Source organism: Vanessa atalanta, chromosome 13 (genome assembly GCF_905147765.1).
Source record: "Vanessa atalanta chromosome 13, ilVanAtal1.2, whole genome shotgun sequence".
In the NCBI taxonomy this organism is placed as follows: Eukaryota; Metazoa; Arthropoda; class Insecta; order Lepidoptera; family Nymphalidae; genus Vanessa; species Vanessa atalanta.
The window spans coordinates 9,748,210-9,892,388 of NC_061883.1; the positions used below are offsets into that span (position 1 = coordinate 9,748,210).

Sequence of the window (144,179 nt, forward strand, 5' to 3'; positions counted from 1 at the left end):
AAAACTATTGAAAAGCAAGATATTTGATCACAAATAAATAAAAATCAATTATATTTAAGTACACGAGATGATAAATATAAAAATAATAACATGAAGTTATTAAAATAGACAATATATCATAAATCTAATAATAAAAGCGTCTTTGTGCTGAGTTTAGTAAACGTCATGAAATGCTCTTATTCTAAAATCTACTGTATCGTAAAAACAATATGGCCATGATTGATATCATATAATAATATTTGCAAGACTGCGATTATGTATAAGGTGACAAAGAGGCAGTTTCGTCAATAAATATCCTATAAATTAGAAGTACTAAAATGTTTTTAAATTTACACTTAAAGATTCATCACTCAGAACAGCACATAACACTAAGAGATCTATTTATTGTTCCTCGTACATTACACCATAATTCTAAATTTCTACAGCGTCCGGGAACACATGATCCAAATAAGCTTGATCATAGCTCTGTATAGGTTTTGGTCTCTCAAGTTTTTCTTTCACCGATTGTCTCAAATTTTCACTACTGTTTCTATTAAATCTTGATGCAATCTCTTTAACCTTTCCAGGTCGAGGCATCGAGTCTGTTTTTGTGTCTTGTACTTTTTGTTCCGCTTTAAGTTCCTCAAAAGAACGTTCTTTTTCATTATCTTGCACTGGTTCACTGTGGACTTCGAAATTTTTAACTTTTTTACTTCCATTTGAAGCTCTTTTAGGGTCAATCCTTTTAAAATCATTATCTTTATCTTGGGTTTTCCTGACAACTTTATTCTTTCTTCCCGAATTATTTCTTTCATATATTCGACCCTTATTATAAAAACTATTACGAGGGTTGTTTTTATTTTGTGCATCAGTCGTGTGATTATTCTCATAAGCTCTAACCACTCCGAATTGTGGGTTAATGGAATACTTAATATCTTGGTTGCTCTGACATGAGTAACTTTGTTCATTTTTATTATTTCGTCGATTACTTCTATCAGACTTTCTATGTCTTGGGTCAGATTTAAATGTAGTAAAATTATTATCATTATAGTAATTGTTATTAATTTCATTAAATTTAAAATGTTGCGGATCAAAAGCGTGCGTTCTTTGGTGTGTTAGAGGCTTAGACAGCGATAAGTATTTAGGCGGTTCTCCGTGATTATTTATAGTTAACTCGTACTGAATATGCGGATCGTGTACCGCATAAACGTTTTCTTTGGCTTCTTTTTCCAACGACGAAATTGCTGCCTATTAATTAAAAAAAAAAACTACATTTAATTTTATATATACGACGAAAGAATATTTAAGTAACATTTGAATTACAAAAAAATTACACGTAAGCTTGTCGATTTCGTAGAAGTTATATTTTACGTAATGAAAGTATAATTGGTTGAAAATATCCTTATGGGGAAAATATGTTATTGCAAAATGTACTTAGTTATAGTGATCTAGATACATAAGCGTGACGGTGCTCATATTGCTCATTGTTATGTTAATACCTTAAAATGCCAAGTTGATTTACATGTCTGCACTCACAGTAATTAAACGTCGTTTGGATGTGAATCATGGTGACAGGTGGATAAACGAAAGCTTGTTTAATAAAAGAGACGATAATGGAATAGGTAAAGGGAACGAATACCAATAATTGCGAATATTATTTGACGAGATGACAGTTTTAAATTATACTTAATTCGTAATTTTTTACTCACTCTCTGTGACTGTTGACGTACAATAAATAAGAAAAAAAGTAATATGTTAAATGATATTTTAAAATTAAAGATTCATATCTTTGAATCGCATAACAAATTTATCTTTATATATAAAAGCGAAATACGACTCACTGATTAATCACGAAATCTCAGAAACTATAACACTTACAAGCTTAAAATTTGGCAGGTAGTTTCCCTATAGGGTGTAGACATTCGGATTTTACGAAACTCCACCCATAAGGGGATAAAAGGGGGTTTAAAAGTTTGTATTTTATTAATATCGCGAGGTGAAAGCCACAGGTTCAGCTAGTTATTTTATAAATACTTTCAAATCCTATGTGTGTGCATGGTATGAATTTATTTATCAGTAGATTAGTTATTCACTGGTCATGTTTTACTTTATTTGATATCTGTCGAGCATTTTGCCAATGAAAATGCTAATGCATTAATCCCAATCCTCATTTAAATTTATGATATGTTTCTGCAAAACCAAGTTCTGAGTCAAAGTTTTGTTTTTTATTTATGTCAGAGGTGGCAAACTAGCAGGAGTGGGATTACAACAATTTAAACGGTAGGTATAAGAGGTGAGCAACATGATTATTATTTGGGCGATGGTACCACGAAAACTTGTGTGAAAACAATAGGAAAAAACTTATTAAAATCTACCATAAGGCTGAATTCCTGTGAAGCACCTTTTGATCTCCCAGGAAAGATTTGAGGTATTTTCAACGCAGCAAAGTTCGTTTAAATATTATGTCATGTATTTCCTACGCTACGCCTAAGTACTGTTTGATTGCATTAAATTTATTGCGACTGTGGTATTTAGTGGTGCTGTATTATATCACACAAAAAGTCAAAATCAGTTAATAGTGAAGTGCATCACACCTGTGCAGCTCACACGGTGGTGGGGGGTTGCAGCACGACGGCTGCACGACGCACTTGCAGCGCGCCAGGGGAGTACCGCGCCCCCGTTCCCCCCATTCCCCCGACGCCTCGCTCCGGACCCCCAGCTCCTACCCGCGAAACTGCAGCGGTCCTTGGCTGGTCGCGCGGCGAGTACACTGCGTCAGCGGGGAGCACTGTCTTTTCACTGTTTTTGAAAAAAAAAAACTTATTTTATGGATCCTCCATTACGAAAGATTGATGACTCATACCCGAGTCCGGGCGTGGTGGATTTTCTAAAGGAAACTAGCTATTAGCATAGTTATTATGCAATAGTTTGTGCGCAAACACTATTGCTTTATTCTTTCAATTACATAATCCGATGGGATGGCGTATCTCCCACGCCTCGAACAGAAATAAATCAGGCGCAGAGCCAGTAGCTTCACGTGCTTTTCAATTCCAATAAAATTTGAGATTCCCTTCTGGCGCAGAGTCATTTTTATGAACTGTGATAGCCACTTATTGTAAATCTGCCAGCCTTCTTACACCTTACAAATTCGGCAAAAGTTTTGGCAGAGTTAAAACAACGATATATAAAACAAGAACTTACCTATCTAAATCATCAGTCTTGTATTCGACGCTTTCTGGAAGGAAATAAAAAAAAAATGTATAATCTCTAAATGAATAAAAGAAACTGTTATGATCGTTCATAGTACATCAAACATTATATCACAAATGAATTAACAATCAAACAATTGGTGTATTTCCCATCCACCTCGATGTCTGTATAATGCCTGATCGTGTTCTCACCTCTCCTTCTCCTGCAGCGCACGACGAGACACAGTATGAGAACGAGCAGCGCGGCTACGAGCAGCGCAGCAGCGATTAACGGCGCCACGTGTGCTGTCTCTGTTAGCGAAAAATTCTCTGCGTGAAGAAATTATACATGGTCATGATATTTCCTTATATTCCAAATGCTGTCACACATTGAAAAAAACATAATTAAATTAAAAAAAAAGTCTAACTTTTGTTGTTGATAACATAATTATTAGGAGGTAACATAAAAACTTCAAAATAAAATGCATCACATATTTTCCACAGTTAATGTTTTGCAGCACCAACACCACAACCACCACCATCATTATCACCGCTACTCACCGTGCACGGTAAGAGCAACCGAATGAGAGGAGAATCCACGTTCATTTTCAACGTGTAGCACATAAACACGTGCGTCCGACATACTCGTACTAGTGATCAGCAGCGTGTAGCGATAGCAGCCATTGATGTTCGTGGGCTCCAGAGTTTTGTAACGACCTGGATAGATAGGTATAATAAATTCAGATTAGGACATATTTATATCATCGGTATTTATGATAATTTGCCGATTGGTATATCTGGAGATATAACAAATAATAATAATCTTATTAACCAATATGTGAGGGAACATCGAGCCTCAAGCTGCCCCAGAGCCATGCAGCGCGGCGAGGAGGCGGGTCAGCGCAGACGGACGCTTGTACACGACCCTCCGCACCGCTCCAAGCGTGCGCCGCACTAGTGTCTGCACCCACAGGTGGGCCCAAAACGTTGAGGGTGACGGCTTCCGACTGGTGGCTCCTGATAACAAGTAAAAATTATATTTGGCGAAATAAGTAGGTAAATCAATAAAAAAATGTCTAGGTTGTAGTTCAAGTGTATATTCAGTGTCCGAAACAACTCCATAATAAGTGCTATTGGAAATATTTTACAAACCTTTCTTCAAGTCCGATGTGGTTGGTAGCGATACACGTGTAACGACCATGCTGAGTGTACGACACGTTGTGAAGCAATAGTTGGGGGGTCGACGATATTGGGTACCCATCATCGAGATGGCCGCTCATTGATGATAAGTTAGGACTGTAAAATTTACAATTCTTTTAATTCATACCTTTTTATGTAAACGAACTAAGCGAACCGTAATATTGTCACTTCATGTGACATAACTACTACTATACATTGTGTACCAGTCGTTACAATATTTTTGACATCATGCAGTGATTAGTCATATTACCGTTACTTACTTATATTTAATTTAAAAATAATATTAAGAAAACTTTCGAAGACATCTTGCTTTAAAGTTAAGCAGAAGTAATTTGACATTATGATACGAAACGACTAGAATTTTGGAACTTTATCAAGAATCAATTTTGAGGAAATTGGTTAATAGAATGTAATTATATACTTACTTATGGTACCATTGGTAAGACGGTGACGGGTTTCCTTCCGCTTTACACTCCAATGTAACTTCCGAAAATAGATTTGCTTCCACGACTGTGTCTGGTCCAACCCACGTCACCCTTGGAGGAACTACGAAATTTTTATTATAATTATTTAATACAACATAATAGTTTGTAAAAATTATTATAAGGACTAAATTTTCGAAAATCCGAGACATGTATAGTTATATATAATCTAACTATTATCTAAATATCTTATAAAGATAGTTGAGGCAATAGTGATTTGTTTATCGATAACAATATCGAAGGTTAATTTTTCAGACTGTTCAGCTTTGTTTTTGAAGTACGCCGTAAAATTATTGGAAAGAGATGAATATTTATGAAAGTGACAATGATTAAACAAAATTATAAGACACCATAGAAAATTATTACACGCATTTTACAAAATTAAAGAGAACGTGAGGCTTCGAAAAAATCAAAATAAAGATTCCATTCCATTTTTTTTTTTTATGTTATAGGGGGCAAACGAGCAGGAGGCTCACCTGATGGAAAGTGATTACCACCGCCCATGGACATCTGTAACACCAGGGGGGTTGCAGGTGCGTTGCCGGCCTTTTAGGAGGGAATTTTTTTGAAGGTTCCCAAGTCGTATCGGTTCGGAAAAACCGCCGGCGAAAGCTGGTTCCACAGATCGGTTGTGCGAGGCAGAAAATGTCTTAAAAATCGCGCTGTTGTGGATTTTCGGACATCTAGGTGGTGCGGGTGAAATTTAGAATTTTGACGAGATGTCCGAAGGTGAAATTCAGCTGCCGGGATTAATCCAAACAATTCCTCGGAACATTCCCCGTAGAAAATTCGGTAGAAGATGAAGAGTGATCCAACATCTCTACGCAGAGCCAAAGGATCGAGCAGATCAGAAAGGGCTTGATCGTCGATGATTCGAGCTGCTCTACGTTGGATACGGTCAAATGGAAGGAGCTGGTACTAGGGAGCACCTACCCAGAGGTGAGAGCAGTACTCCAAGTGAACTTGCGCCTTGTATAATCTTAGGCGATGGGCCGACGTGAAATACTGTCTTGCCTTGCTGAGCACACCGAGCTTTTTTTGATGCCAATTTGGCTTTGCCTTCCAATTGACCGCGGAACTGAACGAGGCTCGAAACATCAACGCCAAGTATTCCGATACTAGCTGTGGCGGCTATCGGAATGTTCTCAAATCGTGGAGATACGACGAATGGTGTTTTTTTGGCGGTTAACGCGCAAACTTGCGTCTTTTTGGGGTTGAAGTGGACTAGGTTTAGCCGGCCCCATTCGAGACTTTGTTTAACGAAGACTCGATTTATAATTTGTTTAACGAAGATCGTTATTTTATTGTTTTAATTACATATTCTGTTACTTACATTTCACGTCAACTTCTATTTTAACAGAATCAGATGTTCCCAGTGAATTTCTTGCTTGACATCCATATATACCTGAAAAAAAAATATCGTTATTATTAACTTGTTAAAGCAATTATATTTGCGATGTAGAACAAGATCATTTTCTGGTTTCATGATTAAGTAAAATAGTACAACTATTGTCACGATATGTAACAGACTTCACGGTTGAGAGAACTGGAAATAACAAAATTATCTTCCAATTTTCTATATGGTGTAGAGTTTTGTAGATAGTCCCGATACTACTTTCTCATCAGTTATGTTGTTGTCAAAAATCAATAATTTGTATTGCTGTGTTCTGGTTTAGAGCGTGAATGAATCGTTGAGTTTATTATTGTCTATTGGCTTGTACTAGTATGTGGTCCAAAGTTGGTCTTTCGCTTCCTTAAAAGAAATATAAAGTAAAAAAGTATGTACCTGAATCATTCCTAGTTATTGGAGCTCTTATAAGCTTGGCCCCATTAGTGGCGATAACTTGTCCATCTCTAGTCCACCATACGTAAGGACTAGGATTCCCATCAGCTCTGCATTCAAGGGTCAATGCACTGGAACCTTCTTCCAGACTCGCAAGAGAACTTGCATCTGCTCCAACAATGGATACCTCTGGAACAACTACATTGAAAAAAATGTTAATAATTTCGATATACTATAACTTTGAACCAGCAAATAATATTATTTAAATACTTTAATCCTATTATTCAGTTAAGTTTAAATTTTTTGAACTTAGATAATAATCGAACAAAAGGCAACTTTGGAAGAAGCCGAGTAAAGTCGCAAAGAATTAGTTTACTTTTAAATGTATATAGCGTCGTCTCATTTAAAACATCGCACAGTCGTCTAATGTTATTTGACAGCAAGTTATGTAAATTGAAGCCTCGGAATAACTAGTTTTATATAACATTAAGTTTGTTTTCTGCAACAGACGATCACTTAGTTTTGTTAGAACTTTTCTTTCCACTTAGTTTCTTTACAAAATAATATCTGGTGGTTTGAGTTGACAATATTATTATCTGCCTTGTTGGTCGATTAGATGGCTTATGAGACTGTAGGGTGCAAATCGCAATAAAAATGGGTATTCTATTATAACATTTGAGTAAAAATCCAGAGTTTGGAAGATGCTCTGGGAATTTATGCAAAGCGCCTTTGTTGTGTCTGCGCCTGTTTTTTTTATGGCATAGGTTGGCGGACGAGTATATTTGCCACACACTGATGGTAAGTGGTTACTATCACCCATATACAATAGCACTGTAAGAAATTTTATTATTATTTCGCTATATTTTTATTTTCTAGGTCTCGTTTTGTATTATTTCATTATTATTTCCTTGAATAATCAAATGACATAAAGTAAGCGAGTTGCTGGCGTCACCAAAAACTAAATTGTTGATAGAGAAATTTACAACTGCAAATATGAATTTCCAACATTTGATTTTAATTTACGTATTAATTATATTATTACCTTATTACTAATATAATTATTGAAACACTTACATGTCACGTCTAACATTGTGTATGAATCTCTATAATAAGGCGATGGGTAGGATGGATGATGAGCTCTACAAGACAGTTGCCTGCCGTGTGCAGATCTCGTCGCTCCCAGCTCGAGCACCGACCGTGCCGCCCACACACGGGGACGTTCCACTTCTGATGAGTTGGTTTGACTCCATGCTGTCAATCTTTCTTTCTCTAGAATTATAAATATTTATAAATTAAACACTAACTGTACAGATTTTGCAGAATATTTTATTTATGTCGCAATATGCTTTGGATAAATTGATTTCTATTTTTAAAACTATTTTGAATTTCATTTATTGAAATATAATAAAATGATAGTTGGCTGTTTTTTCAAACTCATTTCTGGATGACACAAACTCAATTTTAAACGAGCTATATATATTAAAATAAAATATATGTTTTATTTTTCACCCAGATAATCGCAAATACGCTTAAATGAAAAGTTTATTGTTAGTTTATTGCATATTGGAACAATCTTTTGAAACTTTAAACTAATGAACCTAAAATTGTTAATATAAAATATATATATATGTATTTTTAAACTTACCTAAATACCATTCAATATAAGCTGGTGGATTTCCATATCTAGCTTCACAGACGACAGTTGCACGGCCACCAGATGGCACAGTAATATTCTGACCGGGCAACACGTGGGATCCATTGTAAAGTATTCTTGGTGTTTGGGGAGGAACTCGTACGGCGAGAGCTGCAGGTGGACTAGAAAGGGCGTCCTGGAATGTAGAGTATTTAATGATTAGATACGTGAAACCTCGTTGGTTTAGATTCTAGTGCTTACTATAAATTTGGCCGAGGATCCTGAGGTTTTGGGTCCAAACCTTGGTTAGGTGCAATAAAAAGTAATTATCTTACTTTGTCGAGAAATACGTAGTAGCACGTACCTCGGAAAACACGTAAAGCCTTTAATTATTTACGTCACATTCGATTATAAGAGTATAGTTGTGTGGGTGCACACACTTGTTCATAAGTACAAGAGGTCATGCTGTCTCAAGTGCATTGTTTTAAGCGCGACTTAGAACAGGTCCATTGTATCAAATTGGTGTATAATTAGACAACTTGTCTTGAGTGTTTACGTGAGTGCATGTAGGTAAATTAAAGATGAGTGTATGAATATCCGAAATCCATATCTGTGATTAATAGATATATATTTTCAAGTGGAAAAAAAATCCTCTATATTTAAATATATTAGTTACATAATAGTTTTTTTTTTTACCTGAACATCATAATTGCTGGCGGTGACTTGGCATTGCCACTGGCCATCATCTAGCTGCAATGTAGCCGCTCGTACCCATAATGAACAGTCACCACCCATGGGACTGTCTTCGTTGGCCCATTCGTATTTTCCGCGGTATATACCAACGGGCTGTGAACAATACAAATTAAAACTTAATTTATAATTATGTCATTTTTAGAATTATCTTAATTTAATTTTTACCATTAGTTATAGGTATATTTGTAATTTTATTGGGTTAAGAAAATCTATACCAATATTATAAATGCAAAACTAATGTTGTCTCAACCAACCACCATTCGATGAATTTTGGTGGGAAGGAATTACACTTCAAGGAAGGACACAACTCCTAAAATACGAGCAAAGCCGTAGGCGACAACTATTATGTAAAATGAAAACTATGAAGTATAATAATGTTATTGAAACAAAGGTAAGCCAAAGAACTCCTCTACTCAAATAACAGTTCGGACTCATCAAGGTTTTGCCTTCATAAATGTTGTTAATAAAATTACAAGAAACGATAAACCATAATACATAATAGCATCAGTAGAAAGGAATAAAAGCTAAAGCGCCAAAATTATAACTTTTGAGAAATGAAGTTTAATTTTAAGTTAATAAAGGTCATTCTCCAAAAGTTGAATACTTCTTTGTATCCGCTGACGATATACTTAAAAAAAAAGGTGTGAGTCTTGCTGGACTCGCAGATTTTTTCTAACATTGTTAACATATTTCCAATCACTTTTTCTAACCACAGGGCCATGTCAGTTCCATCCTGTTTTAATATTAAGTTATTAAAAGCAAATAACAAACAAAGCTCGTAATTGAAGCATCAGATTTAGCCGATATCACTACAATCATGTTGAGTGCACCGCTTTCCAGCAAGCGATTAGGTATATTACATGTTATATTTAAACGCTTGTTGTCAAAGTCAAATAGACCGCAATTTCATGGAATGTTCAAAGCGCATTTCTGTGTCGACTTTGCAAGTCGATTGTGTCAGACTTCTGAATTGAAAAACGAGTTAGCAAAGGAAGCGTGTTCTTTGTAGGGATGAATTCGTTTGAGTTGGTGCTCGTTTGATATAAAACTTTTGCATGTTCCTTTATTATTAAAAAAAAGTATGGCAAATTAGATATGGTGTGACGTAGTACAGGCTGTCCAAAAATCCCAAGAAATTAATAAATATGTTTTTTTAATATGAATGTCTAGAGTATAATATCTATCAAACTTTAACTTTTGTACTTCAGTTTTTAAGTTTCAAACATTATTAGCTGGCTTGTGAACGCCTGTATTATTATACGTATTATATTTTGGACAGCTAGTGTCATATATTATATATTTTAATTTAATTATAGTCAATTACTACCCATGATCGTGCATAAACCTCCGGACTTCAAAACAATTACATAAACGATCAGTATAAACTTTATACGCCCGACATAAAGTTTAAATTACGTTTAATGTGCGTATTTGTTGTACATATAATTCAATCTTTATAAATCGCTAATCAATATAATTTTAAAACTATGTCGAATTTAATTTTTTGTATATGCAGAATTATAAAAAATATGTTTTGTTAAGATTCTAAAATATTTAAATTTAAATCTTTATAATAGTATCAAAAAAATAACCCAGTAAGTGTACGTAAATGAGCCACGGGGCTGGGAAGAGTCCACTCGTGTTAACGAGGCGGCTTGGAACTACTTCCATGATGCGGGTATGTAGATATACATTATATTATTACACAATGTGATATATGAAAGTAAGCTAATAATATATTATACTCATCCTAGCATCATAGGGGAATAGTGGTAACCAAATTGTAAAATAGACTTTAAAAGTAAAATTAGACCCGCAAGGTTGTTATTAAAATCGTGATTTATACTCAAAATCAAAATAGTTAAGTAATATTTGATTGGTATTAAGACTTAGTATTCAAAAATGAAAAATTGTCATTTTAGAGAACTATGTTAAACGTAAATCAACCACTGGTTCGGAATGTAGATTCTACAGAGAAAAAGTAGTTACTCTTTTACAACATTTGAAATACAAAAAGTAAAAAAAATATTAAGTTTAATTGATTGCGTGATTTATTTTCATTCATTTTCATTTTGGAATTACTATAATTCTTTTTTCGTAAACAATTGTATATGTATGTTAAAGTTTTGTGTGGTTAGTATTTATATTTATAAATAGCAATACAAATTTGTTTTGGATTCATGCTTTGTGAGCATCTAAATATATTATTAAATATAAAATATACTAAATATACGTGTCAAATAAATATATTTTTATTTTTTATTTTTTATGAGTACTTTGTAATAGGCCTTTATGTAAGCCCCTTCTGTGTTGGTACCATTGACGTATCATATATTCTAAAGCCAAGTAGCAATGCTTAAAATTGTTGTATAAGTCAAGGGTAAGTGAGCCAGTTTAACTAAATGCATATTATCTTAGCCTCTAAGGTTGGTGGTCTTTTGGTATGAGGAATGATAAATATTTATTAAAGTACCAACGTCTATGGATAGTGGTGACTACCTGCCAGCAGATGACTCATTTGTCAGCCTTTCTAATTATATAGAATATAAAAATAATAAACTTAAATTAAGCACGGCGAAACATAGCACAGTTACGCGGATATGAACCCGTGATTTGAATTTAAACTCCACGTGTTCTATTCAATGGAATCTCGCCCAGCTCATTTAAATTAAGTATATTCAAATTCCTTTAACCATTGTTGTGTATTTCTATTCATATAAAATCAATAAAAAAATATACCATTTCGATCTATTATACCAAATATAGAACGGCGTAGTTGACACGTATTGTAGACTTAGAAACGAGTGTTACAGCCAAATTATGTACGACATAAAAACGAGAATGGGACTACATAACAATAAATACATTCATAAAGGATTTCTGTGAATAGAAGAGAATTATTGTAAAGAACAGGAAGCCATAGCAAGAGGTCATGGGTTTGTTTAGTAGATCTTTGAAAAGGGTGTTAAGAATACTTGGTTTAATTATACGTTTGTATAATGAGGTTTAGTTTGAGGTTCATATATAAAATGGTAAACAATGTTTTGAAAAATACACCAGGAACGGGATTTACCGCGTCACTATTATAATAATACTACTTGATGTTAATATTATACAGAGGCGCGATTTGCTTATTTGTGTGTGGGGATAATCGTCGTAACTAATACCAACAATTCTAAATACACCCGGACTGTATAAATTGCACCCGTGCGAGGCCGGGGCGGGTCGCTTGTATTATTATAAAGACAATACTAACTATAGCTATTAAAATTTTAATAACGCACATACATACGTTTGCAACATATATTTTTGGTGTATATTATTTTCTAAATCAAACATAACGTTTTATTTTATTTACATCCTGTTTACGCCCATGGAGGAGCGGGGGGAGGCGGGGGGGATGATTGGTTTCGGTGTGCGCTTAGCTAAATGTGCAGTTGTTATATTGTGTTATTATATGATCATCTCTGTACACCTTATAAGTTGTAAGCAAAATTTCATAACGATCGAGTAGTAACGACACAAAAGCGTAACAAACAAATGAACGAACTCACTCTCGTTTTATAATATTAGTAATGATTTCGTCACACACTTCGTCCGTGCTTCGTCTTATTTTTGGTTCCTTAATTTTTACAAAATTATAAAACTAAGCAACACTTATAGCGAACCCGTGAATACAACGTGTTAGAATATAGTAATATTTTACATTAAGACATTCTTGACCACTACAATGTTTTAATATGATTATTGTAAACATTTAATTCAACCCTGTAACATGACAATTTAAGAGTGCTTTTGATGATTTTGTTTAAGTTCTCATTGTTTAATAAAATATTCGCTACAATACGCAATCCCGAATAAAGATATATACATACATTAGCAGCCTATAAATTTCCCACTGCTGGGCTAAGGCCTCCTCTCCCTTTGAGGAGAAGGTTCGGAGCATACTCCACAACGCTGCTCCAATGTGGGTTAGTGGAATACACATGTGGGAGAATTTCGTTGTAATTAGACACATGCAGGTTTCCTCACGGTGTTTTACTTCACCGCCGAGCATTATAAACGCAAATTAAGCACATGAAATTCAGTGGTGCTTGCCTGGGTTTGAACCCGAAATCATCGGTTAAGATGCACGCGTTCTAATCACTGGGCCATCTCAGCTTTTTTTTTTTTTTTGAAGATATATATTTCGAGTTAATTCACACTTAATTAGCAGAGGAAACTCAAAAGACGAAACTGTACGTCCAATTATGACAGATTTTTTTTTACTTTTTTATTATTAAAGTGAAACTTTATGGTTACGTGTTACGTGTACTACGCGAAGGTGTGGGCGTTTTCTTTATGTTATAAATTCTTTTATTATTATATATAATATGTGTCCCATAAAATTATTATACTCATATATAAGTGTATTCAACTAGCAGAAGTTACATTACTTTTGCTAACATAACCAGTTTTTAAATGTATACGTTTTATTCCTAATATAATTTGTTTAAAGTAATAAATATTTATCATTATAAGTTTTACGAGCGTATCCCTACCGAGGAGGATATCCTATTTAAAACATGTCGTTAAGTACAAAGTACTGGACTTTTTTCTTGGCTGGCTAACATCAAAGGCAAGGTAATTTATAAACTCCACATTGCTTATGTAATCTAATTTATAAAGCTCTAACACTGGCAGGGTCCGATAGTGTGACACGGTCTTAACCTAGGTACCTAACCATATTTCGTCGCGGTAGCATGCGAAAGCAATTCCGTGGCGGACTGGGTACTGCTGGTTTTTTTAGTAGGTATTTTGGTGAATCAGGGCACACTAGGCGTCCCGTGCACCAGCGAGTCCCACATATGGGGCATAAGGCCACTTTCACGTGGGAGAAACGCGTAACGAGATTTACCATCGAGATAGAAAAGGTACCTAACCATACATGGTTTTAGTATATCTAACAGGATGACTTGATACAAAAGTTATTTATAGAACTTATGTGATATATGATAGGAATTACATATGTAATTAAAATGGCAAGGAGGTTTAAATAAAGTATTTAAGTTTGTCCTTGTTTGCTTACTCGATGTATATTACGCGGTAAAAAAGAGATTACAAAGAGAATATAGGAACACCACGCTACCCAATATCTCTATCGAATCTTTCGGTTCATGAGATTTTGTTGATGTATAATCCAATGGGGAACGTAATTTTATATCAAGACCACAGATAATTATATGTTATTTGTCTCGTTTTGATTAAATCTACCCACACTATCGATTTCTAATTTGAAGCCCCGAATATGATAAAGCGATTAAATAATAAAATTATAAATTAAATTAAGTTCATTGAGCAATTACCTCAGACTAAATTAGTATAGAGTCAATGTCATTATTGTCTATATTTAATGTACTACATTTGACACAAAAGACACCGCAAACAAAACCGAAAATAAGAATTAAAGAAAGAAAAAAATTAACCTTTTTATTGCCACAGATTATAAAAGTAAATATATAATTAAAACTTAAATTTCACGTTCAATGATGTATAGCAAGTATTCCGACCACTGACCCGTATTGGCGTAGTAATTATTACGAATTAATTAGTAAGCAAGTAATATTTAACTGGAAAATTTTTTTTGAAAGGAATGAATATTTGAATTTAAAGCAAAACTGCTACTGAAAATGGTTATAAGTCGAGTGCTATTCGCGTTTCTCAGTATTCAGACATAGTACACGAGCAGTATAAGCAAACTGTTGATTTACCAAACATAGCAGGGGTTTAACGAACCTCAAAGTCAGTACCGAATTAGCTTTTCAATCAATGTTCGGCTTTCGGATGATATTATGCGAATCTTAAAGCATGATATCAAGAGTTTAGTAATTAGTATATTCCTATAAAGTTGATCATACACACACATTAACAGCCTGTTTCCCACTGCTGGGCTAAGGCCTCCTTCCTCTCCCTTTGAGGAGAAGGTTTTGGAGCATATTCCACCACGCTGCTCGAATGCGGGTTGGATACACATGTGGCTGAATTTCGTTGAAATAAGACACAAGCAGGTTTCCTCACGATGTTTTCCTTCACCGCCGAGCACGAGATGAATCATAAATACATAATTAAGCACATCAAAATTCACCGCCGAGCACGAGATGAATTATAAACACCAACATGAATATTCAGTGGTGCCTGCCTGGGTTTGAACCCGCAATCATCGGTTAAGATACACGCGTTCTAACCACTGGGCCACCTCGGCTCTTAAAGTTGAACATATTCTGATCTATTAAATACATTACTTTCAAATGAAAATAGATTGGAATAATTGCTGGGCAAAGATCTCGTCTCCTTACCAGGTTACTATAATATTTGAACCTTATTCTAGGACTAGAGATTGCATTTGTGCACTAAAATGCATGTCCTGCGCAGCTGGGTAGTCATCCAGACAATGATCACCGTGAAAGCAATCGGTCAGAAAAACATCAGAAAGCGGGTAAACTGAGGCTCCTATTAAGTTCAAGGACTATTAGCTTAATTTCCTAAGCTGTTTCTTTGCGAATTTCCTTAACCGTCGTGCATGAAATGGAAATGAATTGTAAACACAATTTCCGCACATTAAAAAATCAGCAGTCAGTCAGTTCTTGTCCGGATTTAAATCTTTTAGGAGCTTTGTATTATCAGCGTTCTCTTCACTTTATTATCTCAGATACAATTAAAACTCTATAGATATATAATTAATATGAAACCGTATTGAAGAATGTATTATGTTGGCATATTATATATGCCTATTTATGCCTGTAATTGCCATAATATTGGCTCACCCTTCAAAACAGAACAGACAAGTGATGACACCTTCCCAAACGTTACACAAAGCATTAAAAAGATAGATAAATTTAAGAGAGTACGGTGAGAATTGTTTTCTTATTTACAAAAGATTGTCAAATATGACAAGACTAGTTCCAGTTTCAATCAGGAAAGGTATTATGTCTTATGTATAGGCAGAAGTAATGATAGCCATGACGTATAAAGAGCCCAATAGGGACTACATTCAAACCGAATGTTGATGCGTTCTAAATAATAAACGATGACCTTGGAAATGAAACGAACGGCTCCTGGTTATTTGTTTATTATATCGAAAATAAGTTGTTACTGACAACTTCGCAGATGTCGAAGCGAACATTGTTAAAAATTTCATGGATTTCATTTTGTAGCGCGAAAACCTAATTATTTTTCTAGAATAAGAATAGACTAATTTAATTTTCATAACATCAGCTATCTGCCTGTTAAAATCCTGTCAAAATCAGTCCAGTCGGAAGAAACAGAGACATGTTTTTTTTTTTTTTTAATATGTTAAATATAAACTTTTATAGTAAGTGAAAACTGTTATTTTGACATAGCAAACAGACACTTAAATTTTTTAATAGATTATAACCAATTAGCAAATTGGAACAAAACAAACCTTTCTTTTCAGATAGTTTGTACTTTATCTATAAAGGCATAAATAATTCTTCTGTAATGAATTTTAATTTTAATAAATATACCCAACGAGATTCAAAATTCGATATCGAAACACACGTAGTAAGTTGCTTACTGCTTGTGCCACGGTTTAATTAATTACCGAATGGGATGGACCAAGGTTTTATCTCGAAATCTTAACAATTTAATCACGTAATATAACCGAAATTACTTCAGCTCTTTAAAGGGTTATGTCACCCCTATATTTACAATGACTGCGAGAGACTGATTACATTAAATCACGCCAGATTTATATTTACTTTAATAATATATTTATTTTGACTGACCTTTAGCTGATAATCGTAATTTTATTTTGCTCGTACAATAAATTATATAAAACTTATGTTTTCGGAATATTTATTGGTCAATGTTAGACACATTCGTTTTTACACATTTTCATGGACATAAATGAATTTATTCGGATTCCATTTTTAAGTCAAAATGAAATCCCAGTCCAAGTTGGTCCAATAATACTTAGTTAGTGGGTTTTTCTATCCACCAACAGTCTTGTACCAGATTCGGAGTTCTGAAGATGACAGTTGATAACGTAAGCATTGCAATGTCTTGAAAGACACATATTATCGTTGACCCTGCTCCTTATTTCTCCTCGGCCGTGTCCTATTGCCGTTTCATGGGATTATGAAAGTGCACCTGTATGCTTTAATATCCCCTGCGAACTTGTCTAGTCATCGTAAGTGATCGCTGTAGCCTATATTTGGACGACGACTTCGTTAATGACAAAAATATATTTCCATTGTACTGCGTATTTCACTTACGATTTATAATTACGTCAACAAATATATCAATTAATTCCTAAAAATGAAATCAATTTAATTGAAAACGAACCCTTAAAAAAAATCTTTCAGAAATCAGATTTTATTTTCAACAACTCCAAAAGTGATTGCGAAATTTCGTCGAACATTCGAGATTTTTAAAGTGACGGTTAAAATCTAAATTAATTATGAAACCTGTGTAATTAGGTTCTTTGTTTCGATAATATTGTATATAAACGGGTAATTAATTAAAAAGCTATTAAAAAATTATTTCTCTACAGCGAAGTGTTAAACAGCGAAATAGCGTACTGTTATTATTTTGAAACAGCGGCTGTTTACCGAACCTTCCCGTTGTTTCTTAATTAGCCTCCGCCATTCCTATTTTTGCTGAATAATGTCAGAAAAAAAGGGTCGATATTGTTTGTTAAGCAAGTTGGAGTCAAAATTAGGTCGACATGATGCAGACAAGTCATTTATACCCGTATATTATAACATATAACAACCTTGATACTTTAAAAACACCTATTTATATTATAAATAAAATTAAACGTAACGAATGAAATAAAATAAATAAGGAAAAGGAATAGAATTTCGTTAACTGTAAGACAAGGAATCTTATAAAATTAAAGTTGTAGTCGTCATCAATCCTTTGATGGCCCAGTAGTCAGAACTCGTGAATCTTAACTGATGATTGCGGATTGAAACCCAGACATGTACCACTAAATTATCATATGCTTAAGTTATGTGTTTATAATTCACATCATGCTTATGCTTGCAGGGGAACATCATTAGGAAACCTACTTGTGTCTAATTTCAATTAAATTGACATGAATACGTGGTATTAGAGCAGGCTGGTGAAATAATCTCTTTAACAGGAGAGTAGCCCTTAGCCCAGCAGAGGGACGGATACAGAATGCTACATTATTGACTTCAATAATACTAAAATTGATAATGGATTCTTGGTAAATGGGTAATATCATAAATCTAATAATTCTTACTTTGCCAATGTCTATGGGTGGCGACGACGTATCATGATGGTGCATTTGCCAAACCACTGAACTATTATAAAAAATTAATAAAAATAAATGTACAATGATTTTTTTCATAATCGAAAACTACGAACTGTCACTAGGAACATTTTCATTGCATTTTACTGCAACAAGTTCATTTGACAGATGACAGAACTTATTTGGGGATCGGTATTTTTGGATGGACAATAGCCAGTTGATTAACGTGTTGAAATAAAATCAGCGCGGAATCCAGGACACGACTGAATCTGATATTTATAAAAGCTGACTTTTATTTCGACTGCGGTTTTACACAGATATATATAAAAGTAATCCTTAAGATTGATAATTGTCGATATACTTTTTGATGGTATAGCTTTTACTTGGTGGTAGTGCTTTGTGCAGGCTCTATCAAGCATTCATCAGATATACTAACGTCAAACGTCCTAACGCTACGACCTATTTCGGCGCTAACTTTAAAAAACTGCGCGCTAGCCAATACTTTATACTGTATACTGGCGTTACGAGCTATCCGGAACACATTTTTTATTTGACATATTACCCAATATGTAGTGCATATCAATGTTTATTTTGGATAAAACAGACAGTTGATTAACTGGAATGAACAATGGCGACCCTACATCCTGGGCGAGGCCTGGATGTGCTTTATGAGCCATTGATTATCGATATTTGATACAGTCAATTTTATTTATCATAAGTTATAAAGAAACGTATTGAGATGAGTGAATGGTTGTTTTAAGCACAATCAAATGCTTTACGAAAGAGCGTAGAATGAAACATGATTCCTTATTAAAGATTACATACATACATGTTCATTATATATATAGTGTTACATTTATATGATGATTTCCCTCGCGTTTAATTTGTTATATAATGTGAAATACCTTATAAAAATCATAAACCTTATAATATTAATTGAAGCAACACAACGCTTTTGATTATATTTTGGTATGTCGGAAAACTCTGATAATCATTTTTTGTTATTATAATTATATAAAGAATAATATATTTTTATATCTGCTTTGAAGATTGATTCTGCGTGTTTGTTCCGGGAACAAACAGATACACAGAAAAAATACCATTTTATTAAAAATGCATATTTTTAAAAGTTTTTTTTTTTATCACAGGTAGACAGCTATATTTTACTTATCTAGACACGCGGTAGCGTGTCAGCCAAGTTCTAGTAACAGAACTGGCGTGCAGCACCGTGTGTAATATTACACGAACCATTTGGAGCCACTTTTGACCTCCTCATAACTCAAAAACTATTTGACATAAATTTGTCAAATTTGGCTCATATATTGAGACTCGCGAGATACATATGTGTTCCAAATTTCATAAACGCATCTCAAATGGTTATTTAGATATTAACGTCTAAAAATCGTCATTTTTATCACTGACTGACCTATAGATCAAAACTATATCCTACTTCCAGGTGACCTAGAAAGTTGAAATTTGGCATGTAGGTAGATAATTAGGCCAATATAAATCTGAAACTGGTAATTTTTTATCATTTTATTATAATTTTTCATTTTATTGGGTCTATAGGAACACTTATATACTTATTAGTTCCTGTAATAACTGTAATAAAAAAATTTATGTAAGAACCAGCAATCAAAACTTATGACAGCCGGTTTTAATGTGGATTTTAAGGTCTTCACGTGAATATATAACAAGTTGAATACCACCCTTAAGTTTTTTAAATCCAAATATTTCCGTTTTATTACTTATTATTAGTATAGCTGACTTTGGTATTTATTACGTTATTAACTAGCATTTAGCGCACATCAATGGTGCAAAATCTAAATATATACTTTAAAAAAATAATAATAATAGGCATTTCGGTACACGGCGCGCGACGTGACGCCGAAGCAGCGGGTTAGAAGCGTTGTGATTAAATCTTAACGCGGTCGTGTCTGAGCGAGTGGCAACCGCGCTCATAAGAATTATTTCAATGCCTTCCGATGGAAGCTGCCTAGTCTATTCGACTGCATATTTTTTGTTTGAGTATACTAGTATACAACAATAAAATAGGTTTCGTGAGACTGTAGTAGAGTATGTATATCGTAACTGGAATGATTTAAGTTTGTACTCTAGCGCTACAAACGGGGATCCTTATTGCTTGGAAGAACAGTATCGAGCGAGCATGCTGATGTCAGCAAAGGACTGGTGAATGGGTCCAATGGAAAAATAGAGAAAGTACATTGAGGACGTCGACAACAGCAATAGCGCACGTAAAATAACAATTCAATTTAAACATAATTTAATTTGCGAACTAGAAGCCAAACCAAGTTACAGATATTAAGTAATGTACATATATGTTCAAAGGAAACAATTCTCTATTTGCTTAGCATATTCTACTACTATACACAAATCACAAGGCCTTCGCCTTGACGGTGCTCTTTTCGACATAGGCTCCTCTATATTAAGTAAAGAGCAGGCTTACGTTGGCCTTTCTAGAGTTAAAAACTTAGATGGAGTACATCTTATCAATTTAGGTCTAAGTCAAATCAAGACACAAGAGAGCTCTATTGTAGAGTACAACCGTCTGCGCACATTATACCACCCTTACTTGGGCAAATTAAGTATAAACAGAAAACGCGTAAAAAATATCCGGACACTGAATGGGCAATTCACTCGAACATTTAAGAGGTACCTACAAGAAAAATAAGAACGTATAAAAAAAAGACAATTATACTCCGTAAACATAAGAAAATAGAATAGCTTAACAAAAACCATTTGGTATTCATTTTGTTATTAATAAGTACCTACTAATAATTTATATACAAAAAGTAGTGATATCCCATCAAAAACATAAATGTAAAAATGAGAGCCAAGTTAAATATTATGATATATACCTTGCTTGTTGTCTTCAACGACAAAAGAAGTGAGATCTAAATTTGTGCCAAGTTAAATAGTCCTTTCTGAAATTTATTTATAACTACATAAAATATCATTTCTTCTTATAACTTGGGGTAATATATTGTTGCCTAAGGTCTGACTTGGCTAGTTCTCATATACAAATTATATTATAGCCTTCGTAAGTTCTAAGCCTGTTACAAATGAATTATAAACACAAATTAAGCACGCAAATATTCAATGGTACTTGTCTGGATATGAACTCGCAATATCTGGTTAAGATTCATGTTTTCTAGTGACTGGACCATCGCAGCTCTTAATGTACGTTAATACTAACTAAGCAATACTGAGCTGCCCTCCATTCTTCTTAGATGTTCTGAGTTATAATTTGTTATTCTAAACACAAACTACAATTTGTGTTTATAAACATATAAGAACTGGCCAAGTCAGACCTTAGGCAACAATATATTACCCCAAGTTATAAGAAGAAATGATATTTTATGTAGTTATAAATAAATTTCAGAAAGGACTATTTAACTTGGCACAAATTTAGATCTCACTTCTTTTGTCGTTGAAGACAACAAGCAAGGTATATATCATAATATTTAACTTGGCTCTCATTTTTACATTTATGTTTTTGATGGGATTTGTATATCTGTACTTTTAAACTAATATTATAAATGCGAAAGTAACTATGTCTATCCGTCTAAAGCAAGTTTGAACTCCAACGTCCTAACACCTGGTGATCAACTCAAAAAACACGAGCGAAGCCACGCTCTAGTAATGTATATAATAAACAAAACAATAAATAAATTGTTTATTGTTTTAATAATAAAAAAAAAATGCTTATTAAGTCGTGTGAAAAGAAATATTGAATTCTTAAACGAGCTCATCTTATAACGCCTTAAATAATGATATATAATTATATGTTCTTTGAATCACGCCGTGAAGTCGTGAACACGAAATATGCAATCCTAACTAATAATATAATGAATCGAAAGTAAGTTTGTTCGTTATGGATTCATGTCATAAATAGTTAACCGATCATTATGAAATTTAACATACACATTAACAGGGATACATAAAAGGCGACCTAACCTCACCTGTCAGGTGAGGTTAGGTCTCCTTTGTTAGATGAGGTGTGTCGCGAACTGCATGCCACACGTAAGCGAAGCTCCGGGCAGAAAATAGTTAAAAAAATAATTCGATAGTCGTGGTAAATTCTGTATTACAATAAATAAAGGCGGTGTTGACATGTTCGTCACTGAGATTGTATGCGAATGGAAACGAAAATCGTCCCCTTTACGATATTAATTGCTTTTCGAAACACAATGGGAATATTTAAATTGTGTGGTGTATAATAATAATTGATTAAAACGTACTCATTAGAGTCACTATTATTATGCATAATGGCGGATAAATATTGTTTCATATTTGCCATGTGTCAAGTTTATTAACTGGTCAATATAGGATCTTTTATTTTTAATTGCTTAAGTATTCTTTTTCGCTTATTCTTTGTTAATTTATTTAAATTACAATTATTAATAATATAGATGATAAAAAAGATTGAGCCCATACTTGTTGACTTCCAGGCAGGATATATTATATACATATATATGTAATTGTATTTAACTAACATAACTTTGTAACTACTGAGTTTCTTGCCGATTCTTCTCGGTGGAAACTACATATATTTTGATTTGATTTTGATTTTTTTCAATCATTTCGCTGTTTTTTATATTTACTTTTTTTTTTTTTTTAATTTGGAACAGAGAAACAAATTAGTAACATAGAATAAAATTGTAGGCTCTATGATTAGTCTGTCCATATTGTCTTATTTTTCTTGTTTTATCTCAGCCGATTTTAAGTGAAATGCATATCCACCAAAAGGTATTGGAGTAGTGTGGTTCAATAAATTTCAAACATTCTCCACTAGAAAAGACGCCTTTGCCCAGCGAGACATTTACAGGGATGTTACTGTTTAATAATTGTTTTATTATATGAAAAATTTCAAACACTTTTTTATAAGATCTGTTTCAAATTTATACTCTTTTTAATGATTATGTATGTATTTTTTTTATGTAGGCGGACCGGCAAATGGGCCATGGTTAAATGGTCACCGCCCATACACATTGGCGCTGTTGGAAATATTAACCATGCCTTACCAACGCGCCACCAACCTTGGGAACTAAGATGTTATGTCTCTTGTGCCTGTAGTAGTGTAATCAAAAATCGAAACATATTATTTAAATCCATTCGTAAAACATCTTTGAATTGTAATTTTTCAAGATTAAATTAAGTGTACATCTTACCAAAAACGATTTTAAGTCGAAGCTTAAGGAAATGATAAGTGTTGTCAAGGTAACATAACAGCGTCGTATTATTAAGGATTAAACGTTCATTAAAATTAGAAAGTGTAATAAATATCGGCTTAAGTCATTTTAATACGACCCACATTAAGTTTATTCTGTGGATTACTTGATAAAACCTATTGACAGGTTTTAATCCCTAATTTAAAACGAGGAGGTCCTAATCCTTATGATTGAAATTGGGCTGAATACATTTCTTTTCAAACACATTAATTGGGGTATGTTTTTTTTAATAAGGTACCATTTTGTATTCGAATCTAAATAAATATATTTATTTATGAAGATACAAGAGGACCAAACGTAATTTTCCACACAAAATATAATATAATATAATTTGAAAATGTAACAGGAATTCGTTTATATTTCAATGAAAAATTAAACTTATTAATTTCAAATGTATATATATATATATTTATTAACAGTAATGTCATTATTGTATAAAATACTTGATTAAAAAAATCATAAAAATTGTCAATTAAATCATTTAACATTTTCAACGTTTAATATTCATTCGTGTTCAATGTATCAATAAATAACAAATTATAGGATCGTTAGTTATCCCCTACACGAGCAACGTTATGGTGTCCCTACACGTGGAGTACAATAGTGGGATAGGCCATACGCCAATTCCTCGTGAATTCACAATACCCATTGAATGCTTTACGATGCAATACAAGGACGTGGGCCTGAGTTTGTGAACTCCCAAGTGTTCGAATATACCACTGCATATTAAAGCCAGTTTAGAATTGTTTGGTATTTCACGATAGGTATTTGGTTCACGTAGCTTATGGGTAATGGGTAATTCGGGATTATTGGGGGTGGGGTGCTGCATTGCTATGCCTTAGGAAATAACAAGGATGTCTTGAATGTATTAATTATAAATCTATGCGCATATTATATAATAGTAATGAAAGTTTGGATAAAAATGAATGTTATATTGTTCGCGTCGATGTTGGACATGTTTTCTTATTTTTCTTGCAAATTTATTTTCTATTGAGATTATAGTCAATATTTGCAAAAAAAGTATCTTTCCTTCTTTATAAAAAGTATCTTATCTCCACATCTATTCTACTATTATATCCAGGTTTGTTATATGCAGGTAGAACTAATGATCAAATAATTATTTTTGTACCGGCTAATAGCTTCAGTATTGTTATAGGGTATAAATTCTATTAGTATCATATGTTCTTTATTGATAAATTTTCCCGTGCGAAGCCGGGGCGGCTCGCTAGTAAAAAATATTAATCGATTCAGCGTCCGCATATTTTTTATTCGTAAACAAATTGATATAACTAGAGGTAAAGCAAATCACGTGAAAATTACGTTGAAAAGTTATTTTCTTTTGTAAACAACGTCTAAATATATCTATGTTTGCTTTCTATCTTTTATTCAGATGCAATCTCGTAATATTATTGCTCAAGTCAACAATAACACAAAGCGACGTATGAGGTTTATTATAAGGAATAATATGACACGGGTTTCTTTGTTCGGGATTCTTTTATTTTTTAAATAAAAAGAATTGTTGAAAGTAAGACACGTAAGTATATGTGCTTGCAATGTGTTGGAAAATAGAGCGCGATTTACTGGGTGGTTGAGGTTTGTTTAAGCCCGTCTTGGTAGGTACCATCCACTCATCATATAGTCTTCCATCTAACATAATTACTTACTATTTCTGTGGCACATTTGCCATTCTGCCTAACTATTTAAAAAAAAAACTGAAAATTCCATTCTTTGATATGAAATTTTAAAAATATTTTAAACAAGATCTAATAAACAAAATACTAATATTAAGAAACTCTGTCTGTCTGTTACGCGTTCACTGCCAAACCACTGAATCGAATTTGACGAAATTTGTTATGAAGCAATCTTTAACCTCAGGGAAGGTCATAGATTTGTCATTCTTTTTTTGTCACTAACACCTCCAGCCCCTTAACACATACGGGCAAAGCCGCCGTCGGTAACAAGTATGTACATTATACTCGTATGAGTGTATATGGTAATAACGAAAGTACCACACTAGGATTGTACAGCGTTTTATTCCAAGCTTTAATTGCTTGTATGAATGTACCCCTATAATCCGTTCAACGAGGGTGCGACTCATTATAAACTCCGAGCACCTTGTTCAATCACGTGTTTTATCTCAACAGACATTCAATTCCTTACAAGTATATATAATCGATGAAACGCAACCCATTCAAATGATTCTCATCGTAAACGTCTCGAGCGCACAAAGAGCTACCCATTCATACTTTACAAAGAGGCTTTGAGTCGATGATCAAGTTGAATATTAACACCGCTAAAGCAACTACCAGACGAAATAACGCATCGACGCGGTTAACACATTTCAAAAGAACGACGGCATTACACGATACCACCTCTAGAATTAAACGACGATTGATGTATGAATCGGTTATTCATAGCGTAACCGTGTAACCGTGTGATACGCTCTTAATATTACAACACTAATGCTTAAGTAAAAAGATCTTTTATTCGGTTGTCGATGAAAGTATACTCTACTATGATAGAAGGGCGCAGCAGACCTTTTGTTAGGGGACGATTCATATTTTTATGCATTCATACGTAAGGCGATTATGATATTGATTTCCTTTCATATCTCTTGTAATGGATATTATATTCAGTCGTACTTCTTATATTAATTAAACGTAAATTCAGTTTACTTATACAGCAGAAATAAATACAATAACCGAATGATTAGTGATGTATCAAAGTAATTGATATTGCGGAACTAATCGCGGTTTAAATCCGATCATCACTAATGTACATACCAAGCCTATTAAATAATATGTATATCAGGTAGTAGGTATGCTAACAATTCCAAATCGAAGCGGCTGTGTTTAAACTATGTGTATTTTCGAATTACCTACAGATAATTATGGTGGAACTCATGAAAATATAACTTAATTTTGTGTCTTCAAATACTTTCAAATTATTAAGATTTAAAAGTTAATACGTTTTAAAATGTAAAGATGAGCGTTATGCGTACTAATCCACACTTAAAGTAGGTTATAATGATCCCAAAAGGAAGCAGATACTATTCAATATTGATGTATCAAGTCATAGCAACGCGACGAGTTTTGAATATTAAAACGTGTAGTCACGAATGCCGAATTAGAAATTATAGCGACGCGTACGAAACGGTTAGTGTAACCCGATGGGAGGTCCTTTAAGCGTGATTATATTATATTTAAATATGAATAACTCACGCCATTACATTATTTTCCAGATTTACTTTAAAGTATATTTAAACATTTACAAAGTATTTTTGTTTGTTTTAAAGTATTTTGTATGAAAGCATTCAATTTTATATAATTATAATTTTTTATTGCATACTTACGGGATTTAAGAATAAAAACGTACAAGACAAATGAATGTTTGAAGGTTGAACAGTTTCAATTATAATTACATTGTTCATTTTAAGTATCCCTGCAATTATTTATTTCCCAAAGAAGATTCTCAGCGCTTAAATCACTAGGCTATTATATCTTGCAAAATGCTGTTTATCATTACAACGCGCGGATAAACAGTAAAATACCGATAATTCGCGTGTATAATGACTAGACGTAGTGATCGTGTGTCGTGATTGGTCAATCGTGACCACGATGCGTTTGTAACACAAACGATTCATTGCAACATCGTACGATTGATGTACTCGTATTTATATCTACAAGCGAAATAATACTGACTGACTCACCACGAGATCTCCAAAACGATGTGTCCGATTGACTTGAAATTTAGCATTACTTTTTTCGCGACTTTTGAAAATTTCACTTTCAAGGAAGAAGGAGCCAGTGGCGTAGCTATCGTAGGGCCAGGTGGTGCAGTGCACCAGGGCCCCTGAGCTCTGGGGGCCCTCTAACCTAAGCTATGAAAAGAGCTTTGAATAGAGATGAAGTATGGATTTAACTTACTAATTATATGTTCAATTCACTGTATCCTGTATCCTATTCTTATTCCTATCTATAATTTTGAAGGCCAATATACGTTGAAGAGGGGGCAAGGGCACGATTCTTTTTCTATGCACCGGGGCCCTTACCCACCTAGCTACGCCACTGAGGGGAGCATAGTGTGAATTTTACATATGCGCAGTCGGGACAGGCCACTAATTTATAATATAGATATATATGTATAACCGATTACTGGAAATATAGATTTTCAATTTCTTTCTCTTTCCTTGAGTAAATTGACCTGATGAAAAGTGGTACCACCCTTTTTATCAGTTGGTTATGGTGGTAAATAACACTCATACCAGAAAATGACGTTGTTCAAAGTAGCTGCGCTTCGTAGTTCCACCAGCTTTTTTTACTATTGACGTGACAAGCGACTATATCATGTTCGCATGTTCACTATTTGTAATACTTTGTAACTTCAAAACGCCGCCCACGATACTAAGATACTCCCCTTGTCTATTATAGTGGAACATTCACTTTCAAAATAAACCAATAAAATGTTTCATATTATGTCGGTGACACAAAAAATATAACATATGCATAACGATTAATATGACCGAGCGAACCTATCGCCCGTGATACGGAAAGTGTTAAATTTATTATCTCATTTATGTTGAAAAGGATGAATAGTATGTTACAAATAAATCCAGCTTACGCCACTGTTTTACTGTATGTATATATTTTAATTATATTTACTTTGTATATGTAGTTTATCGACATAAATGTGGTTGCCGTGATCCAATCTATCCAATTAAATATTCTTCCTTCTTTAATCCTGGGAGCACTTTTGATTCGACATTTTACATGATAAAATAAATATAATGCTACTACCGGTATGGAATGTAGATTTTACCGATACTGAGAAACTCAGTAGATATTATTTTCCGACAGTTTTTCTCTTTGGGGTGGAGTTACGTAAAATCGTTCTTAGTGCCCTATAAGGAACCTACCTGCCAAATCTCAAGTTTGTAGGTGTCATCGTTTCTGAGATTTCATGATTAATCAGAGTGGTATTTCGCTTTTATATATATATATATATATAGATTATTAAATACAATAATTGAATTATTAATCAACCCTCATGTAAATCGACGACTACTAACTCCACACTTTTTATCATATTCATAATCCATTACCGAGTACGCCACATTAAATAAATACTTTTCAACGAGTGATTAAAAATCATTAATTTAGGAAGGGGATTAGTCACCGTATTTTCCTTTATAGATTTGAATTAAAAAATTAAATAAATAAATCTGTATTCGAATGAGTTTCTGTAATAACTCTTTAAATACAAAGATTATACCGAAGAAGTAAGATTCAGTAGTTACTCTTTTCCTCGAAAGGATTCAACGAATTCCGATTTCTAGCTTTTTTTTTCCTCAAAAGGCGTATTTCATAATATAAAATTGATGACATAACTTTATCCTAGCAAATTATATACCATTCAAAGAAATACGTTCTATATACTAAGGCATATTGACAAGATTGAATCAACTGGAAAGCCATTTCGGTGATAGAATAAATTGAAAAAATAAGCATAATGTTATTTGAGGAAAAGAACTGTTCCTAAGTATTTTTCTTGGTGATTGTCAATAAACTATATATCAACTGATCTCCGAGTAATATTCCGGATATACCCAGATGGTAAAAACATAGATATGCTTATTTAAATAGTATGATAAATATCATAATGACTTCTGATTAAAATACATTGTTTTATCGATAAGATTATTTTTTAAGCTGTATTTTCAGGATGAACTATGAGTTAAGTATTTTAAATTTTTTTTTAATGTTTAATTTCTTTAAAATGGTTCAATAGATTTGAAAATATTCTATATTAATATTATAAATGCGTAATCTGTCTGTTTGTTGCTCTTTTTTATGCCAAACCTCTCGACTGGTTTGATGGAATTTGGTATTGCTTGAACTCCATGGAAATATATGGACTTTTTTTATGCCTAACACCTGACTACCAAAACTTGAAGCAAGCGAAACCGCGGGCGACAAATAATAAGCTCAAAACATCACGTGATTGAACGGAAGATGTAGAAAGATATATAAAAACTAAAACACAAGTAGGTCACGAGTGTATATTTTAATGTTTACATGTGCTCTGATTTATCTAAAAATGTCAATGCAAAAAGTTACTTTCCGAACAACAAAACCGTAACAAGAAAACTTTGTGATTTATATAGGGTCGTCATAAATTTTAACGTGTGTGTAGCGATATCACAAAAAACGAGGCCTATTTCAGCAATCTCATATCATGTGTAACACGTGACCTTCGTAATAAGCAACATTAACATTATAGCAAATGACTGCTATGATGATGGTACCATTTGAAGGCCAACTCTAGCACCGCGCGTGTTCAATGGTCAAAATGGAAAAGCGCGCGCTTCCTCTGCTTCCTGTTACACACTTCCGGTCCTTTTTACGAAATTACTCTCAAGGATTGCGGGAAAGTAAGAGGAAATATGTTACACATGAATATGCCATTTATATACCTCTGAGGTATAAACAGGAGGTTAAATAATGTCTTATACCCCCCCCCCCCCCGGATATTTTCCTACGAAGCGTTAACGTTAAAAATTAAATATTGATTCTAAAAACGTAATTCGATAACTCAACTCACTTAATAGAAATAAGGAATAAATACGTTAATATTTTATGTAGGTTAATATTTAAGCACCCATGATACTAGACATGATTGCTCCGCAACATTGTCGATTAACTCGGTGTTTTCATTACCTTGGATAAAGGTACTAGAGTATACTCTAAGTAAAGATACTCTGCGTTTACGCTTCTCTTATGATGTATATTAACAGAATTTATCGTGTGATACTCTTGTGCATCGACACAAATAAAATTGAACGCTGCCTCTTTTTAAATGCTAAAAACTTTTGTTACATTTCTGTTATTTCGCATCTTATTTGTATCCTTAATTTCCTGATGGCGTACACAATGTCTGTTTGTCCAACCATCCTTCTCAGAATAATGTATTGTAAAAGAGCATTCATTTTCATTAACAGATGTTGCAAGTACCAGATGTTGGATTAATAAGTACCGCTGTACTTTCAAAACAACGTAACGGCTATTTCCATTTACTAGTCATCGGTCAGTGGTCGGAGTTCTATCCTTATTATTATTATTGCAAGATTTGATTTATATTTACAGAAAAAAAACGTGGCATTAAAAATTCATGAACAAACAAAATTGTAACATTTTATTTAAATAATTTTTTCTACTCATTTCATAACCTTACAAAACAATTTTAAATAAACAGGAAATGCATACACATTTTTTTTTCTATCGACTGTAAAGAGACAAAGGAGCGTGACATAAAACGCACGATTTACTAAAAATTAAATGAACTTAGAAATGAAACTGACGTACGCAAGTTTGCATAATTTTCCTGGCAGCTCCGATGCATATAAAAAGGGAAAAAGTGCGGAAAAAACACTGCTTTTAACACCTGAGCTGAGTACGGACGTGCGAGGCCCGAAATGTCAGCCACATTGCAACGAAAGCGTTAAATCTGTAAAGGTGTGAGGCAAAGGCGACTGTCCTTGTCATGTTAATGAAATAAAAAAAATTGTTGGTTTTTTTTTTAATTATAACCTTCGGTGTATTTAGTGAATGAGGTATGAATATGATATCTATGATATTTCATACGATGGAATAACTCACAAATGTAAATAAAAAATATTTTTTTAGAGAGGGCTCTTACCAGCATCTTTGAATCAGCATTTAACATTAATGAATTTAAAGTTACCACAGCTTCGTTATGTAGATTTTACCGAGAAAAATGGACGAATAATTCAATTAATATTTTCCACCAATTAAGTTATACAGGGATGTTAATTAAACGCAACATTAATTATTACCTACACCAAATGTACACCAAATTCATAAGAATTTAAGGATATTATGTCAATGTATTTATTAGCGGAATTAAAACATCTGGATTTTATTACAGTACTACAAATGTCAAAGTCAAAGTTAAAAATCTTTTTTCAATATACAAGTGATTACACTTGCTTATTGATAGTCAAAAATCTACCACCGGTTCGAAAATTAACACCTCGGATATGGAAGAACCGGCGAAAGAAACTTAGCGGGATTTTTTTTTTTTTTAATTTCGTTTTCACAAATATAGTAAAGTTCATGTAAAATAATAATAATAAACACATTTTCGTTATTTGAAACGGCCTGGAGGCGATCATCTTATTCCCATGGTGTGCAATCAACTAATAAGTCATTAGTGTTATAATATCCTTTAGCACACAAACGCTCTTTAACGATTCTTTTAAATTTTACAATTGAATATATTTGAACGTTTTCTGGGGAAATGTACAATAAACAAAGCGGTATTTTTGTCGGATAATTGTTAGCAAGAAAATTAGGGAGACATACTATGTAGCTGACATATAATTTTTGTCCCAAATATTTATCGCTATAATTTAATCGTTTTAAGAAATTTATAATTATGTATAATGAATACATATTTCTAAATAAAAAAAATAATTAGTAGTTCACAAAAATATGTCACATAACCGATAGTTCCCCGAAGACATAATACATTATATAATTACTGGCTTAAGTCCACTTGGCACAATCGTTGCCACTTGGTATTATTACTATAACATCAATATATATTATCTCGAAGGGCAAAACCTCGTTCATTTCTTCCATCATACGTGACTATAACAAATAAATACTATGACAAATATAAAAAAAAGCGAAAGGTCTCTGGGCGTTTCTCCTTTGTACCACACAGCGTACAGTATAATGTGCTCGCACAGCGTGACCGCGAAGCATGACCGACTGCCTGCCGTGGCTCCGTTGTTTACAGCCTAGTGCGATATTGGAGTCGACACGTTTGTACGCCGACATGACGTTCGGTGCCACATTTTTTTAATGATTAATGTGAGAAAGTCAAAATACGTGAAATTCTGCCAGAGTTATTGTTTAAACAAAGCCATGTTCCGTTTTTAGAAATGACTATAATATTTATTAATGATCTAAAGTGTCATCGGGTTAAGTTAGCACTAAGTGTAAAATTACTCTCGACGTGATAAATTTCGCCCATTTAATATTATCATTGAAATTTCTTCACACCTTTTATCACAAAATCATAAAATCAAAATATTCTTTATTATTATACTACATAAATTAGCTGTGAGCTGTTAGCTTTATATTTAATTCGGTTCGGAAAGTAGATTTTACCGACAAGAAGAGGAAACTCAGTAGTTATTCTTATCCATCATTTGAATTACAGAGTATGTCAGTGAAGCACGATTAAAATTTTAAATGTCCTGCCTAGAAGTCGACAAATACTATTTGAATTTAGTAATTGGCCTTATATATTAATGTTTTTTTTGACATGAGCTTTATTTTTTTAATAGGACATGTTAGAAATAATTGTGGAATATTATTACAGAAACGAATACCCCAGGAAATGAAAACAAATTTATAACGATACCTATTCATAATAGAAAGTAGGAAATGAGAAACTAATGTTCGATACACTTCTAACAGTTGCAAATCAATGGCAATCTACGATAGGTTCATATCGTGTGCCTGTAATTACACTGACCCACTCACCCTTCAAATCGGACCACTGCAACACAAAGCAATATCGCTCATCAGATCTTTGTAATACCAGTAGTTCAATGTTTAATTGTCACTACGAAATCAGACCCTATAGAGTAGCTATTTATAAATGAAGTCGGAGACGAAATCGAGGCAGGCAAGTTGACACGTAAATCCAAAGATCGATGGTTCAAATCCGGGCAAAGAATACTATATTTTTTTAATTGTATCTCGTTGCGTGAAGTAACGGTCGTTAGAGATTTTATCTGATTAAAATTTGCATTTGAACCAGAGAAATAAAAGTACCACTGCTGGGCAAGATTTTTTGTCTCTAAGGAAAAAGCTTGAAGGTTAATCCATGCTGATCCATGCATGATCCATGCTGCTTCAATGCACGTGTGTGTGGATGTACATGTGGTAGAATTTGGTCGACACGTGCATGATTGCGTGACATAACAAGGCATAAGGGAAAGCATTAGCCCAGCTGGGAAATATTTACTGCCCATTATTGTAACATTTTATATTAACATCACAATTGAATATTTTATCAAAGCAGCGCTTTAATAGCAATAACAATATATAATGTTTTTTAACATGTAATATTTTATCAGCAATTCAAGCTTGCGTTAAACAATTTAAATAAATTAGATAGGTAATGATAGCTCACGCTAATATATTCATGATAAACTTACGTTATTTGAGCTAAATTATATGGTTGTAAATGGTTAAGCATTATTTCCGTAGTGCAAATAATTGCGTAAACCCACTGGGTATTTAAAAAGCTAGACGACCATTTCAATGGAATGTCTTTTTTTTAGCATTAGCAGCCCGTAAATGTCCCACTGTTGGGATAAAGGCCTCCTCTCCCTTTGAGAAGGTTTGGAGCATATTCCACCACGCTGCTCCAATGCGGGTTGGCGGAATACACATGTGGCAGAATTTCATTGAAATTAGACACATGCAGGTTTCCTCACGATGTTTTCCTTCACCGTCGAGCACGAGATGAATTATAAACACAAATTAAGCACATGAAATTTCAGTGGTGCCTGCCTGGGTTTGAGCCCGAAATCATCGGTTAAGATGCACGCGTTCTAGCCACTGGGCCATCTCGGCTCAGAATCGGAATGTCTTTATGTTAACTAATCAAACCTTTTACTTGCATGTTCGTCTCGACGGTAATACACACTCATTATATATAATTGCGTCAAACAACAGTATTTTTGTTGTTGTTGTTGTTAGGGATAAAACATCTTAGTTTTCATTGATAGTGAATTGATGTTGTTAGGAATGTTTAAAAGTTCTTATGGCGCCAATGTCTATGGGCAAAGGTGATCACTTACAATCAATGGCGAATTTCTCCGTCTAGTTGTCTATGATCTATGATTAAAAAATCTTTTGACAGTTTAGTTTTTTGTGCCAGCTATATGAACCCAACATAAAAAGAAACATTGAAATTGGTTCATAAACAAATTTATATCTCGACATAAATAATATCTAATAATATATTTTAAAATCTGCATATTCTTTGACTTACTTTTAAAGTTGTTACGTAATGGGTGACTGGTTAATCAATGCTTTGTCTTCTTCTATCGAAAGTTAAATTATTAATGACAGAAAAAGACAGAGCAGCTTAAAAAATCGAATATGAATCAAAGCAGGCTGCAAGTTATATTATGAGCTCGTTCAAGCGCTCTTAAGCGTTATTTTTAGATTAAATAGTTTCAATAGCATAATGTTCTTGTAATCCTTGATTACATAAGTCACAATCGAGTTCATACAACAAAGCGAATTCGTAATATGTGAACTGTAATATTCCCAGTTTCATTTAAATATTAAGGGTAAGCTACAAATGACAAATACATGTTGAAATTAAATTATATATAAAAAAGTTGCCATTATAAAAAAATATGAATGATCGTAAAATCGCTTTATCGTTTTGATTACCTTTTACCAACGAAAATATTATAAATAAATATTATAATATATTTATTAATATGTTTTTAATAAACGGTGTTTGAAATAAATCGTTTAATCAAATTCCTACGTAAATATTGTTTTTTTTTTCAAAAGATAAAGAATTCAATCAATAAACAATTCAAAAAACTTATTTTAACTGTGAAAGATCTTGCATTATTTAGTTAGGCTAATTTTGTGAAGACGTCTTTATTATACGGCGTATCATTTCTTAAAAGTCTTCATACAAATAGCAACCTATTTATTTCTACAGCAATGGAAACCAGTGGAATTGGAAGGACTTCCACTGGCATTGCATTGCAAATACTGTACTTATGCCTTTAAGAAACTTTTAAGAAGTTGATCATATGAAAATATTATTCGAAAGGAGATTTTTAAATTATGATACACTAATTTATGCTGGCAACATCGCGCGAATACGTGTGTCGGGATCGGGGAGAGGGGGTAGGCAGTTACGGATGAGTAGTTTAGATATGAAAGCGTAATAAACAAAAAAACAAACTCACTTTCACATTTATAATATTAATAATGTTTTTTTTTTTAGTTTTAGTATTCAGATGTCATTTCATATATATATTTTTACTGTCGTACCCTTGTTTCCCACAAATATATACATACTTATATTACAACCCATCTATTGTCCCATCTATGTTATCTACCCGAAGGCTGCCTGGATAAGATCGGTGCTTTAGCGATAAGGCCTTTTTGTATCTTATACAACATTATAAATGCAATTGTTTACTGTGGAAATATTTTGTTAATTGGAATGCAATAAAATATAAATAAATGAATAGATTTTAAGCAAAATGTTTGTTATTAGCTTCGTGTGTTTGTAGCGTGTTTCCTTAGCGCCCCTTAGGGTGTTAACGGTAACACTAGCGTGATTGTTCTGTCATTCAATTAATTGAACTCATATGAAATATTTGATGTGATTATAAATCACAACACTATGCGTAACTGTATAGTCACGGCTTATCGGTTTCACCGTTTTAAAGGTAACCTATCCTGACTGAGCCTGGTATGTCTAGGTTTTTTATTTCTAGAATAGAACTAAATAAGAATATCATTAAATCAAATAAATATTTAATGTTTTTTTTTTATTTGTGCGTCTATCGCCTGTCGTGTGCATGAAAGTATACCGATAGTACGAAATTATGGCTAATCAACGCGGAATCGTCCGTAGATAGATAGACAATTTTTTTCCCGTTCATTTTTCCCCTTTTGTCATATATTTAGGCGGTAACCAACTAGTAGGTACATACATACTAATAGGTACAAACTAGTAGGTACATATTATATAAAAAATAAATAAACATTAATTAATTATCAAGACATTTTATGGTTAAGTTCAATAACGAAACATAAAAAGTAAAATTCATACAATTTTAACTTTCGCGTTTGCAAATAAAAAAAAAAAAACACACAGTTCCTTATAAACTAAAACTTAACCGAAAGAATAACGAAAACTATTCTGGCTATGTGCTCGTACACAAAGAAATTGCAAGTTTCTAATCAACACCTTTAAATAACATATTACAAGGTTTTACTCGTAACTTTAAAAAAACATTTTTTTTTTATATAAGTAGTTAGGTCCTACTGATCACCACCATATTTACACACATACATTGGCTTATTGAGCCGAGATGGCTAAGTGGTTAGAACGCGTGCATCTTAACCGATGATTTCGGGTTCAAACCCAGGCAGGCACCACTGAATTTTCATGTGCTTAATTTGTGTTTATAATTCATCTCGTGCTCGGCGGTGAAGGAAAACATCGTGAGGAAACCTGCATGTGTCTAATTTCAACGAAATTCTGCCACATGTGTATTGCACCAACCAGCATTGGAAAAGCGTGGTGTAATATGCGCCAAACCTTCTCCTCAAAGGAAGAGGAGGCCTTTAGCCCAGCAGTGGGAAATTTACAGGCTGCTAATGTAATGTATTCGCTTATTGGCATTTGACATCAAGGATTCATCGCCAATCCTCCAACACTGCCAATGAGTCAACCTTGAGAACTAAGATGTTTTGTTCTCGTCTGTCTCAAGCTCAACCGGAATACGACAATACTAAATATTTTTGTTGAGCCGTAGGCTATGTGATGACTCAGTCCGTACCCAGACGACCCAAGCCCTACAGAGTATTAATTTGAATCAATTTCCAAGGCGGCTTAACTCGTTTCCAAATTTAAATTTCGAACCGTTAATGATGGATTAAATCATTACAGATTTGTTATATATAACAAATTAATTTATAATTTATCGATTCGAAAATAGCATACAGACTAAATATTATCTTGCGAAATAAACAACGAATTGACGTCAAACTGAATCAATCCTACAGATTAGTTAAAGTTTTCTTATAATAAATCTTTTAATAATATTATATCATAATAAAAAAAAAAAACTTTATTCAAGTACGCCCATAAAAGGATTTTTGATTCGTTATATTACAGATGCAAAGCTACCACCGTTTCGGAAAGTAGATTCTACCGAGAGGAAGCGGCAAGTAACTCAGTAGTTACTCTCTTTCATTATTTTAATTACAGAGTATGTCAATAAAGTACTACAATAAAATTTATATATTCTACCTAGACATCAACAAATGCTAAATGTTTTTTTATTAATAATATAACCTTGTATTAATTTATATGAAAATACCCTTTCTGAAATTCATTCCAAATTATGGTAAAAATTTTTGAAATCGGAAGAATAGCTTCGGCAATTAGGTCCTACAACAAAACAAACGACCCAAACTTTAAAAATATCGTCATTATTACTATTTCTAAGAAATTTCTATCGTTATCTTTTCCGAGAATATTTTTTAAATTTCGAATACATAAAATTAATTAAAAACTTTACTGCGATCAAAAACTCAATTTATCATTGAGTATCCACAAAGGATTCAATTTCCGGTGATAAAAATTAAAACAAAAATTATTCGAATTTTATAATTCTGAAGAATTTAATTAAGAGTGCTACGCATATATAGGTAATAATATTTTATATATTTATCAGTTTTAATGTAGTGTGTGTTATGTACTTATTTATACAAAAATACCAAGTATTGCTATCCTTTTTCAATCGAAGTAGGAAAAACGATAAACAAACCTTAGATTTACGTATTACAAGTGATTTGCTTACCTCAGCTATATTATGCACGACTAAGATTTTATGATAAATATATTTTTATTTATAATACAACACTATTACACTTAAATATTTATATCTTCTTTAATGAATTCCAAAATTCTGATGACAGTCTCGTCGACGTTCAAAACGTCCTTTTTCACGCAAATCCATAGTGAATATCACAGATTAAACAAGCTCTCGACCAATGATATCCCGTCAATTTGCCAACTGTTGTTTATTTGGCTTTACTCCTTTTACGGTTGGAATAGAGTATTGAATGTTTGACGAGTGGGAGTATGTAGATGGTCTTGCACAAATTCCTAGCAACAGGTAACGGTATAAATAGGTTCGATATAAATTGTTTATTTCTGACAACATTAATTAATAAATCACACGTCCACAATAATTTGTTGATCCACTTTATGATTGTAATACGTTCCGGTTTACCCCATAAATATATTAGAAGCGTTTGAACTACAAACAGAGAGTTGTAATCAATGTGTTATTACCGTTTCAATAATAGCTGGAATAGTTTGTAGAGAGCTGTTTCATGAGCTATCATTAGTTTCACGTTAATAGAATTTTAATTGAGTCGTACATTTTCTATATTAATTTGAATATATGTAAATTCATTAAATCAAACATAGTAAATGTTATTATACAAAATGATAAGCTTAATATTAATAATAACTATCGGTCATTCGCCAAGTTATAGAACTAAGTACTATAGAACTAGAGAAACGAGTAAGCTTGTTAGACAATTAACTTGGTTAAGTAAGCAAAGACAGTGACGTTTCTGGCTTTGAACGCCATTACAGACTCAGCTGAAATCATAACTAAAGCTCATCAAATTGTTTGTAATGAATATAAAAATATGAAAATCTATCATGGCTACTTGAACTTTTTAAAGATCTTGACTGCCTAGGTTCAAAAATCTGATCTCGACGTTCTAGGTTCAAAAATTTGGTCAGGCTGGTAAAAAGTTATTGGGTTTTTCTTTCGGAAATTCTCAATAACAGCTCGGATTCTGGAAGTCTATAGTAGGTACACTTCCGTTCCTCGAAAGTCCTTGGTCCTGCACCTAAACTTTTTCCGCCCGTGTCCCATTGCAGTGAAGAAATAGGAAGTGCACCTGTGTTTGCACACGGAAAGACCCATAATATGTCCGGCTTTTATAGCTGGTCTCCGTGACCGAAACTGGTCAAAATTGAGGACGCCTGATAGTGGACAATAATTATTGGCACCACTTCATTATCACATATGTCTTCAAACGAAATTAAAAGCGGTCTGGCTTTATTACCATAACTTAACAGCCAGGTTTGAAGGTCAAACTGTATTGTTCGGAAAGACTTTGAGCGTCCTATACAACGATACCAGATAAAACAAAGTAAAATGATCTTTAAATGTCGTATAAAACGAGTAGTAGTGAAGTTTAAAGCTGGCATGTATTTCGCAATGGTGTAAAAGGCATCGCGTATTCCGTGGCATCAAGGATTCCGGAGTCTTACAGCATGCGCTGAGGTTAGCCACCGAGGAGGGTTTTAGCAAATAGAAACCTCACATATTGGTTTTTGTGTGTTTCCAAAATTCTCTTCACAACATTTTTCAATATAAAAAATTAAGACGCATAGCGTCTAACAATACGTATTTTTTTTTAAATGTTTGCTTTCTGTAGTTTTTTTTTTTTGCATATTTTTTTTTTCGTTTAATACCTTTACTAATGTCAAAACTAATGTTTATTGGTTAATCTAACGGATAGACATATCTGTTAGGTATCTTATTAATAATTCTGCTTTGTTTATTTATAGAGGAATTCTCGATTTACTAACAATATACACAGTTCACAGTTCACTTAGTAGATCAAATCGATATAGTATATCTATCTATATCAATATCCATAGACAATTTACATCGTCCTTGGTGTATCTATAAAAATAAATCTGTATAATTTATATCATGTGGCATTTTTTTCCAAAATGAAGATATAAAAAAAAAATATTCGAATTTCGATCATATGCTACAATAGTTATCTTAAAAAGACCACACTTTGCTATTTAAATTGCTTCACCTACTCAAAATGCACTTTGCTGTTAAAGATCCCACAGCTCAGTAAGGTAAAAATCGTGATAATATTCACAACAGCGAGGCAGCATTGCCTAGATTCTCAAGGCGCATCGGCTTGAATCACGAATGAGCGTGACCGGGGTATTGATGCTTATGATGTCTTGTCCTTTGTTATCGAGAGTTGGTTTAGGAATGCGACTACATGTCATATATAATTTTTTATGGTTAAGGCAAAGGACCAAAAATTGACACCTAATATTATTGTAAAAAGTATAAATGCCTTTAATCACGCTTGTGAACCGACTTCAAAAAAAGAGGAAGATCTCAATTTGTATATTATTTTTAGTTGTTTTTTTTATTAATGTTCGAGTATATTTTCATCACGTGTAGACGGATTGAAATTTATCACGGATTATGAGTTATGATAATAATTATTATGAGTTTTGGAGACAACCAACGAAACTTTACAATAAATGCCGTCATACCAACCGAACTTGCTGCTATATTATTGCTATAAGTTTTTTTTTTATTCCAAACAATTTTATGTTGTAAAATACAATTCTGAATAATTTTGGCCTCTTGATTTGATTTCGGCTACGATGGCTATTTTCAACGTTGTCCAGCCAACTACAAACGTAAGTGCTCTCTCTAATCCTTCATTATTAAATTAAGCCCAAGTATTACGGATAGTAATATCAAGTATTGCATAAGAGCACGGTGTTGGTGTGTTTTATGTGAATCCCAGTAATTTTGAACGTTATTTGCTTAGCCATAATCATAACCAGAAATGTAGTACAGTGCGTATTGTTAGCGTTATATAATTATTATTACCAATGTTCGCATTGTATTCGAAATTCAACAATAACTAATATGGAATACTTGAGGAATACATTTAAGCTCGCATAGTTCTAATACTATTAATTCTTCTGTTAATTTAATTATTTCTATTGATAACAAACAATGAAGATCATCATAGATAACAATCGATTGATAAACAGAGGAGTGAAATGTTGACAACCGACTTACAGTGATACGCCATTTTGATACGCGTGTCCATAAATTATAAATTTATCGATTGGATGAATGGATAATATAATTATTTAAGTCAATGTCGCAAAGCACATTCTGTAGTTTCCTGTTCGTGTTCTGTGGTGAGTTTCGAGATTCTTCTTACAGAATACCTCTACTGAATTATTTTGTCTTTGCCTATCTATTTATTTGGATAGTGTTATTATCTATGAATTCCTTATAAGGTACACTTTTTACAGTGTAAAAATATAATCTTTTTTAGCCTTTATGTACGTTCCAATGATAACGAATCTTTAACAAATGAAAACAATAGGTTGGTAATTATTTTATCGATATGACTCACAAATATTTGTAGCAACGGTCAATCCCAAAGAAACTTCGCGGTTTAACTATTGATTTGAAATTTGAGAACTTCCTTATGAAAACATTTATACGTAGACATTGTTTGGATTAACTGCATATAGAGTTACATTGTTATTGTTAACTAAACTAGATGTTAGAAATTATTAGTAGCTACTGAAATGTTTTTACAAGTTATTCATTATATATGAATTGAGCACCAACGCCCATAGACATTGGTGCTGTAAGGAATATCAACCATTAGTCACATGGCCAATGCGTCACCAACATTGAGGAGTTAGATATTATGTCTCTTGTTCCTGTACAGTTTTACTGCCTGTTTCGTCCTTCAAATCGAAACTCAACAATAGTATTGCTGTTTGGCGGAAAAATATCTGAAGCCACCAAGGAAAGTATGTTTTACAAGAGTTTTATATCGTAATATTCACAAACAGACTATATTCACTATAAAACTATTTAAACTGCAGCCACGATGTGCCAGCTTTTTAGAACACGTGGCTATTAAACAATGATTGCAGGCCGAGATATTGACGTTTATGATTTCTTGTCTTTGTTATCGAGATTTGAGCTAGTAATGGACTAAACATGATATCTTTTTTTATTGTTAATGCAAAGGGCCTTAAATTTTCAGCGGGATTTGCGGCCTTCTATCAAGCCTATATTATCCAAGCTGTATTATAACGAGGCAGCATGGAATAAGCTTCAAAGTTTCTCAAAGGGAGAGGAAGTTTTAGTCCAGCAGTGGACTTAACCGTGAGACAAAGAAGTTGGCTCATCTTGTAAATTGTAGTAACGCATTATATGATACGCTAGCAAATTACCGATGCACTACGAAATACGATCTCAAAGGAGTAGCACGTTGCGTCCCTTGTGATTATAGCTATACTAACATATCCTGTATCCCGGAACACATGACAAAACATTACTGTTTACAGATATGATAATTATAATGTGGGAGAGGCCTACTTGGATGTCTGTGTCTACGAGTATTCTTATCTCGTGTTGCCAACTCTCGTGTTCCTACCAACGCTTGAACGCCCGCGTGCAAGGTCTCTTTAATACGTTAGATTGAATATTGGTAATATTCCACACATATAATACCTACTTCGAACATAACGAGAGAAAATTTTAATCATTATTATCCATTATAGCCTTTTTTTTGCTTAACTGAACAGCGAAAGTAAATATAATAATAAGTTTAAAAAAAGTAAGCATTGATTGGGAAGTAACTGGCCCCTAAGACAGGGGGTTTCCTAGTTTAGAGGAACAAGGCTTCTTTCATAAGTGTAATATTACAATACGTCGCAAATCATGAGGTCTAATTGTTTTTAATGAATGTTACTAGATGGCGTTGATTTAATTTTTGGAGTACCTAAAACGCGCTGTCAAGATTTTTGGCAATTAGTACAAGTTTTTATGTTAATGTTGTTTTACATTGGACTAGGTACTAAGCCGAGGTGCTCCTCATAGGGTCATCGTTATAAGAATTCCGATTCTATATTTATTCTGTATAGCAATAGCAATCAAGAATATTGCAATTTCAATGTACTGAATAATGGAATCTATCTTGAACACAGTCACCGTTGTTTGAACTGTAAAATAAACTCATACCACCAAGTTTCCGACTTCGCAAGGTCGGACATCCTTCTTGAACAGCTTTAAACGTAATTAAATCACGCAAATTGTATTATATAAGGTGATTAATCATTTTCAAATTAAACATTCACCATTAGAAAAGCATACCTACTAGTACAATATTTTTTTAAAAATTAGAATTAAAGAAATAAATAAAACACAAAAAAGAGTTCTGTATAAAAAGCACGCTTATTCCTGGAACAGTTTTTTTTTAATATGCTAAAGAAAGAAGATGGATTAAGCAAATAAATAAGGTCTTATCAAACAAAATCTGAATTACAAGTAACAAGCAAGTACATAAATACAATGAGATTATAATGACTATACATTTTTAATTTGAATACTACCTAAGGGTGCTTCACAGTTTCTTGACAGTTGTTCTCTGTATGGACATTCCGATCCGGTGTTGTGGAAGCTCCGCTAATACAACTTCTAAATGACGTTTCAAAAATGTATTTAAGAGTCGACTTGAATAAAGCATATTTTGATTTCCCGCCCGTGCGAGATGCAAGTTCTGTAATGCCTCTTTTTACGTTTTATATCGCTCCGTAGAAACGTCGTTTCGTCGGAATTAACGACTGTATTACAAAACACGAACACGTTAGACAAGCAGTCAAGAGTATTGCGGCGTGCAATTATATTAAACATAAAAAAATTACATATATAATACAAAAACGAAACTCTAGACGACACGAACGCTAGTATATAAATAACTTAAAATATTTATTATAGATATGTATTTGTTTTTGAATTTTGTTTTGTTTTTTAAATATAAATACATACATTTATTCTTTAATTAAATATGAGATAAATCTTGATATATCGTAAGACTTTTAGCTCTCTTACATTGCATGGTTTTACTCTTCACATAAGTTCAGAATATCTTCTAAAGAGCGCTCCACGCTCGCCGAAATCTCTTTATACCCAATGTATAAACTTTTAAATAGTTTTCAAGTTTATGTAAAGCGGAATAAACTGAGATACAATTCGATATTTTACTTTTAGGAAGTTTTCTTAGTCTATCCATATTTTTTCTAGTTAAAAACTTTTCACGGTTCCGTTTCTAGTAATTCTTGTTTACAACTGGACCATAAGTTTATCGAAAATTATTTATAAGCGTTACATTTACTTCATTTTACTTGTTCTATATAAAAATAGAACAAGTAAATATATATATAACCTATGTTACTTAAAAAAGAAATGTCTTAAGTATAAGTAATTATATTAATAACTTATTCAATAATTCGATATTATTATTAAGGTAACATACCTTCATACAAGTTAACCAATATTGGAGTTTCTGATTGTTTATTCAAAGGATTTAACGGAACAATTTCGTTTTAACTTAACCTATTATTAAACTCACAAACTTTAACAAGGGAATAATCATAATGCAAGTACACTACGACTAAAACGCAGCTATAATCTTATAAAAGATCTCAGCATATACAAATAAGGTAACATATATAAGAACATTTAGATCTTTAATAATGTAACGCGACACACGTTCTCTTGACTATATCCAATTGAAGGTTATAATAATTTATTAATTGTGGCCAGTATATCGTAATAGTTTGCCATTCTTAATACAAAAGAATCTAATTGATGTATAATTATGGTATTGGAAAAATAAAGCAGCGCCAATTAAACCGCGATACTTGTCCATACTTGGAACTACCAATGTTAGATTATAAAATTAGAAGAAATTAGGCTGGGCTAGGCTGGTCGTATTTATGGTATTTCTGAATTGGGCGTTGGAGCAAATACCTAGCAGTCATCAAGCCATCCAGTTAGGTGGACCGATGACCTGATTGGATATGTACAGCAAGAACCAAGTAGCTAGCGAGATTAGTGGCTCGTAAATCCCAATGCTGGGCAAAAGTTTTATCTCTTGACGAAAAGCTTTGGAACTTATTCTATTACGCGTATAATCTAGAGTCGTTTCTTTAAAACACATCCGGCAGAATTTCTTACAACACATGAAGGTTTCCTCGTAGTTTTTACTTTCACCATGGAGAGACGTTTTAAACAATTTAATGCCATGCAAGCTAGATCTACTTACTCGGATTTGTACCCGCGACCATCGGCGGAGATTCACGGATAAAGCTTACTTGTGCGTAAGTAAAAGTCCGAACGGGACATACGAAACCTTTTTGGTATGAATTACCTATAAAAGCGTGATGATGCTCACGATGATCAGTGTGAAAATGTTAAATGTATAGTATATTTTTAGTTTAGTTTATAGTTACATACTAAATATAAAGGATTAGCCTCGATAACATTCCTTATTATCTTAAATAAATTCAATTTATAAAAAGCAAATTTTTCATCTTTATGGCCATTGAATTCCGGTTACGCGGAATACGGGTAATAAATCCAATCTTTCCCCTCCAGATGCGGAGATATACCACTCCTGTATTTCATATCGTATAGAATAATTTCCCCAATAAACATTTCGTTATATAAATAATAAATCGTCCCCGGTCTAGACGGGCTTGAACGAATTTAAAGACAGAAAAATAATTAAGTTTTACATTGATTGTGAATTCAATTAAAACGTTGGAACCAAGAGGGGAATGCAATTTCTATTTCAATTACGTATTTTACTTTTTTTATAGTATTCCAGAAGTAGAAGACCGAATGGGCCACCTGATGGTACGTGTTCACCACTGCGAACAGATATTGGCACCATGAGTTTTTAGGTTTTATACATTCCTAAAATTGCCAATGCGCCATCAACCTTCGAAGCCGAGTCTCTTGTGCCTGTAGTTACACTGGCTCACTCATCATTCAAACCAAATACTACAATTACTATTGCATAGTACTGCTGTCTGTTATTATATGTAATGTCTGATGAGTGGATGGTACCTACCCAGACGAATTGCAGAAAACCATACATATTTACTATTACTCGAAACATATTCTTATTAGTTACGCAGTTATTTTTTATATTTATAATATCTAAGAACAAAGTTTAAACTTACAGTATGATCGTAATTATCAGACAGTGATATGCAGTATTGACTATACTAATTGTACCTAATGCTAAACGCTACAAAATAACGTATCACCGTAAATCCGTTTTCAACATTTCACGAGTACGACATTAAGTTAGTTCTTGCAAGCTTTTAAACAACAATAGCTTAAGTATTCCTTAGTTTGTCGGATTATATTTAATGAAAACTGAACTCGATTTAATAAAGGCATTCTGATGTTAAGGCAAACAAACATAGATGTCATTTATTAGTAAAGAATACAACATCGAACTCTATGGAATTCAATTTTGGTAATTTCTAAACGTAAAGTCTTTAAAAAAAAAACTTCGATAACAAGAACTTCGAAATTTAAATATTAAAAAGAAGTAACACAATAGTTTCTTCATATAAAAAAAAAAAACGAAACCATTATGATTCAGTACTAGAAAAGGTAAACCACAGTTAAAAGAACGTGACTAAAGTTACTTAAGATTCAAATCTCGTCCTGACGGCTACGATTGTTCATACTAAATAGAGCCTGGTTAAATTTAACCGTCAGATAACCGTCGGCTAAGCGTTTAGTTTTATCTGTATGCTAAATGAGTTCGTTGCACATCACGGAAGACCTTTGTTGAGAAAATTAACTTCCATACACGATATCGCTTATCTCGTATGAATAACTGCTTGAGGTTCAAACAACAAATTATTCCATTCCATTCGAGTGAAAGAGAATGTGTTAATCTGTGGTTTATGAAATATAATTTAACCTATTCTTTTTTTTTAATAATATTATGTTTTACTGGCAAAAGCAGAGACGACGACAATTGTTTAGGTTTTAAGCAAGCGTTGTAGACTTCTTTCTGCTATAATAAGACGTATATATATATACAATAAATGCTTATTAATTGATTTCTATATACATACATATTTTAATTTTAGTTATGGATATAGTGTCCACGAGGAGAATGCACACTCGCCTAATTTAATTGGTATATATATATATATATATATATATATATATATATAGCTATGATACTATATATTGATAATGATATGACATTATATACTGTTCAAAGATTACCTATGTATCCACACTACCGCGACACACCGCAAATCAAGGTTGAGTCATAGTAATATAATCATGAAGAAGTTTTCTTTTTGTATTTTCCGCATTTTCAAAAAATTTACCTACAATTCTTATAAAACATTCACTATTTTACTGTTTATATGGCTGATTTTAGAACGAAAATAACAGACGTAGGTCGGCAAATATGTAGTCTACCTTATTATATGTGGTTAACAAATACCATTGACTCTTTAAGTTATATTAACTATTCCTTACACATAAACCATAAAGGAGTGGGTGCCAATATGTTGTTACTGACTCACTAAGTCTTGAAACCGGAACACACCACTACAAACTGTTTAGTAGAATAACGTATGAATCAAATCCACAGTATGACTCTATACAAAGACCCAGCAAATGACTACATCAAGAAAAAATAAGTTTCAAATGTTTCAAGTTTTTATTAATGTTTTCAGCAATGAGAATAATAATAAAATGATTTATTTATATTTTATGAAAAAACCGCTCTTCAATACCATGCTAACATTGGTAATATAAAGTTATTTAAATGATAAAAAGTAATTGTTTTTCTGAGCTAGTCCTTCATGTCTTCTAGGTTTTGAATTTAACGCTCCTGCTGCTTCAAGTTGATGACATATAGCAATTTTTGTAATTTTTCACTCACTAAATGAATTATAAACAAGATAGATAATTTCAACCATTAGCAAATAAAAAATTCAAAACAAGGTTATATATAATATAAAAAATGGGTCAATCAAAGTCAAATTTTAAAAGATGATCTTATCATTTATATATACCGATCATATAGGTATATTATACAAGACTGGTCACTGATCTAAATATCGTCTACTTTTAAGCAAATACGAGCAAACTTTTTCGATCTCGCATTCTTCGACGTTATCTAGCTTTGCTCCAATTTTTACTTCAAAATCTGGATCGCATTCATTGATTCATATCGAAATTATTAAAATGCAGAAAATATTCCGTTCACTAAATGCAGATAACATTCGGAATGATCCGGAGCGTTATCCGAATATATAATTAAATACCTTTCATCTTTTAAAAACAAATTTATATTCTGACACGTGTATCTTTTAAAATTACTATTTCATATTTAGAATGTGTTTTTCCGAGTAATTATTATACGATTTATATAAAAAAAAAAAATTTAAGCACACTTTTATTTGAAGCGAACTGCCAGGTACTTTTGTAAGAATTTATTTTTTTATGTGTATTTGTAAACGACTTTTTTCTATGGAGTTTCAATTCATAATGGGCAAATGAATCTCCTGTTAAGGATAACATTTTGAACAAATGCCACCACGTGGAAGTACAACTATAACGATTTTTTGTGATATTTTCAAATACAATCGAGCACAGATTAATAAGGCGCAAGAAAATTATGGTTGTGCGTTTTTGAACACGTGTTCTCTCGTTAAGAAATGTTTTCCCCACTGGGGTACCTCGACTCGCTGTCACGTCCAATATATTCTAAACCTACTATATTTCAGCTCATTATATATGATATAATTATTCGTTACGTTTTCTACCTCCAAACAGCAATACTTAGTAGGTATTATTATGCTCTAGTTTCAAGGGTGAGTTATCTGTATAACTATAGGCAAAAGGGATCTCAATTTCAAGTTTCAACGATAAGTTAATATTTCTTGTAATTATATGCAACATACTGTTAATACAAGAAGAGGAATCTCATAAGGTACGAGATGTATACTTACAGTACAGTATACAGTAACATTCGACCTTTCTACCCAATTAGACGGTATTCAGCGGATGCATCAGTTGTACAAACAAGTTTCAAAGATGCCGACTTGCTTACGTAAATGAAACAATTATACCATCATTACATTACTTTACTAAGAACCTCAAAACGTGTGTCTATACAATTTTGTAGAGAAACAACCAGAAATGTCTTAAAGTTGGACTAAAGCTTCCTCTAATCTCGACGATAGTTCGAAACTTATTTCAAACTACTACTTTAATTTCGATTGGAGGATACTGAATTTCATCCGGTAAGGGCAGGTTTACTGGCGATATTTACCTTAACGACCACCTGATCTATAAATACCAATTATGCTTTTGGAATTTTAGTAGTGCTCATACATTACATTAGCAGACCGTAAATGTCCCACTGCTGGGCCTCCTCTCCCTTTGAGGAGAAGGTTTGGAGCATATTCCACCACGCTGCTCCAATGCAGGTTGGCGGAATACAAATGTGGCTGAATTTCGTTGAAATTAGACACATGCAGGTTTCCTCACGATGTATTCCTTCACCGCCGAGCACGAGATGAATTATAAACACAAATTAAGCACATGAAAATTCAGTGGTGCCTGCCTGGGTTTGAACCCGAAATCATCGGTTAAGATGCACGCGTTCTAACCACTGGGCCATCTCGGCTCCTCCGGCTAGTAGGGCTCACTCGGGGTTAACCCGCAGTTTTCATCTAAGATTCTTATCACTGGATCATCTCGACTCGTAATTATGTATTTATATATCTTTTCAATGACAACAGCTTTCACATTAAGACACATATATAACAAAAATACTTCATTTAATTTTATTATTCATGTACATACTTTGGAATATGGACATTTCAGTATTTCCATTTATTTCGTTCGAAAAATAATAATCCCGGTCAGCAAAATTATTTTTGTGTTTTTAAATTTCACGTGAAAAAATCCTGGAATCGACTTTTATATGTAACGTTAAAACTCTCAATCAATAGGACGGTAGTGGGATTTCTAATGAATTAAAGCGTGGAATTAATATCGTGACTAAAATGATATATATTTTTTTTATTTTCATATTTATATTTAACTTTGTGGCTTTAAGCGCAAAAAGCCAATAAATACATCACAGCCCTAAAATAATAAAATAATTCAACAGAAACAGAATCAAGATTTATATTTCATTGAAATCAAATATTGTCTCTGTTTCTGTTACATAAAAATAAGTTTACTTAAGTATATATTATAGAAACTATTTCATACGCAATTTCTATGTGTCCTAATTATATATGACAGATGCATAGAATTTATTTAATTATATACTTACTAAAAACCCTCTCCGGCTTTGCACGTGTAAAAAAGGGGTCTATAAATAAAACATATATTACAAATTATTATTGTTAATCTTTATACAACTTTTAGATTCAAGAACAAACATTATTTTTTTCTGGTAAACCTATTCGTAGTTTTTCACTGTATGTACAGATACACCTACCTCTTGAAAAACTCTAACTATTTATTAATGAAAACCACGTTAAAATCCGTTGCGTAGTTTAAAAGATGTAAGCGTGCGAGTTACAGTGAAATTCAAAGTCACAGCTGATAAAACTAGTTAAGTGCGAGTCGGACACGCACGCGTATAATTCCGTACCTCAACAATGTTCGACGTCCCCAGGGTGATAATTTTATTGTTATTATTATATGTCACGATAGCGGCTTTAGTTTTACGTAATCTGTGAAAATTTCAACCAAAATCATTTTGATCAGCTATAATGGATCTGATAAATGTGATAGACACACAGGCAGATGGCATGAGTTCAGTAATAGGTATCCCTTACCTGGTATCGGTACTCATAGACCTATAATTATAGGGCATTTAGTAAAACAGTTTTTGTAAGACTATATATATCTATGTTATGAAATTTCGGATCTATGGATACGGACACATGAAATTATTTCGGATTATCCGATTGTTTTGGATAGTTTCAATTAGAAGTTCAGCTTTTATGAAAGATTTGTGTATATTCTTCCGTTTAAACATTGTATTATCATAAATATATTGCAAAGCAGCCTTTAAGGGGACTACATGAGCTAAATGCAAGTTTTATAATGCAAAAAAGTATATAATCCAATGCAGTAAACCAAATGAAAAAAATATATGATAATCTTCAGGATACATGCTAAGTATTTGTTATTTTGAAAACATGATGTAATTAATTTGGTACGATAGAAAAAAATCACAAAGTTACCTCTAAAAAGATCTTTTAATCAATAATAACTATACTTATATACGTTCCATAATTCTGGTTTTTTGTCAGATTATTCTACAAGCAATATACTATTTAACCTGGGTGTCACTTTTTTAGTAAAATCAATAGATTTTTTTTAAATCCGATATTCTTATTTTCGAACAAAATGCGTACGCATGTGTGCGTAAACGCCGTGTACAGACAATGCCGGCCGAGGCCTGATGCTATACAGACGTGTCGATCTTTTCGCCGCATCATTCATTATGTTACGAGATATTTTTTTGTAATTTTAATTGTAAATTCATTGTTTCATGTTTTCTTATAATAAATTTTATTCTTTCTTGTAAATAAATATATTAAGTTAAAATAGTGTAGTAGTAATTAGGCATTTGTTTTTTTATTATATTATTTGTTATAAATTTTAATTGTGTAAATATGGGAAATAAAGTGAAACGCGTGAGGAAAACTAAAAAACGTTTATATAAATCAAGCGCCGAACATACATATGAACGATATTAAAAGGTAAGAGTATTTAATTAGTAAACATATTTTTTTTTTTATAAATTATGAATATTGAAAACATCTATTAGAAAAATGTGCAATCAGTTCGGATATAATCAGATTTTTCGAGCCATTCTTAATAATTACGATAGAGTATTTGGTCAAAGGAAGGAAAACATCAATTGAGAGTTGACTACGTTCGATCCCCATGAACTCGAAGCATTTTTTTTTCATTATAACTACTATGACATATTTAGATACATATTTTTTAAATACATAATTTTATAATTAATAAAAATGTAATTACTAACATATATTTATTTTTTACAGAATAAAGAAAGTCGAAAACAATAACACGGAAGCTATTTATATTGCGTAAGAGTTTAATTTTATCGATTTTGTTTATAATAAGAATTAAAGTTATGTATGAACTAATTTTAATAATAATAAAAAAAAGTAAAGTCGTAACAAAAAAAATGTAATTGTTGTGAACCAGAGAACTAGAATATTTAGAAGTGTCATTTGTACGTAATTCATAAATTTAATTTTTTTTGTAACGTCCGCCATATTGGATTGAATATAGCAGCAATTCATGAATCGTGCATTGTCATCGAGATTAAATATGTGTGCCAACTTTCAGCTGAAAGTGGGTGTAATATTTATTACAAGATTCCAGGACATATGTAATAACATTAATACATACAAGTGAAATTAAATAAAAAAATTAAAAAAAAACTTAACACTAAATGTTTTTTTTTGTAGTACTAAATATAAATAAAAATATTTTAAGTTTAATTAAATCAGTTTTATTTTTTAATCATTTTCGAATAACAGTCAAAAGCAATACAAATAATTCTAATATCCTATCTATTTTTATGAGATTTATGATTAAACCTATTATGATTAACCTTTCATTCATCAATGATTCAACCAAATCGAATTGACAAAATTTTTTTTTAGTAAATATTTAGATTTTTTTTTTAAATTGTATATATATTTTTTCTTTATGAACCAATATTAATAAAATGAACAAATACTACGCTATATGTTACCCCACGGTCACTACACTACAGATTTCGAACACTTACGATTTTATTATATAAATAGATCATTAAACTTTTATAAAATGTTAAAAATTGGTACGTTTCAATATTTAGTATAAGAACTAATTGTGGTATAATAATATAAATAATAGAAAAAAAAGGTTAAAACTAACTGTCTATTTTATTGTATACAAAGTATAAATAAAAATATTGTAAGTTTAATTGAATCAGTTTTATAATCATTTGTTAACTAACATCGAAAGAAATAAAAATAATTAATTCTGTTGTCCTATCTATTTTTTATGAGATTTATGATTGATCTTACGTCGCTCGGTTTGACGCCATCTATTAGAATATTTGGGCGTAATCTCGTTACCTCGCTTAACCCTTAGTACACCGGCTTGCCGTTTTTGTCGATTTTGTAAGTGTGTGCGTGCGATTCTCAAGGGCACTTAGCTCTTGTAGTCCTCTTAATACACCTTTTTATTTAAATTTTTCGCGTAACGACGTTCTAAGGCTAATATTGTAAATAGTTCGGATAGCTCTTATGTGCAGAATAAATACTATTTAAATATCTGTTGCATTACCACATAACAACATTCCATATGACATGAATTAACAATGATACACGTAACAAAAATTGTAGTATTGTTAAAATATAATAATGAAAATAGAAAAAATATATCTTAAATTAAAGATAGTCTGGCAAAATTATTTTCACGTAAGCCACCTTTGCAGTTACAAACCACATTCATATTTACAACAAAATAAGAGCGGGCTTTAAAAGTGCTTATAAAAAGTGTACTTGTTCATTAAAATTGAAAACTTTTATTTAAAACGCGAGCGAGATTTATTTCAGCGTGATTTAAGGTAAAAGTTACGAATCTTATTGCTTTTCGAAGTCTAAAAATATATCTATATAAATATTTTTTAGCATTAGCATTAGCATTAGCAGCCTGTTAATTTTCCCACTGCTGGGCTAAAGGCCTCCTCTCCCTTTGAGGAGAATGTTTGGAGCATAAATATATATTTATATTATAAAGCTCGATAGAGTGTATAAAGGTTGAACGTACTAATTTAAGGAAAAGCCAGGGCGATTTGAAAAATCGTTTTTGTATCAGATAGCCCGTTTATTGATAAAGGTTATTTAGGTTCACGCTACGATTAATAGGAGCGTTGTAACCAAACACTTATGGCAAATTGTATAGAACAGACATGCATGAGTGAAACCGCATAGCATAACTAGTTTGTAAAACTATTTGTATTCCTTTTTAGTATTTGATATAACATCGTTATTTGCATAAGAATTATTTACATTAAGGCGTTAACTGTATGCCAATCAAAATTTAAAATATCAATATAGTACACTACAAATGATCACCGCGTGGAATGATATGATGAACTCCTGGTGAATTTTGAACTCAACCGCCATGACCAATTGTGCAGACATAAAGTGACAAGTGTCTGTGCAAGCACAGATTTTATGACATTTTAATAATCGGATAGGACGGCAAATCTGACATACAAAAAATAGAGTTCAAGCAGAGGACTCAAACTCCGGGCTATTGAGAATTTCTTGATAAAAGCCAAATCACTTTTTACTAGCTCAACTCGGAGCTTAAATGCAGGACATCAGGATCTTTGGTTTTATTAGCTCGTAAATGAGGAGGATATTGCAGTAATGCTAAAGTTGTACACAATGTAATAAAATACTTGCTATTATTTTATAACACATTAGAATGAGACAGCAATATGTTTAGTAGCTAATGTCAAATTACTTTAAAGAATACGCCCAACAAAATTGGTATCATCGTCGTGTTTATACAGAACTTGCGGTTTTAATGCAAGCAAATGTGAGGCTTTGCACTTCAATTAATTTATGCGTAGGGATGCCTACTTGATTAAAAATAAAATTAACGTTACTCAAATAAACCTAACTGCCAATTTATATTATAACGAAACTATTTAATAATTAACACGATAATATATTCCGCATAATATTACATTCACGATATGTGAATTTCCTATATTAGTATTATTAGCGGAAAATGTTAACAAAACTGAAACTATGGACAAAGTTAAAACACCCGAAAAATCAACGCATACGAACGCCTACAAGTGCGCTCGGCTAAGTTAATTTATTATTATAATAGTTTTCTATGTAAAATACATGAACAAAATTAATAAATCATTATATTATGTCGAATACCTAATGTTTTTTTTTTATGGCATTGGATGGCGGACGAGCACATGGACCACCTGATGGTAAGTGGTCACCACCGCCCATAGACAAAGGCGCTGTAAGAAATATTAACCATTCCTTACATCACCTATGCGCCACCAACCTTGGGAACTAAGTCCCTTGTGCTTGTGATTACACTGGCTCACTCACCCTTCTAACCGGAACACAACAATACACTGTACTGTTATTTGGTGGTAGAATATCTGATGAGTGGGTGGTACCTATCCAGACGCACAAAGGTGCACAAAGCCCTACCACCAAGTAAATGTTCTCCTGTTTAGCCCAAAAAGTGAACTGGGAGGCATGACATTAAAATTTCAACTGTATAAATAAAAACCTGGTACAAATATATAAGTTTACATATATATAAAAAAAACAAGTAGGTAGATAAATGAATGTTTTTTTATTATAAAATATAGGAACTATGAGAAGGACGTATGAAATTCTACCAACTAGTGTAATAGTAGAATAACAAATCAATATTAGATATCTTAAAACTGCCAATCATTGTACAGTTTACCCTATTGATTTTTTTATTAACCGTATGAACTCGTATATATTTTTACGTTATATTTTTATTTATCTATAGTAACTTCTTTCCGACTAATTCTTTATACTTTCTTAGTTGTGTGATACAGTCAAAATATCTACTAACATAAGAAAATGAGGAAAAACGCTACAAACATTATAAATCAAGTACCAAAAGGCGTGGTATTCCGACAGCTAAGAGAACAGAGTTTACGATACAAAAACAGCGCTCCAGCTATTATCAATGATATTATATCTAAAACTATATCGTGCAAACGACTTTGTAAGTGAATATCAGATAATATGAAAAAAATAATTCATCTATTCCCTTTTTTATAGCCTAGGGCGGCATTTTAGTTAACCCAAATTATTTTAAGAGACATTGCAGAAAATATATTATCTTTTTGTCAAACTTAAGTTATGAGAAAAACTCAAATAACTATAAAAAAGAGCAAATACAAGAAAAATATTTTTTTTTTGTAAATATGACAAGACAACATATTTGTTATAACAAGATATTAAAAATAAAATTTATGTTTGTATTTTTTTTTTTTAATTTCAAAGCTATTAGAAAGCCTACTATTTAAATAAAATAGCTTCGATAGCTCTACTTTATACGAATTGCAAAAGAATAAGAAAGACAGGATCTATTATAACCTGTATTACAGTCACCTCTTTTAAACACAAACTTGACAATCAATTTGAAGACAAATAGATTCATATTACCTATTAGTTCCAAAACAGTTCCCTTTAAACAGAAATGCAAAATAGTTTGGTCTTTACATCGCCAATAATATTTGTATCAAAAACACACTTTATATATCTTTATTTTTATATAAATGTAAAGTTGTATTATATTTATAATAACTTTTTATAGACAACAGAAGGCAAGCAGACGTGCCACCTGACGGTGAGTGATCACGCCGGACATGTGCAATGTAAATATTAAATGGCAACAGTGCAAGCAACCGTGACGGCTTAGTGGCTAAATTTCATACTTATCTTCTATATTAATAATTTCGTGCAGATCTACGATAGACCCGACAATCTACCCATAATTATAAATCGTTAAAAAATAATGATTTTTTAGTCGATAACATACATCCACAAAACCGGTATAATAGAGATATTTCGATATTAAATCCATAAAATTCAATGACATGACAGTTCACCGGGCGGCCATGTTTGACGTTTACGGGTGCGTTCAAAACGTGTGTTCCCAGTAATCATTTCGAGCAGGGATACAGTATACTATGGATGTATGGAATCTTGGGCACAATAAATAATAGATGAAAAAGTTATAAGTTATATGAAAAGTAAAGGATAAATTGTATTTGTTTAGTTCGAGCGAAGCCGGGTTTTCATCTAGTATAATAATAAATTGGCATAATCATACTTTACAACAAAGCCTGATATTGGCGTTAGTGTAATATAATTTTTCAGACAGATCAAGACATTTTTTTTTTAAAAGTAATTTAAGATTAACGACCTTTGTCACAATAAAAGAAATCAGGAAATATTGCTTTTGTAACAATAGAATGTTCTAGAGACCCAATTACGCAAAATGTAACATCGTTATTTGATCGCGCTTGAAAACCCTATTCATAGCAAGCCACAGAAACCGCAGCTCTGCGGCCTATTTGTTCTCATCTGTCACTGCTGCGTCCTGATTACCTCCTTTGATTAGACACATTCTTAATTTATCTAACATACATTAATAATATTTATTACTCACTATTAATATATTGATTACTTCTGTTATTAAATCACTTAAGTTACCTACTGTTTCATTTAAATAATGTATTTTATTCGTTCGTTAATTTAAATTGTAACTTTAAAAATTTATTCGCAATTGCGTTAAGGATTTTGGCGATCAATTTTAAGTAAAGCATTGTTAAAAAAAGGTGTTACAAAGCAACCTGTGCTTGTATAATTAAAAAACGATGTTTTATCGATAACTAGCTACTCCACCCCACTTTCTACAAGAGTAGAATAACGATCTACAGAAAACATTTATATTGAGACAAATTACAATTGTTTAATTTAATTGTTTTTTGTAGGGTTATTTTTGCAGGCTTACGCCGAATATCATATCAAAATGTCATCAAAATGATACAGGTACGTGTAGTAGATAAATATAGAAACACTCTTTTTTTTATTACTTTTTATATATGTATAATTAATGCATTTTTTTGAGAGCCAAGATAGCCCAGTGGTCAGAACGCTTGCATAGTAATCAATGTTTGCGGGTCCAAACCCAGGCAAGAACCACTGAATTTTCATGTGTTTATAATTCATCTCTTGCTCGGCGGTGAAGGAAAACATCGTGAGGAAACCTCCATCTGCCTCATTTCAACGAAATTCTGCCATATGTGTATCCAATTTACAGTATATTGAATGTAATGAATTTTATCACAGTTTGATGTATCGTGATATACAACAGCTTATTATACCTATCAAAAGAATAATTAAATGATATAGGTAGACCTACTCATTCACGAAGGCTCACCCCTCCACGTTGAACTACAAATTTTAGCCCATTTGGATTTTTTTGTTGTCTCTACTATTAGTCACATCACACGCACATAGTCATCTTGAAAGCGTCGAGCATCACTCACACATACAACGATAAAAAAAATACGTGGAGGGGCGTGCCTTCGTGAGTGAAAAGATCTATATACGTCAGATAAAATGAACTAACAGTACCATGGAAAGGTAAAAAATAATATCGAAATCTGGCTAAAACTATCTTATAACATCGCCTCGTCTGTTGGCTGGAGACTTCATTTTTCGCTCAAAGAATCGGAATTGCGATTCGACGGAGAAATACTGCTAGCATTTTTGCTACAACTCCGAGGTGCTCTAAGTTTTATCAGTACCTTGTCATTATATTTTTTATATGTAGTTAAGTAATATATTAAAAATATAACCTTTGTTTATAATATATACGCATATATATAGATACGCAAAAATATCACCTTATTGGAAGTGATCATAGGCCTGGAGACATTAGATAAAAAAAAAAAAAGAAATAATTATTGCCCATACATCACCGACTTTTGGAATTCAGATGTTAAGTTTCCTTATGCCTACAATTAAACTGGCTCACTCACCTTAACACGATACAAAGTAATACAGTTTGGCGATAGAATATCTGATGAATGGATGTTACCTGCCCAGACGGGCTTGCACAGACACTTATTACGTGACCATAAGTGAATAAGTTTGTCTTGAATCACTACGTATACTATATTTTGTAGCTTTTTATATTTCAGTAAAGATTAAGAAAACATTCAATGTATTAATTGAGAAACAAGCCTTCAATGAAATTCAATCACACCTGTACAAGTGTACAGGGTCATATTTATTTTTATGTCATGCTTTAAATAAGAATATACCTAAATGTTCCTTAATATTAATCAGTAAAGAAATTGTAAAAAAAACGCTCGAGTTCTTACTGAGAACATCTTGATCATATTTCTGTATTGTGGATGCAAAAGAACCTTTCCTCTTTGTAGTCGATTAAAAGTCGGCCATTGTTTAAATATATATATTGGATAGATGAAAGATAAAAAAGCAACATACATATTAGAAGAGTATATTAAACCGTTCAAAATTAAAATGAACGTTCAAAATCTTTATTCAATTCCTTATAACGGTTGTAAAACTTCAAAAAGTTGCGAATTACGCTAAATGTATTTTCATAATAATTTTTGATATTCATAACAATAATTAATAAATACAATTATTTCTTATTTGATATGATGTTATTATCTACTATTTTCATTTATATATAAACTTAAGTAGACAATTGTTCTTTGACAGTTCATTTGAATTGAAACTAAATATCCATTGTGTTTACTTAAGTTATTTAAGTGAGACATCGTTGGTATGACAAGCGTTTTTCATTGTAGACATCGGAAACAAAGCGATAAGCATCGCTAACCGTTAATTTTATGGCGTTTTGAGTATTTTGTAATTAGTCGACGAAAGTAATGAGTTCATTTACATGTTGTAAAAGATAGTTAATGATTATTGGGTGGAGAGTTTTTAAATAATTATATATGATTTCTCTATTTTCTTGTCTACACACCTATTAAAATTTATTAATTCTTTTCCTAAAGTTGACTTGGAATGCATGACAACCATTCGTATGATATGAAAGTTCTATTTTTTGTTGTTTCGTGCAAAGAGGTTTTATTTAAATATATTTGAATGATAAACATGTTATAGTTTATAATTATCTAATTTTCGCCCGCGGGTTCGTTTGCGTTTTAAGGTTTGGTTGTCAGGTATTATTAACATAATATCTTTATAAATTATAACCTATCTGTTAATCTGATGTATAAATTATATTATTGTATAGTTAAATAAAAATCAATTTGGTAGTTTTTGCATGAAAGAGTAACAAACATACAAACTTTCCCCTTAATAATATTATTATTAGTAGGGATTTTTAAGTAAGATTACATTTGACTAGTCGCATTTATTTTTTAAATTAATATTGTAATTAAAATAATTTATTACCTTTAAGAACTAAAATAAATAACGCAAAGCAAATAATAATACTTATTTTTTTAATACAACTAATTATTATTAAGATTCATGTAGTTTTAATTTTCAATAAAAACTGTAGGCTATCCAGAGTTCAATACTGTGTTACATTGAAAGATATCTGTGTCCTTAAATATTTATACAAATTAAAAAAGGGATGTACGCTTGGAATTCTCTAGATTTTATCGGTGTTTGTATGTTACTAATGTTTTTTTTCTTTACTTAGCTGTTACAATATAATAATGTCGAAGACGAAGTTCCTGTTAAGATACAACGGATTCAAAACGTATAATGAACATCATTCGCGAAAATCATAACTTTAATTTAGGTTTTTCTATTTAAATTATAATTGTAGTATCTACTACGGTATAAACTATTCCAAATAAGATAATTATATGTAATTTGCTTCTCTTAACCAGAAGGGAATGAATGGATGCCTTTTGGATACTAACGATATGTTCCCGACAAAATTATCTACCTTTTCATATATCACGCGAAAAAATTAATATTTAATTTTAAATAATTATAATTTAAGCATTAACTATAACCATTCATACAATACCATGTAACGTTTGATGATAGCGAAAGTAATTTACTCAATGAATTAATAAATTATGCTCACCTATTATACTTTTGACAAAAAAAAATACTATTGTAATTCCCTATAATGCTGTCAAATTAGATCTACACCGTACACTCATATTAAACATATAAGCGATACGAACCTATTTGCTAACTCATATATGTATATAGAACTATGTAGGGTTTTAATATTCCCATATTTTATACTCTCCGAGCGGTTGAGAGCCCGTTAAGCCTCCGTTCTCGATTATCAGCGGAAAATGATGAAATTCATTATACGTATCAACTGTCCCTGTATTTATAAAGAGAATAATGAACGATTTTGATTATTAATGTACTATAATTATGTCATCCGTTTGGTTATTTTTTTTTATGTAATATTGTTTGTGTTGTTGATAGGCAACCACGGCAGTGATTCCAGCTTTAGTTTCCGTTTAAAACAGACGTTTCTATCGGATATATTATGTACGTGACAGATTTACTTTCGCATTTCAAATATTATAATGGATTAAACAAATTCGCGTTCTGCATTTGTCTATATACTCGCTTTCTGCTTTTAAGCCACGCAACTGATTTTTTGTATGGTTTTCACAAATGCAAAGGCACATAATGTCTGAAGTAGGTGTGTTTAAGTTTTATCCTATAAACTGTTCGTATGCTTAGGAAAGATGTCGAAACAATATAAGTTTTCAATATAGCATGCCTAACTTCTATGTTACAATCATAATAACTATTTATACATATGTATATATTACAGATTAATAAAACACTAGAGCTTATTTGCGAAGGCATTTTCCACTAGTTATTATTAATCCTTATTCAAACAAATATGTAAGTTACATCAAACATTTAACATTGATTAAAATAGTCTTTTACTGTAATCATTTCAGTAAATATTTTAGAAGATATCGTCTATTCCAAATTATTTATATAATATATAAATAAAATTTTGACCTTGACGGTAAAATTACCCAAATAAGGATCTATAAGCCGCAGACAAAGATTGATTTGGTTTACATTAACAATAAAATTACGATTCCAAGCAATTTTTATTAAATTATTTATGTATATAATTTAACCAATAAACTTTATTAAATTATTATACCTGCTTAATATTTTTTTGCGAAGGACAATTTTTTTTTTTTTTAATAAATTGTAACCCTAGGAAGCCGGTCGCTAGTGGATGGTAATAATACCGCTGAGTCTGTATTTCAATATTATTTAACTAAACATATCTTTGTAATTTAAAAAGTATCACCTTCTGACTGCCGATTCTTCTCGGTAGAATCTACATTGCGTATCGATGACATATAATAATATATTATCTTGTAAAATAACGATTTAAAAGTGCTTGTAATAGCCTACTTGAATTTTAATCACTCGGACCTCGATTTTACTCATAAATGCCAATCCTACTGCTGCTCCTCCTTTTCCTTTGTGGAGGAGGTTTGGAGCTTATTCCACAACGCACCTTTGGTATTGGTGGTTGTTGAATAGACATGTGGCAAATTTTAATTGAAATTATGTGTTTTTCTTCACCACCGTATACGAGATGAATTATAAACACAAATTAAGCACTGTACAAATTAAATATTACTTTAATAAAATTATATACATATGCTTGCTAAAGAATTTAATTTAATTTAAAAATCTGCCTTCGTATGTATTGGAGACACACGCACACATGTATATAGAGGTATATTAAATACGTTAACCAAAGCCTCTCGTAATAGCGTTAAATAGTCAATGAGGAAGATGTACGTAATCCTTAATTTACAGCTCATATTTTATTTAACAAATCTGCCGTGTGTGATAATTAATTTGGTAAAAATATTGATGTCGGCTATTAATTTGCTGATTTTCAATACTGACTTGCGTGACGATCGATAATATTTTATTCTAATTAGAACTCGAAATTCGAATTTAATTTGTACTGTAGCTACGACATTTGTTTTTAAAAAAAAGTTACTTGTAAATTCATTTGTTTTTTTTCTGGAGATAGATTTTTCTTTTATATCGCTTCGCTTACTTAGCTTCCAATCCCAAGATGCCAGAGAAATACAGTAATAATAAAGCGTTTTTTTTTAGATCTACTAACGGTGATTAACAATTGTTCTGAAAAAAAAGATAATCTTTATATATTTAGGACACAAGATATACACTAAAAAGTACACTTGAAGTGGTCTTATATAAAGGTCAATAAAGTTTCCTATTTATTTTTTAATTTTTAGTTGTTGAAGTACGTAATCAGTCAAACGACACAAAGTCCAACAGCCAAAAAATATATATTCACATAAAAATATTTGTCACATTTATATCGATTAGGTATAATTCAATGGAGATATTTCCTAAGTAACGTACAAGATTATGGCTCAGGTTATCATCGGTCATTAGTACAATATTACGGTCGCTCCTCGACCATACATCCCGTTTCCGTTGACACTTGTCCGTTTTATAAGGGCGTATGTACACTGCTTATGATCAAACGAAATTTTCCCAATAAAGTTCTTAATTATGTAATTCAACAGTGCTATTCTGTAAGACTTTGTATCGCACACGTGAAATGCTTAAAACCGACTTACGCTATTTTGAAGTATGTAATATACAATTAAATGTTATAATTATTATCGTGTCGCTTATCGCTCTTTGACATTCGATAATCGTGTTCTGCGGTGACTTTCGAGTTTACTCTTCTGTTCTTTCAAAAGTTCGATATGTTATTTATAATTTAATTCTCGAGTAGATGATTATTAAAATTATATTAATACTTATAAGACGATATATATATTTATGACCTATATTTTTCTTAACATATTTTTAGTGATGTTTCGAATTTATGATATATAGTTTAGTTAGTTAGTTAGCTATGATAAATATTAATGCGTCATATGTTCCTGTACATTTTACTATAATCTATCATGTACTCTCTCGCTCAGAAGCTACTTCTAAGACAAAATTACTTGATTGCTTGATATGATAATGAAGGTCGAACAAACAACATTAATTACACATCTATAATATTGATAGGAGTTGTACAAATCAAGTAGATCGTTTAGTATATTATATTTAATGTGTGTGTAAAGTATAATTGTTTTTTTTTTCTTACCTTATTGTCTTTTTGCCACGAACAAACTCCTTTCTTGTCGGATATCCGGCATTTGAGTAATGCATCTTCTCCGGGATTCACCTCGGTGTACGTGGGCAGTTCAACAAAGCGTTGCACAGCATCTAAAATAGAGTGGAAAGTTCAGAATGATATAGTTTCAATTTAAAGTTTGTCCTCATCTACATTTAATATTCAGGCCGCGTCCGTATGTTGGTCGGAACGTTTGTTACATTTCACGGTGACTAATCTCTTTGGCTTCGTGAATGGTATTTCGGGGAAAATCGTATTTTTGATTAGCATAATTGCTTAAATTACACGATGAGAATCTACTTATATATTTCCTGATTTAATGTCACCGTTTTAAATGTTTACTATTTGTATCACCAAAAGAGACGGTATTGAAGCGATCATAGATCAAATATCACAGAGATTTTGATTTGGATGATTTTGGTAAGGCCGACTTGTATGCCGTGACGACAAACGGCACGCTTTTATTACACCCTCTCCGAGGCTCTCTACTCGCTTATATATATACATATTTCTACTCTCTAGACTTTGTTATATTTATTAAATAATATTTAAAAAATATATAATACGAATTTCTATTTAGTGTTTAAACTAAGCTCAAATATACAAATAGTATGTATGTAAAATTCTTCCAATATGTTTCAGATTTACCGGGCGTCCGGCGACTACCTTTTTTCATATTAAGCCCCATTCCATTCGTTTTCCTGTATTGGTTCGACAAAGAAAATTATACCTGTCATATTTTTCACTGTTCCAAAAGTTCCTATATAAATCCTGCCTTAGAGAATCGAGGTTAAAAAAAAAGTACGAAAATATTCTCGCATGTTTCAAACAAATATAAATCCTCGATAGCGTATCTGTCAACTCACTGTGAACTCGTTCCTGGCTCCGCATTACGTCACAGTCCGTATCGTCGCCGTGAACTTCACGGCACTCAGCGGCAAATTATTGTGTATTATACGATTCTCCGGAATTCGATTGGTTTAAATTTTTAATGCTTTTAAGCCTGGGATAATTCATTTTTTGTCGTCGACCGTGTAAGCTGAGTAAATATTTGATTTGTTGGAAGCTGTTACGACAAAAAATACTTACTCGTTTCTTTATTTGACGTAATAATGTGAACTGAAAACACTTATGACGTCTTCAATTTATTTAAAAGAAAATCTTTTACACATAAAGAGTGAAATCTTAAGATCGAATTTGACTGTATTATGTTCATAGATACGATATTAAGTCGAGGTATATCTTTGGCTTAAAGTCCACAATTATTGATGATATAGTTATATACCTACATATTTTTATTAATATTAAGAATCTATTTTCTAACGAAACTAAAATAGTCGATTAAATCAATCAACAATGAAAAATTACAACGCGGTTATTACGTCGATCTCGTTAAAAATCAGAACTAAAATCAATTAAGTTGCTCAATTCGAAGCGCTCTTAATTAAACTTTTAACCCCTTTGCAGCGGACACTGCGAACTGCGAAGTTTTATAAAGAAATGGCAAGAAAATCAGACATCACTTTTTTTCATTCCATCAAAGTCTCGCTTCTCAGCCGGTTCACGAGCGACAACTTTATTCGCCATCTTGGTAAATTAAACTAACTTTGTAACATCTAACTTTGGCATAAATACGTTTATAACAGTTTCTTTCGCGTTTATTACTTATTTGGTAATGGTTGCTTGCTTTACACTGTTTTTGTGACGTTTTTTTGACTTGCTTTAGACAATGTCAGTCTTTAATTTAGTTGTAGTTCTTTGCGCAAACCCGTCTAAATAGGTGACGTCAATACGTAGTATTTTTGTATTTCAGTTTGAAGGGTGAGTGAGTCAGTATAACTACAGGCTTAATAATTAAAATCTTGGTTTCCAAGGTTGGTGGAGCATTGGTGATGTAAGAAATGGTTAATAGGCTTACTGATTTTATAAATAAAAACCAAACTTTTTGTTGACTGACTTATCGCAAAACGACGCATTAAAACGTACGTGTACGTAAAAAAGCCGATGAGTCAGTGGTACCCAAAGTTATATTCTTATTTGTATATTTATTTAATTTAATGCATTTTCTAGTTTGAATTATCCTTTTGCATAATTCATACTGTGGCACAGTTTTATGGCTCCGTTATACACTTATTTCTTAATGAAATTTCTATAATCATACTAAAACATAGGAACTGACTCTTCATACTAAAATAGCAACATTGTTATTTTGTTGAATAATGTAGGAAGTAGTAGTACTAAGTATAGTTAATGCAGCGTTTAGACGAACATACCGAAAACGACAACACGATGTGGTTTTCTAAGCGATTAAGCTTACAAACGACGTGGTTACAGAATCGTTTGTAATCGTAAGGCACAAGTGCACTTTTAATTTCGTATTATTTATACATATATCTAATGAGTTTAGGTCGTTGACCTCTTCTAGTTGTGACGTATGGCAGCAGCCGCGCGAGACATTCGCATGCCGTGAAGATTAACTGATAAAAAGTATCTATATACACTTATATACAACATTCAGTACTGAGAAAATTCTTAAGAAAAAAAATTTGAACCACTTAAAACTTAAGTTTACTTAAGTAAAACAGATTGTTGTTTCATTTGAAAATATGTATCAATAATCAGGTTTTATATATAAAAACTTTGTATGATATGATATGTAATTATAGAAGTGAGTTTAGTTATTTAAAAAAGGGGGGAATATACAACGGCATAAAAAAAAATAGCGTATAAACATCTACGGATGATACCGTCATATTCATATTCGTTGATCATATTCTGATACGTATACTATCACGTGATTAACGAACAAATTATACGATAATTCGTTATATATACTAAATATAGAATTAAAAGTTTTATATAACTTTACACATACGATGAGGGTAATATGTAAAACATATTATACACAACTCACAATAAGCAAATCAGTCAACGGGCACATTGACAAAATTGAATCGTTTTCAATTTCATTAAAGAGTTTTTTTGCAAGACGCTTTTTATTTTGTTCCAAGGGAATTAAATCGACGGGTGAAACTGTGACGTAAGCAGACACAATGACCCGGGGAAAATGATTCAACCGTAAAAAATCATTTAAACCCCATGTTTTAACGACTTCCTGGAATTATACGTATCGATGGGACAAATTGCGTAGAAGGGTCACGAGGGAGGTAAAAAACCGTAGCTAGTGCCCTCAAGTGGAACCATGTGCGATACTTGCGGTAAATATTTTAAAAGGAACTTAAAAATCGTTTGAAAAAAATATAACTTATCGTAAATATTTGAATACCGCAGTAACATAAATTAATATTCTACATTTTAGAATTTTGCTACGGGCGAGAAAAAAAATAAATAAATGAGATGTCGTTTTTTTTGTGTTGCCACTCGAAAAAAAGTACTAAGCCAATATACGTGAAACTTATAACAGATGATGCAACGCGTTTTGAAGTGTTTAGTATATAATTATATTACGTATATAAATAACATTACTGAGTAATTTCCGATATGAATTTAGACTGATGATAAGTGTGAATTATTCTCGTATTTTACTCTTTTGTTTATGGTTTTGACTTAGGTTATGGTATATATATACCATAAATTAAAAAGCTTTTATTTATTTATAATAAGCGTAATTGCTTTATATATTTCATTATTTAGTTTAATTGAATGCATTTGTATAAAATTCAAGCGAGATTAGCGCTTAACTTATTCAAATAGAGACTTATCCGCATACATGTAACTATAATAATTGTTGAAAAGCAGACGATATACGCAAACTAACAATTTTAATACTCGCATTAAAATTCAGCCCGCTTAGTCTGTACCAAGTGTATACTGAATAAATTGCATATTTTTAATCAAAGATCAGACGAAAAGTTGGAACAAACTTGCACATCTGTCCGACTAAATTATACGAATAGCGTCCAGTTAATAAAGTTTACTAGTGCGCTGATAAACCTGTCTGAAATTCATAAAAGTGATACTCGTCCACTGAAATTGGTTGGGTATCAGATCCTTACATGTTGAAGTTTAACTCGGCAACTAAATGTTAACTAAATAAATTACGAGTTCACTTAAACTAGCTCCCATTTAAATGTTTAACTAAGAATGTCTTTAAAATGAATCTTTTGTCAAATTTTATTTTATGTAAAATAGTAGCTAAGGTGAATCATTGGTTACAATGATGAACTTCAAGGGGTTTAAACGCGGGCAAGAACCACTGAATTTTCATGTGCTCAATTCGTGTGTGAGAGGTGGGGTAGATTTTAAGCATCCCATGTCCTTTTTTGTACCCATGACAATATATATGCTAAATTTCATGGTGATCGGTTCATCTATTAAATTACAAATCACTAAACATATAATATGATATTCAAATATACATATATATTACATTTTATATCATAAATCAAACTGTTTTCAGTCCACTTGTTCGTATGGATCACGGTAATTATTAGGTTTGAATACCTCTCGAAGATTGTAACCGATACATATCCTAGTACATTATATTATATGATTGATATTGCATTTTTACTCACTGATTCAGTACTTCGATACAAGGCCGCAGTACCAAGTCTTGGGTTCAAACTCCAGGTCGGGCCGGTCAATTATTATTAGCGGCCCAGAGTAAGTTGAAGGTGCACCGTGTCTCGGAAAGCACGTAAAGCAGATCTGTACCAAAACGGTCCGGTCCGGTCCGGATTTCCGTTCCATCGGATTATGAGAGTGAGGGAATGGAGAGTGCACCTGTGTTTGCGGACTATATGTCCTGTATAGTTAGGCGGCTAATCGCTAGTCTCCCCAGGGATTAGCCCCGTGGCCGAAATCGGTCAGAACTACATTACTATTATTGTTATATTTAATTGTTCAATTATTATTTTAATTGATGCAACATTTTTATTCAACATTAACATGTGTACAATATCGATAATCGCCTAAACGATTTACTTGTTGTACACAAATAATTAAATTATCTACAACAAATAAATTATAATCATTTTACCAATATCAACTAAAATATCAATAATTGAAATAAATAACAAAATCAACAACAAAACTGCATATTATGTAATCGTAATAGAATTAATTCATTATATGTATAGTATTTATATTATGTATAATTCATATCTTATTCGTTGTTCTAGCTTATTTATTATTAATAAAATATATACATATAGGCATAGGCGGTCCAAGCCAGTTGGTAAGTACCAGTTGACTGCACACCTTGGGAATGAAATGATCGCCTCCAGGCTGTTTAAAATAACTATAATATAATTATCATTGTACATGGAAAATGGTTAAAATATATATATATATATATATGAGTTTCTTTCGCCGGTTCTTCTCAGGTCCGAGGTGCTAAATTCCGAACCGGTGGTAGATTTTTGACAATCAATAAGCAAGTGTAAACACTTCTATATTGAATAAAGATTTTTGACTTTGACTTTGACCACTCATTTATTACATAATGTACCGTCACGTACCGTACCGTATCGTACTTGGTATTGTTGTGTTCTGGTTTAAAGTTTGAGTGTGCCAGTGATTTCATAGATTTTCAAAGATTCCCTCACGATGTTTTCCTTCACCGCCTTGTACAAGATTGACACATTATAATCAGTCCTGTATTTAAAGCCGCAATCATCGGTTAAGATGTTGCCGTTCTAACCACTGGGCCATCTCGGCTATCAAAATATGCTCCAAACCTTCTGCTCAAATGGATTTCTTAACCCAACAATGGTACATATACATACACATATTCTTTTGTCACACCAATTCAAATCAACCATATAAATGTATTCCACTCTGTTCTATTATATTCAATAATTTGCTAAAAGCCTCTCGAATGTGACATTTTAGTTTATATTTAAGTGATATCATGACAAGAGAGCAGATAGTCAGCGCTGATAGCTTACAATTATCAAATTATTTTAACAATGGAAATTTCACTGGTCCATTTCAACTACGATTCTACGCCATAGTGTAAAAATTGAGGAAATGCAAAAATATCTATTTAATTTTTTTGTGTCAGCATATCGGTCGCATTGGTTTAGTGCGCAGCTTATAAGGCTGCATATTTCGAGACAGGATATTTATTACTATATATTCGACAATATCTACGAATGTCTTGTTCACGAGATTGACGTTTGCGGGTAGATGTTGATGGCATTAGAAGTGTCCATATCGGACTACCTCCTTTCCGTATCCGTAAATATCGAGCTCCACACAAATAAAAATAAAAAACATGATTAATATCCCGTTTTAAATACTGATAGTAATAAAAATAACCATGTTAATTTAAAATCTTATATAGGACATTTTATTTCGAGAAGTGCTTAGTAAGTACGTTATCTGGAAATTGACAGTGTAATTGGTCCTGCGCCTGAACTCTTTCCGGCCGTGTCGAATTTGCCGTCCCATCGGAATAAGAACATTATAATATTATGTACTGCATAGTTGGCTTGCCTCCCCTGAGAATGGCCACTGTGTCTGCGTCAAGAGGTCATCATCTTTGGTACATTATTTAAATATATCTATTATAAATATAAACACAACACCTTTACACTTATTGGGTTTAGACAAATAGCTATAAGTTATAATATACAACGTATCTTAGCAATACAATGTAAATATGTTTGTCGTAGGGCTTTGTGCATGCCCACTCATCGAATATTCTACCACCAAACAGTTTTTCAATGGTGAAGCCAATGTAACTATTGGCACAAGGGACATAAAAACTTTGCTCCCAAGGTTGGTGGTGTGTTGGTTATGTAATGGTTAGTATTTTTTTCAGCGCCAACATCTATGGGCGATAATGAACACTTATCATCAGGTGGTCTAATTGCCCGACCGCCTATATTAAAGTATAAAAAATGTTACACTATATATAAAAAATAAAATGTAAATATATTTAGGCATTCTAGCAGGAATTACTTACACGTAAATAATATTTTTGATGGTTCCACCGTACGATATTCGTACGACTAATGTGCATAGCCTATTTATACAATAATGGCTGACAGAACGCTAGCTGGTGTATTTGAATGACGTACAAATTACACTAATTTATATTTCTCGACTGCAGTGTCACCGAGGCATGACTGACTTCTATAGACCTTTATTAATGTGAACATGATTTAAGACAACAGACCGTCTACTTGTTTTTCACCAAAATTCAATATCTCCCTCAAACTTGATATAGTTGCAAAACTATCCTGGCAACACTAAACTTCTGTACACTTCGGAAAAATGAACACCAAAATTATTTAACTTCCTTATCTTTGGTTATAGCTTACTCTTAAGTTCATAAACCAAAAAATAAATTGTTTCCACAGACAGAACCGGTCAAAGTTAACAAAGTGGTTCGTTTAAACTTGAATTATAAAATATAAATATAATTAGAGCGTAATTAAAATATATATTTTTATTGTTCAGTGTTGCACATTTAAATAAACAAAGTGACTCATTTTTGTTTTAATTTATAATAATAAAACGTCTTTATTTTGGACATACACTACTAATGATAACAAAAAAAAAAAACATAATTCAACACATCCCTTGCGGAGCGGTGAAAAAAATGACATTTGTATAAAGTGTTACTTACTAATATCCACTAATGCGTAGTGGAGCACGGTGTAATTATCTCTGAACCTTCTCTCCAAGAGGAGAGGTCTGTGCCCAGCGGACATTAATGGCTTGGTGGGTTAATTACTTAGCAACATGCGTGTAATTACTACGTTTGCACCTGATCGATTTTTTGGGGTTTGTAAGCGTTTGTCGTAACTCAAGCATATCCTGATAAAAGCTTGTATTGCTCCCCTGATGCAAAGTTTTACGAGCCAAATTTCCTGAGGCTTTCACGTGCTCATATATTTCTATACATGTCTACAGATTACAAGCCTATTGCTAAATTTAACTGCAGCACCAAAATCAAAATGTATTTACTACGCACTTACGAGCAGGTTTGAGATTTAATTATATTAAATATAAAGCTATCTACCACAATTTCACCAAAAAGATCTGTAGTTACATGTTTTCAAAATTTTTACGTTGCGTTTTTGTAAATCTATGGGTACTGATATAACAAAGGGGTAATATTTATTTACTTGTATTAAAGCTTATCTGCAGAACTAATGATCCAATTCTAAAAAACAAACACTTGTAAACACTGAGTGTTCCTGGGTATAAATTATATTGATGTAATATCATTTTCTTTAGTAATAAATTGCACCCGTGCGGAGCCGGGCGGATGCTAGTTATGCATATATATTATTGAAACTTTTTCAAGCTATGTATCCTTTGAATTATTCTTCACGAATATCTCTCTAATTCATTATTTCAATCTAGTTTGCAATAAGATGAATATAATTTAATTAATTGATAACTCCAGAAAAATATTTATCTATCTATCTATGTATAGATACCAATACATAGATATATTTATAATTGATCCTCCTTTAATACGTTTTTTATGGTATCGGTAGGCATATCGGCAAATGGGTCACCTTTAGCAAGTGGTTATCACCGCCCATACAAATTCGCTGTAAGAAATATTAACCACTCCTCATATCGTCAATGCCACCGTCCTTGGGAACTTATTTGTTATGTCTATTGTGCCTGTAGCTAACATAACTCTAACTGGCTCATTCACCATTCAGACACCACACAAAAATACATAGTATTGCTGTTTGGTGGTAGAATAACTGATGCAAAGACTGGCTTGTACCTACCAACAAGTAAAAACTAGAATTATTCGAAAATCTCTTTCAAATAAAAGCACAAAACTTACTAAATGAATACGACCCTAAATATCATTAATATCGATAATTGAATGTCGAAAACGCCAGACGTATTCTAAAGCTGTACCAGTTCAGCTGACAGCCACATTCGATACCCGTTACAGTGGCTGACATCTCACCGACTGTGACGAAGTCATCTCAATCACGGTTTGGCGAGTATATAATTCTAATTATTGTCACACTCGATAGCCGTCTGATTGATAACTCGTCGGGTTTGTGCAAACGCAGAGTAGGTAAACGATTTATGTCATTACATTGTCAAACATCAATACTTTGTTTTGATTGGTCTATTAGAGTGAGTTGAGTTATAAGTACACCTGTTTTTACGCACACACTTGTAAACCTTTATATTTATGTAAGGTTCCCGCAGTAGCATGACACTAAGTGCGTGACACTAAATGTACAGTCAAAAAAAAAATCCACATTATATTTGTAAAGTTTATCAAAACAATAATTCTGTTAACGTCGAGGGGCGTGCCTACGTGAATGATTAGATATTTTAAAAATTTTAGTTATTAACTTATATAAACAATATAAGCCTGTTTTCATTAATACATTCTGATAGTTTAGTTAACTTAAAATTCTTTAATCGTTTTATATAAACGTACTTGGATACACGGGGTCTACTATTTTTGTCTTTCATGCTTTTGACATTGTATTCATTTATTTTGCAACTATTCCAACGATCACACAATATCAGCATTTCAAATTAGACATGCGATGATTGACGCAAATATCGAGTATACTAGGAAAGAGCTGAACTAATTCATCTGATCTACTCGCAGCAAGTAGAAGGTCATTGGAAGAGATAGGTATTCTCACCAATTCTTTAGATTATAACTATTCAGACATGTCAGTGATACTTCGAAAATGTTATATAAAAAAATAGTTGATATAACATTCCTATTAGACCATTTTTGAATGTTTTTAGATTAGCATCCCAAAAATGAAAGCCGATATTACTCCATCAATAGTCGAATCTACTAAAAGTAAATCAATTACGATAATATTTTGAATATTAAAATATTATAAGAAGTTAGAAATAAAGACAAACGAACTAATAATAATAATAATCCCTCTTCGGTTTTGATGGATTGCCATCCCATCGGTCAATAAGTAACTAATTTCTGTGAAAATACACTTGTAAGCTTTTATAATACATCTTTTGTGTGTGAGTAGTATTACAGATTAGCCATCGTACGACATAATTTTACCAGAACATTACTGTTGTAATTACATCGAGGCTTATTGACGATGGGTTGATTGTTTGATAAAGGCGTAAACCGTGTTCTGTCAACAGGCTGTCGACCGTACGATATTAGTTGTTTTGCCCTTGAGCTCGTATTACACTGGCTCACTCACCCTTCACGCCGGAAGTGAATACAACGAGGTATAAATTAACATCTGTTGAGTTGATATAATTTCCATTTAATATATATTAACAAAAATAATATGAATTCGTTAACAGTTAATACTTTTGATACAGCGAACAATGATAATCTTGATTTGTTAAGTATTTAAAACCCTAATATTTCTCATAATTTATCCATTTAATCCTTTTAGGGTATGTTTGTTTAAAGCAACGATGTACGACTTACGAAGACTTTCGTATAATTTAGCTGTCGCTATAAACAATTTTATAAAATTGGTTAAGCGAATTAGTCATCGTAAAAACATAACGGGTAGGTACCTTTACTAAAGCATAAACGAACTTATATTGCCCCGCTTTTAAAATTACACTTTTCTCAATAAACCAGAGTCGTTTCGGAGCACCTATTCCGTAACTACTCGAAACGTATAAGTACGTAAATTTTCACGTATAAAATACACAAATAAGAGCAAATCACAAATAGAAATTTGCATACAAAATATACGGGAGGAGTAACAGTAAAGTTGTCGACCCACATGTGTGACGGCTCGCGGTGATTGCAAACAGAATAAATAACAGCACGGAATGAGAAGTTGTAGGGTAACTCAATTTCAGTTTTGTCGCTTCTCATAATGTATTCCGTGTGATTTACAATACATCGATCTAACAATCGAGCCATTGTTTCAGATTGACGTTGTTTTAACTGGTTTACGTTGTTTTTTTGTAAAGCGCTGGAGCGCTATAAAATACTAAATTTATATTTTGTATTAAGAATAATTGGCTTGAAAGTTACATACGAATGTATACTTATATCAATGTGTATGTGTGTGTAGTCTTGCATTTTCATCATTACATTTGTGTGTTATTATTATCATCGACCCGATAAGTTGGTCCACCTATTAGGATATGTAGAACTGTTCAAAGGATGCGGGTTGAAATTGGGGCAAGGGTCTTTTATCTTTTGTGAACCTACTAAATTAGCGCTTTTAACTCACTTTGTTTTCCAAATTAATTTTGAAAGGAAAAAAGACATACTTGCGGAAATCTGTAAATTATCGTCATCATCATACGATTACCTAATTTTTTTTATTAAGCACAGTATAACTTTAAATATAAGCATCAAACTGCTGAACTGCTAAACGTGCTAAATAAACCCTTGGGCTATTGTCGTTCCCACTTCTAACTCAAGTGATAAGTTTAAAAGGAGGGGTCATTATTAATATTAGTAGTTTAATTAATTTGGTCCATTACTACTATTCTTTAACAAAAAAAAATAGTTTTAGACATTAGACTAATTTCAAGCAAATCTCTCAATAGCTTATAACTAAAAAACTATAATTTTTTAAATGACCTTGATATGACAATATTTATTTATATTTGTCTTGCTGGGATTAAACGTATAAGATATACATATTGCCTAAGGAATGGACATTCTCTTAAAATCAAAACTACGCAATATGACGTATGCATTATATGTATGTATATAAGCTTATAACGCCAAGTTTCCGACTCCGCAATGTCGATAAATCCCTCTAGGGGCAAGGTATTCGTTTATACAATATCATTCCGCAGATATTTTTAACGATTTTCCGATTCATTAATTGAAATCATTTATTTAAATAAAACATTATTAAAAAAAAGGCATATTATTCTAAAAATAAAATTTATAGGTAGATGATAAAAAAATTAGGAGTGAATATATATTCTGACTGAAAGACAACAAGTGTCTTTCAGTCAGAATATATACATGCATAATTGTATTTAACTAACATAACTTTGTATTTTAAATGTTGGTAAAGAGTACCTACCTAAAATACATTCCGAACTGGTGCCAGTGCTTACTGCTACGTAGCTCTACTTAATAAAGTTCTATAAAATGACTAATCAAAATTGCTTGTAAAAGCTTACTTGAATAAATTATATTTTGATTTTGATTTTATGAAGCGAAAAATTTGATCCAACGAATTCCTACATCTAAATTACTTCCCAGTATAACTTAAATATAGACGAATTATTTGTGTCTCAATGTAATTTCGTGAGTAATTATTCTACAGTAATTTCAACTGAAACTAAAACCATCGATATTCAAATTAACTAACTTAAGCTTTTTAAATCCGTTTAAAATACTTTTCTTTAATTAGTGATATTACTTGCATATAACTTTAGAACTTCGTCGCGTTTTCTTTGTTGTGTTTCTTATTTCATTTCCACAAAGCGCACAAAAACTTAATTAAGAGCAAAGTTTTCCGTATTTCGATTAGAAGTTGCATCCCCCACTGAATCTCGGCGGTAGTTATCGCAGCACTTCTCCGGACCAGAACAATGTCACCAAGAGACGATTCGAGTTATTTACTTCATAGCGCCAATAGTCTGAATTTGAAGATTACACTAAGTTTTCGATTGCTGGCAAAACTAAGTAATCTTTGGAGTTTAAGACAAATGGCGTAGTTGAGATATATAAATTTTAAGCACGATATATTTTTTTTTAAATAATACATTGAAATAAAAATTATTGAAGGGTAATTAAATTATATTTTAGGTCATTTTAAGAATTTCAAGATTTTTGTTGGTACCTCGTAAGAAGACGTAACTTCACCCTTAGACACTGGCGCTCTAAGAATTAAATCCCTCCTTACATAATTAATGCGCTGTCAACCATAGAATGTAATGTTATATCACTTGTGTATAATTACTCTGGCTCACGAGCCGATAAGCATATACTTAGGCTCACAAACCGGAAACCAGCACTATTAACTATACGTTCGGAACACATCAATACTATAGGTTTTGTGAAGATTATGAGTCACCCAAGGCTTAAAGTAAACACTAAAATAAGTAAGCGTAACGTTTGAGAAAAACAGTTTTATTGCAAAACGAAGTTTTCCCAAAGACACGTGTACTACTATTTAATTTAAATAAAAATAAAACGCTTGCAACTTACTTCGTGCAATTTAGTTTTAAAATGTGTTCCTCTTCCAATGCGATGTTTTAATTGATATTTCCCAAACGAATCTAATCCGAACTCTTCATTAATTCGACGACATATTTTTTTTTAATATAAATAATTATTTAAAGTGTATATTATCCATACTTCTATATGAAAACTGCGATAATAATTTAAAAAAAAAAACCCACGAATTGTGTCCATTTTTGCGAAGAAATTCATTGATTTTTGTTACTGTCAACACTGCACTATTGTACTCATCACACTACTTACTGGATTCATTAAACTTCCATGCTCTTAAACAGCTCCTTTTATTGAAATGAACTTACATTACTATGTAAATCATTTTTACAAAAAGTCAGCGCGATTTGAAAGACTAGTAATGCCATCTAGACAATATAGAAAATAATAAATTAAACCAAATATTTTAGACAGTTATTTAAACAAGATTTAAGTCCTTTTGTGTCAATGTAGAATACTTTATGATCAGCTCCTTCAAAATACGGAATTAATCAGATTTCTATATAAAGATTTGTTTATGATGGCGATACGGTGTATTTATCTCCATCACACGACTCCCATTCAACGATGCTGCTACACGAATTTATCCCAGGCAAGGATGTTATGGATATGTAATTTCAGATCTGGATACGGATATATGAATAATATTTTACCGGTTTCAAATACGGTTTCGGTTTCGAAATTTCGAATTATCCGATTGCTTCGGATAGTTTCAGCTAGGAATATTAAATTATTTAGTGTAAGATTACAATTTGAATCCATTTATAGGACATCAATTGAGATTAGTTATAATCACAGAAGAAATAGCCACAAAAACCCATATTTAAAAACAAAATTATAATGAAAAATTTTTTAATTTCGATGTTTTAATTTCGGATAGGTTTTTATTTCGAATATATGATGGTTTTGATAACAGATCAGATTTTCTAATAATAAGAAAATTTCAATTCGGCAGGTTTCGGTTAGTTTAGAACCTTATTCTTTAACCGACAAAAAAAGATTATCTGTAATGGTATAAAACTCATTTTATCCTAATTGGATGAAAGGTCAAAAAGGACGTTTGTAGGTTTGATGAGAATAAAGCCTATCCCTTGGACCATTTTATCCACTTATAATTTAATTTATGGAATGTTTATTATATATGTGAACATATTTGCAATTATAGTATGCATATATACGCCAGCCATAATACGCCTTATTTCAATCAATCGATAAGGATTTTTTTTGATTACCTAATTCATATAGATTAACATCAAAACTATGTATTTAAAATTAACTTCGATGCACTTAGTTATATAATCAATTTTGGTATCTATTTCATATTCAAATTAAGACTGAATATAAATTATTATATTTCCATTTGATAAACTTTACATTAAAATTGACAACGCTCACGTTAAATTATATTATCAAGTAAATTATTCCTCATACTATTCATAAATAGCAAACGAATACTTAACACTTTATATTCAAAATGTAAAAGCGTTGTTAATTAAAACAGCTTATAATATGAATTAAAATTTCATTTAACAAAACAAATTATCATTTCAATTATATAAAACAATTTCTATTTTAAAAATGGCATGGGAATCGCGGTCGTAATGGCGGCAATCAAAGAAACAAACATTGTCCATTATTCAAACTAAAAGCTTCAAATAATACAAATAATCATCAATCATCCGACAAAAGGCTAAGGAATCACAAAGGTAATGATTGTTTTTTTTTATTCTTTTTATTGTACTGAAGTGATTTGAATGGAAAATGTAGTGTATTTTAAGTAGCTACTATAATATCGAGTGTCGTAAATTATAATTAAGTTAATAATATATTATTTACTAGCTGAACTTGTGGCTTTACCTGCGCGACATTCATACAACTTTACCTATAGGTAAACAAACCATCAACCCTCAATGACGACCTCCGTGGTCGAGTAGTGTGTACACCGGTTTTCATGGGTACGCCACTCCGAGGCCCCGGGTTCGATTCCCGGCCGAGTCGATGTAGAAAAAGTTCATTAGTTTTCTATGTTGTCTTGGGTCTGGGTGTTTATGGTACCGTCGTTACTTCTGATTTCCATAACACAAGTGCTTTAGCTACTTACATTGGGATCAGAGTAATGTATGTGATGCTGTCCAATATTTATTTAAAGAAAAAAAAAATGTATCCCTTCGAGGGGTAAATTAAAAAAAGGAACTCGTGTCCTTCCCCGGTTCTCAAACTATCTCTATACCAAAATTCATCAAAATCGGTTCAGCTATATAAGCGCGAAGAGGTAACAGACAGCTACATTAGCCTTTATATAATATAAAATAATATTTTGGAATCTAGTAAAAAATATATATTCTAAAACATACATTGCGATGCTGCCTGGTACTAAAAATATGCAGTGACATTAAAATAACATAAAAATACAAATTTAAGATACACCAAAGGTACGGTCAACATGTCCGTCGAGATACGAAAGTGATATAGAAAAAAAAACAATTCTGACTTCCCGTTGATGGTAAAATAACGGCCTACATTTTTATGCCAATAATATACAGTGCCAATATCTGTTGCGAGAAGTGACTATCCGGTAATACCATTTATTCAATATTAACAGCCTGTAAATTTCCCACTGCTGGGCTACGAAAAGCTTGACCGATTTTGACGGGACTTTCACTGGCAGATAGCTGATGTAATAAGGAGTAACTTAGGCTACTTATATTTCAGAATTATATGTAAAATAATAATAAAGTCACGCTTTTTTATTTTGATATTTGGATTTACCAAACGCGCACGAAGTCGCAGGCACAGCTAGTAGATTATAAGGGTCGTATAAAATATTTTTATATAAACTTACCGACATCTTTATAAGATGCAGATTCGAAATCCGGCCGACTTATTTGATATTCAAATTCCAAAATTACGTATTCACATTAGCATAACATATTTCACCGCAACCCTCAAGTTTACTTCAAATAAAATCATTGAAGTTTAAAACAATCAAATTGTGCGTAAAATTTGTGATGTTGATGTTTAATTAAAATATTCTACATACCGTTTAAACGTTTGCTTGTAACCCTTGAACGTTTAATAACAATAATATTATTTGAACCTACTGACCACCTCTAGTTACCAAATTTCTTTAAGCTCTATCGTAACTGACAATGTAAAAAAGTAACAACTTTTAAATGTCCAGCTGAGCAAAAATCAAAGATAGAGCTTAAAAAATAACGTATGTCCTTCCATGGGGTTTAAGTTTGCTTCATGTCAAATTTCATCACATTCGGTTTAGGGGGTTTGGCTTTGTAAGAGTAACAGACAGACAGAAAAACAAAGTCACTTTCGCATTTATAATTTTAGTATAGATATTGATTTAGTAGTTTTTAGTCCAGTCAATTATGAATTACAAAAAAAAATCTACTCGTTCAATTATAGTATAGAAGATATTTTATTAGTAGTCATTCTCAAATAAACAAGTTTATATTGAATATAATATCTACGAATATTCTCAGTAAGTAATATAGAACATTGTATTATGAAACAGATCAATTTGCCGACGATTTTGTTATTCCATAAATGGAATTCCATGATCGAGACAAGACATTCTTATAATGGACTCGTGGGAAGTGTACCGCTCGTATTGAATCACGGCTCGGTAGTAGTAAGTCAGTATGTTAGTTTGTATTGTGATTGATTCGTAACAGCGACGGCATGAGTAGGTCCACCTACTGATGGTAAGTGCTCACCACTGACCATTGACAATGGTGGGTGTGAGATTTTAATGATTTCTTACATAACGCCACTAAATATGGGAACTGATATATTATGTCCCTAGTGCCTGGTGTTCCACTGGCTTATTTAACCTTTAAACCCGAACAACAATAATGAGTATTACTTAAAACGGTAGAGTTTAATTTCTTCATTTCAAATTATACTTGTTTAGAGATAAGAATTACTTTAAACACCTATTCGAGGTCTCATCGATCGGCTTTGAACCCGTAAACTTCGCTTAACATTCACATATTCCAACCACTGTGCTATCTCGACTGATACTTTTGTTATAGTATCTGTATTAATCAAATAAAAGCAGACGGCCAATGAAAATATAGATCACATATCAGGGGTTATTCAACCAAAAAAATATGTAAAAAATATGCACCGCCGGACGCAAACATGAAATCAAATGTATGTATTATTCAAAAGGTTGCTTCAAAACAATATCGGGTAGGATTATACCCCCCCATTATTGGTTCCCTACCGCATAATTTATAGGAATATAATAATAAATATATCCGTAAGAGCTTGGGCTAACCCTAATTTACTAAAACTGCTATATTTTGACGATATTATTACTTAGTGAGTATTGCTTCGTTAATATTTTATTGCTGGTCGCAGATATCTTTATCTATTTTATGATATAATATTTTTTATACAGATTTATAGTAATTACAGAAAGTCTACCATTTAAAATAAGTATTGAGTTTCCAAATATTTTTTTAAGGCAGTGGTCACCTACTGCTATGTAAAAACCACTGCAATGACCTCGGCACGCCTCGAAGAGGCTGCGGGATAGTGTCGATATAACGCATCCGCGCGTCTGTGCCATGCCGTAATCCGCTCGTGGCTCGAAAGACCTCTTCTCAGGAGAAGAATTGAGTTTCCAAACTCAAATTAGCGAATGACTCGTGTCCCAAACACAGTAGAGGTATATGCATACTGTTAAAGGATAATTACTTACGTTTTGATTTGTTTTTCATATTATTTAGTTTTATTATTTATAAATTGTATGTAAAATGTTCTGTCCTAGATAAACATATATTTATTCTCGTTACGGAGTATACCAAGTTAAATCGACCAAACTGCTTCACAGCGGATGGACTGATGTACCTGTTTCAAACACAGGGAGCTTTCTTTACGATGTTTTCCTTCAGCGCTGATACTACTTTGAAAACACGGTACTTAAATTTACTTTGCTTGAATTTGAATCTCTACTATCGGTCAGAATATGTTTCATTACATTCTGCCCATAGATATCTTAGCTTATAATTATTTTTTTATAATCCCTTTAATAATATTGTCTATGGAATGTGGTTCTAACTTTAATATTTATTTCATTTCGGGAATATTTTAAATCAAATTTATTTCACTACGAATCTTCAGACAAATGAAGAAGCTCTCACTCTATAAACGCTGATATGAAAAATTTAATAAAAAAAATCCACTAAAACACGACCCAACTCGAAAGTGTCCCTTCGCAGGTCAATCTTTTAACAATAATTCTAAATATAATTTACCAAATAAATGACATGGAATAGTTACATAAGGCCTAGTTTTGTGTAGCAATAATCGAAAACCGACTAACCCCGTAAAACATTGCATAGAGCGCAGTTTCGGAATCCAAATGTATTTTTAATGGTACCCCGCGGGCAATCAATTTTGGTTCAGAAAGCCTTCGAGTACGCCTTCCCCACACGCTGCATTGTTCGCCTAGGTACCGTTGTTCTTATTTTTGTTATTAATGTATGAAATATTAATATTTTGATAACGAATTTTATATTAAGAGGACTACAAGAGCTATGTGCCCTTGAGAATCGCACGCACACACTTACAAAATCGACAAAAACGGCAAGCCCGTGTACTAAGGGTTAAGCGAGGTAACGAGATTACGCCCAAATATTCTAATAGATGGCGCCAAACCGAGCGACGTTAGATCAATCATAAATCTCATAAAAAATAGATAGGACAACAGAATTATTTTTATTTCTTTCGATGTTAGTTAACAAATGATTATAAAATAAAACTGATTCAATTTAACTTACAATATTTTTATTTATATTTTGTATACAATAAAATAGACAGTTTTAACCTTTTTTTTCTATTATTTATATTATTATACCACAATTAGTTCTTATACTAAATATTGAAACATACCAATTTTTAACATTTTATAAAAGTTTAATGATCTATTTATATAATAAAATCGTAAGTGTTCGAAATCTGTAGTGTAGTGACCGTGGGGTAACATATAGCGTAGTATTTGTTCGTTTTATTAATTTTGGTTCATAAAGAAAAAATATATATTCAATTTAAAAAAAAAAAAAAATCTAAATATTTACTAGAAAAAAATGTTGTCAATTCGATTTGGTTGAATCATTGATGAATGAAAGGTTAATCATAATAGGTTTAATCATAAATCTCACAAAAATAGATAGGATATTAGAATTATTTGTATTGCTTTTGACTGTTATTCGAAAATGATTAAAAAATAAAACTGATTTAATTAAACTTAAAATATTTTTATATATATTTAGTACTACAAAAAAAAAAAACATTTAGTGTTAATTTTTTTTTTTATTTTTTTATTTAATTTCACTTGTATGTATTAATGTTATTACATATTTCCTGGAATCTTGGAATAAATATTACACCCACTTTCAGCTGAAAGTTGGCACACATATTTAATCTCGATGACAATGCACGATTCATGAATTGCTGCTATATTCAATCCAATATGGCGGACGTTACAAAAAAAATTAAATTTATGAATTACGTACAAATGACACTTCTAAATATTCTAGTTCTCTGGTTCACAACAATTACATTTTTTTTTGTTACGACTTTACTTTTTTTTATTATTATTAAAATTAGTTCATACATAACTTTAATTCATATTATAAACAATCGATAAAATTAAACTCTTACGCAATATAAATAGCTTCCGTGTTATTGTTTTCGACTTTCTTTATTCTGTAAAAAATAAATATATGTTAGTAATTACATTTTTATTAATTATAAAATTATGTATTTAAAAAATATGTATCTTAATATGTCATAGTAGTTATAAAGAAAAAAAAATGTTTCGAGTTCATGGGGATCGAATGTAGTCACTTGATCCCCATGAAAGTCAATTGATGTTTTCCTTCCTTTGACCAAATACTCTATCGTAATTATTAAGAATGGTTCGAAAAATCTGATTATATGCGAACTGATTGCACATTTTTCTAATAAATGTTTTCAATATTCATAATTTATAAAAAAAAAAAAATATGTTTACTAATTAAATACTCTTACCTTTTAATATCGTTCATATGTATGTTCGGCGCTTGATTTATATAAACGTTTTTTAGTTTTCCTCACGCGTTTCACTTTATTTCCCATATTTACACAATTAAAATTTATAACAAATAATATAATAAAAAAACAAATGCCTAATTACTACTACACTATTTTAACTTAATATATTTATTTACAAGAAAGAATAAAATTTATTATAAGAAAACATGAAACAATGAATTTACAATTAAAATTACAAAAAAATATCTCGTAACGTAATGAATGATGCGGCGAAAAGATCGACACGTCTGTATAGCATCAGGCCTCGGCCGGCATTGTCTGTACACGGCGTTTACGCACACATGCGTACGCATTTTGTTCGAAAATAAGAATATCGGATTTAAAAAAAATCTATTGATTTTACTAAAAAAGTGACACCCAGGTTAAATAGTATATTGCTTGTAGAATAATCTGACAAAAAACCAGAATTATGGAACGTATATAAGTATAGTTATTATTGATTAAAAGATCTTTTTAGAGGTAACTTTGTGATTTTTTTCTATCGTACCAAATTAATTACATCATGTTTTCAAAATAACAAATACTTAGCATGTATCTTGAAGATTATCGTATATTTTTTTCATTTGGTTTACTGCATTGGATCATATACTTTTTTGCATTATAAAACTTGCATTTAGCTCATGTAGTCCCCTTAAATTCTGCGAGTAAGATTAAATGGTGATTTTCGTGGACGCTGGTTTTTAATTAAAGCTTTTTTTTGTCTCGTTTTGCCGAGGTAGCTTAGTATTTACTAGCGTGCTTCTATCGCGCAACGGGACTAAAGGTCAAAGATTAAAAAATAATTTAAGATTAATATAATATAAGAAAGTTTAGTATGAAATCTAAATATTATAATCACAAAATATTTTGATACGAGCTATGTGTAAAAAGAGAATCGAATTAAATCGTTAATACTTTCAACAGCAAAATAATCCTTTGGTCAGCAGTTGGCTTTTTATTATTCAATGCAATCAATTATTTAATTACTCAGCGGTGATATAGAGAGAAAACGGTCACTCGGAACGCTTTTCAAGCGAACACTGGAACAACGAAAAAGATAGATAACTAAAGTGTCTATAGAATATTCTGTGGTGGGTAAAAATGGGAATAAATTATTAACTTAAATTCAATTGGTTTTTTTTTATTTAAGAAATTAATTCATTTTGTTAGATAAATTAATTAGCCATTACTTGAACTTAGTGAGTTGCAGTAGTTTTTAAAGATGTTTGAATAAACGCATGATGAAAAGACAACGTAGACCGCTACAAGAGCTTTTAGTACAATTTGGACGGAGAGTTCGCTCGATACTGATTGTATTTAAATTTATAAATCATTTTTAATATAATCACTTCGGTAAAACCTTAATTTTCGGTTTGGCACGGAAACCAAGTTATAAATATAATGAAATATAAGGTTGGCACGTGCTTACTGCAACATACGTTTTAAATATATTGGTGACAAATTACGTATAATTTTTAATTAAATTTATAGGCGAATAATACTGTTACCAATAAAAGCACGGCTAACCAATGCTAATGCTTTGCCAGTCTGAGCTAAGACGATATAATCCTTGTGATGTAATTACGAAAAACTGACAGCAGCAAATTTCAGTCGCAATAAATTAGGTGTTTAAGGCGTTCGCTTCTAATAAAGATACAATAACGTTTTAAGCTATATACAATTTTAATATATGGGATTAATACATTTAAATTACATTATCATTAACATTGATCAACAAGCCTTATCACTCGATAAAGTATTGTATCGATGAAAGTAAGTGGAATTAGCATTTCTTTATTTTAATGCATGATTATATATTTTTTTTTTGTGATATCGGTAGGCGGACGAGCAAATGGGCCACCTGATGGTAAGTGGTCACCACCGCCCATAGACAATGGCGTTGTAAGAAATATTAACCATTCCTTACATCACCTATGCGCCACTAACCTTGGGAACTAAGATGTTACGTCCCTTGTGCCTGTAGTTACACTGGCTCACTCACGCAAACCGGAACATAACAATACTGAGTACTGCTGTTTGGCGGTAGAATATTTGATGAGTGGGTGGTACCTACCCAGACGGGCTTGCACGAAGCCCTACCACCAAGTAATATAATTCATAAGTCACAAAATAATAAATTAATCTACTTATAATTTAATCGTCCAAAATAATAACTTCTAAGTAAAAGTGTCGGTACTTCTCCGAAAAATCTATATTCCGAACCGATGGTAACTTTAAATTTAATAATCTCGTTTAATAACGATTTAAAGGTGCGTTAAAGCCTCCTCGATTGAAGTATATTTTGATAAGTAAGTCAAGCTTTCTGCTAAGGCTAAAGTTAAATGGTAGATATAGATTTTTACGTGTTAAGGCAGCCCTTTGTACTATAATACAATTGATTGTATCAATGTGCTAACAAAATAAGTTAAAATATGTATTTTTTAAAGTTAAAGTAAAGCTAGTATGCCGTCATAGCTCTTATATATATAAGAATCTAGTGGAAATATAAGACAAATGAATTACGTACAAAACGATATTAAAAAAACGAAAATAAAAAATACAAAAACATTTGTATTATATTCGCATAGTAATTGAAAATTTGCTAATAAGTGTAACAATTATTTTATTATCTTAAAAAATAATCAAAACACTATAGGCCAAGATTATTGGTAGCCCCTGACAATAACATTGGGAGCCATATTAAACAATGATCAAACATCAAATTGCAATGGAACGGTTGTGAATTCGCACGAATTCGTCGAAACATAATACAATCTCGGATCTTTAGAATTTAATTGTCAAACATAACAGTTAAATGTGTTATTCGATAACATCGTAATAATATCGTATCGTGTTATGTTACTGTACCGAGAATGTGTCGCATACTACGTTTTACTCGTGCTTCGCTCGATGATTATGTAACTTTAGGGTCAATCCCGGGAAGCATCATTTTAGCAACTTATAGAATTAAGAACAAAGTTAAAAAGAAAAAGTTTTCTTTTTTCAGCTGGTTACATTGAATTTTTTGGCTCTCGTCTACTATAATATACATTAATTATAAATACAAACTTTCCTCTTGAATCACTCTGCTTATATATGTAAACCGCATAGTTGCATAGTTTTCAAGATGTAACGGACGGCGGGAAGCGACTCTCTTTGATACTGTGTATGTCAATTTAAATATCGATATTTCTGTAATCGTCCGTATTGGAACAGCGTGAAGGAAACATCTCCGAACCTTAAAAGGTGACCATTTGCCCAGCAGTTGGTTATCTACAGACTATTACTTCCACTTTATTATAACTAAGGTATTAAAAAGTAATAGTAAAACTGAATAATTTCCAAGTGTCTTTAGTACATATTTAAAAGGAAATTAATAAATTTTCAGTTGATACAAATTTTATTTTACCACATAGATTTTATCACCGACATAGAATTTAGACATTCTTTTTAAAATTTTAACGATACCTAATACAGAATATTTTAATTATTTTTACATTTTACGATTGCTTAACTAATGCAGAAAGTTATAGCTGCGGTTTATGTTAAAATTTTACGCGAAACTGAAGCAACGACGACTAGAATCTCGTAAATTAAAAATATTCAAAAACAATCTCTTAATTTATAGTTATTCCTTTGACGAATTGGAAGCGATATCATGTTTATATATATACACTAATTTGTGCTTGTATTATGACCGCCAGTCATCATAGAACCCACGAACTATTGTTATAATTCAGCGAAACTATTCTGTGAGAATCAAATTTAACATTCAAGGCCGATGGACTTATGTATGTAATTTTGATGAATGTGAAATTACATACATATTAACTTTTAACACTTCATGATCGAGTTCTACGTCGAGTTTCGATTTTGTTCTTACAGAATATCCCGAGTTCTATGACCTTTCGCATTTAATGTCACAAAAGCAGAAAATTAACCGTAGACGAAAAGTAACCACAGCTTATGACGTAAACATAAACAGGTACGACGTTACAAACTTGTCTGCACTATTTTAGTAAAACCTAACTAATATTATAAATGGCGAAGTGAGTTTGTTTGTTTCACTTTCACTTCGTAAATATTTAATTAATCATCATGAATTTTACTTCGTGCAAGGCCGTCTGAATAGGATGACTCACCAGATATTCTATCGCGTACTCAGTTTTGTTGCGTTCTGGTTTGAAAGGCGAGTGAGCCAGTGGAACTAGAGGCACAAGGAACATAACTTCTTATTTGCAAGGAATTGTTAATATTTCTGACAGCGCCATTGTCTAGGGGTGCTGTTGACTCATCTTCAGGTGACTCATTTGCTCGTCCACCTAACTACATATATCATAAAAAAAATTGCATACACGTTGTCAGAGGTACAAAAGGGAGATCAAAATGCGGACGAGATCGGGAGTGAAAACTAGTCTTCCATGAATATGTTAAATGTTGCAAACTGCCATAAATAAAATACACACTCAGTTTATGATAATATTGTTGTTATCGTTGTTGTTGAATGTTCAGTTTGTTGACGTTGATGAGTATTTATACAACAACTATAACTTTGTAATTTTCTTGTAACGTTATTGTTTCTTAAGTTGAAATATTTGTAGTTGAATAGTTTTCGTCCGCTATTTCGCCCACGTGTTAGAGTGGATGGGGGGGAGCGTTTGGCTGGTCGTAGTTTTAATCAAAAGTAGCCTATGTCATTCCTTAAATTCAGCTTTGTGGTTTAGCTGTGAAAACGTTATAAACAGACACACAGTCAGAGTTGCCTTCGCATTCATAATATTAGCGTACATTAATCCCTACCCTAAGACCGACCCTAAACTGAACTATTAACGCTTAAGTGGACAATTCAAAAATAAATAAAACAACCTCCTAAAAATTACTCCTAAAAATTATTAATTATTAATTACTTACTGGGCTAATATACGTCACAGATTTTTATCCGCGTACAAATTGCATCACAAAGGAAAACAAGATGAATTATAAACCCCAAATAAGCACATGTGGATGTGGACAAATTTATGTGATGATTGTCTGGGATTGAATTCAGAATCATCGAAAAACATTCACGTCTTCTAATCGGCTCCTTGGCCTATTAATTATCCTAATTGTTCATCAGAGATCTTTAGAGAGAGAGTTCTAATATCCATAATTAACTGGAATTGCGGTCAAAATGCGATACATATTTGCAGTCTGAAACGGAAAATATTCATTTCATCTGTATAAACGTAACCGACGATATCCATTTTAATTTATATTTAAAAAGATACGCGACTTTTTCGGACTTAGTTGACGAATATCATTACGACTTTAGCTTGTTTGAAATAACAGAATATTGTTTGAAAAGTATATTACTCCCACTGGATAGAGGTTGTATATTACGTATATATATAAATGAAGACTCAATTAAGTGCTGAACAAAGACACATACTTAAAATTAGTATTCCATTTGAACGTGATACGTATTTTGTGGGAGAGACATCTCATTTACTTGAGAAACCGTCATCATTGGAAATTAGACTCTCGCTGCTAAATTCCACAAAAGTATGTTATCTTTCTATAATATGAATCTTATATTATGAATGGACTGAAGCACAATTATATTTCTCTTCTCTCTAAAACAATAAAATATCTAGGATTATAATAATTCGAACAAATATTCAATTTAATAAGCATTAACAAAATATACATTTTGAGTTTAAATATGAAATATATGCATAATTTATTCACACAGAAAATGCATTGTCATGATCATGGAGTGTAGTTATTACCGATAAAAAATAACAACAAAAACGTCGATGTCACGCCTATGCAGTTCCGACGGTTCTCACGGAGCCACGAACAAACAACCTCTCATACTTCGTAACGTAACGTGATATTCGACGCCCACTTTCTTACGTTCCACATCCATTCTTTACTAAGTTTGTAAGAACTAAAACAACGACCGAACGGGGCCGTCGATGTATAACGCGCAAAGAAATGTAAGGGTACTCGTGATGATGGTTCTCGTGTCTTCGTAATACGACAACACAATATCCTATGAACATAATGAAACGGCTCAAGAGCCGCGAGGTTCGACACGTTAGTATGTGAGTTTACAATTTGACCATCCCGTGGGAAAGGTCTGGAGGCGGAGCGATAATTGCCCAGTTTGCGTAAACCCGAAACAAACCCTTCGGCAAATAAGTAATTACAGGGCGAAAGAAAGTATGAGGAGTGAACGATCAAATGATAGGTTTACGGCGCTTGTGAATCACGAGATTTGAATTTATTTTTCTATACTTGGATCGAAACGGGGTGGAATTTTTTATGAATTCAACGAACTATGGCTAGACTTTTTATAAATTCTCTATTTGTGATGGCGTAAAGTTCATACCGCAATAAAAGTAAAATAACAGCTTGGAAATAACCCACCGCTAATTTGATTACGTTTATTATTATTTTTATGTTCTATATAACTACTTAAATTGTATCACGGATATTGCGTAACACCATAGACTTTTTTATTTTCTTCCCTTTACACAATTGCGAACAAAACAAGAGGCAAAAAAGAAAAAATAGATTAGAAATTGTATAAACAGTCTGGTTTCCTGCATAATCCCGCAATCAGCGATGCGAAACCGGCGCACGTCCTTACCACACTCACCACCTCGTTGGTAGAACAAATATTTGTTTTAGCAGCAAGAAAACTACCAGTCATTCAAAAAAAAGTGCTAAAAGTGATTATCAGGTAACTTTTTACGTCGTTTTTTTCGTGGAAAAGTTGAAGCCGAGAGCCTTTTTCGGATTCTTGGTTATGTTTCGTATTTACGACTTTACGAATGAGTACGAATTCTATTTTACTCCGTGATGACTTTTTGCCACTCAGGCTCAAGCCTCTTGCCTACATTTGCCATTTTTAAATGCGTACAAAATCAACTGAATAAGTGAACATTTTAATGAGTTTCTTATATTCTTCTTCGCGTCTTCGTTTCTGTTTTTTTTTTACAATGATAAAAGAAACGCGACTTTTCGTATTTCTAGATATATTTAAAAGCTTTGTCTTCTTTGTTGTTTATAATTACTATCATCGGGATTATTTTGCATCAACTTTGACTTAACACAAAGATTTTTTTAATACGAAACGTAGAAATTAATATTGTGATATGCTATCTATAATATAAGTAGTTCAAGAGTCTCGGTGGTTGTACTGGAGTGGACGTAACCTGAATCTTAATTGAACCCGGTTCGAACCCGGAATACACCAAGCTTAACTTATGTTTTGAAGTCATCTTGTGTTCGTTGACGCAGGAAAACATCGTTCCATACAAGGAATTAAATTCTGCCACATGTCCATCGACAACTTTTGAATCCCAAACAGCAAAAAAAAGAATTACATCAGTAGTGGAGCACCTACAAGCTGTTCCTTTTTTAATTTACAACAACAAATATCTCTTTAAAATCCGATGTAAAAATAGCGATCTTTTACATTTTAACGTGTGTTGTGTTTTTCTGTGACATCGTAGCGCCAAAACAAATGCACAGATTTTGATTTAGATTGTTTTTGCTTGAAATGAAATTTGAATGAAAAAAAAAATGTTAAATGTTTAAGGTTTCAAGATTGTTTCAGTTGTTTTGTAGTTGATAATGGACTTATAATGCTCGGCGGTGAAGGAAAACATCGTGAGGAAACCTGCATGTGTCTAATTTCAACGAAATTCAGCCACATGTGTATTCCGCCAACCCGCATTGGAGCAGCGTGGTGGAATATGCTCCAAACCTTCTCCTCAAAGGGAGAGGAGGCCTTTATCCCAGCAGTGGGACATTTACGGTCTGCTTATGTTATGTTATGTTATGTTAATGGACTGTAATCAATTCCTGCTGGTTCGACCGATTTTACAACTTCGACTTTACAACTTGTTGGTAGAGTTTTGTGGTTATCACATTTTATAATCGACCGACAGCGATACTTAGTTTTGTGTTCTGGTTTCAAGATGACTAAACAAAAGTATAATTACAGGCACAAGGGACATAACATCATAGGGACATAGTTCTTAAGTTTGTTGGCAAATCAACGACGACGAAGCAATTATTAATATTTCTTATAGTACCGATGTCACTTGCTATCAAATGACTAATTTGCCAGTCCACCTATCTATACATATAATAAAATTGGAGAGTCTGTTTGTAATAATAATATAACACCATAAATATAAATATATAATAAATAAGTATATGTACCGTGTTAATAACACGGTACATATACCTAAATAACATTTTTTACAATTTTTGTCTGTCTGTCTGTTTGTTCCAGCTAATCTCTGGAACGGTTGAACCGACTTCGAAGGAACTTTCACTGGCAGATAGCGGATGTAATAAGGAGTACCTTAGGCTACTTTTATTTTAGAATTATATATAGAATAAAAATAAAATCACGCTACAATACACAAATAACTTAAATTCAAACAACGTGCACGAAGTCGCGGGCACAGCTAGTATGGAATAAAAACTATCTATAAAAAAAAAACATTTAATGAATATTTTATAAAAAAAAATAATGTCCCGTGTTTTCCTATCACGCCGTATTTGTACAATATCCATTAGTACTAACATATTTGCTGATCGATCTATCACAACCAATAATAGATAACTACAATTCACCTTTTTCCCAAAGAAGGATATCAAAGACAAACTGACGCGTGTGCTCAGTTCAATATAAATATTTATTTCCTTTCATTTATCGCCACTTACGTGTTTGAACTGTATTTCTTGATATGGTATATTAGATAAGTTAGAGTTTCCTTTGTGTGTTTATGCCTGACTCCATAAATTAAAAATCAAACATTACATATTTACTATAAGTTTATTTAAGTGGACACTAACAAGCGCTTTTAATTCGTTACCTTTTAATAGCAATTTTGAAAACATTTTTATGGAATTGAATTGCATTGCTCAGTTTAACAATCTTTAAAAAAAACTATGCGTCTACTTATGTACGCGAATGATAAGTTCTACTTCTTCAACGGCGTAATTAAAAATAGTTTTTAATTATACACAATTATTTATAAAAGATTATATATATATTAATTATTAATAGTAGAGTATTTTTTGATATAATGATAAATGTATTTTTTTCTATTTTCACAAATATAGACACTTACAATTTAAATTTGTAATAAAATATACATTCTAAAATTAAATGGTGTGAAGTTGTCGCGAGCGACTTGACATTTAATTGGCGGCTTAGCGAGAAACTTCAGCATGTAGTTTATATGTCACCCCGTCCCATCATAAAAATTCACACTCATATTTTTTTCATTACTCGTCAAAGGAAGTACAACTTCAAAATAACTACAATAACCTTTATGATATTTAAGATGATAAACCCTACGTCATTGAAAATTATTTATTAATGAAAGATAACAATTTGTATTATTTTTATTTGTAAATATCATCATAAGATTTTTTTAAGTTTGTAATACCTGGTTGAAAAGATATATTTTTTAATCAACTTAATAAAATTATCCACGTAATTCCATATTATATTTTATTAAACAAGTAATAATGAAGATCGCTACAATAAGCTGCAAGCCTCCTTAAGAAGACACGAGACGTTTGCCCAACGTAGGACATTTATTGGCTACTAATAATATATACGATGGCGAAACGCAACAGACGATCCCTAGTGACCCGAAAAATGTTTGATACGAGCGAGTCTTCGTTTCTCACGATCGTGAACTTTTGATAAGTATATTCGGTTTCAACATCCTATAATTGATTTTAAATACCATTCACTTTGCAATAACTTTGTAATCAATGTTAATTCATAGCTTACGAGGTGATATCGTGACCGAATTTTTAATTGTAATTTATATATACAAATACATATGTTTATACTATTTTTATATTATTTTAATGAGCATGTATATAATTTTTTTATATCATTACATAACATTAACAGCATTTAAGGAGAAGGTTTGGAGCATATTCCACCACGCTGCTCCAATGCGGGTTGGTGGATACACATGTGGCAGAATTTCGTAAAATTAGACACATGCAGGTTTACTCGCGATGTTTTCCTATACCACCGAACATGAGATGAGTTATAAACACAAATTAAGACCATGAAAATTCAGTGGCCTGGGTTTGAACCATCGGTTAAGATGTACGCGTTCTAACCACTGGGCCATCTACGCTCTTATATGACTTAAAGTAAAAGTAATTTATATTGCTGCTACTGGTAAAAAAAAGTTGTCTGTGCAAACACTGATCATAACATATAACAAACGTATGATGTTTTTGTTACCGCTGCTCACGAAATTTAAATATAATATAAACGGAATACCACTCATCACGAGATCTTTATAACTATATGTCCGATTTTATTGAAAGTTACCATAGTTTCGCGACGGAGAAAGAATTTTTGGAAATTCCAACTTTAAGGCGGGAACTTGTTTGAACTCTACCTGTACGAAGTCCTGACGAACAACTAATGATTTAGTACAAATCAATCACTGTGTTCTATAAACTACGTCATAATCACCCATACAATCTATACTAATATTATAAATTCCTAAGTAACTCTGTGCGTATATTGCACTTTCACGGTCAAACCACATAACCGAATTTGATGTAACTTAGTATGAAGCAATCTTGAGTTCCAAGGATAAACTTAGGCTACTCATTTTTGCCTAACGTTTGACGACCAACACCTAAAACAGGAGGAAAGCCGCGGGCGCCAAATAGTATTAAATAGTTTGTAAATACTATTGTGCTAAATAAGTAAACTAAATAAGTTTTAGACTGATTTTATTCTGACAATTCTTTTATACACCTAGATATTCATTTCATTTTCTTTCTTTATGGATCACTAATAGTTTTTCGACTACGATGGTATGTAGTTTATATTGATTCGGTTTTATTTACGTTTCGTTCGAAGTATATTTATACTAGCAAGTCGTTTTCGACGGAGATACTCATATGTATTGCTACCTAGTGGTTATTTTAATTTTACAAATTCCAGGTACCTGAATTCGTCCCGGGACATTTAAAAAGTGATTGGATCCATCATATTATTTCTAAATATATTTAAACATTTTTTTTTAATAATTATCGATGGCCAACATCAGTAACAAGATCTAGTCTCTCCCCTTCTTCGTAATTGCTTTTAAAACCATACCCACAGTCCGTTTCTATTGTGACTGCTTAAGATAAAAACTAGGTAATAAAAAATCTACAACAGTATTCGTTTTATTTTTATATGATATGAAATAATCAGATGCTATACTCAAATATATATATATATATATATATATATATATATATATATATATATATATATATATATATATATATATATATATATATATATATATATATATAAATATATATATATATATATATTTATATAAATTGATTGATATCTCGCTCAAGTACGTATCGGATACGCATATACATTGAGCGCAATAGCCCACACCTCCTGCGTTTCCTAGGATTTAATCTTGTATCTCAGTTTATGCTTAATAGCAATCTCAATAATCTCAATAAGGTATACTTTCTATATAAAATAAAATCGATATTTCAGTTGCCAGGTATTACCCACGTTTACTAACAAAAAACGTGGTCAGATAAGTTTCCATAAAATCTTAAAAATATAGGACAATTGTAAAACCTTTACATGAAAATACGATTGATGTTACTACACAACAAATATGTTTTAAAAATAACACTATTTACTCAAGCGAAACGATTTATTTTACTTTTAACGATAACGAAGAACATCTATCTAGATATTTAAGCTTAACATTTCTTGAAGGGACTTAAAAGGGCGGCAAATGGAATCCCAAATCGATTTTAAAAGACCTGTCAAATAATATCTAACGACGTTTTCGATCAAGAAAAAGATTTAAAAAAATAAGTAACAGATTAAACAATTTGTAAGTTTAAATGCGGCTACAGTACTTAAGTGATGGTTAATTTATTTAGTTTCAAAAGAGCTAAGTCTTACAAATATTCACAAAGCGTGAAGGATAAGAATCGGTAAATTACAAACTCTTGTTTTTCACTGATTCAATAAAACATCTATTTGATTTATATTTACGAGTTTCAAGCACATTACAAAACACACATTGTTTGTGTGTTGAAATATAATAGATAAAGATAAAGATTATTGTTGTCGGAAAATTGGTATACCTATTCCGAATTTACATATTTGATTCGACTTTCAAACGTGCGTTTAGAATTAAGATTTTATCAACTACAGTGAGATCGTGTGCAAACTATTCCAAACATAGAACGAGTAATTACTTTTTTAAATCAAACTCTATATTTTTCGACTAAAACCTTTATGTAATCTGAAATCATTAAAAAAAATCTTTGCTTTTTAAAATGTTAATTATATGGAAATAATACATGTAATTATTGAGTTATATCTTGAACCACTGTATAGAAATTACTGGATTTGATTTATTCAAATATTTTAAAACAAACTTTCGTTATTTAAATCTTTAATAATGTTTCGTGAAAGTAAATATGTGGGTTTGAGTTTAAAGTTTCAATGGCTAAATAGTTCGCCTTGAAACTTTAGACTCAGCTTGGACATGTGTTTTGAATTCCAAGCGTTTATAGACACAAGAGAATAACACTACATTATAATAATTATACGAAACGACAATGGTTTACGCATCGGTGATATATTTGATATCAAGTCGTAGACTTCAAAATTATAGCTTACATTGCTTAGATTTAATGTGTACGTATTAGTAGTTTTATTATCGAGTAAAGTAGTAAAACATTAATAAGTGTTATTGGTTTAGTTGATTGCTTGTAAAGCCGTCGTGTTTTGATTCGAAGGTATTAGGTTCAAACCTTACATGTGTACACAGTTCAGCACTAGAACGATCTCTTGAGAACGGCGGCTGAATGGTATGGTACCATAAGCAGATTGAGATATCTTCGTTTATAAAATGACGTTTCAAAAGTGCTGTGAATACAATTAATAATAACATTTGATATGAATGATCATGAGTTAGTAACTAAGTAAATTAGAAAAAAAAAATATTCTTAAATAATACGAATACAATAATCTTATTTCAACTTCTAAGGCGTTAAATTATCTGTGGTTCGAGCTATCTCTACAATATATTTCTTCAAAGCCGCTTAAATGATTTTTACGTTGAAACATAACACAAATACAGAGCTATCTTCGTGACTGTGTTTTATAAACAATACTCTTCGAAATGCAATTCGTTACAATCTTAACGAAGGAATATAATTACACGTTAATAAAGAAAGTGCAGGGCCGTAGTGGGTTACGCTCCGAAAAGCAGCGAACTAGAAACTAGGTCCTCGACCTTTGCAACCCGATACATAGATACAGCTATACGTCACATAGACCACATTACAGCTTTAAATATATTAATAAAAGACACTACGATCAATGGCGCTACAATTAATATACACAGAAATGTGGACAAAAAAGAGGAACTCGGTGTTCAGGTTTTTATTAGGGGCAATCGAACAAGGGACCTACGTATAGTGAATAAGCCTATAGATTGAAGAAGAAAATAGATAAAATAATATTAACCAGCCCCAACACCAATTCGATATTGTTTAATTAGAATTTGGCATTACACGGCATGTCGCCCCTCTGACGTATACTCTCCTTCGCAATGCTCTTTCTGGTATGTCTCACGACACTTTTGGGTTACTGAGTGTGGCTCATCTGGTTAGGTATAACACACTCATCACATTCTATCAATAACAAAACTCAGTATTGGTGAGTGAGCCAATGTAACTACAGGTACACTGGTCGTATCGTCTTACATAACGAGGTTGGTGGCGCAAATACCAGTGCCGTTATCTATGGTTGGTGGGGACCATCTATCATGAAATGGCTCATGAAGCAGTTTGCCCGCCTATTATAAATCTTAAAGAATCTCTCTTATTATAATTATTACAGAATCTATACCATCCATCCAATGTTAGATGCTCTTAGCAAATATAATTATGATCTACTCTTCAGACCTTAGGTTTAAGATGCGATGGCTATATTCTTACTTGCCTTACTGGATGAGACTCTTTTAACAACTAACTAAAAAAACATTTAAACTTATATACATAAAACTAACACTAGAAGATACAATACACTTCGGAGAAGGTTTTATATATTTTTATAAAACCTTCTCCGAAGTAAGTAACTCTGCTTCACAGTTTCATCCGCTTTAAATTTAGACTATTGACGTGACAAGCGTGAATATCATGTTCTTGCTATAAAATATAAGGCTCAGTTTTATTGCTAGGAATAGTATTTAAAAAAAAAACATTTTTCCCTACAAAACATATACGGATGTTGGAATATTCAAAGCTAAATAAATCGAACATTCAATTATTCGTGTATATCTTCCTTTCCTTGCAATAATTCCACTACAGCATGGAAAAAAATGATTTGTAAAAACATAGTATTTTACTTAAAAATATGCGGCCATTTTGTTTCATTTATATCGACTTTTCAAAGCACAAAAATGTAATGTTAATATATAAATTTGTATTGCGAAGACAAACAGATAATAATAAATTAATTATCTGTTATATAGAGCAGAAAAAGGCTTTATATCAGACTATTTACCAATTAAAGTTATCTATTGTTTAACTTTTCACAGCTAACCGTTTAAATTTTACAGCATAGTAAAACTTACGAACTCACCATTTATAGTGACCTACTATGCAAAATAATTAACTAAATTCATAAAATAGGAATACGACGTAAATAATACATTAGAGATTACAGAATCTTTGTATGTGTCCAACATCCACCAACCCGCATTGGAACAGCGTGGTGGAATATGCTCCAAACCTTCTCCTCAAAGGGAAGCTTTTATGTGACTTGTGAAATACAATTAAGTCAGATTTTATATAGGGTTCCTTACGTTATTTATTTAGTTGTAACATAAATAAAAAAAAAAAAATACATACTAATAAAACATCAACCCCAATTTTTGACGGATCCTCGCGCACTCTACACGAGTACATTGGTCATATAATACAATTGTTTATCACAGTGCAATAATAACAATCAAATACATATGTTTAAATTAGTTAACTTTTTAACATTTCCTCCTACCATAACATCAAATAATTATAGAACAATGGTTGATGATTCTATTAGTTATAAATATACGAACGATTATTTATACAAACAAAGCTTGATTTTATACAGGAGTCTGCTATAAAACCGTCTATTTACATCCAACTATTACACCAGTAAATATTCCCTGTGAACGTTACTAGTCTATTTGTATTAGCCCTTAGCTTTGTCTTTTAGTTAAAAGCTGAGGTCGAACAATCGAAGCGAATAAACGAAGGATATTCCTATCTCTTAGATGGATCAGATACTTTTTAATAGATTAAAAAATATATTTCATTAAATCTGCTATGGTTTACAATATTTACTAAAGTTTTCAGTGCGATGGCTAAGAGAATAGACTAAATGGATTTTAATGGTAGTTTGACAGTTCGAAAATTGGTAAACGTCATTGTCATTTCATTTATTTATAATTCGTCTCGTTCTCGACGGTAAAGGAAAAACGTCGTGAGAAAACCTGCACGTATCGGCAAAATTTTGTGTCATAGTTGAAAAAGATTGTAACGTGTTTCATATATAAGAAAACAGATAGACTAACCCAGTATGACAATTGCTGTTTAATTCTATATTATAGAATTTGACATAAAGAATAACCAATTTTAATATTAGTGACAGGAGGTCTGGTTCATTTTTTGTCAAGGGGGTCGGAATTGCGATTCAACGTTAAATGGTTAACATTCTAACTAACATTCTTCACAATCATGATTTGTACAGTAATTATTTTTAATTTTTATTGACATATAATTAAGGCCTAGATATTAATAACACTTATCGAAATAGACATTTATTGTATTATAAATAGAAAAGAAAAAAAAATACTAGATGTGAAATGAAAATGGTTTCCCATAAAATGTCAAATTATGTATGTAATAACACTAATGTCTGCGATTGTAGATATTTACTGTTTTCAACTTGAGACTATACCCGGTCTTATTCTATAATAATATATATTAGGACTATGTTGAAAAAACATTCTCGCGCGTTTTATTTCTATTTCAATTTCAAACCAAACGCTCCGAAATATTTCAGTTCAGTCGATTTTTAAATAACATACCATGAAAATATATTGAATTGCTTTATGACGTATGCCACTCAAACCTAAACGTTAGAAATTCATAAAATTTCAACAGCCGGCTCCATTTTTTTACTTTTTGGCATCACTTTTATTACGCACTAACTACCCGTCCTGACTTCGCACGGGTTGAATAACAGTCTACATAGAACGCTTACTTTAAAGGACAAACATTCAACGATCTTTTCTTTATTTATTTCTTTTAGGCAACGATCTTACTTATACAGACCACCTAAAAAATGTTTCAATATAAATAATAAATATATAACTTAGGAAGGCATGGACACGTACAAACATTATTTTTTATTTATTCATATAAGAAAAAGTTTCTATGTAGTATCGACACATATTCTTATTCTTGATACAGCCCGTTCTAGACATTTGTAGATCTATATCCGTCGCGTCTTAAAATATTACTAGACTATACCCTCGCTCTGATTACTACACTACTTAAGGTAATATTGACGGAGTGACGGGACGGCGAATAAGTAAATTCGTTATATTTTCTTTCAGTATCAAAGACTATTTAATATAATCAGCTCCCTTTCAACCGCACACCATCAATCAAGGACTTATTGAGGTAAATTTGCATAATAATCAGAGAGTCATATTAATCTATGTTATATATTATATAACTATATATGTCTTAATCAAAGTGAATTTATAGAAATGACTATTATATTCATAGTATTTCTCTAGATAATGTTGACAACTGTACCGGTGTCCAGGATCAAATATGTCACTATCGTATAAAATCAAAAAATATTTTAAGAGTCGAAATGAACGTCTCTCCTATTTGTAAACAACATTCAACGGTTAACATAGTATTGTATGCATATATAAAATATGTACACATTATTTTATTCTTTATATCTTAAATATAAATCGATCAAACAATACGCGCAATCTAAGTTTGCCGGTCAGATTTTTTTAAACTGCGCAGATCATTGTTTTTATAAACGAAAGTTCAAGCGGTAAGAAAGAGACGTAAATACACAAATTACGTTACAAAAACGTAAATAAGATAATAAGTCGTGTTACGTCGTTACATAATGTCTTGGTGAGTCTAACCTCACATTGGTAAAAATACAACTCGACGACGTGTATAATAAAAGATTTTACATGTACGCGTATCTACTGGCACTTACCAGACGTTTTAATTATAAATCATGTTAACATTACATTTTTAATTGTGGTAGGGCTTTGTGTAGGTAGGTACTACCCAATCATCAGAAATTCTACCGCCAAACAGAAAAATTAAGTATTGTGGTGTTCCGGTTTGAAGGGAATCGAGCCAATGTAACTACAGGCAACTGGGACAAGTTATTATTTCTTACAGTACTGATGTCTATGGGCAAAGTAACTTAACATCACGTAACCCATTTCAAAAAAGTAATACATCACATAATTAAAAGTAATGAATTTGTTATATAACAATAATTTAATTTAAAAAACATGTCTAATTTTATTAATGAGTCTTTTCGGGTCAAGATGGACGAAGGAAGAGACTACGTGAGCCAAAAATTGTATTAAATTCATTTGGAGCTCAGCGTTAAAAACTACGTCGTGTAGAAACGTACATATGTTAGATGTAACTCTGCCACGTATACCTACCAAACCGCAGTAGAGCAGCGCGGTATATAGAGCGGTGGTATAACTTCCTACTTCTAAGCCTCCTTAAAAGCAGATGAGGTTTTTGCGTCATACATTTACGGATTGTTAAAATACTTTTTAATCAATAATGCTTTTAATATATTGGAAAAAAGAAGTTTTTTTTTTTTTAATTATATATCTATATTAATATTATAAATGCGAAAGTGACTCTGTCTGTTTGTCTGTTGCTGTTTAACATCCACTGAACCGAATTTTATGAAATTTGGTAGGAAGCAAATTTCAAGGAAGAAGATTAACTTTTTATCCCTAGCATGTGAACGAAGCCGCGGGCGGCAACTAGTACGTTATATATTGATGACCGATTTGCGTGTTGTTTTGTATGAACATAACTTGTTACGATATAGTTATACCTATCTATCTTACCAACTCATGAGACATTTTGTAGCTTTAATAGACATTTATTAAGATACACACGTTAGTTAAATCAGCCGTCCAAATACTTGCCATTTTAAAGTCTAAATATCATTGCTATTGTATTGTGACTGGTATGTAATAATACTCTTACGATAACTTTTTTTTTGTTTTATTTAAAAATAGAAACGCCGGATTATTTATATTTCAAAATGTATGTACAATTATGGTCGTACATACGTTATATACCAGATGATTATCAAAATAATCAGTAGTTATTCTTTTTCTCAAATTAAATTGCACAACGAAGTGTAAACGTACATGTGATTTATTATAACTGTATGTAAATAAATAATAGATTACTAAACAAATGAATAACGAAGAATATAATAATAAATATGAAAATCTACGATTCAATCTAGTATTAAAGCAAAATACAGAAAGTATTACACAATCTTTATATTGTCTGGTAATTACAACCGCATCACAGAGCATGCTCCTAATATTATGAATAGCTGAGTGCGTTTTTGTCTGCCCACACTATCGGCTTCCCATTTTACGCTCCCGTAACAATATTTATATAATATTTATCTAACGACTAGCTTCACTACATGGATTCCCATGCGTTAAATTCGAATTATAATTGCACAACGAAACAGTTTGTAATATTCGTTGTGTTGCAAAAATTAAACGTAATTTATTATGACATTTCTAAAATTATAATCCTTAAAGTTTTATTTAATTTAAGCTAAATAATCTTTGGTATTATCGTATTCGAATAGTCAAACTCTGTATGTATATTTAAATATTATATTATCAAAACTTTATCAAAAAAAAACCTAATCAAACTAAATAATTTAAACTACAATACAACACAATTGGATTAAAACGTTCGCTCCTTCTGAGGAGAGGATTATGGAACATACGTAATTGGTCGATATACACACATAGCAAACTTAAACACGCACGACACATTTAAATTTCCACACAATGATTTTATCACTGCCGAACATGAAATTAATTAAAAACACAAATTAGGCACATGAAAGTCGATAGTGCTTGGACGGGTTTAAACTCGCAATATATTATTCGGTTAAGAATTACGTTTCTAATCATTGGGCCGTTGTAAGGTTATGGAAAGTTCGCGAACGAATTTAGTTAAGAGTCATCTACGCTCTAGGTACGAACTTGTACGAACGAACATCTGTATAACAGAGATATCCTTCTAAACTCACAGAATATAATAATCTGATATTCTCTAAAACCCAGATATTATATAACATACGGATTTCAATATATGTAATACTTTCATTGAAAACAGGAAATTAAAATTATATTATACTGTACGTATTTCAATACATAATACATGTACATGATAGAATTCAACCCGCTACAATTAGCTAATTTATGCACGAGTCCAGCATAGTCACGTAATGATTGCATATTTCTCGAAATTGTAACGAGTAACTGTGTGTAAATCTCCCACTGGACTAAGCCCTCTGTCCTTTTGAGAAGGTTTGGAGCTTTAAATGTGGGTTTGTGGACACGCTTGTGGCCGATTTTCTTACGACATACGTTTATAAATACAAATTAATCATCAACATTCAGTGATTTTAGGGTTTCAACCCGCAATCTAAAGGTAAAATTTACTTGTTCCAACAACTGGGTCATGTCGACTGGTTTAGAAATTGTAACGTACTCCGAAAATATACGCACATATTCTCTATGAGATACACTTGTAACAAATGTAATCATCTTATATTCTTGATTAGAATTCTATTAGAAAACTGATTTAAATTAAATCACGATGAAGGAACAGAAAAAAAAAAAGAATTTTATAAATGACTAAAACATTACTTAGAACGGAACCCGTATTTTCAATTTGTTAAATATTTGCAATACCAAATATAAAATATTCGAAACTGGTAAACGTCGGAATTTGCCTACGAAGATTGACTCGACGAATCGTAAATCACATGAACATAATATAATTTATTGCATATAATAAAATTTTGTTAAATAATTATACATATATTTGTTTGTGAAAACTTTATTCGGTACATAAAAAACATTTTACTTGATATTTCTGATGAAATACCAATGTTATATCAATACATCTTCATAATCGAGAGCAGTTCCAAGTAAATATAAAGTAGATTATTTTTAAATTTTATACAACTTTAAAATGAATGTATAAATGTGTTCTTATTATATATTTATCTATGTGTTCCTAACATTAATCCTATTGTGATGAAAATTTGGTGATTGATTCTTTATATGCCCGTGGAGGGCTGAGAATTTGTTCTTGTATGTTTCTTCAATATGAATGTTACAGAGCCTTATTTAAACCGTGCGTAGCCGGGATGGATAATATACGTAGTCGTAAATAATGTTCTTCTTTAAAGTTTTAGTAAGATATTTTCCTATACGATTCGTGCTACCTATTGTCCATTGATGGTGCTTTGCCAGAAATATTCACACAAGTGCCAATAGCAACTGTACGAAGTTTGAACTGAATCGAATGAGCAATGCGCGAACGTATCGAAGACGAACAAAAAATCATTATTTTTTTAACGGATCTCTGCTTAATATTTCCAGTTCAATACCATGTAACCTCCTTTCTATCACCTCAAATGAACAAACAAAGGTATTGATTGAAACATATGCACAATAACTGCTCTATGGTATATTTATTGCAAGCACAAAAAAAATAGGTTGATAAAATGGCAAATGGGCTTTGATTGTTTTATTCTGTTTGTTGGTTTTGACTAATAGAATGAGTCATAAACGAGGACTATGTATATGGATATTCGATTTATAGGGTGGCTTATATATACATATAATTTGTATAAAATGACTGAATAGTGGGATTTATGAAACGTGTTTTGTCAAAAAAAATGTTGATGTACGCTTTTATGGCTCAAGCTGACTGAGCCTTAGGAGATACATCAAAAAAAATACTAGAAAATTGGTCTTAAAAGGGTCTACAGTAACATGTGTCTATCCCCTAAGAAACACAGACGAAAGACTAAGTATAGACTTTTTGCGAAGCCATATTTTTTTTTAAATCAAAAGAACATAATGGACGCACAAATGTACCATCTGTTGGTAAGCAACATCGCCCATGCACCACCGACCACCACCGAACTAAAATGGTAGGTCTCTTATTGCTGTATTTACATTAGCTCACTCACTTGCACAAAGCCTTTCCAAAAAGTATATGTATTAAATATGTAAATTAATATTTCAAATTAAAATATCCTTAACATAGCATTCAAGGTTTCGATAGAAGATAAAAATTATTAAATTAGCTTTGTAATTTTAATGGACACTTTTTAAACCTTTTGTCAAAGGCAAAAATATTGTATAAACTAATCTTATTATACAATATTCTTGCCTTTGACAAAAAGTTTAACAAGCATAATAGATAGTTACTACTCTAAGAATGACTAAAAAATATAGAACGCTGCTCTATATTTAAAATAAACACAAAGGTTTTTCATAAGGTGGTATAATTGTTTTTTTTTTTTAATTTACAATTATTTTCTATTTATTTAAGCGAGTGAATAATTCACTCCCCTTTTAAGGAAGACTTGATTACACCATACATTAAACAAAAATAAAAAAATCTTAATCTTAACCAATTAGTATCGTCACGTTAGTGTTGAATTAAATTTAAAGCTACCACCGGTTCGAAAAGTAGATTCTACCCAGAAGAACCGGCACGAAACTCAGTAGTTAATCTTTTCCATCATTTCAATTACAAAATATGTCAGTAGAGTACAATTAAATTTTTATATATCCTGTCTAGAAATCAGTAAATACTAAGTCCTAAGTACTAAATAGTAAGCTAACTAATAACTATTAAGCTTTTTTATTGTTACTAAATACTAGTTTTTATCACTAATATAATCTTGTATTAAGTAATATATTTATAAATGTAAATGTAATATAGCTATATTATTTATAAATGTTTTTTTTATTTATTTTTTTTTACATAAGCTTTAATTTTTTTGAAACAGACTAATTTAAAAAATATGGAATAGAACTGTAGCGTTTGTTAAATAGTCATGAGAAATGGTATTTATAGCCGTCAATATTTTTTTTTTTTTTTCATTAAATATTATAAGCATTTTGACGAAATTGTTGCTGAATTCTGTTATGCTAATAATAAATATTTGTTAAATTTATAATTACATCGACCTGCCCCAACTTCTTTTGAATACACAACGTTGTAGAACTTGTTAAGGAAAGTTCCGGATAACTTTCTGAGTATAATTTCGTTTATTGCCCCTAAAGTCACACAAAAATTGTATACACAATGTTCAATAAAAAAATATTTTATTACGTATATTCTAGTATCTTTCTTTTTAACCGAGTTTATCGATTCAGACTTTCTTTATTTTATTCGTAATCAGCGCTTATTGTTAATATATTTTAATTAATGTATTTCTAATTAAAGGTCTGGGTTGTCTTACGTAAAAACTAAGCCTTGTAACTTAGCTTAGTTATATTTTAAAACATTTAGTTACAGGTATATGATTGATGAAAAAAAACCCGGTATATTACATAATTCATCAGTATTGTTTCCTGATAATCATTTTGGGGTTTATTGTTAACATTCATAATGGAGTTAAATACAAGCTAAATATTTTCTATAAAAGTATCGAAGTATTTTTATAAATTTTAATTAAAAAAATATGATATATTTTTGATTAAATCTAACATAAAGGCCTCATTAAAATACTATAAGGTTTTATTATAAAATAAATGTTTGCAAATATAGATTATGTATTCGATGCTTATATGGAATTATATACTCATGGGAGTGAAACGCAAATCTAATAATAGATTACTGAGTTACGTTGGAACACCATGAATACGTTGACTACGCAGAAATGTATCGTCGATAAAGTGCTCCTAGTTACAGGACTATTCGCACGACCGACTGACGTGACATATTGACAATTTATATAAGCATTTAGTTGAATACCAATATTATAACTATATTTATTATAATAATTAACTTGGAAATGATTATTAACAACTTATTTTATTGTTTCTCTCTGACTTTAAGTATTTAAAATAAATTACGTAGAGTAATTATTTGATATTTATTATTAAAACCTTTTTTTTTTTATTTGAAGTCTATGATTATTTTTCTTAAATATAGAATGTGTTTATTTTAAATAATAATATATTTATGGACTCACCAACGATGGGCACTAAAAGAAATAAAATCTTCCATAAACAATACATATTATTCTTCATTTTTTAAATATTATCTTGCACTAATTTCGTATGCTGCAACTGAACAAAAACTCCTTTTGTCTATTTAATTACCGCCAAATATTGGCGGTCTAACGTTAATTTCGTTTTCATAATTAGCGTCAATTCACATAATATATCCTGTTCCGAAACCTAAACACACACTGGCAAGTTTTTTCTTAAGAACGAAACCTTTTTGATATTCCCGGTGTTTAAAAAAATAAAGTTTTGCGCGCGTCGTGCGCCGTACACACGAACGAACTTCGAAATAACGACGTAAAGGTACGCATACACTACGCTCGGTGATCGACCCTACCGGAACCACACTCGATAGCTTCGCGACTGCCGACTCCATGTGCACCGCACCGAAACGCGCTTTCGACCAACTTATCGTTTGCTGTTAAGTCGAACTTTACGTAACCGTATTGTTAAATACATAAGGTTCAAATTACAATGCGCTCTATTTTCGTAAATATTGAATGTTATGTTAATGCTTCACGCGTAGTTTTGTGGAGCGTACGCGCATAGAAAAGCACGTTGCTCCATTGTTAGTATTGTTCGGCAAAAGTAAAAACAGAACGGTAAAAAAGGACACCGATAAAGACAGTTACGCAGGACTAAGGAATGTGGATGTTTGTGTAATAAATCATAATAATGTCGTACTGACGTGTCGACACGTACTGCGTATACAATAGCTGTTTTTTTTAACCAATCACATTATATGAAATTATAAATATATTCCCTATTCAAAAAGGAGTTCCAATATTATAAAAGTATATATAATCTGATGTTTCTTTTCGTATTATTTTTCATTGGTCTTATTTTTTCATTCAGCGCGTTTAAGGCACGTGTTGCGGCTACTCTGCCAGACGGTCATCAATTTTTCGTTTCTCGTAAGGAGTTCTGAATACAGAGTACCGATATCTCAGATAGGTATATAAAGCACACTTTTTATAAGTGATGAGAAGAATACTTTACCTTCAATTTCAGAAATTATTATGTAAAACACGTTTCTTGATGCACATTTAATAAGAAGATTTACTACCTACATATGTAAGTACTAAAATTTTTCAGACGGTATAATTAAAAATAAATTAAGGTGGCGACTAGATTTGAACCTCGGTTAAGATCAAAGTATCTAACCGCTGGGCCACCGCGGCCGTAAAAGACGCAATTGGACATTTCTTTACAACTTTATTTTTATACTACTCTTTAAAGAAGTCGTGATTCCCGAAGTGAATCCTCAAATGTCACCTACTACGCAAATACTAACTGTAATAATTTGTTTTGTTTTAATTTCTCTATAGGTATATAACGTATGGCTGTTATTGAGAATTTATTGCCCAAAAAAAAATTAAAATATTATATTCGTCGAATTTTTGCTTGACATATATATATATACATATACAGTACTCACTACCAAAATAAATCTGCTAAGTGTTTTTTTTGATAATATTAGTCACTATATACATATTATATTTTACACGCACTACCAATTTTACTAAAACTTTCCGTTTTAAGTAGGAATTTCATTTAGATATCTCCCAAGCTTCGAGTATTGGCATAATCAGTATTTTTTCCAAAAACTCTGGGCTCCGTTTCAGAGATAACGCGAGGGGAAGGCTCTCTTTATATTCTCTTTTTCTCAGAACGATTTTATAATATTCCGTAATTATATGATGCGTTTTATTTTTATATAATTTTATCTTAGTGTATTCTAGTATATTTATCTATAGTGCGCAAAAATCAACGTCAATCAGAAATCGCTTATTCAACTTATACATCCGTGATTGGGGGTCACTGAACTCTATAGAATAGCAAATTTCACTTGTTTTATTCCAGTAGGCTCACGGAAAATAGACTGTGACACGCGGACAGACAGACACGAGAGTGATTCTACGAGGCTTCGTTTTTGATTTGCTTTCGAAGGATGAGAAATTTTCAGCGAATATGTGAAGAGTGTACAAAAATCCCTACTGGAAAGCCAACGCTTGGGTAGAATAAAAGAGGTATGTTATGATTGTACGGTTTAGAAATATTAATGTAAAGGATTGAAGAAAAACAGTTTAGATAAGTTTATTATACAGTTATGTCAAAAAAGCGCGTATTACATTTTCGCACGTTCAACGTTCGCATATTATAAAATTAATACAATTGTCAGAACACAATTGTCTGAGCAAACATTTCATCAAATTCGTAACATTTTCGCGCGAACATAAAATATATTAATATTCTCTAAGCCCTTCGACATGCGATTCATACGGATTTTAATATCTGGCATTTGATTAGTTAAATATTTATAATTGATTACTTATCGAACTACCATCAAAAGTAACAATATTTTAATAAATAGTAATAAATAATGATAATAATAAACTCACTATAGATTTAATATTAAAATAAACATTTAAAAGATAATTTATTTTTAAGATTTAGTTATCAATAAATATGACAGATAAAGTATGCAGGTCAGAAATTGAAATTACAGTATCAAACAAAGAAAAAATATCTTTTATAAATGCAAAACTTTGTCTGCCTGTCTGTTTCTCTTTCACGGTCAAACCGTCGAACTGAATTTGATATTTTTTTTTGTATCAAGCAAGCTTGAACTCCTAAGAAGAACGTAGGCTACTTTTTATGCCCAATTCCTGAAGACCAGCCCCTAAAACGTGACTGATGCCACGGGCGACAACTGGTATACAATATGTTCTACGGGCAAAATAAATTAAATACGCGGAGGTCTAGACTTCGTGCAGGTAAAATAAAGATTTTATTCCGTGCTACTTTTTAAGCAATGAGATGTAAACAGCTAACCGATCTCTTTGCCCGTACTTTGCTAATGCATCGTACAACACGCCTCGTGTATTTTTCCACGCGTTTATATACCTAAATGTGTCGAATATTTCTAAAACTACCGGTTCGCAAAGTGTAAAGGGCAATATTTATCTACATAAAATGTTAAAAAATTAATATGTTAATTGTTTTGATAAGGAACATTGTGACGAATTAACAAAACTAAAATTGCTTATGACTTTTAACGTCTATTAACTCATAAATTATGATGTCTCCATGGTATACGTTTTGGAGCAAATCTCTTGTACAAAATTTTGAGTATCTGGACGCTGGGAGCGTTCGCTTTGTAACCGCATATTAAATAGGTATGTTTAGATTAATATTAGTACGATAAGTGGGTATTATTAATATTTACACAATGCGAATAGCTGATTCCACTCATTTATAATTAAAATCTTCGGAGTGTTTCCGAGCTAAAACCACCACACCACAAAGCTGCTGGTAGGTTGACTTGTATTATGTTAGTTGTACTTTTGCCACATATATTATTGACAATCTATATAAATAAAAATGAATGATTGTATGTTTGTCCTCTGTAAGTTCCAAACATATTCATTTGAATGTCTGTCTGAACTGTCCGATTTTATGTCACATCTGAGCATCCTAGCTTAAATAACCTAGGAATATAAAATTGAAGGTCAAACATACAACAAATTTTTTTATGTTCTACCTACCTTTACCTTCAGGAGACCCATTTGCTAGTCTAAAGGAACAGCCCGTTAATGCCGGGAAAAGGGCTTCACTCCCTTTTGAGGAGAAGTTATGGACCTTACTCCACCACACTTATCCAATATGGGTTAGTGCATACCCACCTACCAACGCTATAAAAAAAAACCATTTTGATTCACTAAGACTATACTAGGCATGCAAAGTACTGAGAACTGATATATTACTAAAGAAGGAAAATGTTACAGAAATAGCGACTACGTGTAATCCCTGTGAATACAAATCAAATGAAAAGTGTGTCTGGGCTCGGTCTGCCCATCCCGTTCATCGTACTAAATGACTATAATCGTCTGCTACGAATATTATGCATTTTTTACTTACAAAATGTAGCTTCGAAATCGAATTTAATTTAAACTTGATAATGTATTCATTATTGCCGTTTGCAAATGTCGAAGGGACGAATATGGACAAGACAAAAAGTGGAATGATTTTCAGATATCTTTGTTTCCTGAGTAAAATCATCTTTTATTCACGTCATACCTACAACCTTGCTTAGGTTGTAGGTCTTCTAGGCAAGTGCTGGAACTCTTTTATTCTTAGACTACATCATTACTTACCATCATATAATTGGGGTCAATATGGGGGGGGGTCAATGATACTACCCACCAGAACTCAAAAAATAAAAAAGTTATCTTCCATCTCCTTATATAGTCTACCGTCAAGCAGCAATGCAGTATTGTATTCTTCCGGTTTGAAGGATGAGCTACCAGCTACAAGGGCGTAAAATCTCATTTGCCTAGGCCCATTGGTGATGGCCAATGACTTTGGGCATTGGTAAACAAATTCCACATAGCCAAATTATGCTCTGAATAATACTACAATTTATTATATAGATAAATATCTAGATATCTTAGAATGATGACTTCATACACAAACTACTCATTTACACTACACGAGAAAAATAAACAAAATACACGAACGTTAGAATTCAGAACAGCTTCCCGACTTCTGGTAATGCTAATGTCTATGAATCGAAATTTAATAAAATAAATTATTGTAATTAAAATAAACTGCAAAATACACTTTTGTTTTTCTATGTAGTTGTACTCTCCCGTCTCATATCATCATCATCTCATATATCATCATATCATTCGCCAGCTTGATCATGGCAAATACAAAATTAGAAAACAATAGGACCTATTAAACTTATTTATGATTAAAATCGAATTATATTCTGACTTTTATAATACTAAAAATAGACATAATACTTAGGTGCGCATTGGTGCTAATCATCATCCAGGTGGCCCAGATGCCAGTCCGCCTATACTAATTATAAGTTTTTTTTGTTCAACAGATAATTCATTCGTCGTTTCATATTAAACATTTTTGCAACAGAAAACAGTTTTTTCTAAAACAGAAAATCCCTTCTGGCTATAAAAATGGAAGATCAAATAATTAAAACGCAATGAAAAATAATAATTCTAACAACTATTAAAAATGCGAAAGTAGGTTTTTACGTTACACTTTCACCTTAACTTCTCAACTGATCTTCATGAATATTGCGCAAATTCAATCAGAGATAGAAAAAAGAACATACCTAACATATATACGAATCTAATACCTGATATATCTCCCCTTTCTTTACCACACGGGTAAAGAAATGGGTGAGAAGTTGAGTACTAGTGTAGCGCTGGTGTTCATATAGTTAATAAAACCAACCAAGGTGCATGCTATATGATTTTGGCTGTTTGAAAAAGTTCAGACGCATGTTAGACTTTATATGATTTCCGAAGCACGTGATTGGAAACACTGCAAAATTCGAAATTCTCGCTGATACTGAGAATTTTTGGACACACACAAACCTAAAAATATTTTTAATAAAGTATTGGACTTTTATATCAAAGTTTTAAAATATATTTTCAAAGCCTGACTAATTGAATTCTAAAACAAAATGAAATAAATAGTTTTTTGAAAATTAAGATAAGTAACTAAGATAAATTAAGATAAGTAAGTAACTAACATATAATTAGCAAATGGGAGCTAAATTACATAATCCCTTTGAATTTTATAATCTGTGGATATTCTAAGAATTAAATGTAGTATAATATCAGTAGAGATATCGTTTAATCCATACAAACTATGAATTCGGTAACATAGCTCATTCAAGAAAAGACTCCATGTTTTTTGGAATAAAGTAAATTACATCGCTTAAAAACGTTGCTTTTTTCAAAGTGGGCACTAGCAAGGAAGTAGGCGTAACAATGAACACGGCAATGAAATTTATGTCAAGATGGAAGTAAAATCCAGCCACGTAAAGCCAGACTTTCATACACTGAGTGCCTAATTAGTAGTTAATTTTTCAGAATTTGCGGGAATAAAAAAAGTCATGTCAGTTTTGTTTACAATAAAACAATTATCTTATTTTTTTGATCTAAATAGGTTATGTTATAGTGTCTAAGTAAAAAGTATCGACTTTATAAATTTTCACTTTTGCTATGATATTTTTTTTAGTAGGCATACAAGGACGTATGCTATCTGATGGTTAGAAAAATTAACTTCTTATACCATAAAGAAACCATTTGATCTAAGATGTTACGTTCACTATGACTAACTCTGGCTCACATTACCTTTCAAACAAGAACCAAGGAATACAAATTCCTTGCTCTACTACGTGAAGACTAACATTGTTTTTATACAAAAAATACTTTTATTACATTTCTTGCTTGTAGGGTATACCCTACCCATGTATACATTCACACTGTCTCTTTCTCTCCTATTCTTTTATCATTCCCATCTGATGGTGTGGTCTGACTTCCTGGTATTTTGCGTCCACTTTACTCTATTCGACGTATTTTCTCACCACATCTTTCTCTGGGTATGGACTATGGTATTAAAATTAGTCCCCATAATTCCTATGTACTCCGGATACCACTGTTTGGTGTGCCCAAAACAGCTTACTTACTTGGAGCTTGACAGCGATAGCACTTACTCCTAAACTAACACTCTAACAGACACTAACACTGGTCACTCCGCAGATCTACCGGTGCATCTTTATTTGTGCAACTTGCTTGGATTGGGCATGGCAATGAATCAAGATCCACGTTTACCATAGATGAGGACTGGTCTGATGATACTTTTATATCTGAATATTAAGTTTCACAGGTAACCTTTGGGTATATTATATACACACTGTAAGAGAAATAAGTATGAATTAGAGAACAAAAATAGAACTGCTTGGTAAATTAAACCCTAATTCCTTAATAGGTATTTACGTGCTAGAAGGACATGACTGGCTCCTCACTACTACAAAATGCTATTAGTCGATTAATCCCTCTAAATTTAGATCAGTTGCCGACAGTATCGAAATCACAATACAAATGTATAATAAAACCTCAAACTCTATTCTTATCAAGGATATATAATAATAAGACCAAAACAAATCTTCAAATTATACATTTTATACCGAACTAATGACGGTTATTCACGTTTATTTAATAACAACAATATTTTAATTTTGGGTACCCAGTTGTTATGTGATATAAATATTTTAATCGAAAGATCAATATAATTATATTTAATTTTATAAAAACTAGTATTTTTATACTGTAGTATGTAATTAAAGTTTCACGATGTTTACCAAATTATACGTTTCATTCGTTTTTTTATGAAAAACTGCCTGTTACAACAAATATTTCTGGCACTAAGAATTTTATAGTAACCAAAATAAACCACATCTTTCCACTATATTTCGTACGTAAAATTTAATAGTAATCTTGAATCATTCCGAAACAATTTTTTCTTTATTTAAATTTTCATACTTGTGTATGTTGGTTACTAATTTTATTGAAATAAACCATAAAATATTATTATTTAAACTTCGAACAATCGCGTAACATAATCGCACTTATATATATATACTATATAAATTTCGCCCGGTAACATGATTGCGTAGTATTTTTAGTCTACACACTAGTGGATAGATCGCATAGATCTAAACCAAATATTTTGGCTCGATACCTGCCAGGTTCAGCTCTGGATTTGTATATACTTATTTTTTTATAAAAAATTATCATATCGTGCACACACAATCACATCTTAAAGAAATGTGCATATATTGGAAAAAGTTTTGCCTATTTTGTGTTCATATGTTTTCAGAAATATTTTTTTCTTTTGAAAAGATTAGTCGCAATGTCCTGTTTTATTTGGAATTACTAATAATTCTATTTACCTCTCCAATTGAGCTTAAAGGTGAGGTGTCGGAATGAAAATAACCCAAGGAGTCAGGATTGAACCTGCGACTCTTTAGATCGTTAGGCAGCCCGTAAACCATAGCATTATTGACGCTTAAATTTATAGCAGGGTACATATACTTAAAGTGGAGTCCACGAACCCCATAGAGATCCGTATCATGTGTATTAGGGGTTCACAATGGTTCTAGTGTCGATAAAAACAAAAATCGCAATCGATACCACAGACGAAAAAGCTTGCCTTGTCAAAGATCATTCAAGCCTCCGGAGAGACGTTGGACTCTATGTGTGAGTTCTACCGTCTGTACAGTGGGAAATGTTCCACGGAATTATTTGTCTTGGTACCATCATCACATTTTCGCCACGTATTCTGAAGCAAATTTCATTCATACCACGTCGATGCATATGCTAGATGCCTTGAATTCCGCCAATATGCGAGCCTCAAGAACATTCTTTACACGCACGTGTAGGTTGTGGAATGATCTACCCTGGGATTTTCCCGGTGCACTATGGGAGTATTCAAACATCGAGTATACAGGTTCCTTCTAGGCTGGAAACGCATCAGCAACTCCCCTATCACCATGGGTAGAGGTGACCTCTTGCCATCAGGTGAACCTTCAAGTGCTCGTTTGCTAAAAAAATATAAAAAAACACTGTTTTAGAGGTTATTTCATTAGCAGGATCTCTCTTCACAAAAAATCTTCTCCTTGAAGAGTGAAAGCCTTATTCTAGAATTGAAATATTTGGATGTTAGGCAGAATTGTTACGTCATATTGTATAAACCTATTTGTGCATTATTATGTATTGAACGAACGATACCTATATTTATCAAATTGTCAGGATGCTAAGAATTCAATAAATATAACAAAAATGTACAAGTTTGTTCGAGAGACTATCAAACGGCTGAGCGGATCTAAAAAAAATCTTGGCATAAAATATTTGTCACGTCATAAAATTATGGAAACTAGAGTGTGGAATTAATAGATGACAATTATATATTAAATACAAATATATTAAATTATTCTCGCACTTGTAAGATATCCTAATACCGGACTGGAAAATGGGTCACTGGTGGATGATGGTGAGTTGTCATAGTCATTGAAGGCTTATGAAATTTTAACAATTTCTTACACAATCAACGCGCCACCGACCTTGGGAAAAATATGTTATGTCCTTTGTGCCTGGCTTATTGACTCTACGAAACGGAGCACAACAGTATTGCTGTTTGGAGGTAGAAGAAGAAGAATATGCGATGAGTGGATGATACCTGCCCAGATTTGGGCTAGCACGAAGCCCTACCAAATTCATTATTATTTTATTATTAATTGCCTACAGTATTATTACTGGGCTAAGTAATTACCTCATACTTACCAATTTATCCTGTTGCAAATTGAAATTTAATACATTTTTTAAAGAATGTTTGTTTCTAACTATTTTACTGTCTGACGCGAAGCGTGATTTATTTGTGGTCCTTTTTCCCCGTATGTTATAGACATACCGTAGACGTGTTCAACCCAATGGTATTGTGCCATGGCAAGTTTTGCAGCCGAAACTTTCTTATTTTGAAACGCAATGCAGTGTTCCGTATGTACGACGTAATCTATTAGCTAGATGTACATTCTATTTCATATTGGCGAGTGAGTTTGATGGGTAATTAATTTTATTTAACGATTTCTAAAATAACCTAGTACATGTGAATTAAACTTGTAAATAATATTTTAATAAATAATTACAATAATTTATGACACTTTTCAGTTGCTTTTGGAAACAGTGCTCATTATATCTAAACAGGTTTGAATAAAAATATAAATATATAATAATTTATTGACACCGACATTAATATATTGGTACAAAGAAAATCCAAATTGATAATCCATCACAAAAGTCCATCTTTTTGAAGTCGGAAAACGAATACTATTAAAATAGAAAAAAATGATACTAAGTGTGCCGCATATAATCTCTTATCTAAACTAAAACTAAAACAGTTGCTTTTATTTTACGGGACACATGAAAAACAGTTCAAACTCGTTATTATTAAAAAAAAATTTAGCTTAAATTTAAGACATTGTTGATTTTTTTATAATAATTATAAACAATTGTTTATAATTAGTAAATATGTATTATCCGTGCATCACTATACTATCAGGAGGATATATTACGCAAATATGGGCTCATTATTTAATTCATCAAATTAAATCGTAAAATAATAGTGCAATATCTGAACAATGGCGTTGATTTGATTAACATAATCAGCAATTAGGACTAAAATATCGCTGTCTCACTCTAATGGAAAGGGTTAAACAGAATAGCAAGTAGTTTACATATCTCACAAGTCTGAAACTATAACCGATGTCCGATTATCTATATAATATATAAGATTAGTCAACGCGTTTAAACCATGTTAATAATAAATCACATAAAAAAACTTCCTGTTACATTAAATATCATTATTTAAACATTGCAAGCCGAATATTGAACTATAAATGGCCGTACGACAGATAGAATTATTCCAGCAATTTCACATAGAAGTGACATTGCCATAAAATATTTGCGCAATAAAACATAACAGACTTTTATCTTTCCAGTATTTTGTTTCACTCGTGCAAATATTGTAAGCTATATATCTAACATACCAATATAATAAAGTAGATTTAGTATTTAGGAATGAAGTTTTTTTTACGCGGCTCACAATTTAGTGAACTGGTAGAAATGATCACGTAATAAAAAAGCATTATTCCCCTTTCTGGGCGAACTTTCCCTATCTTTCTCTGTGATCCTTTCTAGTATGTCAGTTGTAAATACCATTGTTTAAATTCATATTTTGTTAATAGTTTAATTTACTCAATATTTTTAACGACAATTTAATTTTTTTTTCATTTAATTTTTCTCAAATGTCCTTATTTTTTTAATAATGTCTGTTATTTAAAACATAATATATATCATACTTCGTTTCACCTGGCTCACCACATCTCTTTTTTTTATTTGGAGTCAAAAACTACATTCCGAATAATATTTAACTTACTCGTTTTAATATAGGAAGTTTCAGAATGGACTTGACCTATATTATACAGTCCAATCCGATTGAATGAATAATTTAAAAACTTTAATAATATTATTGTGAATGAGTTGATTATAAATGATATATATTTTATCGATATAAATAACGGTGTTGTATAAGGGTTGTTATGTTTTCGGTTGTCAAGGCGGCCATTAAAAGAATAAAAGTACTCGTACCCTAACATTACAAACAGTAAATGTATTATATAATTTAGTTGATTTAGATTTTTTTACATATACCCGAGACGTATTGATTTTTTCTTTCTTTGTGTAAGACCATCTCAGTAGGTACGAAAGTATGACCATGACGTAATCTACCTCTAAACAACATTACTATTATAATTAGTATTGTTGTTTTCAAATAATTGGCGGTACAGACCACTTTAGATGAAAAGGAATGCAATTTAAACTAATAAAATGCAACAATTCTAAATTGACTCTTGTGTGGAAAAATGCAAACCAGAAATATTTTAAGCGAACCGTGTAATTTTTTAAACCATTTTAGAAGATTAGTTGCGCCAGATTTTACTCGCCATGCCGCTGTAAAAACAATATCTATGATAGATACAGATTGATTGAGTTATAAAGTTAGCTAAGATCGTCTAAAAAATTTGACTTAAATTTTAAACAAAACTATTTCTCGTGCCTTAGGTAGATTTCTAGTAGTATGTCGTGTTTTATTTGAGATTGTAACTATCGTAGGGTTTACTGGGATATAACTTTACATGACATCATCATCATTACCACCAAACAGCAACAGTTAGTATTGTTGTGTTCCGGTTTAAAGGGTGATTGAGCCAGTGTAACGACACGCATAAGGGACATAACATCTTAGCTCCTAAGGTTGTTGGCGCAGTGGTGTATTGTTAGGAATGGCTATTATTTCTTACAGCGTCAATGTCTATGGGCGATAGTGACCACTTACCATCAGGTAGCTCATTTGTCCGTCTGCCAAACTACTACATAAAAAGTAGAAAGTAATTTGTAATTTATAGCTATCACGATGTTGATAATGATGTCCGCCTGAGCGATTATGGCCACAGCGGACAATCTTGGAGGAAACTTGCGAACAATGCAGGACATACGCGCCAATGTGTGCGAAAACATTGGTGCATTCTATCTTCCCTCATTCTTGTAATCCGATAGCAAGAAAGAGTACTAACGGAGTCCTGCGCCTGAACTCTTTACCTGCTTACCGAGGCACGTAAGTAACTATGTACGTTACCACTTCCAGGCTCCGAGCTGCTACTAATTTTTTTTACTGAAAAACGCAATAACTTTAACAAATTATAACATTTTTTTTTATTTAAGAATAAATAAAAGAAATTGACTTATTTATATATATTTTTTAGTTTTGTCTTAGATGCTCTATATCTAGATGAATTAACAAGGTGGCACACGACTCTGCTCACGATTTAAAGACTGGTCGTCAGGAGTTAGATATAAAAATGTAGCCATAGCCAATGTAATATGTCCTTGGGGTTCAAGCTTGCTTCATACCAAGTATCATCAAATTGGAATGTCTGACAGACAGAGTAACTTTCGATTTTATAATATCAGTATAGAATAATTAGATACACCCACTTCCGAATTCGCACGCAAAGTTATTAAATAATTGGCCTTTATTTTTATTTTATTTGAAATCATCCGAGCTCTAAGCAGATTTCTATTTATATTTTATAAAAGTTTTATTTAAGTAACAGCGCGATCTCTTCCTTACCCAATTACCCAGACTGCTATCAAAACACGCTCTATTTAATTTTTCTTGTGTTTTTATTCTCCTTTTAATATCTGCGGACCCGACTCGCGCCGTAATTGTACAACAAATATATTTTTTATCAAAATATATCAAATAATATATTAGTGCTTAAAGTAACTGTTATTTTTTTGTCTCTTTTATAATATCAGTGATATATATATATATCTATATATCTATGAATACTAGCTGAACATGCTTTACATCAACATCAACAGCCTGTAAATTTCCCACTGCTGGACTAAGGCCTCGTCTCCCTTTGAGGAGAAGGTTTGGAGCATATTCCACCACACTGCTCCAATGCGGCTTGGATACATGTAGCAGAATTTCGTTGAAATTAGACATATGCAGGTTTCCTCACGATTTAATAGAATTTTTTACTTAGGCATTACAAAAAAACACGACTCGATTAATTAGTATAGACAGATAACAATAAATATTGGACAACATCACATACATTACTCTGATCAGGATATAAGTAGCTAAAGCACTTGTGTAATGGAAAATCAAAAGTAACGACGGTACCACAAACACCCAGACCCAAGACAACATAAAAAACGAATGAATATTTTCTACATCGACTCGGCCGGTAATCGAACCCGGGACCTCGCAGTGGCGTACCTATGAAAACCACACACTACTCGACCACGGAGGTCGACAACGATGCTTAGCATGATCTTTTATTTATTGGTACATTAAAAATGTTATTAATTTAACTTATTACTAATGACTTTTACTATCTCGAACTTTCCTCCACTTCATTTCTGTTATCGGATACAATAACGGTTCTTTCATATACATTTTATCAGCGTTTCGCGATGGAAGCGCTCGGACCGGAAATTTTCTCTCTGGCTGCGTTGACACAATTAATTATTCTACGTCCATATAAACATTAACACTGATGATCGGAGTTAGTTCAGCCAGGCCACGGATTTGTTCCGCTGTAAAATAATATCCGCTCGTATAGAGAATCGACCCGCGATTATAACTATTACTAGATGAAAACCCGGCTTCGCTCGTGTAAAATAACTAAAACTAAACCAATAATATAATAACTACGGTTCACCTGCGCGGTATTTGGAACGCACTTTCTGAACGCACCTGTAAACGTCAAACATGGTAGCCCGTCGAACTGTCATGTCATTGAATTTCATGGACTTAATATCGAAATATCTCGATTATACGATTTTTGCTTATATATATAATATATATGTACGACTAAAAATCATTATTTTTTAACGGTCTAAAATGTTGGATAGGTTTCGATCGGTTCTATCGTAGACCTGCACGAAATTTTTAATGTATTAAAAATTTTATCATTAATAAATGAGACATTATTATTCAACACAAGATTATATAGAAGATAAAAAAGCATGGAGCTAATACTTGTTGACTTTCTAGGATATATTACACATATATCGACATAATTTGTATATTAAATGTTGGAAAAGAGTAAATACTGAGTTTCTTGCCGGTTCATCTCGGTAGCATCAACATTCCGGCCCGGTGATCGTGTACGTTTAATACAATTCTGTAAATTAATGATTCAAAAGTGCTTGTAAAATCCTACTTGAATAAAGTATATTTTGATTTGATTTTATTTTATTTGCATTAATCATAAAGATACTTAATGTACAATGTGAATGTGTTAACGAACAAATTATGATAACGGACGTGAGCAGAACGGGATGAACTCCGCCATCAATTGAAGGACCACTCGACCCGAATTCGAAGTAATGAGAAATCATTCATTAAAATAACTACGGTAATAAACACAAACGTACACCCGAAATAGTTAATTATATGGAGGCACATGAGCCGAAATAGGCCGATGATTAAAACACGTTTACCTAACCCAAAGACTGCGAGTTCGAATCTGCAAGCACCATTGATTTTCGTGTGGTTAATTTGTGTTCATAATGTAATTTATTTCGTGCTCGGCGGTGTAGGTGAACATAGAAAAACCTGCTCATGCAGGATAGGATGCATCCCCCAGGTTCCAAATCGCAAGGGAGCAGCGCGACGAGGTATCCGAATCTGAACATTCGCTAAATAACTGTAATTTTATTTTAACTTATGAATACTAGATGGCGTTATGTCCAATTGTAGATATTTCGAACTGCAATGGCAATATTCGCTAACTGTTTTATATAGCCCTATGGAAAGATTCAAATAAACACATCCCACCGACTACGTTCTGAGCCGAGTTGCGATCGCATAGGGGAAACCCTAAGGACGAACGTCACTCTTGAGGCCGTAAGGGCCCAAACTTCAAGGCTGAGTCTAGTACTCGCCCCAACGCCCGGTGACGCTGTGCCAACACCACGACTACAAACCTACACAGAAAAAAACAAATAAACATGGTTGTAAGTGGCACCTATGTTTTATTCGTATACATTAGTTTCGTGCAGCATCCTTAGGATCGAGTGAGCTAGTTATTCAGTGTTAAACTTCGAGATACATCACTAAAATACATATTATGAAATCTACCACCAGTCGGCAGTCAGAGTGCTTAATCAGGCTAGGTTATTGTAAAATATCGCTATGCTTTTTTTTGTAAATTGATTAAGATATGACGATCTCAATATGACAAGTAAACGAAGAGTTATTTCGATATAAATGTTATATGTAGACGTTTATTCTATCCGTGAGAAGTTGACTAGCTAGTTGAAAATAATAAAAAGTGACAAGAGTAATTCATATTTCGCCCGGAGAAACAGAATTGCGACTCGACAGGGAATTGCTGCTAGCATTTTTACCACAATTCCCCGCTTTCGTTGTTTATACAGTCCCTAGTTTTAATTTTGATTTGTATTTAAATCCGTGATGTAAATAACTATTATTCAAAACTGTTTAGACATTTTTGAATATAGTTAAGATGTTTAAATATATGTATATCCAATCTTCATTCGTACGTATTTTTCTTATATATAAGAATAATCCTAAATAAAGGCCGTTAAGGCTGACAACGTAATATTTGAAAATAGAATGTACATAATATATACGCATGGTGATCCAACTAGTGAAAATGGCTGCACAAAAACGTTGGAAATTACATCACTTCCTAAGACTTTTAGAAGAAAGCGATGACGTGTGTTGGTGGTAGGGTTTTCTGCCAGCCCGTCTGGATAAGGAACCACCCAGTTATCAGATTATCTACCACCAAACAGCAGTACATAGTATTTTTGAGCACAAGAGACATAACATATTAGTTCCCAAGTTAAGCGCATCGGCGATGTGAGGAATGGTTAATATTTCTTACAGCGACATTATCTATAGGCCATGGTGATTTACCTTCAGGTGACCTACTTGTCCACCAACCTAAATCATAAAGGTTGTGTATCTCAGCAGTACTAGTGATAAATAGAAGCAATTTTATTTATATGCAATAATATCGAAATTAGCTTCATAATCAGTGACTCTAAAATTTTATCTATAAATTTCAGTGTGAGCGAATTACTGAAATTAAACAAACGTATATCAAACTGTAAACCATTTACAAGACATTGTATGTTAGTAATGTGAAGAAATTTATTCAGAGCCATGATCAACGGTAATTAACGTTTGATTATGATGTCAAGTACAATTTTCTGCTCACAGTGGTCTATACAAGTTTTGTATGCGTTTATTGCGGGCGGGTTACTTAACATTTTATAAATGAACGTCCGAATCTCGTCAGAACCGATATGTCTTCTAAATGAGAATCATGTTCTCGTATTAAGTATATAAGAAAATATATACATGTTTGATACCGAATGAGTAATATAATATAATAATACTAATATTATAATAGCTAGGAAAACCCCCTTGTTTGGCAAAGACTTCTACCTTGAGAGAAGATATGTTTATTATTACCAAAGCAGTCTCAATATATGTTGGGGCCCTTGGGCACCCATGAATTTGGGTCTTCATTTTAAGTATAGTTTCAAATAAACAATGCGGTAATTTTCGTATATTCATAGGAATCTGATTGGTTGTACAATCTTATGGATATTTTATAGCCTTTTTTGGTAAATATATTAGTTATTTCTTACAAGTATATGTATATAACGAGAGCCCAAACGTGTGAAAGAAATAGTTCGTTCTTCGGAGCCCTCACAGGATGGGGGCCCTGGGCACGTGACACAATTTGCCCCATATTAAGACGGTAATGATTATTTCTATTTATAGTAATAATAAACTGGTATTCACATAATTTCTACTAACCACCAGATCAATGTTCATGTTAATTCCACAGATAAAAATATATTGAATATAAACTGACTGAATCTAAAAATTAATCGATCGATGTTAATTAACTTTTCGTATATTTAACTTTAATTATTTTGTTTGATCTTTTGTAAAGTTTTAACTTTGTAGCGTATTAAACTGGAAGCACAGTCTCGTTTGTTCCATGTGGGCGAAACCGCAAGGAGACAGTTTGAAACAATATTATGGTTTTCTCTTTGAATTATTTTGTGATATTTTTAAAGACTATAAAAATCTACTTATTAAATATACTTATTTTATAACTACTTATATAATAAGTAGAGCAGTATAATACAAGAAAAAGATATACACGTATTTGTATAGGTGCGGACTGAAAATCAGCTACTAATGTGTTCACGAAGTTATCATCTTTTTTTTAAGTCATATTATAATAAAGATTATTTTTTAGTTTTCTTTTACCTGTCTTCATGCTTGGTGAATATACGTCTCTATTCCATACAAATGTATTTTATTCAAGTAAGCTTTACAATAAGGTATTTTTGAATCGTCAATATTTCAAGTCTACTACCGTTTCGGAAAGCAGCCTCCAGCGAGAAGAAACAAAACGATACTCGCATACCTAGTTGCTCTTTTAAACAGCCAGATTTACAATGATGATGATTTACAATTATTGTTTAATTAGTCCTTTGTACCCAAGTTAATCCAGGCGTCATTATCCAAAAACTATAATAATAAGATTTATTCATTATATTTTCCGGTATCTTTTACGGATGGTCGGATATACAGCAGTATATAATATATAATTAGATTATGTTCTCTGTACCGTATGTAAGCGAAAAGCAGTTTGTTTGTATATCATAGATCATATCTTTTATATAATATTTTTGTACATCATTCCGTATAAACAAGACTTAATATAAACTATTTCTTGAATGTTTTCGTGTAATAATCTCCTGAAACTAATATTATAAATAATTCGAAGAGTTCTTTTCTGCAGAATAAGAAAAAATTCAATATCTGCGGCATTACCCCATGACAACATTTCATACGACATATGACTATGGAAATTGCTAAAATTAATTAGCTAAGCAGTACTTATGTCTGTGAGTTTTCGACTTATATATTATTAATATTATATAAATTAAAAATACTATTTTCGGTATTCGGTAATAGAACTTTTTAGCATAAAAATGTTGTAAGAAACTAAGACATTTTATAGGTAATTATGACTTATGATTGTAGACGAGCCTGTATAGTGGGATGTCGTTGTTTTACTGAAATTAAAACTAAATAAAAAAATCCTATCACTTCCATCACACTTTTTCGATGTTTGTAATTACAGCATGAAAGCATGATCATGTAAAAAAGTTTAGTTACCGTTAAGTCAGTAATTAATTATAGAAATAAAAGGTCTGGGTATCTAAATTCATACAACACTTTTCAAAGCAAGTCACGCTTCACAGCGAAAATCTGGCAACAAAATACAAAACTACAGATTAAAGGCAGGTTTTGTTGCAAACAAAAGTTTGAATGTATTATGTTTAAAAAGTTAAAAAATAAAGGATAATACGTCGATTGTTTTTGCCCAACGTTACTTGAGTATTTTTTTCTAAATACTGAATTCATATCAAATTATTCGTATGCGAGTTTTATTTAAATTTATGTTAAAACAACTTCATTCGCTATCAATTTAGGCATCGATATACCGTTTTTATCTATTCTGTGATTGCTTTATTTTGCGGAAAAAAAATATAAGTGCTTTATAGAATAATACGAACGAAACGAACATCATAATAGACTTCAATTTTCGTATCATTTAGTTACAGGAAAGGTAGTAATATACTTATAAAACATTTTTTTTTAGTTAGTGTAATCTTTAATTAGCAAAGCTATTTAGGTAAATAGTAAATCTGAGTTGAAGACAAATTTTCTTTTATTTATTTTTTTAAAGCATCTTCTTTTTATTCTTCCGCATTCACGCACAATACTGGTATTATAATAGATCGATATAAAACTTGCACTTAAATATAGGTATCTTTAATATCAAGCCGAGATGGCCCAGTGGTTAGAACGCCTGCATCTTAACCGATGATTTCGGGTTTAAACCCAGGCAGGCACAACTGAAATTTCATGTGCTTAATTTGTGTTTATAATTCATCTCGGCATCGTGCTCGGCGGTGAAGGAAAACATCGTGAGGAAACCTGCATGTGTCTAATTTCAACGAAATTCAGCCACATGTGTATTCCGCACACCCGTATTGGAGCAGCGTGGTGGAATATGCTCCAAACCTTCTCCTCAAAAGGAGAGGAGGCCTTTATTCCAGCAGTGGGACATTTACGGGCTGCTTATGTTATGCTTATGTAATATCAAGAAAAAAATATAAATGTTTGCTATAATTTTTATTGAGAACCACTTATTTTAATCGTCGGTTCGGAAGCTATTTAAATCGTCTTACTATATTAACAAAACAATACCATGATAACAAAATGTTTAAACAATTATTTTTTACCACATATGCCACGTAAATATATCACATAAAATAAAAGCGTTGTAGTGCACTTGATTGTGCTTTATCCAAATTATTTATAGATAAATGTAGTTAATTCCTAATACTGCCTTTATTCAGCCAATCATACGGTCTGTTAAGTTCCTGGTGATCTGCGGTAGTAGGTGACGGCAATCCCGAAACGATCCCCCAAGAGACGCGGTTACCACTGATTTCACTGCGTATATAATCGGTGCCATTGTATATCATACCTGGTTCACCTGAGGGGAACGCGTACTTGGAGGGAAGGGTATACGCGTTTCCCAGCGGAAACAGAAAGAAAAATTAGATTACCCATTAAAAACAATATCGTAAATAAGTGTAAATAAATTGAAAAGACGTATATATACACATGTAGCCTCAATTCGGTTTCACTACAGTGTAGGTAGGTACATAGGTCTACTCATTCTGAAAGAACATGTCGATTCAAAGGTAAACTCGGGTAACCGTGAAATACGTTCTCGATACACGCTTTGGCCGCAAATCAGGACCCCCTTTGCTGCCGCCGGCGTTGTGGGAATTCATATTTTGTTATATCCGGGATTCCGTCGGCGCGACGGAGTTCAACGTTCCGTATGATAAGTATATTTGCATATAATTTTAATATAAACATTCGGATTTCAATCCTTTATGTTATTTGGGAATATTTGTAACGCGACCGCGCGTGTCGCTTAGAGATAGTGAAAAATAACAAATTATTATAAAAGCAATGTTTAAAGGTCCTTTTTTTTAAAGAAAAGTAGTAATGTTACATTTTAAGAAATGACTAATATACCTCTTTACCCTTCCAATTAAGATTAAAGTTTGTACTAGGAGTTGGGACGACAATATGCCAAAAGGTCAGGATCGAACCTACGACTTTGTACATCGTTAGGCAACCCATAAGCCATTGCATTGTTGACTATTATGTTTTTATGACTGTCTGTCAGCTTCTTATTCTTTTACTTATTTTTATAAATTTTCTAGCGACTTATTTTCAATCAAGTAGTACGAATTTTTAGACCCAACTCAACATTAAAACGAATTTTGTGATTTGGATTAAATAAAATCTGTACCTATACGTAAAATTATTAACAGCTTTCAATAGCGGTACCTTCACTTGGTGGTAAGGCTTTGTGCAAGCTCATCTACGTAGGTACTACCCACTCATCACATATTCTAACGCCAAACAACAATACTTCGTAATGTTATATTCGGGTTTGAAGGGTAAGTGAACCAGTGTACAATACAGTCACAAGGGACATCTTATTTATTAAGGTCGGTGGCCATCGGCTATAAATATAATGAATATTTCTAACAGTGACAATGTTTATGGACAATATTAACATAATAAAAATAGCTATCCACTTAAAAGTATATATATTGGTAAATACGATGATATATACTGTTAAGTATATACGAATCATATTTTGAAGAAAAAAAATTACGATTTTTTTTTGGAAATTGCTGAAGGAAAAACGATGACGTGTTTTGATAGCATGTAGTTGATAGATAGGAGATAAAAGGCGTATAAGTACAAATAAAAATACCTACATTAATAAAAAACTATCTATTTCAAGCAATTAATCATAAAATAAAAATAAAAACTTATTTAAACATACAGAGTGCGAGGAGTCCGATAATATCAAAAATATAGACGTCTTCTGTCGAGTAAAAGAAGGTTATGCAGTTCAATTCACCGCGCTACTCCATTGGGGTTACCGGATGCGGATATACATGGTTCCGAATTTCTTAGAATACATACAGATTTTCTATCGATACGTCCCAACCATAAGCTCCATAGTAAACACAAATTTAACACTTGAAAAGTCTACGGTCTCTATACGATCGAAATATTTGTTACATTATTTTATTCTGCTCTTTTGACTTTTTGATATTTCCAAAATATTTATCAAATCTTACAAATAATACTTAAAATTTCATTACTTATATAATAGGAGTTTAATGTTCAGATGAAAATGACAAAATGTCTCAATGAGAACACTCTTTTCGACTGTGGCGGATTATTTAAATAATGCTTACATTAGGAGAAGTTGCACAACTCACTGGACAGCCCTAAAGGCCAGAAGGAACTCTACCTAATTTATGTAAAGACGATGAAATAAAAGAGCGATGGAAGGTTTATTTTGAAAAGCTTATGAATGAAGAGAATGACTGGAATGGTATACTTCAAGTAAATAAGGGATTAGTAAGAGAAATAAGCATAAGCATATGGATGAGGTAATGACACTTGTCAGAAGCATGAAAAATGGGAACGCTTTGAATACCTCTGATTATTTCCTCATTGAAGATTTAATAAAAATACATATGATATGTTTTTCATACATATGTATATATTTTACATTTTACTTAGAAAATAAATTTATATTAATCACTATCAATTTATAGTAATTTCTATATATATTTAATCGCGATTAAATATATATAGAAATAGATGAGTGAAAAATACATATATATTTATATGTTATTTCGCTCAATCGTGGTTAACAAAATTATTTAAAAAACATAATTAAACGAATGATATTTTAAATAAGGGTTACCAGGTTTTACTTAGTACTTAATTAATTGTCTACTTTTTTATTGCGGATTTTGTTTAATTTTCAAGGTGACAATGGTAAAAAAGTATATATAACGTTTAAAATATATTTTATTCTTCTTGCCTTCTGATATTTAATTAATTAGCCTTTGGCGGGTAATAATAGTAGGAGCAATCATCACTATACCACAGATTATTAAACACCTATTATTCATTTCATACTGATTCAAGGTCAAATTTTTTTATTCATCTTTACTCCTGTCATTTTAATAAACAGTAAAAAAATCTACTTCAAAATTGTATTGTAAATTTTTAATCCATTTAACTTCATAATAAGTAGTAAGTAATAAGTATCATCCATTTTGCACGTGACATTGGCAGAATATTTTTCTCTCAACCAGCGTGGATACATACGTCAGAAAAGAATTTGTGGCGCGAACTAAATTTTTGTTGGTTGTTTTAGTCGTGATAAGAATTTGTTTTCGAAGCATAAATTGTTTGAAAATAAAATACAGTTTCAAGACACATAATATTTATTTCAGCTTCAGGGCAGTGTGCATTTGCATTTAATCATCTTATTTATTTCATTAAGTACAATAATAAAACAGTTATGTTATTGTATACGAACATTCATAACTTATACGTAAACGCTTTCAATAGTTGCTTTCAACCAGCGTACCTATGTAATCTAACTGTTAAACTGTATCAACTAAGTTTCTAGCCGGTCTCAGTAGAAACTACATTCCAAACTGGTGGTAACTGTAAATTTAAATTAATCTTGTAAAGCTTAGTTGAATAATATATATAAAATTATACTGGTTCACTTACATTCCAGAAACACACTTATACAAAGAATTGGGGTCTGGCAGTAGAATAAATTTCATTCAATGCAATATTATATAAAAATATGTAATATTGCATTGAATGAAATATTCCTTATTTCGAATAAATAAGATGTTACAAATTGTTCGGATGTTAAATTATTTAACCACCATACATTAATAAAAAACAAATATTTATTCTCATTTTGTCGACAAGACACATTTTCATTAATATCAATAACAACCACATAAATTATTTAACTATAAAAATAATAGTTCCTTCTTTTCTTAAATTTCAAAATATTAAAATAAGTATTAAAGTTATATTAAATAATATAAAAATGTAGATGTAAAACTGGTATTATTTTTATTATGACAATTGGAAGTTTTGGACTTCTTAGGGCCAACACATCCAATAAAGCTTTATAAATTAAGATAATTTATTTAAGCTCTCATTTTGTTTGTTTTTTTCTTTTTTTGCTCTACCAAAGTACTATGGTTTCGACAGAGTAAATCTAACATTAAGGCACGGGTATGTAAACACTGGCAACTTTCAAACAGCAACATAGTACTAAGAAAATTTCTGGCCAGTAAATTACATCTTTCATTTGCCCGACCTGGTTTACACCCAGAACCTTGGGATATGCATAACATAGGTACAAGGTAACTGAAATACTTTAAGAAGTCATATATACTGGAGAGCCGAGATGACCCAGTGGATAGAATGAATGCATGTTAACCGATGATTTCGGGTTCAAACCCAGGAAGGCACCACTGAATTTTCATGTGCTTAATTTGTGTTTATAATTCATTTCGTGCTCGACGGTGCCGACCACCAACCCGCATTAGAGCAGCGTGGTGAAATATGCTCCAAAGCTTCTCCTCAAAGGGAGAGGAGGCCTTAGCCCAGCAGTGGGAAATTTTCAGGCTGCTAATATACTGCTATAAAAGGGTTCACGAACTTAAATTTAAAAATTGAATTATTTTAACTGATTTTTACTTAACAATGAGTCATACAACTGTTTTAAGTTTTAATCTATCCCAGAATTTAATGCAAGTGGGCTCTGATCATCCGATGAGCGATGACTTGATTTTGTATTTCACGCACTCTTATGTAATGGCCTGAGATTTCGATGATTTTGTAGACATTTTATAGAACAAAATTTATAATTATTGTATTCAAATGGAGCCTTCGGTAAATTCGCGGCGCACAGGAAACATTTCATGACGTCGGCTTTCATCTGGAAATTAAACAAATATTATGAATATTCGTATTTAATACACCAATATATTGTGGCCTCCTATTTAAACTAATGGTTATTAAAATAAATTATAATTAAACTTTTTTTATTATAATTATATATAATGAATTATTTATTATACTTGCTACTCAAATACGAAAGAGAAGAGAAACAAATTCTTTACTATTTTCAATTTAGACACAAGTATGCTGATTCAGTTGTACACAGTAATTGACATAACTAATCTTTCAGATCTGCCGAATACTTATTTAGATGGATAGATATTAAGATTAAAATAAATTTGCGTGTAATGTAAAATATCTGAATAAACCATTGTTTACATAATATATTTATTTAATAACAAAGAATCGTGAGTCCAAGGAATAGATTACACTTCTAAAGTTCTAAAGTTACCGAGTTCAATGGAATTGTAGAGTGTGGTCTACCTACAATAGATAAAAAAATAAGTTCACTTTTGAAAAAACTATATGTAATGGTAACGTCAATTGTTTTACTGTATTGTTATAGAACTATGATAGTTTAGCAGCGTTTACTGTTTACAACTCACATTACATATATTATTTATTTTATTTCAATTGCCGTTCTTTTAATTTTGCATTTCTTTAACATAGCATTACCTTTTCAGAGTCATTCATCTGCAAAAATTTATTCATCTTGCTTTTCTCGGCTTGCTTCTCCTTCTCTCGCTGACGTTTCGCTCTCTTCTGTTGGGCTTTCTTCTCTCTTTCTTGCTCCAACTGTTCGGGTGTCACGGGACCTGGTATTTGTGACTGAAAAAAATATATAGACACATTAAATCCCAGAAAATATTAAATGTATGTTGAATTATTTAATAATATTTCGTACTGGTAACACTGTTCTGTAAGTGTTACAGCCACTAAATTTGATTTTCCACCGATAATATTTCAATCCCACTTTAACGACATTTTATTAAAGCATTATTTTATGAATGTATTTCTTTGTCTTCCTTATCTTTTATATAACAAAAAATACTTGATTTTGAACATGCGTGGTGCGTGTACCTTGTTATAGTTGTACTTGTCCGGGAAGGTGGCCTGGAACAGCCGGAAAGCGACGCGCGTGTGTGCGTGCGTGGTGGCGGCGTACGGCGTCTGCAGCTGCGCGTTGCGCACGCACGGGTCGCTGCCCGCTTCCAGTAACTTACTAGACATGAGTACAAAATACTATTTCATTCACAATCACTAGTATACATTTTATAGTATCACCAGGAGTTTGAAAAAACCCATCCTGTTTTCTTGAATATTAAACATTACTATTAACAAGTTGCTTTTGGAAGTAAATTTCAACAAAATACTTTATTTTAATCCTTGTATCAACATTGATCGTTTTAATACTTTATTTCGATCAGATCAAATTGTATTTATCTATCCAGACAAGCTGTTTACTAATCATAAAACATTTATTATTAGTTATACAAAATATTAAGATAAATAACTATAAAGCAGAATATAAAAATAAAAATTTATATAAAGAAAAACGTTAAACCAGTATAATGTAAGGTCAGATATTAATTAACAAAACAAACATTTCTTAATGCTTATTGTTGAATATAGTAATATTACACAAGCAGAGATTAAATTTTTGTTAAATAGATTCTTAATAATTGCAACACTCACGTAACCATATCCGGCTTAGCAGCAATGGCGGCCTTGTGCAGCGCGGTGTTACCGTCCGCAGGATCTTGTACGTTACAAGCGGCTTCCAATTCATTCTCTTCGAAACATTCCAGGATAGTTTCTAATGAGTTGAGTTCCTTATCTGATATCATTTGCCACATCTGCAACGTAAAGAAAATCATTTTTAGATGAGAACTCAAGAAGATACATAAAACAAACTTAGGAATATGTTATATTATTAAAAAGTTGTAAAATTGTCTATGTCTATATTGTTCTCATTGTCTTTTATTAGTACAGGTACGCATGGACCTAAAAATTGTCATAATAATTAATGAATAACATTGATCGCAACTAAAATCCCAATGTAAAAAGTATCTATGGCTGAGCCTGATTTACCAGTTTCTTATTTGTTTAAGCTTAAATAGAGCGCAAAATTATTATTAATCAACGAGATTAAGATGATTCCATAGATTATTACAACTTTTTAACTAATAGATAATCCTATAATTTATATTATTTTACAAAGCAATTAAACTATACTATACTTTGAAATGCCGAAAATTCAAAGTATTCTTATAGCCTATTCCAATGTTAGTAGGAAAAAAGATAAACAAACTTTAGATTTACGTTTTTCATGCTATTTGCTAATAAATCACCTATATTGTGCACTACAAAGAGTTTATGATTAAGACATCTTTATTTATAATACAAAAATATTATACCTAACTGCTTGTTTCCACTTTAATTTACTTTCAAAATTCCTATAAGTTTCGCCGTTCAAAACGCAATTTTTTTAGCAAATCCATAGTGAATATCATATGTCTATATCTGTCAAATGTTGTTTATTTGGCTTTTTTCCTGTTATGGTTGCAATAGAGAATATATAGATCTTTTCACTCACGAAAGAGCGCACTCCTCGCGTAATTAACGACGTGCATAAGTGTGAGTAACGCTTGTGCTTACAAGAGGCCTTAGTGTGTGTGAGATGACTAATGTAAGAATAATATTAAATGAGAAGTCGTGGGACACCCGCTATGAACGGAGTTGCTTTCGCTTTACATAATTAATTAAATAAGAGACAGAGAGATAATAGATTGAGACATATATCTAATTGTACCCTACCTTTCTAACATTCGCAGATACTTTGGACGAAACGTTTTTAAGCGGTTTGCTATCGTCCGGTTTCTTTTTCTTCTTCTTCCTTACGAGATCTTTCATCTTTGCTGCACCACCTACATTCTCCTCTTCGCTATCAGACGAATTACTTTGTCCCGAATTGTGTAGAAGATCTTTTCTCGAATTGCTTATGACGCCATTGGTACATTGCTCTGAAAGGGTTTTTATCCAGCCTACAGGAGTTTCTTGATCTATGAAACATGGACCTTCATCCTCGCTCGATAGTAATTGTGTTGGCAGCTCGCGTGGCGTGCGTTCTCTGGGAAAAAAATATATTATTTAAATTTTCAATGAAATAATAAATATTACATCCTTATTGCGTGCAAACGTGTTGATTACACCCGGTGACATATGGCTACTGTACTTCATTAAGACATTTATGTCAAACTGTAGTTATATTTTGTAATATAAATTCATCCATAGTATATTTAATAGATAGGTGGACTAATATATATACAAATATAAAATTATCTTAAATTGACATGACATAATTGGCCGAGATCTAAATAATATCGACGAAACATATTCTCAGTTTTATTGTACAGTTGAGTGAGACCAGCCAACGATGAGTTTATACTCAAACACAGGAGCACCATCTATTCGCTCACTTTAGATAATCCGATTGGACAGCATATCCGACACGAGGAAAAGAGTTAAGGCGAAGGGCCGGCTGTATGTGCTTTTTATCAGCCCTATCTGGATTTTGAGCACAAAACATCGAAATCTGTGGCCTCTAGTCACTAGACCAACGAGGCAGTCAAACGTTTAGGCAGTTTTATTATCACTTATCAGAGTTTAAATGGCTAAGAAATATTAATTATGTATCTTTAAGATCTTAGCATAGACAAAAAGAGGAAATGGCAGACAGATAGAAAATAAAATAAACATTGTACCTAGACTTAGCTCTGTCAATTGGTTTGCTTGGAGTCTTCTTACTGCGGTCAACGGTTGTGTCCGAGCTGGATTTTGTGGTTGTCTTACTTGTAGACGCAATTAGTGCTTTTTGGAATAACTCCATTGTATCTAAAAATATAATAGATAGTAATGTTTTTCACTATAAAATTAATACACTTTAATATATTTTCTATGTCTTTTAATGTCTACAGCATATATTGTTCATATTTAATGAATATCAATATAACATGATACTATGTAATGCTATTAGCTTTGTGTTTGATATTTTTTCTCATAAAAGTCGAAATGAATGCTAAGACATTAGATTTTTTCATATTACCATCTAGAATTAATTGTAAACAATAATTTGGTTGTGCAAATTACAAGTTTATAATACAGTCTAAGAATGTATTTACTGTAAAATACATTTTTTTATAGCTAACTGTCTTAAATTTTGTTTGCATTAATTAAAATGTTCTATTAATATATTGAATATGTTAATTCTTACCATAAACCTCAATACTCGCAACTGTTTCGTGTACCCTCTTCACCTCCTTATAAGTGGGTTTCCGTGTAGGGAATGGCAGGACCCTTACTCTTAAATCATCTCTGTTCAAAGGAGAATTCTTCCCAAAGAGAGCAGCTTGATTTGTAGGTCCAACAGCTCGGTATAGAATAAGAGAACACCCTTTCAAATCTTCTGTCCATCCAGATATAATTTCTTGAACATGCTAAGAAATTTAAATAAATTAAAAGATTATAAATCAACCTCCAAAATTTAAATTATACATCTCCCAAAACCCCATCGGATCGATTAACATACCTCTAAAAACTGTGCTTGGTTGTATCGCCTCAGACTAGCACCAGCAGACCGAGGTGCATTACTATGCTGGTCCCTTGATATCTGTGCCTGACCCTGGCCTCTACGAGTCACGTACGAATGCATAGTTTTGTGGAGAACGGCGATACCACCGGAAAAAATTGCACCCGCAAAATGTCCACCGGATACCATTAGAATAGCCCATCGTTGGTAACCAGGTATAGTAAGTCGTTGACATCGTTCTACCCAAGCAACTCCTTCACCATCAGTTGAAAGCTCCTCCTACAAGAAAACACGACCATGTTATCAAAATAAAATATAAATAATAACTATAATAATATAATTAACAAATTTTTACCTTCTTATGATGCAGTATGCATCTGTATATACAAAAAACTTGTTTCTTTTGATTGGTAAAGAAAGCTTTGCAGTGTCTTGTAGCCGCTGCAAAGAGATCACTTGCGGGATTGGACCCACTCCCCTCAGTTTCGGAATCACTGCCAGATACACTTGAGTCATCTTAAATTAATATTAGAAAAAAAAAAATTAAAGCACTCAATATGAAACCGATCTTGTAAAAATTATAATAATGATACAATACTTATTACATCATATTGGATATAATTATTGATCCTTAACACCGTTTACATAAATAACCAATAAAGCATAATAGGTTTCACCCTTTGTAAGTGCCAAGCTACATGTTAATAGAGTACTAAGATAATAAAAATATCTAATTAACATCATACTTAATTTGTAACCGCATATACGTAAGCTTATTTTTCGAACATTTGATTTTCGCATGAATAAATTATTATTATATTAAATTAATTTTAATAGTAAAATTACATATAGGGGAATATCTATATAGGATGCAGGAGATAATCTCAAAATATATAATTGTGATTTCATTATAGACATAGCCTTATACTATATTGTACCTTGCTAAAATAAAGAGGTATTTCATAAAGATCAATTTTGCAACTAATTTAGATTCTAATTGTAATATTTACTTTACTCAATCATTTTTATTATATAACTAATTATTTAATAGAAGAATTTTGATACAAAATAGCGAGTGTAGTGTAAAAACCTATATAATTTTTATTCTTACCTTGTTTTGAATTAAATTGTCCTAAGCTCAATGGTGCTTTTCCAAACAATTTTCTCTTTAAGTTATGTGTATGCCAATGTTGCTTATAATGCGCAGTCTGCTGTACGCGAGATTCAAAAGGACCAACTCCACAGCAGGAACAGCTGTTACCATCGGATGGTCCATTGATGGTTAAGGCTCTGAGACGCTTGAGCACACTCGCCTCATCCACTGTTAAAGGTTCAATAATAAATTAATAAGTTATATCATATTGGGGTTGATGAGTATTTCAAAATATTACGTATAAGGGAACACCAACAGGATAATGTATGTAATAATTTTTACCAAGTTAATATATTTATATATTTACTTACCAACTTGATGTGATTCAGTCAGCATGCATGCTGCAACTTGCAATCCATTGAGCAATTTCTCAAAATTATCCGATTCAAAAATTCGAACAGTTTTAGGTTTTACTAAATTATCAGTTTTTGTACTCATTATTACATACTTATTCAACTATACGTTTATATAAAATATTATTACGCTCCGCGTTACGTCACGTAATTACTGAATTTAAAAATGTTGTGCAATGTAGATTATTATTGAATACTTTTTGACAAAATATAACCCTACGACTCATTGACAAAATCTGTTTTGACTTTTGACAATGTGAAGTGTGAAGTGAAGTTAAGCAGTGTCAAATCAAATGTCAACTTTGAAGTTTGGAGTCAAATGAGTGATGTAAAACATAATGTCATACGGTACGGTAAATAAATCGATTTTCATAACAATCGACTTTTAATCGGTATAACTATTGAATTCAATCCCATAATACGATTCATAGAAGGAGGAGTAATGATAAACGAATATTACAGTTATGTTTTTCGGTTTAGCTGTTAATACGTTTTATACAATAAATATTTAAATACAGAAAGTTATTAAATAATATTTCTTTAGATGTTATACAACGCTATTCCATTGCGATCGATGCCAATCTTATTCAAATAACATTAAAAACTCAATTTTTTAGCGAATCCATAATTAATCAAAATCAAAATAAAATCAAATCAAGTTTATTCAAGTAAACTTCACAACGAAGCGTTTTTGAATCAGTCTTGCAGAACCATCGATAGCTTGACTATAGTAGTTGACCTCGAAAACTATTCAGGATATCGATTGAACTATCGATAGCTCTCCATGAGCGACCCATATACATTTTGAGTGAACTATGGTTTCAAAATAAGAACTCTTATATACGACTGTACGCTACTAGCTGGGAAGGTAACCACATAAAACAAGCACAACATGACCACTGTACCACTGTACTAAAACACAGTCAACTACATTACTTATATTAAAAACGCAATACTAACAAAAATCACTGGCTATCGATAGCACAAAAATATCAATCTGATAATCAAACTATAGATAATATCGGTAAGTTTTGGTTCTTGCAATACTATCGATATTATCAATAGTATTTCTTACGGGGAGCTATCGATACTATCGCTTACACCTTAATTACTATCAATAGATAATCGATTGTCTATCGATAGTGAGCTATCGATATGCAACACTATAATTAATAGCATAGATTATTAGGCGTCAATTAAATGTCAATGTTTGTTATTTTGCTTTAGGTTTGTTATGGTTGGAATAGATTATATGGATTGGAATAATGGTTACAAACCTAAATTAAATTTAGGAAATAAAAAAAATATATCATCTAAAACTTTCTTAGCATTATGGATAATGCGAAAGACCGCGTACTTGTGTATTGATCCTGTACCTACAAACTATTTCATAATAATTCATTTCATTTTTTTTCCTATTTGTACTTTACTCTTGCAATAAATTTATAAGTTTTATATATGTATATGTATAGCATTGGTTGGCGGACAAGCATATGGGACAATGGCGCTGTAAGATATATTAACCATTCCTTACATCACCTATGCGCCACCAACCTTAGGAACTAAGATGTTATGTCCCTTGTGCCTGTGATTACACTGGCTCACTCACCCTTCCAACCGGAACACAACAATAGAGAGTACTGTTATTTGGCGTAGAATATCTGATGAGTGGGTGGTACCCACCCAGACGGGCTTGCACAAAGCCCTACCACCAAGTAAGTTCAGATGGCAAATGATCAAATAAGACCCTTAACATGAAGTCAACATGTAAAAATTAACGTAACATGGTCATTGTCATCCATAGACACTGTTATACTAAAAGGTACCAAAGAACAGGAGGTATAATAGGGTAGGGGTAGTTAAGCCGTCGGGATGACACAGTAAAATGCGCTAGCAATACCGTAACGTACCGCTGGTTTTTAGTATTGCTGTATTCCGATTCGAAGGGTTAGTGAGCCAACGTAACTATAGGCACAAGGGCCATAAAATCTTAGTTTCTAAGGTTGATGAGGTTTATTATCAAGGTATTGAATTATTTTATTTGTATAAGGATTTTCTTACCAAAAATTGCATTTATGTATTCCTCACACTGTAAGCGGATTGATATGGACTATGGACATGGTGAACTCCTAGATCCTAGATCCTAGTATATATATAATAAAATAGAGGCAATAAGCAGGTTAAGGCCCTAAAGCAAACACGACGTGATTGGTTGCTTCCGAGCGGATATTTTGCCGCGACGTCGCGTCGTGACACAAGAATATTAAATCAGGAAAATCTTTAAGCGAACTCGTTAAGAAATAAAATATGCAGAACATGTATAATACGTATTTCCTTAATAATAATATGATTTATTGTAGTATAATATAATTTATTTTAACAAATCTAATAAAAATACATAAGACCTGAATTTATATAAGATATAATTTTTTTAATTACTATATAAGTATAGTATGTTAAGGCATAAGATTTAAATGTCAATTTTTTATAAGTTATAGCAAAAAAAGAGGTTCGGAAAGAAATAAATTCAAAAATAACAGCAATGCCAAACTTTTCGTTGGTCGTTAGGCACATCAGACAGACAAAGTTATTTTCGTATTTATAAAATTAGCATAGATATGTATTTTTAAATTGTAATTTAAAACAAAATAATTAAGATTTTGTAATTAATTGGATTCATAAAAATATTCATTTCATTAACAAGATTGACTGTGAGTTAATCAATGAAATTTTACAGCATCGTACTGTTTATTATTCACAATAATAAAGCAATGGAACTAGAGAAACTTCAATTTTGCAAAGGATTGCAATGTGACGGTGTTCAGGATGTAAACGTGTGTGGATTACGCACGGAAAAAAACGGATTCAGATTGAAACTATTCAAAAATGAATGTGAACTCATGAAATATGGTTGCACCGTAAATAACGAACTTGGTTAAGTAACAATTAACAATAATTAGCCTTGCTTTAAAACGTCGTTTAGCTGGTCTTTGGTTAAGTCTTTAATTATTAAATTGGCTTATTGAGTTACATTACAAGGTTTTCCCGGTAATGTTTAGCAAAGTATCTTTATGTAGAATTATATTCGATCTCCACAGACAGTCGCGTTTGTGCTTTTTTAAATTATTTCATTTTCGCTTTTTTTTATACAGCCGTGTCTTTTGTTGTCGAGGCATATACTTATAATTACACTATGACTTTTGTTTTCTTTAGTGTCATCTTACATCAACTATTTTCAGATTTTTTTTGTATTTCTTCCATCCAATACAATATAAAATCAAAAACTAATTACTTTATAAAAAAAAAATTATAGTCATATAACCTCCTGCCATTGTGTCGAATGCAAATCTGCCAAATCTATGAGTTTCTTGCAGGTTCTTCTCGGTAGAATCTGTATGCCGAACCGGTGGTAGCTTCACTTATACATAGATACTTATACAGTTTGTTAAATGACGATTCAAAAGTGCTTGTAAAAGCCTACTTGAAAAAAGTATATTTTGATTTTTTTTTTTTATTCACCCGATCATATTTTGGCAAGTTGCACAGAAACTTAGAAGCCTTAGCCCAACATTGAGACATTTACAGACTGTTTACTTGACATTTTTTAATAGAATTTTTTATTAGAATATTAATCTGATTAATTGTTGATTTTGTTACATTTAACCCTTTTAAAAGCTTATAGAATTAATCTGATTATACCTGTTTAATTTCCATATAACATTTAATGCTATGACAGGAATATTATCGTAATGGACTATTCAATATTACAGCTTACGGATTAATTAACAAAGAGTACTGCGAGCAGTCATTTGCAGGTTTTAATGATAGTCTGTATAGTGTGGAGAATAATGATCAAAAATCGAACAGTATTTTATTTCATGCTAACGGAACAGACTGCCCAGATTATAAATGCATTAACGAAAATATACACGAAGTGTGCGGCATCAGACAAGATGGCGTCGGTTACGGAATTAAATTATTTAAGAGTAAATGCGAATTAGTAAAAAATAATTGTGAAAATGAACAGAAATATGATGAAACTGATCTATTTATTTGTAAAGAATCAGATAATATTAGTAAAGATGCGTATAATGTAAATTTTACTAGTAAAAAATATGATGAAAAAGAAGATAAAAATTATAAAAATTTAGTAGTTATAAACGGCAATATGCTTGGACTTAATGGTGATATAAATGACACAATCGACACTTTCTTTGCTGCGTCTCATGTATTTGATTTACCGTTAAAAGAAATACGACCTTTCAATACTAGGAGGAAGCATTTGAAATACGCTGGACCTGCAAAGGTATTCGTACCTTGGATTGTTATACCTAAAAATATTAGCAACGACACATTCCACAGACCCACGCTATCATCGTGCTACCACAAGTGCCCAATTGTGAGTTTAATAATGTAAACTTTTTCTTAATTAATTATAATATTTTACCTCCAAATAACAACACTCAGTACTATTGTAAACCAATTTGTAGGTTGAGTGTGGCAGTGTATCCGCTGGCACAAGATACATTACATCTTAGTTCCCAAGTTTGGCGCAATGGCGTTGTAATAAATGGTTAAAATTTCTCAATGCATCAATATATATGGACCAGTGACCATTTCCCTTAATAAGACCTATATATTCGTTAACCAATCCATATTATAAAAAAAAAACCTCGAATGGTTTCCAATGGTATAGAAGACCACACATTCCTGTTATGTAATTGGAAATGTATTTTATTAAAAATTTTAGTCTGTTCTAGTTGTAGTCTTATAATTTATTTACAGTTTATAATAAATAGTTACTAAATCATTCATCCGATTGCGATAATCTCATGTTACAGAAATGTCCAGATACCTATGCACCGGTGTGCGGAGTCCCTGGCATCGTGGCGCGTGAACCGGCTTTAATGTTCCAGAACCACTGCTTCATGGACGTAGCTCAGTGTAAGATGTTTTGGGAAGGAAAAAGTAGTACATCGCACAGCTCCTGTTAGTTCATGAATATTAAACCATATTTTATTAGAATAGCTATATTTAGTTAAGCCTCTACGTCACTATATAGCTTAGCGAACCTTTATAATTAAAAAAAAAACCTAAAGAATAAGCGCGGGCTTAACTATTTTCTCCTCCAGTTAATAGTAAAATGATAAGCGTGGGTACGACAATAGCTAAAGGAGTCATGATTGAAATTGCAAGCAGCCTATGTAGTTATATATTGAGGATTCAAATGTCCTCTATCTAATATTAATATTACAAATCAGAATCGTACCTACCATAAAAAAGTTCGAACTACCGAGTAAATTTAGATTTAGACAACAATACCACATACTATCAACTGTTGCTATTCCTGTATTCACCAAACTATCGAACTACATGTACCTATTTGCGTACATCGATGGCTTCGTGATACCTTTGTTTATATGCCAACTGTGATGGCTACATCAAAGGCTTAGGGATGGGAGGCTGCGTTCAATCAATATGGACACCCAAGGCACTTGTTAACGTCACAGTGAAATCAAAACTAGCGCATCTATCGTGTAGGTATTAGTTACAAATTAATGTTATGGTTTGGTTCGTGGAGATACGCATCGGTGCGCAGAATGTGCTTTTGATAAAGTGATGTACGCGTATGCAAGGTATATTTGAAAGGTAAAACATTTGTGTTTCAAATAAATTAAATTAATAAATAGATACTTATCGATGTTTGTGTTTTATAATGTATAAGGAAATAACAAAATGGCGACTATAATTAGTTATATTAAAACAATATCATAGGCGGAAAATATTTATAAATTATGAATAGTTTGACAGAAAAAAAATATTTCCATTATCGGAACGCTAAAATTAAAAAAAATCTTGATATTTGATTACAAAATTATTAGTAGGTTGTTATCGTGACCTTTTTTATTATTACATACTATTTACATATATGTACTATTTTTTATTCCTAGGCTATCTGCCAAATGTTTTTATTTTTATTTACAAAGGGATTATTTTTTTTTTAAATATATAAAGACTATTTTAAAATATAATGCAACCCCTAAGTCGCCTAAAAAATCAGGACGAGACGTTGTCGTGAATGGACCCGTGACACTTTCCCGTAATTACAAGGCCCAGATTATATGGTTTTGTTCATTTCTGCGTATGTGTAAAAAAAAAACAAAGATATTCTCTGTCTCTTCTTGTTTTATAAGTAGGAATTATGGAATACGAAGCATTTCACTACAAAGCGATACCCACCACAATACTTCATAAACACAGTAAATCAAAGTTTAGAAATAAGATACCCAAAATATTTTTATACTTACATATTGAACTAATTAAATCTCTAATATTTTAAAGCGTACGTTGAGGCTTCCTTTTTGTTCTGCATGGGAGATGAAATGAATGCCGTCTATAGGTTCTTACCCGCTATAAGGACGCTGCAACACATGGGACGTCTGAAGAAGAAAGGAAAATTCAGAGCCAAATTAAGAAATTTTAGATATTTGAGTGAGTTCAGATCGGGACGTCCTAAATTTATGGGTTGAATAAAAACTTTTT

The 144,179-nt window shown here is 32.0% G+C and overlaps 3 protein-coding genes across 3 annotated transcripts; 1 reads left to right on the forward strand and 2 right to left on the reverse strand.

Annotated features, from left to right (window-relative positions):
• Positions 1-1,090: 1,090 nt before the first annotated feature.
• LOC125068432 (hemicentin-2) lies at positions 1,091-107,973 on the reverse strand. The gene is made up of 15 exons (XM_047677546.1): positions 107,593-107,973; positions 63,911-64,032; positions 8,962-9,111; positions 8,278-8,461; positions 7,707-7,901; positions 6,636-6,830; positions 6,183-6,254; positions 4,793-4,913; positions 4,320-4,463; positions 4,000-4,184; positions 3,729-3,884; positions 3,381-3,497; positions 3,181-3,214; positions 2,574-2,778; positions 1,091-1,227 (listed from the first exon to the last, which is right to left on the reverse strand). The coding sequence occupies exons 1-14, from the start codon at positions 107,648-107,650 to the stop codon at positions 2,583-2,585; spliced, it is 1,929 nt and encodes a 642-aa protein (XP_047533502.1). The 5' UTR covers positions 107,651-107,973; the 3' UTR covers positions 1,091-1,227; positions 2,574-2,582.
• Positions 107,974-130,038: 22,065 nt separating this feature from the next.
• On the reverse strand, positions 130,039-137,868 carry LOC125068400 (ankyrin repeat and zinc finger domain-containing protein 1-like). The gene is made up of 11 exons (XM_047677499.1): positions 137,595-137,868; positions 137,242-137,451; positions 136,486-136,646; positions 136,131-136,409; positions 135,816-136,038; positions 135,307-135,436; positions 134,360-134,672; positions 133,238-133,398; positions 132,623-132,764; positions 132,218-132,370; positions 130,039-131,579 (listed from the first exon to the last, which is right to left on the reverse strand). Exons 1-11 carry the CDS (start codon positions 137,719-137,721, stop codon positions 131,439-131,441), a joined length of 2,040 nt encoding a protein of 679 aa, XP_047533455.1. The 5' UTR covers positions 137,722-137,868; the 3' UTR covers positions 130,039-131,438.
• Positions 137,869-141,747: 3,879 nt separating this feature from the next.
• LOC125068375 lies at positions 141,748-144,166 on the forward strand (the record flags this gene model as incomplete). Its single annotated transcript, XM_047677474.1, has 3 exons — positions 141,748-142,035; positions 142,478-142,625; positions 143,979-144,166. Coding segments are annotated over 3 exons (624 nt in total), but the record flags the coding sequence as incomplete, so codon positions are not given.
• Positions 144,167-144,179: the final 13 nt, after the last annotated feature.

Excerpts from the sequence above, each read along its gene's own strand:
- LOC125068432 (XM_047677546.1), bottom strand. The coding sequence starts at position 107,650 with ATGAAGAATAATATGTATTGTTTATGGAAGATTTTATTTCTTTTAGTG. Across the intron at positions 6,255-6,635 it reads AATAACTAGGAATGATTCAG|GTATATATGGATGTCAAGCA; the intron begins GTACATACTTTT and ends TTTTTTTTTCAG. Across the intron at positions 3,215-3,380 it reads GCGCTGCAGGAGAAGGAGAG|AAAGCGTCGAATACAAGACT; the intron begins GTGAGAACACGA and ends ATTTCCTTCCAG.
- LOC125068400 (XM_047677499.1), bottom strand. The coding sequence starts at position 137,721 with ATGAGTACAAAAACTGATAATTTAGTAAAACCTAAAACTGTTCGAATT. Across the intron at positions 136,647-137,241 it reads ACAATTTAATTCAAAACAAG|ATGACTCAAGTGTATCTGGC; the intron begins GTAAGAATAAAA and ends TATTAATTTAAG. Across the intron at positions 133,399-134,359 it reads TATCTGCGAATGTTAGAAAG|ATGTGGCAAATGATATCAGA; the intron begins GTAGGGTACAAT and ends TTTACGTTGCAG.